The sequence below is a fragment of the Castor canadensis genome, chromosome 12 (assembly GCF_047511655.1).
Source record: "Castor canadensis chromosome 12, mCasCan1.hap1v2, whole genome shotgun sequence".
NCBI lineage: Eukaryota > Metazoa > Chordata > Mammalia > Rodentia > Castoridae > Castor > Castor canadensis.
This window is the reverse complement of record NC_133397.1, coordinates 32338663-32482841: the sequence shown is the minus strand read 5'-3', so window position 1 is coordinate 32482841 and position 144179 is coordinate 32338663. Positions and strand designations below refer to the sequence as shown.

Below are 144179 nucleotides of genomic sequence, written 5' to 3'. Positions count from 1 at the left end.
ATAATGTATGTAAAAAAAATCCCCCCAAATTGACCAAATAAAGTCTTGAAACTAATAAACAATTATAGCAAGATAGCAGGATGGCTAACATACAAAAGTCAATCACTACCTGTGAAGAACAATTGGAATTTGAGACCAAAAACACAATGGTATTTACAATAGCACAAAAATGATAAAGCTAGGAATAACTCTAATAATACAAAAGCTCCATATGTGAATAAATACAAAACTCTGAAAAAAGAAGTCAAAGAAATCTAAATAAATTAATAGCTATCCCATGTTCATGGACTTAAAACTCAATATTATTTTGTTAATTCTTCCTAACTTGAGCTGTAAAAATTTCAATCAAGATATTGGCAATCTATTTTTAGATATTGACAATTTATATAGAAAAACAAAAGATATGGAATAGAAAAAACAATGTTGAACAAAAACAAAGTTGAGGACTAATACTACTTAACTTATTTTAGTTCATTGGGCTGCTATAATACCTTAAACTGGGTAATTTATAAATAACAGAATCTTAATATTTATAGTTTTGGATGCTGGAAAGATCAAGAGATGAAGGCATCATCAGATTCTGTGTTTAGTGAGGAGCTGCTCTGTTCATAGATGGAACTTTAGTTGTGCCCTCACATGGCAAAAGGGTTGAGGGAACTGGAGTCTCTATGTAAGGGCACTAACTCCATAGCAAAGACCCCATCTTTTAATATGATTACATTGGGTATTAGGTACCAACACAGACAGGAGGTGTTCAGGAGGACACCAAGCATTCATAGTGTAGCAAGGACCAACTGTAAAGATATAATGTTACCAAGACAACATGGTAGTGATAAAATAATAGATGCATAGACCAAGAGAAGAAACTAGGGTTTACAGAAATTAATCCCTACAAATATAGTCAACCGATTTTTTTGTTTTAGTTTTTATTTTTTTTTTTAATTTTTATTTTATTCATATGTGCATACAATGTTTTGGTCATTTCTCCCCCCTCCTTCTCCCCCCCTACCCCCTCGCTATCCTGCAGAAACTATTTTGCCCTTACATCTAATTTTGTTGTAGAGAGAGTATAAGCAATAATAGGAAGGAACAAGGGTTTTTGCTAGTTGAGATAAGGATAGCTATATAGGGAGTTGACTCGCATTGATTTCCTGTGCATGTGTGTTACCTTCTAGGTTAATTCTTTTTGATTTAACCTTTTCTCTAGTTCCTTGTGCCCTACTCCTATTGGCCTCAGTTGCTTTAAAGTCTCTGCTTTAGTTTCTCTGCATTGAGGGTAACAAATGCTATCTAGTTTTTTAGGTGTCTTACCGATCCTCACACCTCCCTTGGGTGCTCTCACTTTATCATGTGATCAAAGTCCAATCCCATTGTTGTGTTTGCCCTTGATCTAATGTCTGCCTATGAGGAAGAACAAACGATTTTTGGTCTTTTGGGCCAGGATAACCTCACTCAGAATGATGTTCTCCAATTCCATCCATTTACCAGCGAATGATAACATTTTGTTCTTCTTCATGGCTGCATTGTGTATAAATACCACATTTTCTTACTCCATTAGTCAGTAGTAGGGCATCTTGGCTGTTTCCATAACTTGGCTATTGTGAATAGTGCCACAATAAACATGGGTGTGCAGGTGCCTCTGGAGTAACTTGTGTCACAGTCTTTTGGGTATATCCCCAAAAGTGGTATTGCTGGATCAAATGGTAGATCAATGTTTAGCTTTTTAAGTAGCCTCCAAATTTTTTTCCAGAGTGGTTGTACTAGTTTACATTTCCACCAGCAGTGTTAAGAGGGTTCCTTTTTCCCCACAACCTCTCCAACACCTGTTGTTAGTGGTGTTGCTGATGATGGCTATTCTAACATGGGTGAGGTGGAATCTTAGTGTGATTTTAATTTGCATTTCCTTTATTGCTAGAGATGGTGAGCATTTTTTCATGTGTTTTTTGGCCATTTGAATTTCTTCTTTGAGAAAGTTCTGTTTAGTTCACTTGCCCATTATTTTATTGGTTCATTAATTTTGGGAGAATTTAGTTTTTTAAGTTCCCTATATATTCTGGTTATCAGTCCTTTGTCTGAAGTATAGTTGGCAAATATTTTCTCCTACTCTGTGAGAGAACATTTCTTTTGTTGAGCAGAAGCTTTTCAGTTTTATGAAGTCCCATTTATTTATGCTCTTAGTTGCTGTGCTGCTGGGGTTCCATTGAGAATGTTCTTACCTATACCTATTAATTCCAGAATATTTCCTACTCTTTCCTGTACCAACTTTAGAGTTTGGGGTCTGATATTAAGATCCTTGATCCATTTTGAGTTAATTTTGGTATAGGGTAATATACATGGATCTAGTTTCAGTTTTTTGCAGACTGCTAACCAGTTTTCCCAGCAGTTTTTGTTGAAGAGGCTGTCTTTTCTCCATCGTATATTTTTAGCGCCTTTGTCAAAGATAAGTTCATTATAGTTGTGTGGCTTCATATCCGAGTCCTCTATTCTGTTCCACTGGTCTTCATGTCTGTTTTTGTGCCGGTACCATGCTGTTTTTATTCTTATTGCTTTGTAATATAGTTTGAAGTCAGGTATTGTGATACCTCCTGCATTGTTCTTTTGACTGAGTATTGCCTTGGCTATTCGTGGCCTCTTGTGTTTCCATATAAATTTCACAGTAGATTTTTCAATCTCTTTAATGAATGTCATTGGAATTTTGATGGGAATTGCATTAAACATGTAGATTACTTTTGGGAGTATCGACATTTTTACTATGTTGATTCTACCAATCCATGAGCATGGAAGATCTCTCCACTTTCTATAGTCTTCCTCAATCTCTTTCTTCAGAAGTGTATAGTTTTCCTTGTAGAGGTCTTTCACATCTTTTGTTAGGTTTACACCTAGGTATTTGATTTTTTTTGAGGCTATTGTAAATGGAATTGTTTTCATACATTCTTTTTCAGTTTATTCATTATTAGTGTATAGAAATGCTAAAGATTTTTCTATGTTGATATTATATCCTGCTACCTTGCTATAGCTATTGATTGTGTCTAGGAGCTTTTGCGTAGGGTTTTCTGGGTCTTTAAGGTATAGGATCATGTCATCTGCAAATAGGGATATTTTGACAGTTTTTTTTTTTTTTACCTATTTGTATTCCTTTTATTCTTTCTTCTTGCCTAATTGCTCTGGCTAGGAATTCCAGTACTATGTTGAATAGGAGTGGAGATAGTGGGCATCCTTGTCTAGTTCCTGATTTTAGAATAATGATGGCTGTAGGTTTGTCATATAGAGCTTTTATAATGTTGAGGTACTTTCCTTCTATTCCTAGTTTTCTTAGAGCTTTTATCATGAAATGGTGTTGGATCTTGTCAAAGGCTTTTTCTGCATCTATTGAGATGTTCAAGTGGTTTTTGTCTTTTTCTTCTTTTAATGTGGTTTATTATGTTTATTGATTTTCATATGTTGAACCACCCTTGCATTCCTAGGATGAAGCCTACTTGGTCGTGGTGAATAATCTTTTTGATGTGTTGTTGAATTCGGTTTGCCATTATTTTGTTGAGGATTTTTGCATCAATGTTCATTAAGGAGATTGGTCTATAGTTCTCCTTTTTGGAGGTGTCTTTGCCTGGTTTGGGGATAAGTGTAATACTGTCTTCATAAAATATGTTAGGCAGTTTTCCTTCCCTTTCTATTTTGTGGAACAGTTTAAGGGTTGGTGTCAGTTCTTCTTTAAAGGTCTGATAAAATTCAGCAGAGAATCCACCAGGTCCTGGACTTTTCTTTTAAGGGAGACTCTTGATTGCTGCTTCAATTTCATTTTGTGTTATAGATTTTTCAGGTGATTAATATCCTCTTGGTTCAGTTTTGGATGATCATATGTATCTAGGAATCTGTCCATTTCTTTAAGATTTTTTTAATTTATTTGAATATAGGTTCTCAAAGTAGTCTCTGATGATTTCCTGGACTTCCATGGTGTTTGTTGTTACCTCCCCTTTTGCATTCCTGATTCTACTAATTTGGGTTTTTTCTCTCCTCATTTTAGTCAGGTTTGCCAGGGGTCTGTCGATTTTGTTTATTTTTTCAAAGAACCAACTTTTTGTTTCATTAATTCTTTGTGTGGTTTTTTTTGCTTCTAGTTCATTGATTTCAGCTCTTATTTTTATTATTTCTCTCCTATTTGTTTTGGGATTTGCTTGTTCTTGTTTGTCTAGGAGTTTGAGATGTATCATTAGGTCACTGATTTGGGATCTTTCAGTCTTTTAATATATGTACTCATGGCTATAAACTTTCCTCTCAGGACTGCCTTTGCTGGGTCCCATAGGTTCCAGTAGGTTGTATTTTCATTTTCATTGACTTCCAGGAACTTTTTAATTTCCTCTTTTATTTCATCAATGACTCCTTGTTCATTAAGTAATGAGTTATTCATTTTCCAGCTGTTTGCATGTTTTTTGTCTTTACGTTTGTTGTTGAGGTCTAGTTTTATTGCATTGTGATCAGATAGAATGCATGGTATAATTTCTATTTTCTTATATTTGCTGAGGCTTGCTTTGTGCCCTAGGATATGATCTATTTTGGAGAAGGTTCCATGGGCTGTTGAGAAGAATGTATATTGTGTAGAAGTTGGATGAAATGTTCTGTAGACATCAAGTAGGTCCATTTGATCTATTGTATATTTTAAATCTTGGATTTCTTTATTGATTTTTTGTTTGGATGACCTATCTATTGATGATAATGGTAACATTAAGTGTTAGTACTGATAGGTGGTAATTTCTGTCATTTAGTTGTCTTAGTTGTTTGAAGGTTTGATTGTGTGTACCTAAGTTGAGGTCACTCTCTACTTTCTTGCTTTTTCTTTTCCTGTAGTTTGGTGCTGCCTGCCCTTTCCTGGTTATGTAAGGTTTCACTTTCTGTGTGCAGAATCCCTTGAAGAATCTTTTGTAGTGGTGGCTTTGTGGTCACATGTTGTTTTAGTTTCTGCTTATCATGGAAGACTTTTATTGCTCCATCCATTTTGAATGATAGTTTTGCTGGGTAGAGTATCCTAGGGTTGAAGTTGTTTTCATTCAGTGCCTGGAAGATCTCACCCCAAGCTCTTCTTGCTTTTAATGTTTCTGTTGAGAAGTGCTATGATTTTGATGGGTTTACCTTTGTATGTTATTTGTTTTTTCTCTCTTACAGCCTTCAATATTCTTTCTCAGGTCTCTGTATTTGTTGTTTTAATGATAATATGCCATGGGGTAGATCTATTTTGATCTGGTCTGTTTGGTGTTCTGGAAGCCTCTTGCATGTATCTGGGAATAGATTTCTCTAGATTTGGGAAATTTTTTGTTATTATTTTGTTGAATATTTTACACATTCCCTTTGCTTGCACCTCTTCTCCTTCTTCGATGCCCATGATGGAGTCAGTGAGTTCTTGCATTTTCTTTTCACAGGTCTTGAGTTGTTTAACTAATTGTTCTTCGGTTTTTCCTTTAATTACCATTTCATCTTCGAGTTCTGAGATTCGGTCTTCTGTTTGTTCTATTCTGCTGGATTGGCCCTCCATTTTGTTTTGCAATTCTATTTTGTTCTTTTTTCTGAGGTTTTCCCTATCCTGAGTTCCGTCCTCTTTAATGTTGTCTATTTTCGTTGTGAGTTCATTTATCTCTTTATTAATCATGTTCTTTGTTTCACTTTGGTGTTTATACAGTACTTCTATGGTTTCTTTTACTTCTTGTGCTTTTTCAAATTCTCTATTTTTGTTGTCTTGGAATTTCTTGAGTGTCTCCTGTACATTTTGGCTGACCATATCCAGTATCATCTCTATAAAATTCTCATTGAGTACCTGTAGTATTTCTTCTTGTAGATTATTCTTGTGGGCTTCATTGGGTTCTTTGGCATAGTTTATCTTCATTTTGTTGGATTCTGGATCTGAGTATCTGTTTTCTTCATCTCTCTCTGGTTCTTGTACTAATTTTTTGCTGTGAGGAAGCTGGTTTCCCTGTTTTTTTTGTCTTCCTGTCATTGCCCTTGGTGTTGTTATTGTCCCTATACTGTGTGCAATTAAGTATTTTCTAGCTTGTAGTAATAACAATGGTGATATTTAGAATGGAAGGGTGAGAGGAGAGGGAAAGCAAAGAAGTTAAAAAAGAGGGGAAAACAAATAAACAAACAAGTAAAAAACCCAAAACAAACAAACAAACAAAAAAGTTTCAAAGATATAAACAGGGAGAGAGTACTAATCAACAGTAAGATGAATAGGCATTAGAGATACAGAGAGAGGATTGAGAAAGAAAAAAAAAAATCTTCAATTTCAAATGCAATAAAGTTTCAGTCTTAATAATTTTGGTGTTAGTCCCTCAGCCTCCAATCCTGGAGATGGTGTCTCAGAAGTAGTTCTGTTGTTGTCTCATTAAAGGGGAATAAAACCAAACCAAACCAAACAGAACAAAACAAAACAAAAAAAACACCACAAAGTGTCCCAAGTTCAAACACAATACAGTTTCAGTAAGTTTTTCAGCATGCAGGTGTAGTTTGGTTGTTGTCTCATCAAAGGTAGGGAGGAAAAAAAAGAGTCTGGAGACAGGTCTGTGAATGCTGTCTGAGGCTGTGGCTTGCCTGTCCGCTGCTGTCAGCCTGCTCTTGCTGATGCTTTATTTATGCAGATCTCAGGAGTGAGCTTAACACTCACCTAGCCCCGCAGGCTTTGTTTACTTAGAGTTCTCCTGGGCCCAACCTCCACTGCTACAAGCTTTCCCCTTTCCAAGCACACTGGGGGAGGTGACATTGCACCCATTTTCTTAGGTCTGCGTGTTTATTTACAGCTCATGTGGGAAGTGGGTCTCCCCCCTCTCCTGTGGAGTTTTCCTCCCACCACCGCTTTTACAAGCTTTCCCACTCCTGGTTGCTGGGCATGTGCTGCTGTTCCTGCCTTCTCCAGCCAGCTTGTTGTGAGGGATTTCCCCTCCCCTGCTCTTCGGCACTCAGGGTGCCCCACCCTTTTTGCTACATGTCTTTTTTGTTGTTGTTTATTACTCAGTTTCTCTTTTTTTCCTGGGTGGTGGTCTGTCTGTCCGGGGGCTATGCTGATCTGGCCCAGGATTGTCTGTAGGAGTACCATGTCCTGCTTAGCTCACCTTGTGGTCCACGTCTTCCCAAGCCATCTGGGTGCAGGCATCTGGCAGTGGAGTGGGAGCCCTCCTGTTTCTCCATTTAACGTGAAGTGGAGATGCTACTCATGGGCTGGGGGTGTGGAGGAGTCAAAGTTTTGCCTCTTGGTGGTTTTTCCTGTAAGGTGTATCTCTAGCATCTCTCCAAGATTTTACTTTAGGAAGCACACTTTCTGCTTTCTCCTTCTAGCTGCCATCTTGGAATCCGATTTTTTTGTTTTATGAAACAGAGCCCAGGCCTTGAACTTGGGATCCTCCTGAATCTTGCCTCCTTAGTGCTGGAATTACAGATATTTACCACCACACCCAGCTGCCAACTGATTTTTAATAAAAGAGTAAAGGCAATTCAGTAGAGAAAGATTAGTCTTTTAACAAATGGTGTTGGAACAATTGGATGTACATATGAAAAGACAAATCTAGGCACAGACTTTACACCTTTCACAAACATTAACTTGAAATGTTTTGTGACTTAATTGAAAAACACAAAGTATAAACTTCTAGAAGAAATGAGAAAATCAAGGAGGAGATGCCAAGTAAGCTCATGTTTTCCCATAGATAGCAGGGACTGTGCTGCCTTAATAAAGGAAGAGTCAGGAACTTCGGGAAAAAAAAAGTAATAAAATGGTGCTTTTGGGGGAAATGAGGAAAACATTAATGGCTGTAGGTCACTTCCATCTGTGGCAACCTATGGACTTTAGAACAGCCAGGTCTGAGTTAGAATCCTGTTTCTGTTGTGACTCCCTAGTTATGTGACCTTAGGTAAGTCATGTGGCCTCTGTGGGCCATGGTTTTCTCATTTGTAAAATAAAGACAATTTCAGATGATTAAAATCTTAAAGGTACAATCCTAAAATAAGGATTGTTTTTGCAGGACAATAAGGATTAAAATTATGTGTGTGTACTTATTAACACTTAAATGTTGCTTAGAAATATTATTATTTCATTGTCACTTGTCAAATTCAGATTAGAGCTCAGCACAAGGGAATTGTGCACTATTTGACTGGGGATGGGCGTAAACTTCAACAGGAGCCATTGGCCTGCCCCTCCTAGTGGCAAAAGAGGCAGAAATTCTTAGGGCAGTGCTGGCCTCAGAGATGACAAGAAATGACCCTGTGATCCTGAGCTATGGACTCCAGAATCCAATCTGGAAAGACCCTATCCATCTATAGCATACCTGTCAGTCTCCACCTTGGGGCTTGTGAGAAGCACGCAGTGTAATCAATTCACTTTCAATTCTGATTCCAAAAGACTTTTACTAGGTGTCTGCCACGTGGCAAGTTTTACTCTAGATGCTGTGGATGCAGAGGCTGAAGATGTGTAGTTTCCACTTGGCTGTCTCTTATCTTAGGAGTACAATCTCTTCTCCAAATGCTGAGGTACTTTCTAAAGGTGCAGCCAGCCCTGTGGCTCCAGACGCAGACCGTGGTAACCAGCCATGAACAATACAGGAGACATTTCAGAATTTCCCAGAAAACAACTAACTCAACGTAGGGTATCAGGTTTCCCTTTGGCCCTTTTCCCCACACATCAAGATATCTGAAGCAGTATCAGGGAATTCAGCTTATTTGATTGTTGGGAAAACCCAAAAACACCCCAAGGGGAACAAAGGCAAAGTGCTGTGTAAAGAGGGTCACAATTGACAGTCCAATCTTGTTGGACCTCTTGCACCCTGGGGACACTGCTTCCCCATCTAAGGTGGAGGCCCTCCGGTGGAAAGTCCCTAAGTCCTGCCTTTGTGCTTGAGATTTCTGTTGGCTAAAAAGGAGACTGCAAGCAACTTTCTATGGTCTAGATGGGGAAGGAATGGGAGAATGAGGACCTCGATGGCAGTGAGAAGACAGAGGGCAAGTGGGGAGGCTATTCAAGACCAGGCCTGCAAGTAAGGAAAATAAATGCCAGGTTTCACAGGCTTATAGAATCCTGGAAAGCATTGCACTTTTATCTTGAAATCATCCTTCCGCACCATCTCCTTCCGAAGTATCTACATGTGACTGTTGATTCCTGCAGTCATGAGTCCAATGCCTGGTGTGTTATGTAACATTGGGGAGCCTGTGTTTCATTAACTGTAAAATAGGTATCATGATCTGTGGGGAGGATTAAAAGAGCCCAAGTGTGCAATGTGTTTCACACTTACCATGTGGTTTGGGGGTTTCCATCCTTGACTTTCTTTCAAGCTCTCTATGGTCAGTAGAAGCTGAGAACAAATATATCACCAGGGTTGTGAACTCTGTTTTGAAAATGGATTGAGTCAAGACAACCAGCATCAACTCACCATTATAATATGTACCTGGCACAGTGCTGGGGGCAACTCAGTAAGAATCGACTGACAGCTGCTCTCTTGGGACTTGTACAAACTTCCTTTGTTGTTACCATGCACTTCTGGGACTCAGGGCAGTGAGTCCATGACTGAGAGTGTTTCTGTAGATATTTATTAAATGAGTGAATCCAGGGGAACAGGCCACATGTCTTTGTCAAGTTCATGTATGGGGAACTTCAGAATTACATCAGGGGTGTGGAGATAAAAAGCAATGCAGAAAAAGTCTGAGGATTGTGTAAGTAGATGTCTCTCAAGGAGGGAAGCTGAAGAAATAGATTCCTTTTCAATGTGCCAGTTGCTTTATGTACAAAATATTTTTTTTTTTCATTCCATTGATGTATTCCCCAATTCAATTTGGGCTGCTACAAAGACAGATAGCACAGGGATTCTTTTCTTTTGCATCCTAGTGCAAACTAAAAGGACAACAAATTGTTCAAGGTCTATCAGTGAATGCAGTATGTACATATTCCTTTAACAAAATCCTTCATAGGAATTTTTATCCCCACTTTGAGAGGCTGAAACTGAGAGTCAGAGAGCTTAAGTCATTTGTCTAAGTTCATACATGTAGGAAGTGCCAGGCTTGATTTGAATCAGATTTCTCTTTTATAACATGCTGCCTTTTCTGAGAAGCCTAAGTTTTTAGGAAATGGATGAATCTAATGATAAAGCAACATACCTTTCCATGTTCTTTGTTCCTGTCCTCATATACTCATTCCCTGGAAGTAGTCAAAAACACCATCAGGTTACCTGTGGCAGCCTTGGTCATCATTGCACCAGTCAGTACAGGGGACTTTTGGCCTGCTTGCTAACCCTTCAGACTTTAGCAGAGAGAACACTTTATTTGTCAGCTCTCGGCACACCTGTTTCTCCCCAGGAGGAACCTAGGGTTTGTCTCTCTGCTAAAGGGTTACATCTGTCAGCACAGAGGTACAGAGCTTTGATGTGAGCTCTGCATCTCGGAAAGTCCTTGCTGTTGCTGTGTCCTGACTCAGGTTCCCCAACAAGCATCACTGTCTGCCAACGTGAATACAATTGAAGCAAGAGGATCCCAGCAAATTCTGCTTCTTAGGACCTGCATTTGAATAGGAGAGCAGGAAGATCTGATTACTCCATGGCTCCCAGCCTTTCCTTATTTTGATGGAAGATGTGGGGACTCTTTGCTGGACCCACATAGTCCATGTTATCCAGGGCTCCTGTAAAAATAAATGGTGACAGTATTGAAGTGAGTGCCTGACATAACAAGGCTCAACTCAAAGTGAACAAATATACTTTGAGTACCACCAACTAGAGTTTGAAAAGTGTACTTATGTTTGTCATTTTGTGTCATTTTATGTGACCCCTGTGAGCTGGGCATAATGGACTTACTTGAGATTACACAGAACCATGCCCCCAGGCTCCTGGTGTGGTGCTTCTGCAGGGCATGCTCCTTCTGGATACATCAGGCATCTCTCTGTGATGAGATTCCCATGATTCTCTATCATCAGCACCTCTGAATTGTCAAGTTGAGCCACATCTACAGGTTCCTGTGAGTATGTGCACAGTTAGGATATTCTCTTCCTTTCATCATTTTTCTTGTAAGGTTTGATTTGCTTCCTAGTTGGCATATCCTTCCCTACTCTGGCATCCAGAGTGTGCACCTGTTACCTCTGTGAACAGCTATTGTGTTGTAACCTGATACAGTTGCTGCATCCAGCTACAAATATGAATATTTGGAATGGATGGATGGGTAAGACACAAATACTGTATCCTCTTAAGTGGATCTCTAAGCATCATGATGCTAGGGAAGTCTAAACTGAAGAAGCTCCTGACTCTTGCTGGTTAAACTAGCTCTAAACCAATTATTTAATAATTTAATAGTCTAGTCCACCTTTCTCCCACCCTCCTGATTCTCCAGGGGCTCATTCATTGGATAATTCTTTTACATGCTACTTTGACTATATGTTAAATTTGCATGCATATTTGAATATATTTATAGATTTTTTTACTCTATTTCTTCAGCTTATTTACTCATTCACAATATTTGAGGAGTACAGCTTTGCATATTTTTCCTATCTAGTAAGTAGATTGCTTGCATCAGTTGACTTTTTCAGCATTTTCACAACTAGTCTTGTTTTTTTTTTCCATCTGAAACTTGGAACACACACACACACAAATCTTGTTGTAGGGAGAACAATGGAGGGGTGAATCTAATTAAAACATATTATAAGCATATATGCAAATGTGACAATGTATCCTCCCATGTACAACTATTATATGCTAATAAAAAAGAAAAAAACTTGTTGGTATTTGTATTGGAATTATGCCACACTTGTAGATTAACGGAAGGCTATTTGATAATTTAAGGATTCTGTCTTCCTAGTCAAAATACTGCGTGTCTTTCCATTTGTTTAAACCTCTGGTGTCCTTCAGTTTCTGCTGTCTGTTGGTCATAGTTCTTATGTTTATTCCTAGATATTTGATTCCTGTTATAATAAATGATATATTACATTCCAGTGTTATCTTCCAACTGTGTACTTGTGATGGCTACTGATTTCTATATATTAACTAATCCTTTTATGGTTGAAAGTAGTTTTTCAGTTAGTTCTCTCAGGTTTTTCACACATATGAGTTTATTTATCAGCATAAATAATGAGATTATACTTTGTTAGTACATTACTTTCAAACATTATACTTAAATTTGTCTTTTCTAATGCCTTCAGAACATTCTTACATGACAATAGTGATAGTGTCATACTTGTCCTGTCCCTGATTTCAGTACAAGTGCTGATAAATAACCTCATAATGTTAACAAAATATCCCTTTCTATTTTAAGAGTTTTTAAAATCAAGATCAGGCGATCTTACCCTTTACAATGTTTTATATCTGTGTATGTTTTATTATGAACATTTTAGAAGGGCATATATATAATTTATAAATCAATCAGTATAAATATATTAGGGAATGCCATTTAAAAAAACTGAAACATTCAGTCAAAAAAGTTTAGAGACCAGACATAGAGGTACATGTCTGTAATCCCAGGACTAGTACTTGGAGGATTAAACTGGAGGATCATGAGATCAAGGCCTGCCTGGGCTATATAGCAAGGTCCTGTCTTAAACAAAACAAAATAAAACTTTAGAGATCCTGAATATAGAGCATTATGCAAAATTTACTCTATAAGAATATTATGATTAGCACATACAATTTAATCTATCTTTGACAATGCAGAAGATCTTTCAGGATCTTGACTGCTTCAGGATTACCATTATTGGTCGATAGGTTGATTACCTGATAAACAATCATTAGAAAGTCTAAGTCCTCTGAAAAAGTATGATTTTTATGGCCCTCTGGACATTTTCCTTTACAATGGACAAGAAGGGCTCTCCTTGCCCTTCTTACATTCATCATACAAGCACCAAAATATGCCAGAGGTTAAGGTGGAGGGTTAGCTGGGCAGGGCTGGGCTGGGCTGGGCTGGGCTGGGCCCATCCTCTCTGGATCATGTCTCTCATAAGTAGAGTTTTGACTGAAATAAGCTCTCTTTGGCAGAGGCAGGGTGAGAGCTGACACATCTCTGGGCAGATCAGGCAAAGGGTGGGGAAGGTCCAGACCTCATAAAGACTTGCTTCAGCACAGTGGTGACTTCCTGGAACCACTGCTAGAGTTTTCCTGAGGAGATGATTCTGAAAAGTAAGGAAATGCCAGTATTCTCTGCCATCATTAAAATGGAAAAGATAGCTGAAGGGAAAAACAGCTCAACCAATAATTTTTTTTTATCTGAGCTTGTGCAATTTTTATTGAACCAAGGCATGTTCTTTTTAAATTAATACATGCAATTCAAAACTCAAAACAATATGCTGATATTTTCCATAAAGATAATTTCCAAGTTGAAGCTTCTAAGAGCACGAGGTCCTCAAGATGAAAAGTTTAGTTTCTCATGAAATGACAATTTTAAATTTGACCTCAAATTCTCTCTCTCTCTCTTTCTCTGAACTATATAGTGAAAAGGCAAATTCAACTTTAAAAGTGTCTATTGAGCACCATGGGAACATAGAAGTGAGGTAAGTTGGAGAGTCTTTTAATCTATTTAGAGAATTATATATTTCCATATGGAAACATAACAATTCAAAGAAACATGGAGTGAGTAATAGAATAAGGAACATAGATTGTGTTGTGAGAAATCAGAGAACTCATGACTGGTTGTTAAAATTATATCAACAGAGTTCCCATAAGTACAGCCCAGCAAGAGAAGAGACATACATCTCCCTTCCTCAAACAATATTCCAGTGCCACAGGCTCAGTCTCCTTGTGCAGATTTATCAAGGTCTGTCCTGATGATCACCCTGAGATAGGAGACAAGGGAGATCTGTAATTTTTTGTTTTCATGTTGCTAAGTAAAGAAAGAAAAGTAATAATCTTCTAGAAACTGACAAGGATGCTTGGCTATTGTGCTGTTCAGCACAACTGAATCAAGGAAGGAGACACCCAATGAGCACATGAAAACATATGTGTTCAACATAATGATCAGGAAAGTCTGAATGAAAGCCACAATAAGATGCCACCACATGTCCACTAAAATGGCTAAAATAAATACTGAGATGGAGAATAACTAGTGGTGGTAAGAATATGGAGCAACTGGAACTCATACATTTCTGATTGAAATGCAAAATGGTCCAATCATCTGAAAAATAGCTTGACAGTTTTTTATAAAGATAATATATACTTGCTATGTGACACAACAATGCTGGCTATTGGCTTTCCTTTGCCCATTCCCCAACAAAAATGAGTATGCAGAAAGATTTTCATGTGAATGTTCAAGTCGTCTTTATTTATAACCCCAAACTGTAAACAATCTCACTCAGGTGAAACAATTTTGGCATATTCAAGCTAGACAACACTCCTCAGAAACAAAATAGAATGAATTACTTATAGGCTCAGCATCACAGACCAATCTCGAAAACATGCTCAGCAAAAGAGCTGGACTTAAAATTGAGTTCAGTGTATGATTCCACCCACATGGTATTCTAGAAAACAATTAACCTACAGTGACAGAGGGAAGTTGGTGGTTGCCTGAGGTTGGGGTGCAGGTGGAGGGAACCTGAGTGGAAGAGGACACAAGGGAACTTTCTGGAGTGATATACATGTTCTATATCCTAATTGTGGTAGGGATTTCACTGTGTGTAAATTTTTCAGAATTCATCAACCCATATCACTAAAATGTGGGTATTTGCTGTATGTAATTTACATGTCAATAATTTAATGTAAAAAGGAGATACCATTTCTAATGAATTATTTTTTAAGGAAATAAGACATAATACTCATTTCTGAGAGAACTCTTGAGGTGTTGGGACAGTGAGTAGTTAGTTCTCAAATCTACTAGTAAAAAGATTGAGGCTGTCTTAGGTGGAGTCATTGTGGTATACCAGATGGTTTGCTGCAGGACTCTTTTGAGATCTGACACAACTCACCAGTGCCTCCCTTGGACAAGAGCTTCAAATTGGAGCCCAGCTATTTGTGGTCTCTGCATTCCTCATGGGCTCTGTACATCCTGAGCAGACTTTATTCTGAAAGCACGTCCAGCCTTGAGACGAGGGGCGTAGTCAGGAGGGGATGAGCAATTATTGCTTCTGCACCCCAGCAAGTTGTTTTTCTTATAAAGAAACTGAGTGTTAATAATCCTTATCTGAGAGGGTTTAGGAAAACCCAGATAAACTTTCTCCATACTTCCAAATTTCTCTGGTCAATTCAGGCAGTCAAATGGAATAATTCATTTTTTGATGGGGGTGCATGTGCAACTGCTAGATAGATCATAACTTAAGTAGGTATGTTATGAAATGTAAATTCCAGTTCTGTAGCAATGGAATTTCTCATCTTTATGTGAAAATGAAATGGGATACAAAGCATGGCTGAGCAACATCTGGTGAGAAGTCCCTGCTATCACATGCAAGTAAGTTGCTCCCTAAGTAGATCAGGGCAATTTCCGTGAGTTTGTCTTACATGGACACCAAAGTCTTTATCCAAAGCTCATCTTAAATTGCTGCTTTCCCTTCCAATGAACCATCCCCACATCTGCCTAAACTCCTCCCATGGGAGAGACACTTGGCTAAGTTAGCAATGATACAAATTTCAAGAATTTATCTTTTTTTAAAAAAGAAGTGTTTACCTTAAAGGAAAAAAAAAAAAAACTGCGTTAGCACTTTTTAGAAAATGGAAACAAAAGAATTAGTCTCTAAGGACATCAATCTTAAGTGTTTTGAGACTGATTTTATGATTCTGAATATTACTTCTCTTAATGCTGTTCAGACCAGGGCTGGAAGTCTGGCACCTTGGTATGGTCTCTGTACTCAGATTAACTAGGTATATGACATTTATATACCAGTTATCTGCCTGGTCAAATGAGAATGGTATCATTTTTTAACTTATCCCAGCAACTGAAATGGTTCATCGAGTTATTAGATGTGGTAAGTCCTTGACCATGCCTCAGACTTACTGTCTCTTGTCTGGCTCCTGCCCTGATAGACTTTTCCATTTCCTGTTTGCCCTCCCTGCCTTCCTTCTCTTCTTTTTCTGCTCTCTCCCAGTCACATCAAAGCTAATAGTGGAAATGACTTTCGGCTTTCTCTTTTAGGACCCTCAGGGTATGCGAAGTGTTTCCTTGAGTTGTTTGGTTTTCAAGTGTTAATTAAGCACATACCACAAGATAGGAACTACAAAGGCAAATAACATAGAGATAGCCATTGCTGTCATCTTGCTGAAGATCTTATGGTTGGCTGGACTAAAGGAAGACACAAAAAAGTACTCTGGCATTTTTGAGGTGGATGAGAGCACAGTGACTGTATGGATAAGAAGGTTTTGTAGCTGAACTTCTATCACTGAGCCAGACTTTGACTAGGGAGGAAGATTTCCATGGGTGGGCATGGGGGCTGGGGCCCTGTAGGCAGAATAAAACCAAACCACAGGGCAGAAGAGTACCAGGTGGGTTTTGAACAACAATCGACCCAGTCTGTCTATAATGCAGAGTACACACAATGGGGTAATGCTAGAGATATGTTGGAGCAACAAGTAAGTCAGAAGAGGGGTATCTCTGAAGCCCTGCTGAGGAGTGGCCTTTGTGCTCTGGGCAGTATGGAAGAAGATAGTTGACTATTACACAAGGGGCTTCATTTGCATGGGTATGTGCCCACTCAATCTCCTGTTCTTTCCTCCACCCACCTGAGAGCAGCCCCAGCCATACAAGGAAGACTTGGGGGGCTCTGGATCCCTAAACAATCTAAGGTGAATTTGGTAGGGATGGTCAGTAGGCAGCTTCCAACTTCCACATCAGTGGAAGTGACAGCTTATTTCTGGAAGCCTACATTGAGTTTTAGACCTTCTCTTTGATTCCCAAAGAGAAGGATATAAACAAGATATTGTTTGGTTCTCTGCTGGGGCCCACTATGACTCAGGCTTCAAGACTGACTGGGATCCACTGATGACTGGGGTGAGATGGGTGTGGGTACTGGAGGCGCAGAGGCTTGGCAGAGCTGTACTGTCTACTTGGGTGGGGCAGTTCAGGTCTGGCCCAATGTACTCAAAGGACTAGAGTTCTCCAACGGCTCACCCTGGGAAGGAGGGCTGCTGAGAAAGTTATCACATGCCTTTGTCAACAAGAAGTGAGGCTGAGAAGAACTTTTCTAAGTCACCTGTAATAAAACTCAAGTGTCAATCATGCTAGGGGAAAGGCCAACATTTTATTATCCTCTATCATCTCAATAGTAAATGACATTAGAAAGTTAATGCCATAGATGAACTGAACAAACAGTACATGAAAAAATGCTGAAGAAAGTATTCTAGAAGCATGCCACACAGTTAGTGAATAATAATAATATGCCATTTTCTTGGATTTGTGGTATATCAGCTTTTTACATTTTATAATTTGTCATCTCTTTTTCATTTTAAACACAGTCACTTTCAAACACAATTTTGTATTTGTATTTTTGAATCCTTTTTCCTATAGATTCCCCAAAGTATATAAACCCCTGCCTGAATGGTCTCTTAATATTAGCTCAATAAATGTTTGATTAATTATAATCCAAGGTACACTGAGCTCCTAGAATTAAGAACACAGGGAAATAAAATGCATCTTAAAGAGACAAAGTAAATAACTGAATTAGTAGCTTGCCTGGAAAATGACTATCTTTATGACGACTGAACCTCTTAAAAATTATGATAGTCACTGCTGGGTGCCTGATGAATTCCACACCGTAGGGCCAGTGTGCCTGGCTGGAAGGGACTGGCTGAGAAGGGCTCTGCTGGGGCCAGACTATGTGCTATCAGTGACTTCTGATGTGATTTCCACATGTAACTTTAGCAGATTATTTTCCCAGGAATAAATTGCTTCCAAATTCTAAATTAGTTGAGATACATGAACATAAAGTGTTTAAGAAAGAGAAGTTGAATTGAACTCCTCACATGCAAATTCTATTGCCAAATAACACAAGGATGCTATTTCAAAACAAATACAAAGTTATCTCAGAGTACTACCTAAGGTCCAATTTAATAAGCATTTTCATAGTACAGTTGGCTCGCCTTGTTTTAGGTTATAGAGTGGATGACTGGAAACATAAAAATGCATTTAACAAAGAAATTTAATACTTTCGAGTTTGCTATCTGCAAAGTAATAGCTTATAGGACTGGAGAGGATGGTAAGGAGTAGATGGTTATTTATATTGCAATTCTACAACTTCCCAAAGTTATAACTTTTGGTTTTCAAAATCTAAAACGTGGAGAATATATATATGAAAACAATGGTTTTTGAGATGCTGGACAGAAAGAAGGAAAGGACAGTGATCCCTGAGGGATGAGTAACAAAGCCAACCCTACAAATGCCCAAGTTTACTGCCTTAAGTTTCCTGGCTATAGGGCACGGAAGGGGAACCCAAGAGGGATCCAGCAATCTCTCTGAATTGAAAAGACAGAGCTGAGATTATGGGGAGATCAAAGCAGCTAGAAGACTTGAATGACACTATTATCCATAACTTAGCATAACTGACCTTTAAAGAATACATATTCTGCCAGGTATGATGGTATATGCCTGTAGTCCTAACTACTTGGGATGCTGAGGCGGGAGGATCATTTGAGCTCAAAAGTTTAAGACCAGCCTGGGCAATACAGTAATATCCCATCTTGAAATCAAAGACAAAAAGCTAAGAACAAAACAATAACAAAAGAATATTTATTGTTTTTAGGTGTACATTGAACATTAACCAAAATAGAGAATATTTGGGACCATAGAACAAACATACAAAATATATTTTCTGACCTCAGTGGAATTAATTAGAAATCAAATACAGAAGAATGTCTGCAAAATCCCCAAATAGGTGGAAACTAAGCCAATTTCTAAATATCCCATGTATAAAAGAAGAAATAAAAACAGAAATCAGAAGTCATTTCATTAAATGAAAGCAAAGGTACAACATATCAAAAATTGTGGGGTGCTGCTAAAGAAGTACTGGGGGATAAACTAATAGCAGTAAAAGCCTATAAATGACCTCTACTTTCAGCTTAAGATATTAGAAGAGCAAGTAAGACCCAAAGTAAGAGCTGGGGATGTGGCTCAAGTGGTACAGCACCTGCCTAGCAAGTGTGAAGCCTTGAGTTCCAGCCCCAGCACTGCCAAAAATAAAAGACCCAAAGTAAATAGAAGAAAGGAAGCAGATCAGAATGGAAATAAATGAAATAGGAAACAGAAAAATAGAGAAAATACACGAACCCAAATGTTTCTTTGCGTCTGGGTTAGACTGATCAGAGGAAAAGGAAAACACAAATTATCAATATCAGAAATGAGAGAGATGGTACCAAGACAGATTTCATAGACAATGTGAGGATAATAAAGGAATATTATTAATTTTGGACTGATAAATTCCTTACTGAAGAAGAAAGATAATCTAAATATCAATGTGTCTATTGTATGTATCTAAGAGTTAAAACTGTAGTTAAAAACTTCAACAAAGGAAACTCCAGGCCCAGATGAGTTCATTAGTGAACCAACCAAATGTTTAAGGAAGAAATAATATCAATTCTACATAAAGTTTTCAAGAAAAATGAAAAAGAAGAAGGACTAGTTCTCAATTCATCATAGATGGCCTGAATTTTTCCAAAGCCAGAAAAGGTATTACATGAAAACTACAGGTCAATGTCCATTGTAAAAGTTTATGCAAAAATTATAATAAAAATTTTAGTAAATTCACCAATACATAAAAAGGTTAACATGTTAGGACTAGGTCAAGCTTATCCTAGAAATGCAAGGTTATCTTTTTTTATTGTTTATTCACTTATTCATATGTGTATACACAGTTTGGGCCAACTCTCTCCCCTGCCCGCCGCCCTCTCCCTATTCCCCCCCACTTCCAGGCAGAACCTCTTCCGCCCTCTTCTCCAATTTTGTTGAAGAGAAAACATAAGAGATAATAAGAAAGACATAAGAAATAGTGTTTTTGCTAGCTTGAGATAAAGATAGTTACACAGAGAGATTCCTAGCATTGCTTCCATGCACATGCGTTTTACAATCCAAATTGGTTCATCTCTACCAGACCTCTTCATTACATTCCAGTCACCTTCCCATAGTGGCCTCTGTCAGTTTAAGACTACTTTATTAGCTCCTCTACCATGGGCACATCAAACGTAAGTTTTAGGTTTCCTTCCCTTTCCCTATTCCTCCTGTACTTGTTCTCCCCTTAGAATGTGATCCATGCCCAATAATATCACTGTAATTGTTTTAGGTCTATAATCTGCATGTGAGACCTTCTGAGCCTGGCTAACTTTGCTTAAGATGATGTTCTCCAGTTCCATCCATTTAACTGCAAGTGACAAAATTTCATTCTTCTTTGTGGCTGAGTAAAAATCCATTGTGTATAAATACCACATTTTCTTAATCTATTCACCAATAGTGGGGCATCTTGGCTGTTTCCATAGCTTGGCTATTGAACATGAGTGTGCAGGTGCCTTTGGAATAACCTAAATTGCATCCCTTTGGGTATATCCCTAGGAGTGGGATTGCTGGATCATATGGCAGATCTATCTTTAGTTTTTTAAGAAGCCTCCATATTGTTTTCCAAAGTCATTCCCAAAGTCATTCCCACCAGCAGTGTATAAGGGTTCCTTTTCCACCCTTATCCTTGCCAACATTTGTTGGTGGTGGTGTTTTTGATGATAGTTATTCTAACAGGAGTGAGGTAGAATCTTAGTGTGGTTTTGATTTGCATTTCTTTTATGGCCAGGGATGATGAGCATTTTTTCATGTGTTTTTTGGCCATTTGGATTTCTTCCTTTGAAAAAGTTCTATTTAGTTCAGTTGCCCACTTCTTTATTGGTTCATTGATTTTGAGGAAGTTTAGTTTTTTGAGCTCCCTGTATATTGATTATCAGTCCTTTGTCTGATGGATAGCCAGTGACTGTTTTCTCCCACTCTGTGGTGGTCTCTTTAGTTTAGAGACCATTTCTTTTGTTGTGCAGAAGATTTTTAATTTTATGAAGTCCCATTTGTCCATCCTTTCTGTTAGTTGCTGAGCTGCTAGAGTTCTACTGAGGAAGTCCTTGCCTATACCTATTGCTTCCAGAGTATTTACTGCTCTTTCCTGTACTAACTTCAGAGTTTTGGGTCTGATATTAAGGTCCTTAATCCACTTTGAGTTGATAGTAGTACAGGGTGATAGGCATGGATCTAGTTTCAGTTTTCTGCAGGCAGGTAACCACTTATCCCAACATTTGTTGAAGAGGCTGTCTATTCTCCATCGTATGTTTTTGGTGCCTTTGTCAAAAATAAGGTGGGCATTGCTGTGTGGATTCATATCCGGGTCCTCTATTCTGTTCCACTGGTCTTCATATCTGTTTTTGTACTAGTACCATGCTATTTTTATTACTATTGCTCTGTAATATAGTTTGAAGTCAGGTGTTGTGATACCTCCAGCATTGCTCTTTTTGAGGGGTATTGCCTTGGCTGTTCATGGTCTCTTGTATTTCCAAATGAACTTTAGGGTAGATTTTTCAATCTCTGTGATGAATGTCATTGGGATTTTGATGGGAATTGCATTGAACATGTAGATTGCTTTTGGTAGCATAGCCATTTTTACTACGTTGATTCTACCAATGAGCACAGGAGATTTTTCCACCTTATGTAGTCTTCCTCAATCTCTTTCTTCAGAGGTTTGTAGTTTTCCTTGTAGAAGTCATTCATATCCTTTGTTAAGTTTACTCCTAGGTATTTGATTTTCTTTTGAGGCTATTATAAATGAAATCGTTTTCATACATTCTTTCTCTATTTTTTCATTGCTGGTGTATGGAAAGGGTACTGATTTTTATAAGTTGATTTTGTATCCTGCTACCTTGCTGAAGCTGTTTCTGGTGTCTAGGAGATTTTTGGGTAGAGTTTTTTGGGTCTTTGATATATAGGATCATGTCCTCTGCAAATAGGGATACTTTGACAGTTTCTTTACGTATTTGTATTCCTTTTTAAATTCTTCTTTCCTTATTGCTCTGGCTAGGAATTCCAGGACTATGTTGAATAAGAGGGGGATAGTGGGCACCCTTGTCTCATTCCTGATTTGGGGGAAAGGGTTTTAGTTTTTCTCCATTAAGTATGATGTTGGCTATAGGTTTGTCATATATAACCTTTATAGCATTGAGGTACATTCCTTCTATTCCTAGTTTTCTTAAAGCTTTTATCATGAAGTAGTGTTGAATCTTATCAAAGGCTTTTTCTGCATCTATTGAGATGGTCAAGTGGTTTTTGTCTTTGCTTCTATTGATGTGCTGCATTACATTTATTGATTTGTGTATGCTGAACCACCCCTGCATCCCTGGGATGAAGCCAACTTGGTCATGGTGAATGATGTTTCTGATATGTTGTTGGATTCAGTTTGCAATTATTTTATTGAGAATTTTTGCATCGATGTTCATTAAGGAGATTGGCCTATAGTTCTCCTTTTGGGGAACTATAGTCTGGTTTTGGGATGAGTGTAATACTGGCTTCATAGAATGAGTTAGGAAGTATTCCTCCCTATCTTTTTTGTGGAAAAGTTTAAGGAGAGTTGGTATTAATTCTTATTTAAAGGTCTGATAGAATTCAGTAGAGAATCTGTCAGGTCTTGGACTTTTTGCTTTTGGGTGACTCTTTATTGCTGCTTCAATTTCATTTTGTGTTATAGATCTGTTCAGGTGGTTAATATCCTCTTGGTTCAGTTTTAGATGGTCATATGTATCTAGAAATTTGTCCATTTCTTCAATATTTTCAAATACATTGGAATATAGGCCTCTGATGATTCCCTGGATTTCCTTGGTGTTTGTTGTTATCTCCCCTTTTGCATTTCTGATTTTACTGATTTGGGTTTTTTCCCTCCTCATTTTAGTCAGATTTGCCAGGGGTTTGTCAATCTTGTTTATTTTTTCAAAGAACCAGCTTTTTGTTTCGTTGACTCTTTGTATGATTTTTTTTGGTCTCTAGTTCATTAATTTCAGCCCCCATTTTTAGTATTTCTCTCCTACTTGGTTTGGGTTTTGCTTGTTCTTGTTTCTCTAGGAGTTTGAGATGTAGCATTAGGTCATTTATTTGAGATCTTTCTGTCTTTTTAACATATGCACTCATGGCTATAAACTCTCCTCTTACGACTACCTTTGCTCTGTCCCATAGATTCTGGTAGGTTGTATTTTCATTTTCATTAACTTTTAGGAACCTTTTAATTTCCTCTTTTATTTCATCTATGACCCACTGATCATTGAGCAATGTGTTATTCAGCTTCCAATTGTTTGCATATTTTCTGCTATTGTTTTGTTGTTGAGTTCTAGTTTTAATGCATTGTGATCAAATAGAATGCAAGGGATTATTTCTATTTTCTTATAATTGCTGAGGCTTGTTTTGTATCCTAAGATATCAATTTTGGGGAAAGTTCCATGGGCTGCTGAGAAGACTGTATATTGTGCAGATGTTGGATGAAATGTTCTGTAGACATCAGTTAGGTCCATTTGATCTATGGTGTAATTTAGTTCTAGAATTTTTTTATTGATGTTTTGCTTGGATGACCTATCTATTGGTGATAGAGGGATATTAAAGTCTCCCACTACCACTGTGTTGGAGTTTATATGTGCTTTTAAGTCCTTTAGAGTATGTTTGATGAAATTGGGTATACTGACATTGGGTGCATATAGGTTGATAATTGTTATTTCCTTTTGGTCTAGTCCCCTTTTATTAGTATGAAATGTCCTTCTTTATCTTGTTTGATCAATGTAAATTTGAAGTCTACTTTGTCTGATATAAGTATTGCTACTCCTGCCTGATTTTGGGGGCCATTGGCTTAGTTATTCTTCTTCCAGCCTTTCACCCTAATCCAGTGCTTGTTTCTGTCAGTGAGATGGGTCTCCTGTAAACAACAGATTGTTGGATCTTCCTTTTTAGTCCAGTTTGCCAAATGGTATCTTTTGATGGGGATGTTGAGTCCATTGACATTCAGTGTTAATACTGATAAGTATGTGGTGATTCCTGCTATTTAGTTGTTTTTGTTGTTTAAGGGATTGAGTATGTGCAGCTGAATCAATGCTACTCTCTGATTCCTTGTCTTTTCTTCTCCTGTGGTTTGGTACTGCCTGTCCTCTTGTGGTTTTGTTCATTTTCATCTGTGTGCAGAATTCCTTGGAGAATCTTTTGTAATGGTGGCTTGTTGGCCATATTGTTTTAGTTTCTGCTCATTGTGGAAGATTTTTATTGCTCCATCTATTTTGAATGATAGTTTTGCTGGGTAGAGTATCCTAGGGTTGAAGTTATTTTCATTCAGTGCCTGAAATATCTCACTTCATTCCCTTCTTGTTTTTAAGGTTTCTGTTGAGAAATTTTCTGTGATTTTGATGGGTTTACCTTTATATGTTATTTGTTTTTTCTCTGTTACATCCTTCAGTATTTCTCTATTCTCTGTGCTTGTTGTCTTAATGATAATATACCATGGGGAGGTTCTATTTTGGTCAAGTCTGTTTGGAGTTTGGGAGGCTTCCTATACTTGAATGGGTAAAACTTTCTCAAGATTTGGGACATTCTCTGTTATTATTTTATTAACTTTATTACAAATCCTTTTTGCTTGGACTTCTCCTTCTTCAATACCCATGGTTCTCAGTTTTGGTCTTTTGATGGAGTTGGTGAGTTCTTGTATATTCCTTTCACAGCTCTTGAGTTGTTTGACTAACATTTCTTCAGTTTTTTCTTTAATTTCTATTTTTATCTTTGAGTTCTGAGATTCTGTCTTCTACTTGTTCTAGTCTGCTGGAGTGGCCTTCCACTGTGTTTTGTGTTTCTGTTTGATTCTTTTTTCTGAGGTTCTTTATATCTTGGGTCACTTCCTCCTTAATATTTTTAAATCTCATCTTCAATTCATTTATCTCTCTATTTAATTGTTCTCCATTTCACTTTGGTGTTTATTTAGGGGACCTCTGAGTTGACTTATTTATTTCGGTGTCTTCTTATGTTCTTTATTTTTGGTGTCTTGAAATTTCTTGAATGTATCTTGTACATTTGGTTAATCATATCTAGTATCTTCTCCATGAAATTCTCAGTGACATTGTGAGATTTCTTCTTTGAGGGTGTTTTTGTGGGCATCGCTGGGTTCCTTAGTGTTATTTATCATTGTTTTGTTGGGGTCAGGAACTGGGTATCTGTTTTCTTCATTTCCCTCTGAATCCTGTATTAACTTTTTTTTTTTTTTTTTGAGGAGAGTGGTTTCCATCCCTTCTTCTTCTTCCCATTGGTACTATGCAACTATGTTCTTGGTAGGCTAGTTGGTGGTTTTAGTCACCTGTTTTCTTTCCCTTGATTTAATTTCTGTGTTGTGGCTGTCTTGGGTGTTAGCTAGGTTGGTGTGCTATTTCTGTCCCTGGTCTGGAGGTGTTATTTAGTGATAACTCATTCACAGGTTCAATAACCACCAGTTGTTTATATATTATATAGAAGACCCTTTGGTGGTAAACCTATAAACAGTGGGAGTAAGAGGATTAATGTTTGTTAGGATAGCTATAGAAATTTTGGGAATTGGTTAGGGTGGCACAAAAAGGGGAGGTGGGAATTGGGGTGGGTGTGTGGGGGAAGCAGTGCAGAGGCTTCTGGGTTTTGTGGCCCTTGTGTGTATATTTCTGTTGTAGTGTAGGGTGCTTGTGTCAGGGATTATAGGGGGTTGGGGTTGTGTCAAATTAGTATTGTAGGTTGTTCAGTAGTGAATTTGTAGGAGGGAGGGGTAGTCTGGTGGCAGGTTGGGGGAGAATGGGAGGGGAAGGTGAGGGCAGGGGGAGAGAGTAGATGAGAAGGGGCAGAAAGAGTAGTTGGGAAGGAGAGCAATGAATTTTAGCACAGGAGAAGGAGGGAGAGTGAAGGGGGTAAGAGTAGGGATGAGAAAATAGTAATGGCAAAGTTGATAGTACAGAAAGAAAAGAAGAAAATAGGAATTAAAAATAAAAATAAAATACCCATAATAATATAACAAACAAACAAACAAAACACCATGTTCTGGAACAATAGAATTTCAGTCTTAGTTTAAGTTCTGGAGTTACTCCTCCAGCATCCAGTCCTGGTATTGGCATATAAACAGAAACTCTAACGTGGTCTCACCAGGTGATTGGCTTGTGAGTACTGTTTGTTCTTCTACCAGCTTAATTGAAATTGTGAGGTGAGGTAGGTTTGCCAGATCATGCAGGGTGGTCAGAGCTATTGTTTTCCCCAGCTGATAGCTGTGTTATCCTTCAGCTGCAGCTGTTTGATCAGCTCCTCCCCCAGCAAGGTTGGGCAGTTCAATTTTGAATGCTGCCCTCTGGTTCAGATCATCATCTCTGTGATCCACTTCCTGCCCTGCTTTGGAGGTGGCTTATCATTGTTTGTTTACTGAGAGTTCAGTGCTGGGAGTTTAGTTCTTTGCCCCACCCCCTTTCTCTGGGGCAGGTTCAGTGTGCCACCTGCCTCTTCCACTGTTCATGCTAGATTACAGTTCACTGTTTGTTTTTCAGTTTTGTGGGGCAGCTCAGTTTTGGATGCTGCTATCTGGCTCAGGAGATCAGCTCTGTCGTGATTCACTACCTGCCCTGCTTTGGGGAGTGGCTTATTGCCCACCACTCTCACTCTTGGAGCCTTTCCTGTGTTTATTTACTGAGAGTTTGGGGATGTTTAGCTCCTTGCCCTGCACCCTTTCTCCAGTGCAGGTTCAGCATTCCACCCAACCCCTCTGCTGTCTGTGTTTGATTACAGTTCGCTGTTTGTTTTCCAGTTTTGTTGGTGGGAGGGTCAGTCTGCACAGGGGCTGTGCTGGTTTATATTCCTGGGGGTGGTTAGGGGATTCCCACATGGTGCCTGGTGCTCACATGTTTGTTCTGTCAATTGATGTGCAGGCAGGTTTGGAGCCAGTGGCAGCAGTGAGAAATGGTGCCAAATTTTCTCAGTGCAGTGTGGCATGGGGATGCTTTCCACAGGCTAGGGATTCAGGATGTTGAAAGTTTGACTCTGGTTGATGCTTTATTTCTGCTTGATGGAGGAAGGAGAAGAGAAGGAAAGAAAAAAAATTGCCACGGGGGAGGAAGGTTTCCTGGGACTGGACCCACCTTGCTGGCTGTGTTGCAGGTTGCAGCTGTTAGGTGCAATTAAAGGCTGATTTGAGGGTGAGTCTTTGAATTTTTTCCTGCATCTAATGTGATGGCAGTTATTATTTGGGTAGAAACAGTCAGAATTACCCAATTGTGTCTCCAATGTCTCAAGGAGGTTTTTGGAGTCACAGAGCTTAGGCTTTCTGCTTCCGTATCCTAGTCACCATCTTGGGTCCCTCTGCCAAGGTTATCTTAATATTAGAAACCAATCAAGGTAATTTATCAAGCAAACTAAAACAGAAGAACCATATGATCATTTTGATAAACACAAGTTTGACAAAATTCAATATTTATCCCATAAAAATCTCAGCAAAGTGAGATACCCTAAGAAAGGGTGTCTATGTGAAACCTATAGGTAACATTATAATCAGTGGCAAACAGCTTTTCCTTAAGATCAGAAATTGAATAATGTTCAATCTCACTACTTCTATTCAACAGTGTATTCAAAGTTCTAGCTAGTACATAAGATGAAGACAAAAAAAAAAAAACCCAAAATCATCCAGATTAAACATAAAGTAAAATGTTTTTGCTCACAAAAGATATGATTATCTATGAAGAAAATCTAATGGAATCTACAGAAAAGTTACTAGAAATAATGAGTTTAAAGAGGTCACAGAATGTAAAACCAATGTACAAAAATAAATCCAATTTCCATATACAATGAAAAATCAGAAATTGAAACAAAACATTTTAACTTACAATAGCATTAAAATATGAAATAGTTGGGTGTAAATTTGACAAAATTCTAAAGGACCTGTGCATTCAAAACTGCAAAACATTGCTGAGAAATGAAAAACCTAAATAAATGGACAGGTATTTTATATTGATGGGTTTGTCAGTCCTCTTCAAATAGATCAGCACAATCCCATTCAAAATCTCAGCCAGTGTTTTTTTGCTAGAAATTTAAAAGATTGTAAAATTCATATGGAAATTCAAGAGACCTAGAAGAGGCAATACAATTACAAAGAACAAACTTGAAGGATTAAACTACCTCATTTTACCACAGTAATAAACACAGTGTGGTATTAGCATTAAGTGTGATAAATAGATCAATATAATATAATAGGAAGTCCAGAAATGTTTCCTATATATGTAAAACTGATTTTTGACAAAGGTACAAAAGCAGTCCAGGGTAGAAATAATAGTTTTTTCAACAAATGGTGCTGGAATAAATAAGTATCCACATAATACAACAAATGAGCTTCAAGTCATATCTCAAACTATGTGCAAAAAAAGCAAACATACCAGTTTAAATGACTGAATGGACACTTCACCAAAAAGAAGATATATGAATGGCAAATAAGCACATAAAAAAAGGCCCAACATCACTTGTCATTAGGGAAATCCAAATTAAAACCTCAATCATATGCCAGAACATGTCTAGTACAGTGGCTAAAATTAAAAACAGTAATTATTAATTATACCAACTGTTGTCAAGAAGGTTGAGCAAGGGGAACTCTCATAAACTACTGGTGAAAATGGAAAATGGCAGAACCACTTTGGAAAAGTTTGACCGTTTTTAAAACGTTGGTCATAGATCAACCATACTTTCTACTTCTGGGTATTTATCTTTGAGAAATGAAAGTATATTTCCATTCAGAGTTTATATGGATCTTTACAGAAGATTTATTTGTAATAATCAAATATTGGACACAGCTCAAATGTCCATCAATGGGTGAATTGTGAATGCTATGGAAGTAAAATGCAACTCAGAAATAAAACAAGGAATGAACTATCAGTATATGCTACAACATGGATGAGTCTCTGAATAATTATGCTTAATGAAAGAAGTCAAAAAAAGATTCATACTACACAATTCTATTCACATAAAGAAAATACAATCTATAGTGACAGAAAGCAGATGGGGATAGACTTGCAGAGAGGCAGGAGGGAGAGATTACAAAGGAGCATGAACAGGGCTGTGGGTGTGGATAAAGTGGTTGAGTGACTGCTTAGCAACTGCAAGACCCTGAGTTCAAACCTCAGTAATCCCCCCTGCCCAAAAGGGGAGGGAGCATGAACAAATTTTGAGGTGATAGAAATGTTTATCTTGATTGTGGTAATGGTTTCATGGGTGTACACATGTTGAAATTTCGTACCAAGTTATACACTTCAAATATATGCAGTCAATTATATCTCAATAAAACCATTTAAAAAACTCAACCTTAATGATTTGGCTTCAGGCACCTAAAGCAAAATATAGGCTTGGAAGCTCCAAAATTGCAGAACTTCAAGATACTAACTTTATTTGCTTTAAAAATGTACCTTGTCTTTGTGAAATAAGCTGGTCTTGTTAACTGCCCAATGAATAGGACATAAAGTCTGTAAAGAGACTCTCCTATATACACAGACCAAGGAAAATCATGTCGTTAAAATTAAATCACCATCTTCTCTTTTCTTCTTTCCTTATCTTGGTGTATGTGTCAGGGGAGGAAGAGGGAGAAAGATATAGGAGAAATTTAATGTAAGGAAAGATACAGAATGGGTTGCTGGAAATTTGTGATGTGAAACTAGAAAATGCATACTAATATCCAAAAAATAAAAGATTTTTCTTTACCTTTTCTCTGTTTTCCTTTTGATTCCTCCATATTAAAAAAACAAACAAACATACCTTCCTTCTTTTCTCTTCCTTCCATTTTTGGTGCTCTCCTGCCACCTTCTATTTTTATTCTGCCTGTCTTCAGCTCCCCCATTTACTGGCAGGATTGCACATTGGCTCAGATCACAGCACAGACTCTGGAACAACCTGCCCAGCTGCAAATCCCTTGTTCACTGTGTTAGGCCTGGTATTTCATGTCTCATGTTTGGACCCCCCTTAAGTGTAAATGGGGTAAAAATCAAGTGTTCCTTCTATATGGAGATGCGGTAAGGATGAAATTAGCTGATATAAAAAAACGTGGCCATATAAGTTACCATTTTCACAGCCCCCATTCTGTGCCAGGCACACTGGACTCATCATTAAGTCAAGTGTAAATAGCCCTAGGTTCAAGGAAGATGGCAGAGGACATGAGATTCCAAAATCTGGAACCCAGTCTTGGCTTGGCCACTACAGTTCTCTGATACTGCATGTGTTCCTTACAAGAACTTAAAATCTTTATTGGTAAAATGAGAAGTTTGGTTTCGAAGATTGTATTTATGGTCCCTTTCAGCTTTTACCACTTTATGTAATTTAGAAGTATAAAAATATTGTCAAATGCCTTTTCACAACTTTTAGAAGCTGAGAAGTGGCACAATCTTTCATGTTACACGAAGCGCATTTGAAATGTAAGAAAGAGAGCCAACGGTGCAATTACAGGACAGTGCAATTACAGGGACTTCGTAATCATTAAGAGTTTAGTGGAACACTAAGTCACTTCTTTAATTTTTTTATGAGAAATTGCAACATACAGTTCAATTCTTATCTTCTGAAGTTGAACGTATTTAAAGTTCTGGATTTGAACTTCCCTTTCTCAAAGTTGCACACAATCTCTTGAGAGGTTGGCAGTTTGTGTACTCATCTGTGAGTGCACCATTAGCTTGGTCTTAGTGGTCCACCAGGAGAAATCCTCATTTCAGGAGCACTCTATAGGTATTCTGCCTTTTCCAAAAGTCATGCAGCCTGAGTGGTGAATGAAGTAACCAAAGAAAATTAGAGTCCACATAGCTCATTTTGTGTGACATTCTCTGGAACAAGTAGGATATTTTACACACAGTGTTGTCATATAAGAAAAATACTCAGCTTTTACAAGGCAGGGATATTTAGGCAGAAACTTTTTTTTATTGTTGTACTGGGTGGGAGTATATCGTGGTATTTACAAAAGTTTACAAATATTCTTGAATTCACTCCCTTAACCATTCTCCTTCAGCACCCCCTCCCCCCATTCCTGGAATAGTTTCAACAGGTATCATTTTTCCATTTATATAGGCAGAAACTTTTTAGTTGAACTCATCACACATTTCTTGGATTATATGATTTGGTGAGGACTACAGATGAGACTACATATAACTTTTAAACATTTATTTATTTATTTATTTTGCAGTACTGGAGCTTGAACTCTTGAGCTACTCCACTGGCCTTTTTCTCGTGAAGGGTTTTTTCAAGATAAGGTCTCAGAAACTATTTGCCCAGGCTGGCTTTGAAGCTTTATCCTTCTGATAGGATTACAAGTGTGAGCCACCTGTGCCTGACTTAGGTATAACTTTGAAGCTAAGCAAATGGCAGGGCTTTAGTGATAATTTAAAGCAGTACAACAATGACGGGGAGGGGGACTCCCTCTGTTAACACCTTGTTGGAGAAACTGCCAATGTGCCAGAAATTCCTAATACTCTAAAGATTGAAGTATGAGTGTCACACTTGTACTGGGCTAAGTCCTTATCCACAAACTACTACACTGATTATCCAATCAGTGGGTACCAACTTGTCACTGAAGACATGTTGACTAAATAAACCAAACAGGGATTTTGTTAAAATGAATAAACATTAATTAGATCTTATGTCATGCTCCCCTTATGAGTCCCAAGTCTCACTGTTACCAGCCAGACTATTCCTCTATATTTGTCATAAGTCCTTAGAGGAAGTCTTTGTACTGCTTTTGACAGAGGAGAGTTTTTCCCATACAGCCTACAACATGACTGATTTTATGTCATTTGCTGCTAGCTGGAATAATCTGTCTCAACCTGCATATCCTTTTTGTGGTATAGAGCTAGCCAGAGGTATCCACAGCATTTGGACTCTGCAAATCTATGAAGGAAACTGCAAGTTTCCCACCCCTTCTAGCTAGCAGGTCTGGTATTAGATCAGTTATAGAGGAAAGTGGGTGACAATCATTTATAAAAAATGACAGGGGAGAAACAGTTCAATTTTATTAACTGGTACCACTAAGGGCCTGAAAAATTTGAATTTATAAGTGTGTGTGGTGTATGTATGTGTGTGCATGTGCATTGAGGATAGCAAGCAGGAAATTCAAGTTTTATTTTGATTTCAGGATGAGGTTAAAGGATACCAGGGATTCTATAGATCACTGCTAGCTATATTCAATATATATTTCTTTTTTTAGTGGTACTGGGGATTGAACTCAGGGCCTCATGCTTGCTAAGCAAGTGCTCTACCACTTGTCATGCTTCCAACCCTTTTTGTTTTTAATTATTTTTTCACATAGGGTCTTACACACACTTTTTGCCCCTCAGACCACAGACTGGCCATAAATTCAATTTTCCAAGCACTGTATTAGTTTGTTATTTTTAAAAATTGTGAAGTACAGCAAATAAAATAAAACCTTTTAGAAATATTAACTACCATTTCAGTGTATTTCCCACTGGATATTTTTCTGGATATTTTCACAGTATATTTTCATACAGTTAAGATCATATGTATGCACTATTATATTTTGTACTTAAAATGTTCTGTGCATTTCCATATATCATATATATTATATATTTATATATTTATATATTTTTTGAGGCAGGGTCTCACTTTGTAGCCCAGGGTGGTCTCAAACTCAAGATCCTGAGTGCTGGATGTGCCACCACAGCTGGGATATAATTATTCTTGGATGGCACTGGGGCTTGAACTCTGGTGCTCACCCAAGCATATAATTATTTTTAATGTCAAAATAATATTCTACTGTAGTTAAAATCTAATATGATTAACTTCTCTCTCATTGCTGGACATAGTGCTATGTTGTTAGGAACATTTGTACACAAATCATTTGTACACTTTCTTTATGATTATTTCCATAAAATGGAATTACAAGATTGGAGTTAATGTACTTTAAAGGCACTAGATATATTTTACCAAAGGTTTGTGCCAAAAATACCCTCCCACAAATAGTATATAAGAATATTTTAGCTCATTGCACTGTTGCCAATATTGAATGTTTTCTGAAATAAAAATTCTTTATAATATAGATAGTAAAGAAGTACTTTATTGTAATTTTATTCACATATCTCTGATTACTAGTTATATTTTTCTTTTTTTGTCTACCAATAATTGTGTTCACTGTTTCCATTTTTACAAACATTAATTAAATTATTTTATTAAGTCTCCATTGAAACAATACAATATTCATTAGAGTTGATTTTATTGGATTAAGTATTTTATTTAAAGAAATATTCTGAAGGCTACAGTTTATTGATAGGAAAATTACAAAGCACATACTTTATAGATTATTACAGATTGACATTATAGTAAACAGATTTTCCAAGTAACATGATTTGTTTTATAGTGCCCCCAGTAGGGTACATTCTGCAGAAACATGATTTTACCTTCAAATCTGAACATATTACCTACATAAAAATAGAAAAGGAAAGGGTGATAAAAAAACAACTTGGACAGACTTAAAACTTAATAGGCCACATCAGATTTTTGAAGAGTAAGTTCTTTTATTTACCTCTTCAAGGAAGAGATTATTTTTTTCAGCTCTTTGTGTGCCTCTTTGTCCTATAAAGAAAATATATTACAATGAAATTTCACACATTTATCCTGATACTCTAGGTACTCTGAAATAGACTGTTGTTTAGTGTAGGCATTTTTTTTTGAAAGGCCATTACAAAGAACCTGTGGATTTTTTAGGACCAAGCAGGACCCAGATCTATGAGAATTAGGCAACATTGAAAGCTATCTCCAGGCTCTTCCTCTTCCAGGCTTGGAGTGGTGGGATTCAGGAAGAGGAAAGCCTTCCCTGTAAGTTGCTTGACACCAGCAAGTCAACAGTGCTGCTATTTTCCTCTTCAACTATGAGATGTGAAGACGCCCTAGCTTTAGCAGCAGGATTTGAAGAAATCTGAGATTCCACTGCAATAGCCTTTATAAAAATGTGTATGTGTGTGTGTGTGTGTGTGTGTGTGTGTGTATTTTCATTATTGACTTTATAAACTAGCTCATATTGGAGATTACTGTTCCATAATAGTATGTTTGTCTTCTTAGAAGGATGATTAATGTCACTTGAAAATATTGTAGCAATTAAAAACTCTAAGATTAGTGTTCCATCCCTATAAAGCAAAATGTTACACAATGTTTTTTTATATTTGAGCTTTCTCAAAGGCCAATGAACTTTAATACTGTCTCCAGGCAAACAACTTTCAGGCTACTGATGAAGGCATTTTTTCATTCTGCAATCATTTCATACTGCCTTAGACATAGGAATCCTTTTTATTTAAAAAAAAAAGAATGTTTCTCAGGATCTGAGATTACCTCCCTAGGGTCAAGAAAAGTCCATGTGAATAACAAAAATACTGTAGTTTCCATTTCTGGGAATGCAAAGCTGCTTACACACATGAATCTGGGCTCTAGAGACCAATGGACTGACATTCCCAGTATCAAGTAGAAGAGTGATGGACTTAAGAGTTCCCGTGTAGAGGACAAAAGACATGTTTACAAATGACTGCAATGCAAGGAAGAAGTTACAAATGCTGCGAAAAGAGGCAAGTATGTTATTCAAGTTTATATGAGGTAGAGAAAACTAATGAGTAGGCTGTCTTCATTATAATTAGTGGCACTGCTAGAGATTTTGCAATGAATAAACTGGCTAGCAAAATCACTAATGGGGCATATTTCATTCTGAAAACAATCTTTTTAGACATAGGTAGTTCTACACTTAACTCACCCCATTCTATGTACTCAACAAAAAATAGTATATTTATTACTTAGAAAAAATTATTAAGAATACAAATATGGAGGTATCACTGGAAACAATAAAGAAGGTAATGTAGGAGATATTTGCTCATGCTGTTTTTTTCTTATTATAGAAACACTTTCACAGCAACTAGATTTCTTAGTAACATTTATTACCAATACTACTTATTTTCACAAAAATTTGTACTATTGTTTTTATTTGGGTAGAATTGCTTTGATTCTTTTTACCAATAGTTATTGAGTGGTAATATATTAGGCAGTACACTTAGCACTAGGAATTAAGTGGTGAATGAAACAGACTTGGTTGCCATTTTAATGATGAATTATACAAATAACTCTATAGTTGCAATTGTACTAAATGATATGAAGAAAAGGTATGAGGGACTTTCTTGACAAAGGGTGTCAAGGACAGGGAAGGGGCGGGGGACAGGGGAAGAAATGGCACAAACAATGTATGCACATATGAATAAATGAATAAAGAAAATAAAAGAAATGGAACTTATGGTAAGGCTTGAAGGGTAAGAATAGAGTTAGTGAAGGGAGTGAAGGGTTTTGGGCATTTTAGGAAGAGGGAACAATACGTTCTGTGGATGGAAGGCAGGGAGGAATGAGGAAGAGGGGAGAGAAGGGAAGATGTGAAGTTGTAGGAGGTAGATATGAGCCTTGAAGGACATGCAAAATTTTTAAATTTCATCCTAACAGCAAAGGGTTTGAAGTATGGAAGTGACATGTTGAGGTTTATTGTTTAATCTGTTGCTTTGGCTGCACCTGAGAGCCAAGAGTGGTGGGAAGCAAGGAAGCTGTAAGGAGACCAGCTGAGAGGTTCTCATGATCCATAGCCCAGGTGAAGGCTGGTGGTCCTCTGTTCTGAGATGCGGCAGTGAAGAGAGTGAGTAGTGGGATGATTCCAGGCATTTTTACAAGAGGAATTCTGAGAATTTGGTAAATGAGTAGATGACTGGGTTGGGTGGAAAGGGAGCTGAAGGGGAAGGAGGCATTAGGAAGATTCTAAGCTTTCCTAGTTGGGTGAATGGAGGTGCCATTTACTCAAGGAAAAGATGGAAGAACAGCAAATCTAAGGCCTCATGACAAGTTGAATTTGAGATGTCTTAGAATCATCAAAGTGGAGATGTCAAGTAGGAAGTTGTTTAGAGATTTAAATTTGAGGAGCTCTACCATGAAGACAGCATTGGAAGCCATGGAGGATATATGTTTAGAGATGGAGAGAGGAAGAAAGAGAGGAGAAGGCAAGAGACTTATAGACGAAGGATCAAACCCTGAGCATCATCACATCTAGTCTTCCTGAGAGAGCCTAAATTTCATGCATAAATATTTGCATGTCATTATCATATTATATTCTAATGGACACAGTTTAAAATGATTGCATGCAACCCAAACTGATGCTATTCAGAAGAGATGTAAGACAGTAGGGTCCTCATCATCAACTCAGAGGAAGCAAGCAGAGGGACAAAATCTATTTTCTACTGAAAAAAATAATTTAAACCCTTTGTCTTCTGCAACAAGCCTCCTGCTATTGAGACTGGGATGTTCTTTACTTTCTATTAACTCATGGAACTTATCAAAGGATTTGGTTAGAAGGATAGTTAACCCTCTTGGAAATTCCAAACATACAAAATATACATATCAGCAGCCTAAGACCTTGCTCATGCAGTTGTGGAAGGGACCCAGGGGAGCGTGGCTAACTCTTTAGAGACAAAGGCATCCTTCAACCTAAAGCTCCTTGCAAATCTTATTTTTCAGTTCCCTTTTTCAGTCTTATTTCCTATGACTGCCCTGTACACTCCTTTCACCAAAGGCAAACAAAGTTTTGCTTTCTTACTTGTGTCTTTGCTCATGACCTATAATGTGTTTTGCCCATATCTCTGTGTGATACAGATCTTTCAAAGCCTACCTCTAATGTCACCTGATCTCTTCTAGAAGGAAATAATTTCTCCATTTCCAAATTTTCCATAACCAATTATTTACAACTTAGCACTTCATGCTCTCTACCCTGACCTATAGTCATTTGGATATACACCACATGTTCTCAGGTTATAAACTCCTAGAGCGACAGGCATATCTTGCTTGACCATATTCTAGATCACAACAAACACTGGCGTCTGAACTGTTCTAACACAAAAGAAGAGGAGTGCTTTTTCCAACGCATGTCTTTTCTGTTATGAATTGGCAGCCCTGAAGAGTGCTGCGAAGACACCAGTGCTCATTATCACTGTTTAAGCTTACCTCTTTGGTAACAACAGGGAGTAACAATGCCAAGTTACAGAACTTCCAAGCATCTTGACTTTCCCCGAGATCAACATAACACTAGAAATGAAAAAATAAGCATATTAAAGGTAACCACATTTTTATGTAATAAATTCAAAATGATTTTTCAACAGTGGTCTTCATTACCTTGGCCAAGTGCATATAATTGGACAAAGAAAAACCAGGTTGTAGTTCTTCAGCCTGATGTAAGAGAAAGCAGACAAGAGAGTAACAGGATAATATTACAGTAATAACATTAGCCACAAGGGAAGAAGATGTATATCAATAAATCAGATATTAACCAAACTGAGGTCAGTTGTTTCACATTTGCATCATTTTATTAGTTTAAGTATCTTTGAGATAAAAACATAGGTTTTATATGTAACCATTAAAATGAAATTGATTACTGTGATCATAAAGCTTACAATGCCTTAATTTTTGAGATTCCTTTAAATAATTGTTGCCCTCACTCCTCTTTCTCTATCCTTTTTCTTTTTTTCCTTTCAAGAACAAAACTGGTAAACACTCTCCCAGGACAAGTCCTATTCATTTCACAATCTGTTTAGAAAATGAGTGACTTGTCCTGAATCCTAAGCATCTTCCACCAGATTAACATTTGATTTGTTATGATTTCAACATGTTCCATATGAGTTGAATAATATCTGAGTCCATCACCTCAAGTACTTCTAAAGGAAAGGTGGGTCCTTGAAACAACCAGTCCAAGTAGTAGACATAAGCAGGTGTTACAAAGGTGCTTTACTCCTCACCTCACTTACTACTCTTTTATATGCCAGTTCCTTTCTTCTTGCAGAAAAGAATTGATTCAGGGATATGGTATTGTTACCAGAGACCTCAGTCTGTGCTTCAGAGCTGCCTTTTGCTGAGGTGAAGGCCTTGGTATAAGAATCAGCTTAGGTCAGGTCTTTTCTGATAAAGATTCAATCAGTAATAACCACCTTACTAATTCTTTCCCATATGCTCATTTCATGGACTCAGCTTAATTTGTTAAAAGTTTCTATTAAGAACAAAGGGTTGTTATCCTCAGCTGGGCCGGGGCAAGAATTTCTCTAGATGCCCTGGTTCCAGAGCTGATAACGAAAAACAGTTATTGCTTCCCTGAACTTTTAAACTTCTTTGTTCCCAAATCCCCCTCCCAAACTGACCCCTTTCTAATTAGCTAACTGTGTAGACTGTGAACCCCAAACTTGCCCAACCCAGGAGCAGGAGAGGGACAGCATGGCATCAGATAAAACCCCTGTGGACTTCCTGCCCAATGTGCTTGCCTCCCATACTTTCTGGTGCTTACCCCCTTCTACAGAAGTAAATTTTACCTCACCTATTGACTTTTGAGTAGTGCTGTCTCTCTCATGACACCCCAATATCTTAAAGATATTTCTGACAGCATGGGGACTCATCTGGGATTTTCACATTGCCCCAGGGGCTATGGATACCCCCTTCTCAGGGGAGACACATCTGACTGCCTTGATGTAGCTGCCTCAGGGCTAGGGGAATCCACTATCTCTGTGGCTGACAGCGAACTTGAGATAAAAAAATCAAGCCCAAACAAGCACTGTGGTGGGCCAGATTAACTCTGTGCACAGGACCAAGGTAGGAAAGTCAAGTACTGCCTTGGTGGTTGGGACATCCCAAAAAGAGGCTATGCGGATGTGACTGGGACTTGTCAGACACAAAACAAGTGCCAACTCTAGATTCCTAACCCTGGTAGACCATGAGAGAGCTGATGGAAGAAGGATGAAGCATTTTGGGTAGAGTATAAAAAATCCCCAACAGGGTGGTTAAATATTCTCCCAGGGATATAGGTAGAGTATAAGAAACTCTTAACATGGGGAGGTTGAATATTCTCCCAGGGATATGGGTAGAGTATAAGAAATCCCCACATGGAGGGATGAATATTCTCCTGGATAACACAGCCAGGATTTTGGGATGGGAAATAAAAAGTCAATGTTAGAAAAGGCTCCAAAAAACTAGACTCATCTTCTTCTATTCCTCCAGATAGCCCTCTCGGTCTCATGTTACTATATTGGGCAAAAAATCCTAGGAAAAATGATAAAAAGAAACAAAAAATGATTAAATGTTTTCTTTGGAAATCAGAGGAATTACAGTCCCTAGACACCCTAAAGCAGGCCCTTAGCACTGTTACAGTGCTAGCTCTGCCCTCTTTAGAAAAGCCATTTCACATATTTGTAACTTGATAAGGGAACAGCCTAATGCAGGTCCTAATGCAGGACCATGGAGGACAAAGACAGCCAGTTGTCTACCTCTCTAAGAACTTAGATCTGGTCTCAAGGGGGTGGCCAGAATGTATTAAATCAGTAGCAGCCACCGCTCTTCAAACAGAGGAGAGCAGAAAATTGATCTTTGGGGGAGCCCTGATTGTAAGCACACCTTACCAAGTGAGAACAATCCTTAACCAGAAGGTAGGAAGATGGTTAACTTACTCAGTGATTTAAAATACAAGGCCAACAAATGCTATCTAGTTTTTTGAGTGTTGCCCTCAACACAGAGAAACTAATGGAGATACTTTAAAGCGAAAGAGACCAATAGGAGAAGAGGACCAGGAAGTAGAGAAAAGTTTAGTTTGAGAAGAATTAATTTAGAAGGTAACACACATGTACAGGAAAGCAATGCGAGTCAACTCCCTGTATAGCTATCCTTATCTCAACTAGCAAAAACCCTTGGTCCTTCCTATTATTGCTTATACTCTCTCTTCAACAAAATTAGACATAAGGGCAAAATAGTTTCTGCCTGGAAGTGAGGGGGTAGGGGGGGAGAGGGAGGGGGTGGAGTGGTTAAGGGAGGGGGTGGGGGGAAAGGGGGAGAAATGACCCAAACATTGTATGTACATATGAATAAAAATAAAATAAAATACAAGGCCATTCTGTTGGAGAGGGATGATCTGATACTCACCTCGAATGATTGCCTAAAGCCAGCTAAATTCCTAGTGGGAGGACAATCCATAAGTCCTATTGAACATTGCTGTCTAGACCTGATAGAATATCAAACCAAGGTAAGACCAGACCTACAAGAGATTCCTTTTGAGACTGGTGATAAGTTCTTTGTGGATGATTCTTCCAGAGTAATTAAAGAAAGGAGACATAATGGATACTCAGTGATAGATGGAAATCACTTAACTATAATTAAATCAGGTCGACTACCTAATAATTGGCCAGCTCAAAGTTGTGAATTATTTGCACTTAATCAGGCCCTAAAACTTTTAGAGAAAAGGAAAGGAACTATCTATACAGACTCCAAATATGCATTTGTAGCAGTACACATGTTTGGAAAAATTTGGACTGACCTGACGAGGTTTGATTAGCAGTAAAGGAAAAGCTATTGTTCACAAGAAACTTATTGCTCAAGTGATAAACTTAATAAAACCTAAAAAAAATAGCAATAGTTCATATACTGGGACATCAAAAAGGGTATAATATGGAGGCCCAAGGAAATAGAATGGCAGATGAGGCTGCTAAGGAGGCTACCTTGCAATCTGAGGCACCCATTTTCCATCTTACCACAGTCATACCTCCTCCCCCTTCTATTACTCCAGTTTTGTCTTCAAGAGGAAAAATGATTTCAGAACTGGGGCTTCCAAAACTCCTGAGAGAAAATAGATTTTACCTGATAGTAGAGAAATGCTCACCAAACTAATAATGAGAGAAATAATGTCTTATCTACATAAAGGATGTCACTGGGGACCTCAGGCTATGTGTAATGAAATCTCAAGAAAATATAGCTGTATAGGAACATACACTATAGCTAAACAAATAACTGAGAGTTGCCTGACTTGTAAAAAGGTCAATAAGCAAGCTTCAAAAAAAGAAAAAAAAAAAACCAATTCCTAGGAGGAAGGAGCCCAGGATTAAGACCATTTCAAAGTGTTCAAGCCGATTATACTGAAATACCCAAGGTAGAGTGACTGAGATATCTTCTGGTTATAGTAGGTCATTTGACTAATTGGGTGGAGGCGAGTTCATTGCCCAGTACCACTGCCCATAATGTGGCCAAGGTATTACTGAAATCCATAATTCAGAGATTTGGATTAATAAAAAATATAGACTCAGACAATGGGAAGCATTTCACAGCCACCATCATCAAAGATCTTACTCAAGCCCTAGATGTGTCTTGGGAGTATCACACTCCCTGGTACCCTCCATCCTCCACAAGGGTAAAAAAAAAAACAAAAACAAGCCCTAAAGAGACAAATAACCAAACTAATACTAGAGATCAAACTTCCATGGACCAAATGCCTTCCCATAGCACTCCTCTGAATTAGAACAGCCCCTAGGAAAGACATTGCCTGTCTCCATATGAGATGTTACATGGGTTACCCTATTTAGGAAGGTCCTCAGATCTCCCTACTATGGGAACGAAGGACCAATTTCTTTAAAACTACATACTGGGTCTTTCTTCACCTTTACTTTCTCTTAAGCTACAAGTTCTTTTGGCCCAGACTCCTCCCCTTGAATTCCCAGCTCAACTCTTACAAACCAGGAGACTACAATCTAATGAAAACGTGGAAGGAGAGCAAACTTGAGCCAAACTGAGAAAGACCCTGTAAGGTCTTACTTACAGCTGAGATAGCTCGCTGAACAGCAAAATGAGGTTAGACCCATTACACCAGAGCCAAGAATTCTCCTGATCTTTACCAAGGAGAACAATGGACAGCCTTTCACATGTGGACCCTAAGAAATTGACTATAAAAATGCTATGAGAGTCTGCCTGGTAATGTTAGGTGCTATCTCCTATGATCAGGGTGCAATACCTATGCCCTATGAAGATTATAAACTGCTTCTTGCTATCCAATATAGGATTGGTTATATTTGGTTATAAATATTGCTAAAGCTTCTAACCCTCAGGTTATCTGCTTTGAAGCCTACCTAGCCCTACCTTGTGGGAATTTAAGTTACAAAGGCAATTATCCCAAGAGAATTAATATTTATATTCTAAAGGGGAGACCTCTACTAATGGGTGAGGCCCTCGTCTGACTAGGATGATGCTTGATAAGTCTAACTAAAGGTATCCCACCCCCAAAATTGCCCACATCTTCGATATAATCCTTTCCTACTAACCATCCTTAACCCAAAGGCTGCTTGGGAGAACCCAAAGGTTGCTCTCCGCACTTACAGAATAAGGTCTCAATCTTGGTTTAATCTCATAGACAGGCTTAAAAACCAAATCAAAACCTCTGAATCCTCTTTTGCATCCTCAACCTACTTTGCCACCCCTACTCCAGAGGAGGATCATGGGGAAAAGCTACTAAACAATCCTAAAGGGTTCATGTAACAGTAGTAACTGACTTAAGACAAACCCTAGAGATAGAGACTGGATATGGAGAGACAAATGCCTGGTTAAAATGGATAAAATATTCTGTATGCACCTTAAATAAGATCAATTGTTATGCTTGCACTGCAGATAGACTGGAGACTCAAGTGGTCTCATTCCCACTAGGATGGTCCTCAGACTGTAACGGTATGGCATGCATATCTCTATATCAGGAAGATTCGGCCTGGGGAAATGAGTCTTGCAAGACCTTGTCATTACAGTTTCCAGTGGTAAAAGGTCCAAGACAAAAGCCCCCCTCAAACCATCAGGCCCCTGTCCCCTGACACGAACTATACCTCATGCCTCTCTAGGTGAGGGGAGTCATTGACGTTCATGGGTAACCTGAACGGCTGTAATAGAGGTCGATCCTCTGATGAGATAAGCAACCAAAATGCATCAGCCAAAGCCCGTCTTGTGGTACTGCGGAGGGCCTTTGCTTAAGATTCTCCTGAAAACTTGGAGTGGAACCTGTGCTTTGGTTCAACTGGCTATCCCTTTTACCCTGGTATTTCAACAACCCAGACAGTCAAAAAGGGGACTCAAGTCCCCAAATAAAAAAAGTACAAAAGATGAGGGGGGGAGCGGGAGGGGGCGGAGTGGGTGGTAAGGGAGGGGGTGGGGGCAGGGGGGAGAAATGAACCAAGCCTTGTATGCACATATGAATAATAAAAGAAAAATGAAAAAAAAAAAAAAAAAAGTACAAAAGAGATGACTCCAGGTGGGTCATCCGACCCACATGTTTACACAGATGCCATGTAGTCCTCCGAGGGGTCCCCAATGAATTCAAGGCTAGAAATCAAATAGCAGCAGGCTTCAAGTCAGTACTATTCTGGTGGTCCACAGTTAATAAAAATATAGATTGGATCAACTATACCTATTATAACCAACAGAGATTTGTTGACTACACTAGAGATGCCATCAAGGAAATAGCAGAGCAATTAGATGCCACAAGTCAAATGGCATGGGAGGACAGATTAGCTCTAGACATGATGCTAGCAGAAAAGGAAGAAATTTGTGTAATGATTGGAGGTCAGTGTTGTGCTTTCATCCCCAGTAATACTGCCCCTAATGGCACCATTACATCGGCTTTAAAGGGATTAACTACTCTTGCTAATAAACTTGCAAAAAATTCCGGAGTAGATGAGCTATTTAATAGCTTGATAAAACAACGGTTTAAAAAATTGTTTAACGGTATCCATTTTCACTTTCCTGATAATTGTGTTAGGAGTAATGACCACAGTAGGATGCTGTATCATTCCATGTATGAGAGGGCCCATCCAAAGATTGAGACCACACTCACCAAAAAGACTCCCACCTCTGACCCAGACAATCTCCTCTCATTAGACACAGTCAAACAAGAGTCAATTAATACTAGCTAAGTTTAAAGAAAAAACTGTAAATAAAAGAAAAGGGGGAAATTACAAAAATCAGCTTAAGTCGGGTCTTTTTGTCAAAAAATTTAATCAGTAATAACCACCTTACTCTCTTCCCATATGCTCACTTCATGGACTCAGCTTAATATGATAAAAGTTTCTATTAAGAACAAAGGGTTGTTTTCCTCAGCTGGGCTGGGGCAAGAATTTCACTAGATGCCCTGGTTCGAAAGCTGATAACCAAAAACAGTTATTGCTTCTCTAAACAATTAAGCTTCTTTGTTCCCCCTCCCAAACTGGTCCCTTTCTAATTAGCCAACCATGTAGACTATGAGCCCAAAACCTGCCCAATTCAGGGGCAGGAGAGGGACAGCATGGCATAAGATAAAACCCTTGTGGACTTCATGCCCAATGTGCTTGCTTTTTAGACTTTCTAGTGCTTACCAACCTTCTGCAGAAGTAAATTTTGCCCAGCCTATTGACTGCTGAGTAGTGTTGTCTCTCTTGTGACACCCCAATGTCTTAAAGATATTTCTAACTCTTGGCAAGTAAGTGCCCAACCTGATCCCAGTTCCTAGCCTAGAGGGATGCAGAACCTTAGAGAAGAGGGCCACTTCTTAAAATTTATAAACATATACTTGTTTTATAAGATTGTTTGTATCTTATAACCCAAAATTTAAAAAGTGAGTTTCTTTTTTTCCCAATTTTATTTTCACCTGTATTTCATACCCCAGGATTAACTAATATCAACATTTTGACATATACCCTACCAGACCTTTTGTTACGTATTGGCAAAGAAGAAAATAAGTAATTGACTTTTGAAAGAAAACTTACCAAGGGACCATTTTCTATATATGGGTCAAAACCTTTTCCTCTCTTTTCAGGTATCACAGATACGTTTTCATGTTAGCATACACAGATCTACCTCATCATTCCTAGGAGTTATATTTCCTACTATGGTTATGCCATGATTAAATTAAGCATTCATCATAGGAAATTTAGATTTGTTCTCAATTTTCACTATTACCAATAATGATCAAAGAACATACTTGCTCCTGCATGCTTGGGTTCATGTCAATTGTGTCTGGAGGAGAGATTAAGACCATCTAGGTGAACAATGTATGAACTTGTAGTGGGAGAGAGATAGCAAAGCCACCAACAGATTAAAGAAAATTGTCAGTTTAGTTCTAGCTAGAGCTTTTGAGATTCCTGTTGAGCCATCCACAGTGCTGATAAATTCTGGTTCTCTTGCATCTTGTCTTGTCTAAACATTTCCACTTCAATATTTCTAGTTTAGTAAGTGCATTTCTTTGAGCTATTCTAATAGGAAGGACTTAGACTGAACTTCATTCAATTTTTCCTCTTTCTATGTCCAGTAGCTGCCCCAGCTCTGTGCAAATCCTATCTGGATAATTGTTCCAATCTATGCACAAAAACAGCTTATTTTTTTAAATTCTGGCATTTTAATTATTCATCCATACTTTAACATCTGTGTTTAATTTGCCAAAGTGATTACACATCAGAATACTTCTTTTTGTTCTGATGGTTAAAAACAAATGAAGCCCCAAAGAACACAATTATGCTACTCACAACATTGAATTCCTAACATGAAGCGGATTTTGACCCATTACCAAAGGCCTTAGATGAATTAAAATAAAAGCAGCAGTGTTCAGTATAATGTTAAAAGTAGGGGGAAGTTTCTAGAGAGACTCTTAGAACTCTATCACAACAACCTGCCAAAGAATGTTGCATGTGTTTACTTGCTCTTGGCTATTCAAGTTCCTTGAAGGAAGGAGTTCCGTTGATCATTTCTGTATTATCTACATTTGACAGTGTGTTTGTCACCAGGTATGTGCTTAATAAACATTATTGAGTAATAAGCTCTGCTTTAAAACACCTCCTAACCTCAAAGAGCAGCTTTCTACCATATCAGGACATAGAAGAAACCCTGGTAGCTAGTGAAGCAACTAATGGAGACACAGGAATCCTACAATTGCAAACAACTTGTGAGATGTAGCAGCCTGTCCAACCAATATTGCCACATCTGTCATGTAGTACATACACTCATCCTTGGGTCCAGTAGTTCCCAACACTTCCATGGGCTCCCAGGAATCACCTTGAGAACTTTAAAAATACTGATCAAGCTCTAAAACCGCATACTGTATGGTTCAACAATTCTATTGTTAGGTATAAATGCAAGACAAGTAAAAATATGTCCACACAAAGTTTACATTTGAATATTTTAAGACTTATATGTAATAGACTCAAACTGGAAACAACTCAAATGTTCACCAGCAGGCTAAGGTATACTCAATAAAATAAATGAATCAAACAACATTATGCTGAGTGAAAGAAGCCAGATATACACAAAAGTACAAGTTGTATGATTCCATTTATTATACAATTTTACAATAGGCAAAACTAATCTATAGTGACAGCAGATCAGTGGTGACCCAGAGCAGGGGATGGGAAAACTGACAACAAAGAGCCATAGTGATAGAAATGCGCCATGTTTTGAAATGGTGGTAGTTACATGGGGATAGAAATTTGTCAGACTTCACTGAACTGTACATTAAAATGGTTGCAATTTATTTTATATAAACTGTACCTTGAAATACTTAGATATTCTGAAAGAATTAGAATGAGTCATGACCTTGGCTGGCATATTTTAAAGCTCCCAGATGATTTTAATATAGAGTCCCTTTGGAGAACCACTGCTCTAGGGAATTATGCCAGAATTTTGGGTGAGGTGGGACATACACTATAGTTTGAAAGAATCCCCAGAGGATATTCACGGATGACTTCTAGTCACCTTTGAGACTGTAAAGGACCAGATTTCCCATTATAAAGAGCAAAATATCTGTAGCTAATATTTATATTTAGTTAGAACCTTTAACTAGAGACCCTAAGCCAAGACAATTACATGTATTATTTTATATAATTCTCACAAAAGCTGTACAAAGTTGTATTACTGTGCCTGTTTCCTCTATGAAGAATTTCAGAGCAAGAGAAATAAAGAAATATGTCCATGTCATACACAGAGGAAAAAACTCAGGTCCCAGCTTCATTTTTCTGACTCTAAAGCCAATGTTCTCAACCTCTACAAGACTCAACTGGATGATCTAGAGACACAGCCCTGGCCCTGTAAACACTGTGGAGGGATGGGCTATGGGGCAGAACTCCCAAAAACATGGAGTTGAAGCCTCTCCTAGGGTGTGGCATCCAAGACCTGTGCTTCCTTGTCCTCCACACTCCCACCCCAAACTCCCAGATTTCCTTGTTTTTCTGTATTTAACTCTCTGCACTCTAGGCTTTTTGGGACTGTCAGCTGTTGAGGTAAATATAGGAAGAAGCATTCTTTCTAGCAAACACTACATTTCAGACAGAATCTAAGCAAATGACCAAAATGGTTTGCCAAGGTGTTTAAATTATCATAAAGTTAAGTTCTGTGGATTTATTTTTCATTAAACTCAGTGCTAGGCACACTCTAAGCAATTTACTTGTATTAATGTATTTAATCGTCACACCACCACTGTGGAGTAGGCACTCCTGTCTCCATAGTTTGATTAAATGGAGAGAGAGAGAGAGAGAGAGAGAGAGAGAGAGAAAGTAACTGAGACTGGATCAGGTAGTCTGGCTCTAGAATCTACACTCTTTGCCTCTGTATTATTGTACCACTTACTGTGTTTGATTTTATCTGTGCATTATTTCATGCACATTAGCATCTTAAAAACTTTTGCACGGTGGTCAAAAACCTAATACCCAGTTATATTTGATATTATGAGGAAATAAATTTCAAGTTCAAATAACATTTTTTCTAATTAACTTGGCACCTTTTACATAAATCACTTAGGTTAAATATATCATGATCCATATATGGGCATATATATGGTTTTTTGAGACTGGGTCTTGCTAAGTAGCTCATGATCTTTCTGCCTTAGCCTCCCAAGTGCTAGGATTATGGGCATTTACCACTGTGCCTGGCATTTCCATATTCTTATAGAATTTTAAATGAAAGCAATAATTCTCATGAGGACATGAGAATGCTGTAATTTTAGACTTCACTCATATCTTAAATTCAATCTTTGTCATTGTGTGAAACTGGAATAATTAGTTCCTTGATTCCCTATTTTATAAAAACAAAAAGGTCACATTAAATAAAAAATGAGAAATGCATGGCCCTTGTGCTTTTATTTTCTGCATTCTTTTTTGGGCTTGTGTTTGATCTCAGAACATTAATTTGTTCACAAAGTCCTCCAGGCAGCCACAGCTATTGTCAGAGATGGAAAGTGAAAGGAAGACTACATGATCTCTAAATTTCCTCTTAGTTTTCCAAAATTGATCCGTAAAATGCAACACAATATTAGCATTGGCCAATGCAGTTCAGAGCTAATTTGTCTGTATCTTTATAAATCTGAAATAGGTAGGTGGAGGAAGAATCCCATTAAGTTTGGGTTGAGTATCTCATATTCAAAGTGCATGAGACAGACTTGTTTTAGATTTTGGATTTGTGGGGGAGGGTTTTGGAATATGTGCATAGACTTTATTAGTCAAGCATTCTTAATATGAAAATCTGAAGTCCCTAATGCTCCAAAATTGGAAACTTTTTGAGAGCTGACATGATGATGTTCCAAAGTTTTGGATTTTGGATTATTTCCGATTTCAGATCTTTGGAACAGGGTTGTTTAAGATTTTATACAGATGTAAGATTTTATAACTGGTTCGAAAGAAAAAGATTAGTCCAATAGGAATTTGGTTATATAAGTGGATGTATTACACGTTTACATGTGTACATACCTACATATTACTACTCAAAATTGTATTAGCATAATGACTATACATTTTAAGATAGGAATAAAAATAGTTGTTTTATCTGATGCCCCAAGAATCTTCCACACAGGTGTCTGCAATGTAGAAGGCTAAATTATTGTTTTAAGTAGCCTGATATTCCTAGATCAAGGGCATAAATAGCTCATCAAAAAAGTTTAAATTTGAAACATAATTTGCATCACAAGAAGCTTAAAACAAAATACTGCCAAAACTAGGATTCAAACTGGGGCTTCAATTAGAGAGTGACATGAAAAGAAAGATTTCCTTGGCAACAGTGATAGAAGCATACATGCAGATGGTAGGCAGTCTGTCACTAAAGAATGGATAGACAAATATACCTTAAGGAAGTTGTATAAAGCTTCTTGTACAGTTGAAGATGGTATTTTTCCAAACAGAGTAGCAGCCATTTTTTTCTCAATCCAACTGAGTTTTGAGATCTGCAAATACAGAGCAACATCACTTTTAGGAATGTATTCACATTTTGAATGGATAATGTCTCTCCAGTTAGATGTATACAAATACAAATACATGCATACAAATACAACACATATAAGGAAACATGCATACAATACAACACATATAAGGAAAAATACTTACCCATATATAATATATAAAAGATATCACCCTTGAGATATTAATATGTTGCCTTCCTTTCTCGTATTTCTAGCAAATCATACACTACAGAAGAACTGGTTTCAAAACCAACTTGAAGGGCAGAATGCTCAAGTGGTAGAGCATCTTGCTTAGTAACGGCAAGATGAGTTCAAGCCCCAGTACCACAAAAAATTGAATAATATGATAAGAGGGTTTGTCTTCAACCACAGGATGAGGGGTGGGTTGGAGAATAATGCTGATCCTGTTTGTTCAACCGATTCACAATTCTGAGATGACTGCAGAATTCTGCTTTGCCTTTCACGTAGTAGTTACAAGAACCTGCCTTGGCTCTCTTCTGCCTACTGTGTGCTGTCGACCAACCCCTGAATCAGTCATTATTCTCAGAAATGGAACTAGAATAAGGACACTCAACCCAGAGGAGTGCAGCAGGAGGACCCAGAATACATATATACAATCCAGGAAAATTTTTTTTATAAATCAATAACCAGCAAAACTAAATTTCCTATTATCATTTTTTGCTTTCTTTTTAATTTTTTTCATTTTTCCAGAATATGAATAGTAAATGTTTAGTATAAAGATGATTCAAAATGAACCCTTAAAAGGGTATCAGTGTAGTTGGTGCTCCCTAACCCCATCAATAATGGTTTTCTTAATCACATCTTCTAGATTTTTAGGTAGCGATTATCCTCTATTTAACAAAGTATTTGCATTTGTACATAATTTTACTTACCAACGTGCTTTTTTTTTGTTTTGAACTTTGTAGAAAAATACTATCATACTATTTATTCCATCTTGTGATGCGTTTTTTTTCACTTAACATTATGGCATTAAGATTTCATCCAGGTTGATTAATGTAACTGAAGTTCAATCATTTAAATGACTTTTTAAAATGTGAAGTTTAATATATTTCTCATATGTTTATTGTATGTTTTACATACACTTATTTTTCTGTCTTCTTGTTTTATTAACTACCAAGAGAGCTAGATGAAGTCTATGAGTGTATAGTGGACCTGTATACATTTATCTTCATAACTTGGTCAATTTTTATTTTGTAGTTTTGAAGTTATTAGGAGCATACTAGTTTTGAAATATTTTCCTGGTGAATTGAACTTTTAATTATTATACTGTTGTCCTCTGTCCACAGAGATAACTTTGCCTTACAATTTATGTGTTATGTGTATGTGTATGCACTCATATGTATCAGTTTTATTTTAGTTACAATTTGACTGCAAACATTTTTGCATATGCTTACTTTCTACAGCTCTTAATCATTATGTGTTTAAAAATCAGCTTTATTAAGGCATAAGCTACATACAAATTTATATACTAGAGGTGTACAACTCAATTAGTTCTCATAAATGCATACAATCCTAAGCCACCACAACAATCACTACAGAACATATTTCTATCACCCAGAAAAGTTCTCTTATGCCTCTTTTGTCGTCAATCTCCTTACCCCATTCCTAGCCCCAAGCAACTACTGATCTGTGGTTAGTCTAGCCTGCCTTTTCTAGAATGTCGCATCAATGGAACTTATGTAGTCTTTTGTAAGCCCTTTTGGCATACTGCTTTGAAGAATCATCCATGTGGTTATGCTGCTATGAGCACTCAGGTATTAGTCTGTGTGAAGATATATTTTCATTTCTCCTGGTAAATACTTAGGAATCACTGTACCATTTATTCATATATTTATTTTTCATACATTTCCATCATAATGTAAGAGCGTTCCAATTGCTCCTAACCTTGTTAACACTTGGTATTGTCAGTCTTTTTAATTTGAGCCCGTTTAGTGAGTGTACAGTGATTCTTCTCTTTGGTTTTGTGGGGAGAGGAGTATTGGAGTTTGAACTTAGTGCCTCATGCTTGCTAGGCAGACACTCTACCACTTGTCAGCCCTTTTTTGTGTTGGGTATTTTTGAGATAGGGTTTCACTTTTATCCCAGGCTGACCTTGAATCTTGATCCTCCTGATCTCTGCCTCCTGTAGTTAGGAATACAGGTGCGAGTCACCTGTGTCCATTGGTTTTTCTAATGACCAATGATGCTGAATATCTTTTCATATGCCACTCATAGAACTTTGTTTGTGAGGTGATTTAATTGACATTTTATCTGGAAAACAATCAAACATATGCACTTCTGTTACACTGGAAACCCTTTTAGCTTATTCCTTTTTGATTTCACTTTATGGCAATAGTTAGTGCTGGACAAAATACTGTAAATTTTATAAAGACTGCTTGACATTCTGGAGTAAAAGAAGAGCTCAGTCAAGTCCTGTTGTGAGTTCTAGCTTGACTCATCTCAGAGCCATGAGCTAATAGTTTATTTTCAGAAAACAGCTTTGAAATTTGCTCGTGCTCCTCACCTATTTTCTCAATTCCTCTTATTTAAAACAAGTACATTACACATAGCTGCTTAACATTCTGTATCCCATGTTTCCCAAATCTGGAGTCCAAATTTCTGTCCTTCTTTCATTTCTGTTGACTGTTGCTCCTATCCACTTATTTCCTTTTATAATCTACATTTTTTTTTTGACTGTGAGTTCATCATGGCTGGGATACTTCCTGTGAAAGTTTTATAAGGTACGGTCCTTAGGACAGGATTAGCATTTGCTTCTTCCATATGCATATGGCATAGAGATCAAGGCTCAATTTGAATCAAAATGTTTTTCTTGGTTTTTTAAAGTCTAAACAAATTATGCACACTCAATTCCCAGATGCCCATGAGGTCCAGGCAATGGTTTTAAATCTCAGGAGAATTTCCTCCCTTCACATCCATCATTCCCATCATCAAGGCTGAGAATGAACTGCCATTGCTATAAGCTTTTGCCGAATCAGCTTCATTTTTCCTAGATGTCCTAGATGAGTCCTAGATGTACTGTGGTAGTCCTCAAGCTGCTCCATTCAGGTCCATAGTTCCCCATTACTCACCCAAGTTTTCCAAACCAGGCTCAACAAATGCTTCTGGTTATCTATCTGGTGAGTTCTCAGGGCTGGTGCTCTTTTGTTTCTACTCCTCCTCCCCGTTTTTTTGGTAGGCTCTTCCACTGATCTAACTAGATACACACACACCACATATCCACAAACATTAAGATATTTTATGGCCCGAAAGTTTTGAGTTCTCTAGTTTGCATATGCTGGAACCAATCTTTCATACTTATTTATTCTTTAATACCTTTGCTAAAGCCCATTGTCCCAGCTGGAATGGGTTCCAACTTCCTTTTGCACAATTCATAATTATCAACTCCTCTTGCAATTTGCAGGAGAGTATACTAGTGAACAGCAAAGACTTTAGAAACAAACTACCTGTGTTTGAATCTTGTTCTGCCACATATTAACTGAGTGACCTTGGGTAAATAATTCACCTTGTAAGGTTGCTGAAAGAGTTAAATGAGCTACCATGGCACATGTTAGCCATTATTACTACTGCTTTTTATGTTTTTGATTTTCTGTATTTTTTCTTTGCTTTCAGATAATCAATTAATTATTCAAGCAAAATATTCTTGTGGAGATGCTGAAGTGGGAAGAACTGAGCTTGCTGCTGAAAAGAATACCAAGAAGTGTAAAATGTGGGCTCTCTCCTCAAGCAGTTTTCAAATAACTTGGCATCAACAGAAAATAAACATCAAGTGAAAAATGTGAATTGTTGGAGGCTAATATGATGTTAACAAAGGAACAGTATAGTTAACAGTGCAGTATTTCAAAGAACAGAGACATCATTGTACATTTTATAATATTAAACAGATCATTAAAAATCTGAGTGTTGTAATCATTCTTTTATTTAATTTTGCAATCTCATGGCTAGGACAAAAATGGGAAAAACAGGTGATATTATCTTTTCTTTTTTTCCCATATAGAAATGTACTATAAAGAACATTAATTTTGGAATTAAGAAAACTTGAATTCCAACACTGGCTCTTTCATAGACTAATTAATTGGAACCATGGGAAGATTCTTAACATCATGAAGAGTCAGATTCTTAATCTTTTAAAACTGGAAAGTGATAAATAACTGCTTCATAGGACTGTTCTAAAGATTAAATATAAGAAATAAAAAGCATAAAATGCTCGTGTGGCATGCTGTAGCTGTTCAATGAAGGCAAACTTCCTGTTTATTTCTAATCCTCTTTTTGGGGCTACGAATGTAGCTCAGTGATAGAGAGCTTGCCCAGCATGTGTCAGGTCCTGGGTTTGATCCTCAGCACCACAAAGATAGATAGAAAGGCAGGTAGGTAGTTAGGTAGCTAGATAGATAAATAGATAGATAGATAGGTAAATATATATATATATAATATAGACAGATAGATAGATAGATAGATAATCTTCTTTGGGCCTTAATTAAAAGTTACTGCTTTTGCTCTCCTGATTTTTTAATTTACAAATACCATTTCCCTGGCATGTTAACTTCATGTATATCTGCATATGTATTTTCACATTCTATTACTCTTTTGTAAATTAATAGCATCATTTAAGACAACAAGTTCTTAGGCTGATCAGCTTATTTAAGCTAGTTCAATGTTTCATGTCCCTTCTAAATTAAGTTGCCTAGAGAAGGAACACATCTGGGCCGGCAGAATGGCTTAAGCAGTACAGCACCTGCCTAGAAAGTGTGAGGCCTGAGTTCAAACTCCAGTGCTGCCAAAGGAAAAAAAAAAGAGCAAGGAACACACCACAACACACACATGCACATGTTTTAAGATATTTCATGGCCAGAAAATTGAATCATCTCTGGACAGTAAATGGGTACACAATTTATGGTCAATAAACACTGTTGGATTAAGAGAGGCCAAAGTATGGCTTTTAAAACCCCTTGGCAGGACAAGAAAAAAAATCTGTGTATGCATGATACTGCATACAATATATAAAATATAAGCTTATGTATTATGGAATGTAGACATTACAAATATTAAATCTATAGTATAAAACATATACATTATATGTTCATAAAAATTTATGCTGATTTTATAATGCTTCCTATAGTAGGCAGCAAATAAAAAATAAAAAAATGAGTAAATTACTGACAATGTACCATATACTCATAGTGCATTCAAATAAGATTTATAAATAAAGGCATTCAGCTTACAGTGTAGCAGTATCTTCCCTTGAGGTAATACAAAAAGGGTTCTTCAGGTAAAAGTCGGATTGCCACTTCCAGATGTTCCTGAAAGAAACATCCAAAGGAAAAGTCACCTTCCAAGTTTCAGATATTGTTGAATGGAACGTGCCAAAGCCTACTGAAGACGAAAGCAGTTTACATTGTCTCAGCAGTCTCCTCAATCCCTACCACTAGCACAATTACATATTAGTCATAATTTAATTATCAAAAATGCTTGCAACCAGAACTGTGATTATGACTTAACAAGGCTAAGCGTAATTTAAAATCCAAATGCCACAATCAAAAGAGAAAACATCCAAGTTAAATGTTTGCCCATCTAAGACTCTCCTAGAGAGGTTTACTGACTCCCGATGGCATGGAGTGAGATATAATGGAAGAAACACAGCAGATGAGAGAGGAGCCCAATTCCCCTGGCACTGCCAAAACAGGTAAGAGCTGCTTTCTCCCTCCCACCCCACACTGGGCCATCATAATTAGAGGTAAATAATAAATGGTGTGTGTCCAAATTACTTATGTTATTCATTCATTATAGCAAATTTAGGTTCTACGTTGTACCCTATTCTTCCTACCAAGTCAACATGCAGAGATTGATGACTAATTAGTCCCAGTCATATTTATGCTGTTGGTAAGCTAATGACCAAAAGACTAATCCTCTATCTTTGAAAAAATAGTATTCATCTACTATTTGAGTTCTTTCAGGATCTGGGATAATCATATTTCATCACCCAACTAGTTGATTCTTTTTGTCAAAGAACTAAGGAGTACCATTTCATTTCCTACTGTTTAAACAACGAAACAAGTCATTTCCTAGAGCTTACTTTGTTGAATAACTTCTCTCATACCTGTTAATTAAACATATGGCTACATTAAAATAGTTTTAAATATCAAGAAATACCTTGAAGTGATGACCATAGTTGATTTTGTTTTGTAAGCCCTCAAACTCAGATACACAGCCACACAAAACTGCATACCTGAAAAGGATAAAACACAGTGGCTATTATGTAAATTTTAACATCTACAAATGTCTTTAAAGCACTCATTAACATTTTATAAAAGTATTAATATAGATGCAGGGGCCCTAAAATAATAAATATTTGACATTAACATGAGGCCAGTTTTATCCCTCATAACTGGGCATACTAACACTCTTCTATATGTATGTCGTGAGGATAAAATGAACCAAAACATATAATGTGTTTGGAACAGTGCCTGGCTTGTAGGAATTTCCACAGATGTCAGCTGCTGTCATCATTGCCAACATCAACATCAAAATCATGAGGAGACCCTTGGAAAATCTAATCATGTGAGTATTAAATTGGAAAACATATTATGCCAACAAATTTACAAATTTAAAGACATTATTAGAATCAAATTTAAAACCCATTCACTCCTTAAAAATAAATGTCCTGACCTCCCTTAATATTATTGAAAATAAAAATAAAGATCATGACTAAAACCAAATAAAATCAAAGTTAATTTTAGAGGATGCTTTTGAAAAAAATTTCCCACCTCCCTCAAACCTTTCTGGAAATAATGTATTACTAAATGTATCTCATGGATTATTTACTTTTTTGGGAATACAAAATTTACACAACTATTTGACTATAAATTGGATACAATTATTTGTCCAGCAACTTCCTTATTTACTCTAAAAATGAGGATAATAAATGACCCAAACAATGTATGCACATATGAATAAATGAATAAAGGAAAAAAATGAGGATAAGTTATTTCTCACAAAGTGCTTCTATCTGTGTGAAAATCTCTAGACTATTTCAGAATGCTGCTGTCCGAGACAAAATATTCATTTTTAACTATTTTGAGAGCAGGTATTAATTTTTCTTGCATTGACATAATGAGATAAAAATATATTATTTATTATTCATCACAATAATTTCTGTGGATAAGCATAAATTCCAAGCACAAAAATGAAGGGAAAATTTCTTAATTTGAACACTGAGACCATTCCTAGCCATGAAGGATGACATAATTCATACTACTCATACACAAAGTGATCACTTTTCAGTTTTTATAAGCAATGGAATCCAGTACAGTAGAAGAGGAACAATCAAGTCAATGTACTAAAAATGATCTCAGAACATAACTAGACTAGGATATACTGCTACTCACAAATTCTATAATCAGACTGAATTTTATGTACTTCTCTATATACACCACAAATTTTTCCAGAGATTGAGCATTTAAGAATATCAGATCCTCAGAAAAAGATTCGAGTTCCTTTGTGAAAACTTCCCTGTTGCTTCATGCTTCACTGTTTGTCTTCTTCCTTCCTTCTTCCTTCTCTTCCTCTTTCTCTTCTTCCTCCTTCTTTTTAAATTAATAAACCTTATTGTCAGTACACTTTTGGGTGCACAGCAGAAATGAACAGAAGTACAGAAAGTTCTTAAATATACCATTCTCCCCCTTCAAAAAACATCCTCTCCCATTATTGACATCCCCTGTGTGGTAAATTTGTTATAATGAATTAACCCACACTGACACATCATTATCACCCAAGGTCCAAATTTACATTAGAGTTCACACTTAGTCCACACTTGGAATACATTCCATGAGTTTTAACAAATGTATAATGGCATGTATCGACCATTATAGTATCTCATAGAATAGTTTCACTGCCCTAAAAAAATCCTCTGTGCTCTGCCTATTCATCCCTGCTTCCCTCAAAACACCAAGCACTGGTCCTTTCACTGTCTTAATACTTTGACCTTTTCCAGAATGACATACAGCTGGAATCATACAGTTTTCAGTCTTTTCAGATTGGCTTCTTTTACTTAGTAATATGCAGTTAAGGTTCCTCAGTATCTTTTCATGATTTGACAGTCCATCTCTTTTTAATGCTGAATAGTATTCCATTTCCTAGATGTATCATAGTATAGTTATCTATTCACTTGCTGAAGGATATCTTGGTTGCTTCCAAATTTAGGCAGTAATGAATAAAACTGCTATAAACATTCATATGCAGGTTTTTATGTAGAAATAAGTTCTCAACTCCTTTGAGTAAATACCATGGAGCATGACTTGGATCTTATGATAAGAGTACATTTTTTTAAGAAATTGCTCAACAGTTTTTCCAAAATGGCTATACCATTAAACAATATTATCAGCAATGATTAAGAGTTCCTGTTACACTACATCCTTGTCAACACTTGTTTTTATCAGTGTTTGGATTTTGGCCATTCTGGTAGGTGTATATCTTGTTGTTTTAATTTAAAATCCCCTGATAATATGATGTTGAATTCATATGCTCACGTGCCATCTGTTTATTTTTTTTGGTCAAGTGTCTGTTTAGGCCTAGTTCCATTTTAAAATTGTGTTTTTGTAGTATTAATGTTGAGTTTAAAGTATTCTTGGTATATATTGTATAAGACTCCTTTGTCAGGTGTATTTTTAAAAACATTTTTCTTCCAGTCTGTGGCTTGTCTTTTCACCCTCTTGGCACTGTCTTTCATGAAACTTTCTGATTTAGTGAGGTCTATTTTGTGAACTATTTCTTTCATGGACTGTGTCTTTGGTGTTGTATCCATAAAGTTATTGCACTTAACCAAGGTTACCTAGGTTTTCTCCCGAGTTATCTTCTAGGAGTTAGACAAGTTTGCATTTTACATTTAGGTCTATGATACTTTTTAAGTAAGTTTTTGTGCAAAGTGTAAAATCCATGTCTACTTTCCATCCTTTAGCATGTGGATGTAGAGTTGTTACAGTACTATTCGTTGAAAAAATTATCTTTGCTTTATCGTATTGTCTTTGCTCCTTTGTCAAAGATTATTTGACTATATTTATATTGACTTCCTATTCTGTTCCATTGATCTATTTGTTTATTCTTTTGCCAGTGTCACACTATTTTGATTACTACAGCTTTACAGAAAGTCTGGATGTCAAGTAATATTAATCCTCTTGCTTTGTTCTTCTTCAGTATTGAGTTGGATCTTTTTCCTTTTCCATAAAAGTTAAGTTTGTTGATATCCAAAAAATAATTTGTTGAGATCTTGATTGGGATTGTGTTCTATCTAAAGATCAAGTTTGGAAAAACTGACATCTTGAGAACATCGAATCTCTATCCAAGGACATAGAATATTTCTCCATTTATTTAGTTCTTCTTTGATATCTTTCATCAGAGTTTTATAGTTTTTCTCATATAGATCTCATACACATCTTGCTAGATTTTTACCTAGATGTTTCAACTTTGGGGATACTAATGTATCATTTTACCAAAAAAAAATATATTAATTGATTTTCTTTCTTTTTTTTTTTGGTGGTACTGGGGTTTGAACTCAGGGCTTCACACTTGCTAGGCAGGTGCTCCATCACCTGAGCAACTCAACCAGCCCTGTTTTTTGATTTTTTTTTTTTTTTTGCCATAGGGTCTTGCAAACTATTTTCCCTGAGCTGGTTTCAAATTACGATCCTCCTGATCTCTGCCTCCTGAGTAGCCAGGATTATAGATGTGAGCTGTTGGTGCCTGGCTATTAATTGATTTTCAAATGTTGAATCAGTCTTGCATATGCCATACCTCTAGGGGTAAATTCCACTCAGTCATGGTATATAATTTTTGAATACATTGTTGGAATCCAGTTTGTCAATATTTTATTGAGGATTTTTGCATCTATATCTATGAAAGATACTGGCCTGTAGTTTTCTTCTGCTGAAATGTTTTTGTCTGGCTTTGGTATTAGGGTAGCACTGGTCTCATAGGATAAATTACAAAGTATATCCTCTGCTTCTATATTCTAGAAGAGATTATAGAAAATTAGTATAATTTTTCCTTAAATACATGATAGAATTTACCAATGAATTCATCTGGGCCTGCAAATTTTTGGTAATTATCTATTCAACTCTTTAGTAGATAAAGGTGTGTCGAGATTGCCTACTCAAGATGGTCTTCTGAAATGCTCTCTGCAAATCGGTTATATCATTCCTCTCAAACAGTTCTAGATTGTTAAGTAATTCCAGTCCTCCCAAAAATTCCACACAACTGCACCCACAAACTCCATATTTTGTTTAGGGCATTATAACTTTTCATCTTGTTTGAATTTAAAACTTTAGGTCACTTGTCTTTTGAAATAGCTTTAGATTTTCAGAAAAGTTGCAGATAGTACAGATGGTTCCCATATATTCCACACTTAGTTTTCCCTATTATTAATATCTTATATTACTATGATACATTTGTCATAACTGTACCAATATTGATATGCAATACTGATATCAATTGTTACAGTAAACACTTATTAAAGTAACATTATTAGTTAAACTTCATTATTCATTATTATTGTTTTTCCCTAATGTTCTTAGGCATTTTTGACATTTCTCTCCCATAAAAAACCCATCATATTGTATTTTTAGAAATATCCATATTGGGTCTATTTGAACTTTACATCCTCATCTAGAGACTCTCAAAATAACTCAATTAACACTTTGTGCCAGAATCAAAGAAATAGATGGTATATAGCAATGGAATCAACTTTCTATTTTCTAAAAATCAGAATTGCTTATGTACATCTTTAGGGGACTACTGGGAGGAGAACAAGTGACGGGTGGTAGCAGGAAAAGAGAGGGTTAGGGGGTGGAAAATATGATCTAAGTACACTGTATATGTGAATGAAAATGTCCTAATGAAATCCACAAAAATTTGCAAGAAAGTTAAAAAGGATTGGGGGAGGAGGATAAGAAAGAGTAATGGAGGGGTGAATATGATCAAAGTACACTATACACATGTATGGAAATATCAAATTAAACCCCTCACTTTATACAATTAGTATATGCTAATAAAGATAAAGTCTAAAGTCTCATATAAGCATGTATTTATAACATATGTTTAATAAAATTGGGAGATCATAAAAATTCAAACTCATTAGAGTCTCTATTTTCAAAATCTTTTTTGAAATCTGCTTGTAGTTCTAAAATGTTATTCATCTTCTTAGAAATCATAAAATCAAATGTCACTTAGACATTTCTTCCAGAAGATTATTGCTTCCTTTCTTTTTTTTAAAATTTATTTTCTTTTATTTATATGTGCATACAATGTTTGGGTCATTTCTCCCCCCTTCCCCATACCAACTCGGCCCCTACCCCCTCGCAACCAGGCAGAAACTATTTGGCCCTTATCTCTAATTTTGTTGAAGAGAGAGTATAAGCAATAATAGGAAGGAACAAGGGTTTCTGCTAGTTGAGAGAAGGATAGCTATACAGGGAGTTGACGTGCATTGATTTCCTGTACATGTGTGTTACCTTCTAGGTTAATTCTTCATGATCTAACTTTTTCTCTACTTCCTGGTCCCCTTCTCCTATTGGCCTCAGTTGCTTTAAAGTATCTGCTTTAGTTTCTCTGCATTGAGGGCAACAAATGCTATCTAGTTTTTTGGGTGTCTTACCTATCCTCATACCTCCCAATTGTGCTCTTGCTTTATCATGTGATCGCAGTCCAATCCCCTTGTTGTGTTTGCCGTTGATCTAATGTCCGCATATGAGGGAGAACATATGATTTTTGGTCTTTTGGGCCAGGCTAACCTCACTCAGAATGATGTTCTCCAGTTCCATCCATTTACTAGTGAATGATAACATTTCGTTCTTCTTCATGGCTGCATAAAATTCCATTGTGTATAAATACCACATTTTCTTAATCCATTCATCAGTAGTGGGGAATCTTGGCTGTTTCCATAACTTGGCTATTGTAAATAGTGCTGCAATAAACATGGGTGTGCAGGTGCCTCTGGAGTAACCTGTGTCACAGTCTTTTGGGTATATCCCCAAGAGTAGTATTGCTGGATCATATGGTAGATCAATGTTTAGCGTTTTAAGTAGCCTCCAGATTTTTTTCCAGAGTGGCTGTACTAGTTTACATTCCCACCAGCAATGTAAGAGGGTTCCTTTTTCCCCACATCCTAGCCAACACCTGTTGCTAGTGGTGTTGCTAATGATGGCTGCTCTAACAGGGGTGAGGTGGAATCTTTGTGTGGTTTTAATTTGCATTTCCTTTATTGCTAGAGATGGTGAGCATTTTTTCATGTGTTTTTTGTCCATTTGAATTTGTTCTTTTGAGAAAGTTCTGTTTAGTTCACTTGCCCATTTCTTTATTGGTTCATTAATTTTGGGAGAATTTAGTTTTTTAAGTTCCCTGTATATTCTGGTTAACCATCAGTCCTTTGTCTGATGTGTAGCTGGCAAATATTTTCTCCCACTGTGTGGGTGGTCTCTTCAGTTTAGAGACCATTTCTTTTGTTGAGCAGAAGTTTTTTAGTTTTATGAAGTCCCATTTATCTATGCTATCTCTTAGTTGCTGTGCTGCTGGGGTTCCACTGAGAAAGTTCTTACCTATACCTATTAATTCCAGAGTATTTCCTACTCTTTCCTGTACCAACTTTAGAGATTGGGGTCTTATATTAAGATCCTTGATCCATTTTGAGTTAATATTGGTATAGGGTGATATACATGGATTTAGTTTCAGTTTTTTGCAGACTGCTAACCAGTTTTCCCAGCAGTTTTTGTTGAAGAGGCTGTCTTTTCTCCATCATATATTTTTAGCGCCTTTGTCAAAGACAAGTTGGTTATAGTTGTGTGGCTTCATATCTGGGTTCTCTATTCCGTTCCACTGGTTTTCATGTCTGTTTTTGTGCCAGTACCATGCTGTTTTTATTGTTATTGCTTTGTAATATAGTTTGAAGTCGGGTATCGTGATACCTCCAGTGTTGTTCTTTTGACTGAGTATTGCCTTGGCTATTTGTGGCCTCTTGTGTTTCCATATAAATTTAACGGTAGATTTTTCAATCTCTTTAATGAATGTCATTGGAATTTTGATGGGAATTGCATTAAACGTGTAGATTACTTTTGGGAGAATAGACATTTTTACTATGTTGATTCTACCAATCCATGAGCATGGGAGATCTGTCCACTTTCTATAGTCTTCCTCAATCTCTTTCTTTAGAAGTTTGTAGTTTTCCTTGTAGAGGTCGTTCACATCCTCTGTTAGGTTTACACCTAGGTATTTGATTTTTTTTGAGGCTATTGTAAATGGAATTGTTTTCATATATTCTTTCTCAGTTTGTTCATTATTAGTGTATAGAAATGCTAATGATTTTTCTATGTTGATTTTATTTCCTGCTACCTTGCTATGGCTATTGATGGTGTCTAGGAGCTTTTGAGTAGTTTTTTTGGGTCTTTAAGGTATAGGATCATATCGTCTGCAAATAATAGGGATATTTTGACAGTTTCTTTACCTATTTGTATTCCTTTTATTCTTTCTTCTTGCCTAATTGCTCTGGCTAGGAATTCCAGTACTATGCTGAATAGGAGTGGAGATAGTGGGCATCCTTGTCTAGTTCCTGATTTTAGAGGGAATGGTTTCAGTTTTTCTCTGTTAAGTATAATGCTGGCTGTAGGTTTGTCATATATAGCTTTTATACTGTTGAGGTACTTTCCCTTCTATTCCTAGTTTTCTTAGAGCTTTTATTATGAAGTGGTGTTGGATCTTACCAAAGGCTTTTTCTGCATCTATTGAGATGATCAAGTGCTTTTTTGTCTTTGCTTCTGTTAATGTGGTTTATTACATTTATTGATTTTCGTATGTTGACCCACCCCTGCATTCCTGGGATGAAGCCTACTTGGTCGTGGTGAATGATCTTTTTGATGTGTTGTTGAATTGGGTTTGCCATTATTTTATTGAGGATTTTTGCATCAGTGTTCATTAAGGAGATTGGCCTATAGTTCTCCTTTTTGGAGGTGTCTTTGCTAGGTTTTGGGATAAGTATAACACTGGCTTCATAAAATGTGTTAGGCAGTTTTCCTTCCCTTTCTATTTCATTGAACAGTTTAATGAGCGTTGGTATCAGTTCTTCTTTAAAGGTCTGATAGAATTCAGCAGAGAATCCATCAGGTCCTGGACTTTTCTTTTAAGGGAGACTTCTGATTGCTGCTTCGATTTCATTTTGTGTTATAGATCTATTCAGGTGTTTAATGTCCTCTTGGTTCAGTTTTGGATGATCATAAGTATCTAGAAATCTGTCCATTTCTTCAAGATTTTCGAATTTATTTGAATATAGGTTCTCAAAGTAGTCGCTGATGATTTCCTTGGACTTCCATGGTGTTTGTTGTTATCTCTCCTTTTGCATTCCTGATTTTACTGATTTGGGTTTTTTTCTCTCCTCATTTTAGTCAGGTTTGCCAGGGGTTTATTGATCTTGTTTATTTTTTCAAAAAACCAACTTTTTGTTTCATTAATTCTTTGTGTGTTACTTTTGGTTTCTATTTAATTGATTTCAGCTCTTATTTTTATTATTTCTCTCCTTCTAGTTGTTTTGGGATTTGCTTGTTCTTGTTTTTCTAGGAGTTTGAGATGTATCATTAGGTCACTGATTTGAGATCTTTCAGTCTTTTTAATATATGCACTCATAGCTACAAACTTTCCTCTCAGGACTGCCTCTGCTGTGTTCCATAGGTTCCGGTAGGTTGTGTTTTCATTTTTATTGACTTCCAGGAACCTTTTAATTTCCTCTTTTATTTCATCAATGACCCATTTTTCATTAAGCAATGAGTTATTCAGTTTCCAGCTGTTTGCATGTTTTTTTGTCTTTATTTTTGTTGTTGAGTTCTAGTTTTTGCTTTCTTTCTTTCAATCAACTCTACCTGTATGCGTGCTATTGTTTTATATTTTTCATTTACACTGTAATTCAGTGTTTTATTTCTGAAATTCTCAGGTTGATGGGAACTCCGAAGAGGTTTAGTTTACAATATAGTGTATTACCTCCATCTAGAGGTTGTTCTAACTATAGATGCTTGACATGATTTTTATATTTTCTTTGTATTGATATTGAACACATCCTTAACAGTTGACAGTCATCATACTCTTTCAACCATTACTATGACAACTCCATTAGTTTTCCTGCAGTATTTTTGACTCAGCACCTATGCCAACTACTTTTATGGTAACAAAGCAGAGACAGCATACAGTAATAGAAGAAGGATTAAGAATGTAAGAATATAAGATTTGAGTTCTAATTTCTTTTTCCATATTTCCACTTACTTATTGTGTGGCCCTAGTTACTAATCAACACACACACACACACACACACACACACACACACACACACACGCTTTGCTAACCTTATTTAGAAAACAGAAATGGGCCTGTGAATCACATGCTGCAAGTCATGTGGATATAATTTGCAAACAGTATAGTACAATAAATATGTAAGACGTTATTTCTAATTAAGGCCAGCCCTATTTGAATGACAAATTGTAAATCCACTTTATTTTCTTGATTCCAAAAGTATTTTAGGCTGGTATGACAAAAACAAAAGAATCTTACAGAAAGTTTATGCAATGTTAAAGTTACAAAGCAATTTCATTTTGAAAAATATAAAGAATACTATTTTATAATGATAAAATGATACTTGTTTCTCAATTATTTTCCAAATACTAACTGTTCATGAAAATTATCTTTAACAATAACATCTTTTATTTCAAAGGAAGGTTTATAAATCATCACATGCGAGGCCAGATAGCAAATGTCTCTGGCTTTGGAGCCAGACAGGCTCTTTTGTGACTACTAACTACGCTACTGTGAATAAATGCAGGGATGTGGCTATGCTCCAATGTGCCTTTATTTACAACAAATGGTCACTCAGATTTGGCCTGCAGGTCACAGTTTGTCATTTATGCTGAATGAATGAGATAAGGTTTTACTAATGTCTTAAGTTACCAAAAAAGACTTGTCTGAGTATTCTGTTACAATTCATTATGGAATTAGTTTACCTAAACTTATCCATTTCTGAAGTTTCTGTTTTCTCATCACAATAAATTTCTACTATTTAATTGTAAGAAAACTTTTGAATCCAGTAGATATAATACATTCTAAGAATTAAGATTAAACTGACATTCAAATTTATTAAATTCTTATCAACTGATTTGAGATTGTTTATGAAATTAAAAACTGATCCTGAATAAGAAATCATGTGAAAAACAATTAAGTCATCACTTTGTGTATGTAATGGTAAGATTTAATCTTGAAGTTAAAGCCCATTGTTATAATCAAGGCATTTAGTTCACAACAAAAAGTGAAAAAAGATAAAGGAGGTTAGTGGAAGACTAGGCAACCCACTAAGGGTAGTTCAGCACAATCCTTACTTATAAGATATAGTTCAAAGCCTTCAGAGAAAGCTACAGTATAAAGCCTTCAGAGAACATTTAATATTGTTCCTCTATGAAAACTGAAAACTCATATTGGTAAATGTCCTCAAGTTGAAGATTACAATTAAATGTACATGTTTAATGTGACTCTTTGTGGGCACAAATGAATGTAGGCGAGAAGGAAGAAGAGGCAGAGGAAAAGGAGGATGAAGAGATGGAGGAGGGAGGAGTAGGAGGAGACTGGAAGAGGGAGGTAGAGGGGGGTCAAAGTTAAGAATAAAACCTGAGTGTTTTTTCTGCATCCTAATCTAACTGATCAGCTCCCAATTTCAAAGGAGATGGTGAGAGAGAGAGAGAGAAAATGAATACCTTGCTCAGTACAAATTCGATAGTTACTCCTAAAGTGGAAGAATAGTAGTTCTTCAACAATACATATGTTAATTTATTAGTACATATTAATATTATGTAAACTAAATGATCTAGGAAAAGTTGTCTATATAAATAATACCCAAGTCCCTTGTATTAGGTTTTCTTTTAAATCTGCATCAGAATGTTAATTGCAAAATCACCTTTTTCCTCTAGCTTTTACAGAAGCACCAAGGGTAAGAATACTATTTTCTCTTCTAGGTACTTCAATTCTTACATCAATATGGTCTACTACTCATACATGGCTTGTTTCAGAAATGATTCACAGGTTCTAGTTTCTAAAGACCTTTTCAGATTTTGGAATGTGTTCCTTAAAGTTTAGGGGACATACAAAAGGTTACTGGATTCCTGTCCAAGAAGTTTTACATGAGAGTTTGTGTATGGAGCTCCCCCTGCTGACAGCAGAATGCAGAAACAAATCTGCTTCAGAAAAAAATGGTTTGTACTTACAGTTTGATAGAGAGAAAAAGTTTCCTGAGGGACAAATGGGAACCTATGAAGAAGGAACTGTTCTGAGAGAGAGATTGCCTAATAGTGTTTCTAGGAGGAATAAAATAACCCAAGAGAGGGGTGGGTTTCTGCAAACATAGAGGTGAGGAAAGGGTCATAAATTAATGTATTATTGTATTTTCCTAGCATCTAAGGTACCTGTGTTTCTGTTGAGAAAAAAAAACAAAATAACAACAAAAATCTAAGGATATAAAAAACATAAAAAAATGACTGAAAGTAAAATGAAGAATAATAATTGAAAACAACATATTTCTTCTTAGTTGTGTTTTAGAATTTTCAATATACAAAGGGTATAAAATGGGACAAAATAATAAGTAATTTTATTTTGCTCTGAAGATATTTACCTATACCCACCCAACTAATTTCTTTGAGCTTTCTTCAATGGCTTTTTCTTGACTTGTAGAATTTGTATCTCATGACTCAAGTTAGCAGAAAACGGCTACTGTGCTTTTACTTTTTGACACATTCTTTTATCATTTCAGTATAAGCTTTTAAGCAAAGTATTATATTAAACTAGATTTAATTATAGCTTATACTTGAAGCTATGAGACTTTGTAGACTCATTTATGAAATAGTCAACGAAAGCTTACCTTAAATATATTTAAAATATGCCTAATGAGAAATACATGAGAACAAGCATAACAAGAATAGTTGCTGAACTATCTACTAAATACATTTTTTCAGTGAATATGGCTGACCAGTTCAATGGGTCAGTCATATTTTTTATAGCTAGGACAATGCATAAAGAGGCCTATTAGAAATTTAAAAGACTACACAAATCCTGTGAACTTACCACAGATGGCAATATCCATTCAGGGGTGCTCTAGTAATAGCTCTTTCACCTAAAGTTTTTCCTGAAAGCAAATATATTTACACTTAGTACCTTTATGTGAGTTGGTAGGAGGTATATCTTTGAATCAAGTCAGTGGTTCCCAAAATATGGTCTCAAGACCAAAAGCATTAGAAAAGCACATTTTCACCCTATAGGTAAATCACCCACTCTGGGGGTTGGGCCCAGAAACCCATGTTTTAATGAGTTTCCAATAAGTTTGATGCATGCTCAAGTTTGAGACTCACTGGGTTAAATGATTTAGTTAAGTGCAAGAAGTCATTCCATCATTATTTAAAACATAATAAATTGTGTTTTTGTAATCAATTCAAACATTTACTGAGTGACTACTAAGTACCATATTGTGTGAACATCTGGGAATAAAACACCAAATAAGACATAGTCCATGATCTCCAAAGGCTTATAGTTCAGTAGGCATCAGGTATATAAACAAGTAAATTATATGCAAAAAATAAAAAGGAAGTAAAAAGAGAGTGACCTTCAGTAGCACGAGGGACTTTGAAGGAGAAGGAAGGCTCCCTGCAAGGTTCTGGCTTAATTATTGACAACAATGAACAGTCTCAGTGACATAAGTGACCCCCCCCAAATTATTCTACTTAGCTTTAGAATAGGATATAGTAATGTAATAATCACTTTGGATAGAGGTTTATCTAATAGCATGACCATATTCTGAGAACCTTTCTCAAAAGGGGTCATTTTGTTTCATACCTTCTTTTTTCCCTGCTCGCTTTTTAAAATTTAGCCTTGAAGAGACTATTCAATGATATACAAAAAGGCTTTCTATATGAGTGGTTTAGATAATCTTTATAATTAAAGATCTTTTCTAAACCGTTCTATTTGTTACTTGGTTTAGGAGGCATTATAAAACTATCCATTGAAGGGACTACTCTGGGTGAAAATCTACTTAACTGGAAAAAATTTAAAAGTATTTTAAAAATAACTGATATTACACTGTAGATAAATATTAAAGGAGTTAGTAATTTTTGAATGAATGGTTAGAAACATACTCTTTAATGTAAAAATATTAAAAATTAAATCAAGCTGGGTGTGGTTGTTCAGACTTGTAATCCCAACACTCAGGAAACTAAGGCAGGATGATCAGGAGTTTGAGGCCAGCCTGGGCTGCATAGTGAGACCTTCCTTTCACAAACAAACAAAGAGCAGCAACAAAGAAGTACATCAGCATTTTAGCTACTTTGCCAAATAAACCAAACTTTCAATGTTTTGTTCTGCCTAAAACAGGAGTGATTCCCTCATTCTGAAAATATAAAAGAAAGTTGGGCTGTATACACACTGGTTTCACAGCTTTCCTTATGCAGTTGAAGACCAAAAGGAAAACTATTTCCCTTGCAGGATAGTATTTTGTGATTTTTTGAGGCATTCATACTGAACCCTTAATTATGAAAAGTACAGTAATGTTCCTTTCAGCTTAAGATTCATATTTACTTGGAATACAAGTTATGGTCAGTCAGAATTTTAAAATGTACTGCATAATGATACACTAATTTTGAGTTTTATGAAAGAATTTTGCACTGCTTTTCCTTAGCATAATCTCATATCCCTCCTTTTCTACCTCTTCTCCCTATCTTTACCTCTCATTTTAACCTTGTTCCTGGACACAGTAATTTTGAGAAAATATTTCTTAAACAGATAAAGAAGGAATTCTTTTTAACTTATTTCAATATCTGGATAAATTCATTCTGGATGAATGAAAAAGATGTTCTCCTTTTTCTTGGTACTACAATAAGCCTGTCTTATTTGTGGATTTATTACACAAGGCTTTTGACTAAGTGAGATCAAATAAATGAAATCAAAAGAAATTTCAAAAACAAAAATTTTTTAATTCCCATACATGTATTATGCTGCTCTGTTGATGTGGAGATGCTCTTCGTAAATCCCGTGTTTAAGTTGTGTGATCTGCTGTTCCCCTGCCCTTAATTCTGTGAAAAGTACATCTTCTGACAGGCAAATGGTGCTCAAAATGCAAGGTAAAGGTGAATGTGCTTATTGAAGTGATAAAGTGACAATTTGAGATTTGTTGAAAGTGGCATGTCTTTAGAAGAAACTGGACATTATGGGAAAAATGAACTAAGCATCCTCAGAATAGCACTGAACTCCATGCATCCTGAGCATTCCAGATTTTTCCTCGATGGACTCACAAGCCAGCCAATACTAAGGGTCTACTGCACTTTTCTTTTTGGATATATCCTATTTCAATTCTATCCAAATTCTTATCTCCAAATTTCCTCCAGCCTCTATCTTTTCCATTTTCACTGACTCACATATTAACTGAAATTCCATTCCATTATAAAATAGACCTTCAAAATAAACTTATCTATGGGAAATGGTTATTTCTAAAAGAAAGCTTCCCACACCAGTCTCCAACCCCTGCTATCACATCCTCCTTTTTCTCATACACTCTTTTAATACTCTGACCACCACATATGCATCATTCAGGTTAAACAATTTATGTTTCAAAAAAACATAATGCCTGTGAGGCTATTTCTGTGTAGTCCCTGGAGTTCTACTTTACGGAAGTAAGGTGTGCTAGGTTAATTGTGACAGGTTACTGCTGGAGACAACTGTCCTCTGCTCACTATTGCTTTTTCTCAAATATTTTTACTTACTGTCTTATTTTTCTGTGATTTTATAAAGTTCAAAAGGTGAAATTTGAGTTCTTTTTCAGATGCTTATTCTAATATATTCAAATATCTTAAAAGAACATATACATTAGTCCTAAAAGATCTTCCTGTTCTGAGATTGCATGTATTTTGGGTGGCCAGGATATATTAAAATAGATAAAATATATTGGTTTTAACTAAGATAATTTAGTTTTAATTAAGAAATCACTAGTGGTCTATTATAGATCGTAATTGCCACTTGAGAAGAACTGGAACCACAGACCAGCGATACTAAGGGTCTTGTGCACTCTTCTTTTTGGATATATCCTTTTTCAATCCTATCCAAATTCTCGCCTCTCAATTTCCTCCAGCCTGTAATTTAAGGCTAAGTTTAAACTGCTCATGGGAAAGAGAATTATTTCTCTGTGGGATATTATAAACCCTCCATTCTTTTTATAGTGGTAATAGTGAGAAGGATAGCCTTTTCAATTCAGGTCTAACATAAACACTACAAAATGACCATTGGTAGACCATTGGTTGACAAATTACTTACCAATATTAGCATAATGTTTCTTTTCTTCTGCATTTGTAGAAAGTTCACACATGTCTCCATAAGCACGAGCAAACCGCCACATAAACTCTATTTCATCTCTAAACTGAAAAGATAGAATTGCACATTAGATTAACTCAGTAATTTGTCCAGACTATAATTGTTTTCACTCTAACTTTCAAAAACGTAGGCAAGTACACTGGTATAATGGATGACAGAATTCAGAATTCACACATATGTATATATAAGTATATAGCATTTTAAATCCAAGTATTCATATCTAAGAAATGTGACCTAATATTGTGTCACATTTGGATCTTAAAACCAATTAATACTACCAGATACATGTAGAAGAGGGAATCTATAGGGGCCAGAACCTATAAATTCTTCCTGGGCTGTGGTATTCTCTTCTTATTTTCCTTTCTAAAAGTTACCTATATCAATATAATAGCTCAAAGAGCATTTTGGATATATCTGTAAATTGAAGTACATATACTCAAGAGATAGTTACACTCTATTTTACCTAAATTACCTAAATATAATCCTAAAGATTCTTAAAGTTTTTAAACATTTTATTGACAGATAATACTTGTTTATCCTTGTGGGATACAGTGTGATGTTCTGGTACATTTGTACATTATACATTGATCAACTTATGATACCCAGGTTTAGAGATGCTTAATTCATAGACAAGGCTAAGCTTAAATTGCTCATGGGAAAGAGAATTATTTCTCTGTGGGATTTTGTAAACACTCCATTCTTTTTATAGTGATAATAGTGAGAGAGATAGGCTTTTCAATTCAGGTCTAACATAAACACTACAGAATAATCACTGGTAGAAATGGCTTCAGATACTGATAACTATTATATTGATAAGAATTGCAGGAAACTTAAAATAGTTTTTCATCTCTCCAGGGAGAATGTGCTATATGCTTTGGCATAATGCCTTATTTTTATCAGTTATAAACTATGTATTCAATATACAAATTAATAGAAAATCAAGGTAAATGTGCATAATTGTAGGTCTGCTCTGAGAGATAAAGCTTAACTCATATTTACTTTTTAGAAATTTTAATCAATTTATGGAAAAATTTCACATCAATGAGTGTGAACTGTGGCACAATTATTATGGTCATAACATGAATAAGATAGTAGATTGAGTTAAAAATGAAAACTATAAGGTTGGGGATGTAACTCAGTGGCAGAGTGAGTGCTCACCTAGCATGCTTAAGGCCTTGGGTTCAATCCCCAGCACCACACACACAAAAAAAGTAAAAATGAAAGCTACATGAAAACTTACGTCACATAGCTCTTACCTTTTCTTTGTGGTCACAAAGTAGTTCAAAACTCTCCATCTTTCCAGACTCATTCACACGTAAGTGATCTGCCTTCTGCAGAAGGACATCTAACTTTAATTCCTCTATGTGTGTATTAAATGGCTTAGGGACAGGAAAACTCTGTTCTTCTGTGTCAGTATTAGCTGTAATATACCTAAAATTGCAGAAATAATCATTAACTCCTTTGGCAGTTATGTACAATGGCCAGAGTGATTCTTTTAAAAGGCAAGTCAAATCATGCCACTCTTCTGCTTAAAACTGCAATGGTGTTCACACAGAGAAAAAGCTCAAGTCCTGACAGTCTAGAAGGCCCTGTGCAGTTTGTCCCCACCCCTTTCTGACTTCATTTTTCACCACTGTACTCCATGCTGGCCTCCTAACTGTCCCTTAAATCTGGCAAGCATGCTCCTACCTCAGGACCTTTACTTGCCATTCACTCTGGTAGAACAGTCTTCCCTTAGATAACCATGTAACCTACATCCTTACCTCCTTCAAGTCTCTGCAGCAATGTCATTTTCTCAGTGTGACCCAGCCAGGCCACTCTATTTAATGCTGCAGCCCTTGTACTCCCTTCACTTTCAATCTCCTTACATGCTTGACTTTTCCCCAATGGCAATATTATCTCTATTATACCAATAATTTAGTGCATGTGCTATTATTTTGTCAGTATCTGCCCCACTAGAATGCCTGCCCTAAGGGTAGGGGTCATTAACTGAAGTGTCAAGTGCCTAGAACAGCACCTGGACATAGCACACATTCACTAAATGTTGTTGAATGAACAATACAGAGTTGGAAAAACCTGGCAGGCACTCAAAAATGTGTGTGCATATTTATTTACACATATACATATATTTATCTATAGTTGAAAACAATGTTCTAATTCACTTTAACTTAGTTTTTAAATTTTAATATTACCCATCACAGTTCATTTTTGGTGGCATACAAGGGAAACAATTTATTTCTATCTATCTTAAATCCTGCCTGTACTAAAAAGACTTTAAAGAGGTTTAAAAAGATATATAACACTTAGGTTTGGGATTTAGCTCAGTAATAAAGTGACTGCCTAGCATACATAGGCCCTGAGTTCAAACCCCAGCAATGTAAGAAAAATAAAAACAAGATATATAATAAGAGAACACATCAAAAATAGTGAGAAAGATTAAAAACAAGACTAAAAATACAAATGAAGTCAATAAAAATACGTATTTTAGATATCTACATCCTTGCTATACAAGGGACACAAATGTGGTTCTTCATTTTATGGCAGCTAATGAAATCAGCACCGTAACTTGCAGTCCCTAGTAGATACAAACAAAAACAAAAGCAAGTTCTTGGGAGAACAAATTCCAATTCCAAATGCTAAGACTCAAAATAAAAATTTTCAAAGGCCTTATTAAGAGCACATTATATGAGCTGATAGCTTGACTTTTTCAAAAGACATTCCTAATAATGATGGAAACTCTATTTTCTTCCAGTTGCTCAAGTCAAAAAATTTGGACTCATTCTTGACTCTCCTTTTTTCTCATAAGCAATATCCAGCCTATCAGCAAATCCTGTTGGTTCTCTTTATAAAATATATCTAGAATCCAGCTGGGCTCTGGTGGCTCACATCTGTAACCTCAGCTACTCAGAAGGCAGAGATCAGGAGGATCATGGTTTGAAGCCAGCCCCAGGCAAATAGTTCTCTAGACTGTATCTTGAAAATATCCAATACATACATAACACACACATACACAAAAAAGGGCTGGTAGAATAGCTCAAGTGGTATCAAGTGTGAGGCCCAGAGTCCAAACCCTAGTACCACACACACACACACACACACACATACACACACACACACATATCCAGAATGCAGACATTTTTTACCACTTCTCCCTAATACCACCCTGCTCTAGGCTACCAATATTTTACCTGGATTACTGCAATGGCCTCCTTCATGTTTTCCTGCTTTAGTCCTTGACCTTCATAGTTTATTCTCAACACAGTAGCCAGAAGGATCCTTCAACGACCTGAATCAGATCATGTCACTCCTTTACTTACAGCCTTTCCACAGATTCCCAAACCAGAGTAAAAACCTAGGCCCATACGGTACACTACAGGGCCCTACATAACCTGGTCCTATCACTTTCCCACTTGCTCACAACAGCATTCCAGGAACTCCAACTCCATGATGTTCCTTGAACACATCAGTCACCTCCCTGCTTTATTTGCTCTTTCTTCTTCCTCGTATATTGCTCCCTTAATATCCACATAGTTTACTTACTTGACTATTTCACATCCTTGTTTAAATGTAACCTTCTTATTATTGTAGGTGATAAGACTATTTACATAGTTTACACAAAATAATCTACAAATTGTAAGATTAGTAGATAAATTTATATTGGCTGGATATAAGATTAACATATTAAAGGCAGTTTTATTTCTATATATCAGAAAATTGTAAAAACTATATAATTTAAAAATGTTCCATTTACAATCATCTCAGAGGCTAGCAAACATTTAGGAATAAATAGCAAAAGATAATGCAAAAATTCTATGGAGAAAATTAAAGGATGTTTAGAAAATAAACTAACTAACTAAATAAATAAGTCATGTTCATGGCTAGGAATACTAAATGTCACAAATATGTGAATTCTCCCCAGTGTAATCTACAGGTTCAATGCAAATCCAATTTTGTAAGTTCAATAGGAATTTTCATGGAACTTAAACAACATGATTCTAAAAGTTATATAGAAAAGTTAAGAGTTTAGAATAGCCAAAGTACTCTTGGGGAAAAAAAAAAAGAGCAAGGGGAGAAGACTTGCCCCACCAGATATTAGGATTTTTTTATGAAGCTGTAATAATTAAAGTCAGTGTGGTATTGGTACAATGCACAAACTGCATATTGAAAATCCTAAGGAATACACACTCACACATGCAAATACACTGGATTAGATCTAATAAGTTCAGAAAAACTGCAGGATACAAAAACAGTTGTATTTCTATAGAACAATAAATAATCCAAAGATGAATGAAAATAATTCCATTTGTGATACAGTTGTTAGAAATACATTTAATAAAGAAGTGCAAAACTACAAACATGTTGAAATTTAAGATATAAATATAAATAAATGAAATCTCATGTTTATAGATTGGAAGACAGCAATGTTAGGGTGGGAATGCGCCTAAATTTATCTACATTGTCAAAGCAATTCCTATTAAAACTTAAACTGACATTTTCCCCTAGAATTTGAAAAACTGATCTTAAAATTCATGTGGAGCTGGGCATGGGGTACATGCCTATAATACCAGCACTCAGGAGGATAACAAGGGAGGATTGTGAGTTTGAGGTCAGCCTGGAATACAGAGAAAGAAGAAAAAAATTCATGTAGAAAGGTTAGCAACCCAGAGCAGTCAAAACTTTTGTAAAGAAAGAAATGGAAGACTCTCACTCTGTGATTTTGAAATGTACTATAAAGCTACAGTAATCAAGAGACTCTGGTACTGACATAAAGATAAATTACAGAATAACAATCAAAGCTCTATTAAGAATTAAGATTCTAGCTGGGCATCAGTGGTTCACTCACAATCCCAGCTACTCAGAGGCAGAGATCAGGAGGATCGCAGTTCAAAGCTAGCCCCAGGCAAATAGTTCATGAGAACTTATCTAGAAAATACTCAAAACACAGGGTTGGCAGAATGGCTCAAGTGACAGAGTGCCTGCCTAGCAAGCATGAGGCCCTGAATTCAAACCCCAGTACCGCCCTCCCCCTGCAAAAAAAAAGGCCAGAAATAAATTCCTTAAGTTTATGGATAATTTAATTTATTTTGACAAGATTTCTAAGACAATTCACCACTACTCTTTAACAGTGGTGGGACAAATGAATGTAAATATGTGAAAAAATTAAGCCAAACTCTTACATATAAAGTTAACTCAAAATGTACCAAAAACTTCAATGCAAAAGTGGAAGCTAAAAAAAACTTCTGGAGAAAACATAGGAATTAATATTTCTGATTTGGGGATTAAGCAATGGTTGTCTTAGATATTCTTAAGACACCACAGCACAAGTTACAAAGGAAAAATATATAAATTAATCTCAAAATGACAAACTTCTTGCCCCAAAGGACACTATTAAGCAAGTGAAAAGAGCCAAGTATGGTGGCTCACATCTGTAATCCTAGCTACTCAGGAGGTAGAGATTAGGGGGATTGCAGTTCAAACACAGATCAGGCAAAAAGTTTATGAGAGCCCATCTCATCCAATGGCTGGACATGGTGGCACAAGCCTATTATCTCAACGATGCAGAGCACAAACAGGAGGGTCACAATCCAGGAAGGTCTGAACATAAAACAAAACCCTATCTCAAAAATAACCAAACCAAAAAGAGCTCAAGTGGTAGAGTGCTTTCCTAGCAAGCATTAGACCCTGAGTTCAAACCCCAGAACTGCAAGTAAAAAAAAAGATAATCCACAGAATGGGAGAAAATACTTACAAATCATATATCAAATAAGGACTATATAATAAAGAATTCTTATAACTTAAACACAAATAACCAACTTAAAAATGGGCAACTGTGAATAAATAAAAATCATCAAACTGTGCACTTTAAGAGGGTGTATGTACCACTTCATGGTATATAAATAATATCTTAAGCTGTTATTCTTTATAAGAACAAAAACTTAAATATTCCTATAGTCATTTAAATCAGCATTATGTATTCACTTTCTTTTACACCCTGTGCACGTGTGTGCATACACACACACATATACAACACATATACAAATAGTTTTATAGTGAATTCTACCAAATATCCAAAGAATTAGGCTTATTCAAATTCTTCTAAGGAATTAATCAGAGGAAACAACCCTCAGTTCATTTTATAAAGCTAGTATAACTAATATAAAACTAAACATAGCTATTATAGGAAATGAAAAGCATAGGTCGATCTTACACATAGACATAGATAGAAAAATCCTTAATAAAATATCAAACAGGGAACTGCAATAAATATGAGTGTACATGATAACCAAACTAGGTTTATTCCAGGAATTACAAGGACATTTTTTTTATCAGTACTATGTCATGGTATTTTTCTTTGTCATGTACTTAGAGTACACATGCACATACTCACACACACACAAGTTAAGTATATCCTAATGGAACTTTCACGAGAGTTGATTTTTATTAACTTTCACCTTATGTGACAAAGTCAGGAGAGGTAAAAAGTACTTTTACTGCGTATGAATGTTCAATAATTAATGAGAAAAGGGTTCTTGTGTACCTGTTTCCATTATGAGTTGAACTAGCTTCTAGCTCATGGCAGAAACTTTGTGGTAATAAAGATTTAGGGATTTGGTTGGTATTTCTTTAAAGAAAATGGAAATTGAGTTTGTCAGAGAGAGAGAGACAGAGAGAAAGAGAGACAGAGAGAGAGAGAGAGAGAGAGAGAGAGAGAGAGAGAGAGAGAGAGAATTGTTGATAAAATTCTAACTTTCAAGTGGAAAATTCAAGTTTTGGAAAACATCTTCCACCAATATTTATAGCCTGCCTGCCTGCCTTCCTTCCTTCCTCCCTATCTCCCTCCTCCTCCCCCTCACCTCCTCCTCCTCCTGTTCTTCTTTTTCTTCTTCTCCTTCTCTTCTCTCACTTTCCCTCTCTCTCCCTCTTCTCTCTCCTTGCTTTTTGAGAAAGGGTCTCTCTATGTAGCCCAGCATGATCTGAAATTCACTATATATCCCATTCTGGCCTCAAGCTAATGATTCCTCTTGCCTTTGCCTCCTAAATGCTGTGACTATAGGCATGTATACCATGTATGGCTTAAAGTCTTTACAAATCAGACCATGGTGCAATTTATGAATACAATTTTTCATATTGTATAATGAAATGTTTGTCTGAAAAGCCTGAATACTAACATGAATTATTATTTTCTAAATGATCCATGCATATTACAGAATCACGCAGGCAGAAAAAAAATCAATTGAAAGTGAAAACTGACTGATACAAGAGTAGGGAACTTATCAATAAAATTCCTAGATCTGCATTACAACCCAATTTTAAGAAACTTTCTCTTTTCAAGTTTTGTTATGGTATCTAACAAGAATAGCCACAATTATCTGAAAAGTAGTTAAAAAGTGGCTGCTTTTTTTTTTTTTTGCTATATCTGTGTAAGACAAAAAAACCTCTTTACCAAATTTAACCTAAACAGCATGTACATAACTGATCCTGACACTTCAATTTTTTCTTAGTCCAGACTTAAAGAGACTTGCAAAACTGTAAAACAATGTCATTCTTCTAAGAAATTTTGGTATGAATTGATTAATTTTTCTTAAAATTATTTATAAGTTGCCTAGTATTGATTTATTATTAATTTAAAAAATTAATAAATGTGAGCTTTATAACATTTTGGCTTAATACTAATGCAATAAACATCTATTGATTTTACATATATAAGCAAAAGTACTTTGGCATCCTCAATACAAATTTAGGGAACCATTCAACTAGACATACTCAGCAACAAAACCTCCAAATTGTATTTCTATAAGAAACAGCAAAGTAAAAGTAATACTGTTAGTATTATTGATAACAACTCTTACCATTTTTACTTTGAAAATATGTAGATATACTCTCTATACAAAAATGAATACAGAATTCTTTTTTGGTTTTTCATAATATTGTTTGTATTTTTATTGTGGCTATATTCCACATATGAGAGAATATATGCAGCCTTTGGACAAGCACAGTTTAACATCAGAAAATTTCTCTAGCATAATAGTTAAGGAAAACTATATGAACATTCCAGTTGTTATCCCCCACACAAATTGGTTTTGCCAATAAACTGCAACACAACTTTAGGACCAAACTCAAGCAAACAAACAAAGAAACAAACAAAAATCTCAACCCTTGAAGTAGTAGAAGGGACTTTCAAACCTGCTAAAGGTTTTATAATGGTGAAAGACTGGAATGGAGAGCAATGCTCAATGTTGCTGTTTCTATTCAACGTTATACAGCAGGTCAGGTCTGTATAACATTGAAAGAAAAGGAAAAATTATAATAATTGGGAATGAAGAAATAAAGGGTTGTACTATTTAAAGATTATTCAGTAGACTACAAAACTAAAAATAATTTACAGAGACGTAATTTAAACTAGTAAGATTTATGATCAATTCTTAAAAATCAATTGTGTTCCTAAACTCTATTAAGCAAGTTAGAAAATACAGTTTTGCAAAACACAGCATTTATGACAACAAGAAAATATAAGGTACCTATGAAAAAAATCTACATGAGTTTTTAATGACCTTTTTGTAGAAAATTGCAAAATATCAGCTGATGACATTAAATAGTACCTAAGTAAGTGGAGAAGATATCCATGGACAGGAAAGTTTAATATTAAAATAATTTTTATATGGCCCCAAATTAATCTATATGTTCTAAGCAACATGCTAATGGGATTTCCTACATACATGGCCTTAAAATCAAATGAAAGGGCAAGTGCAAGAAAAGCCATGACAATTTTGAAGAACAGAAATCAGGACCACAGTACAAAGGATGAACCTACAGAAATTACATCAATGTGGTACTGGCATAGAAATATGCAAACTGACCAGTAAAACAAAACAGGACATCTAAGCTAGTCTCTTCCCAACATTAAACACATACAAATACAAAAAAACTATTTTGCTACTTTGGACAAGGACCTTTTATTTATAAATGGGCATTTCTCAGAAAATTATGAGAAAGTTATGAAAGTCAACTTTTTTAAAAAAAGGACATATCCAAATATGATTGGAAAAATTTAACTGTATCTATTAACTCTGGATTTGAAATTAGATTTTTACTATCCCCCTGCCATCCCCCAAAAAGACGTTTCTTAGACTATAATGATGATTATTATGATTGTGATGTTTCACCTAAAACTTTTCTAATAGGCTTTTATCAAGTTTGGATACATTTATCTCAAAATGTCAAATTTATTGCAAACATTTATCCTCCGTGTAGTTTTCTGGTCCTAGTTTCTGTTCTTAAATTTTAATAAGAACTATAATATGTTCCCTATCCAGTTCTACATGATCTACTTGCTTCCTACTAATAACACCATCTGTGAAGGCAGAGTTGTATTATTTACAAAGAAAAATGACATTACTTACTGTTAAAATAGTGTATTTACTAATGAAGTACCTGAGTAGTGATTTGCATTGGAATTGGCCCTAATTTCCCCCCTTGGAAACACCAAGAGACAATAATAGACTGATTGAAATAGCTTTGTGAGAGACAGAAACAAGCCAAAGATTCGCAACAACAAAGCAAACATTCAGTTAACTGCCTTTAAGAAAAGGCCACATTTAAAATGGTTGGAAATTTCATGGTGTTTTTGCACATCCTTGCCATACCCTATCTTTGCTGGATTGAAGCTGACTGATTCTTAGCTTCTCATGTAGGACAACAGGGAAAGAGTGGAACTTGTTTTAAATACTATGTTTTATAAATGGGCTTTCTGATAGACTGGTTTCTGTCTTGCTCAGAGCTCTGAGGAAATGGAGGCATAGTTTGGACATCAAATTGGAGGATGCTGAAAGCAGTAATAGGCACTGTAATACATGAGACTACAGGGGGACAACAGAGCCATAAGTCCCTAGGTACAAGAGATTATGAGCAGAGGAATACAACAGAACATCTAAGTCTCCAAGAAGATGAGACTCTTAGGGAAATTAAGATATTTAAGAACATTCATGTATATGGGGAGCAGTAGGGAAAAACGGGCAGGCACATGAACTCACAGTTCCAGGAGAAAGACATGCTCCAAAAAGACTTGAGAAGACTTGCCTTTTCACACTAGTTTGATTACTGAGGGTCTACTACATAGACAGTCTACAATGACTGTCTATCTACAACCTCTCCTAAGAGGTAACTGTTGTTTCAAACTCTCTATTTTCAACACAAATCAAAAGGCATACAAGGAAATGATGAAAAATGGTTCATTCAAAGGGATAAAATAACCTACAACAGCTAATTCTAAAAAAATACATACTTTATATTTACTAATCACTGATTTTAAGACCATAGTCTTAAATATGTTCAAAGAGCTAAAGAAAAACAAGGAGAGAATTTTAAAAAATGAGTAAATGTCAATAAAGAAATACAAATTATAAAAAAGAATCAAACATAAGTTCTAAGGCTGAAAAATACAATAACTGAATTGAAAATTCACTGGAGGAAAGCAACAGAAGATTCAAAAAGACAGAAAAAAGCACAGGCAAACTTAAAGGCAGGCCATTTGAAAATACTGATTATGAGGAATAAAAAGAATAGAAAATGAAGAAAAGTGGGCAGAGCCTAAGAGGCTATGAGGGTTCTAGAAAGAGAAAAGAGAGGGGGAGGGCCAGTGATCTTATTTGAAAAAGGTAATAGCTAAAAACTCAAATTTGAGGAAAGGCAAGGAAATACAAATGGAAGAAGCTCAATACACTCTGAATAGAATAAACCCAACGAGATTCATATGACAACATATAATCAAAACACTGAAAGACAAATAAAATCTTGAAGTAGCAAAAGAAACTCATAACATATAAGGGATCTTCAACAAGATTATTGGTAGATTTCTCAGCAGAAATCTTGTAGGCCAGAAGACAGTGGATGGTATATTTTAAATACTGAAAGAAAACAAAACAACAACAACAACAACAATCCTCCCAACTGATCATTTTATAACCAACCAAAAATACCCATCAAGAATGTGGGAGAAATTTAAACATTTGCAGAAAAACAAAGCTACGGAAGTCTATTACCACTAGACCTGGCCTACAGTTCTTCAATTTGACCTTAGACAATAATTTGAAGCCATATAAAAATAGTAAGTAAAGGTAAATACATGGGCAAATATAAAAAAAAAATTATTATATTTTTGGTTGAAACTCCACTACCCTTTTTCAGGATTTAAGGAAAAAAGCATAAAAATAATTGTGAATTTGTATTAAAGATTACATAATGTAGAAAGATGTAATTTGCAACATCAACGACAATAAACAACAGAGTAGAATTTTTGTAGGTATTTGAGTTAAGTTGCTATTAGTTTAAAATGCATTCCTGTAACTTTTGTTATAGGTATATCCATGATAACCACAAAAGAAATATCTAGAGAACAAAAAAATACAAAAGAAAATCAAAACATATCATTACTAAAAAAATCAACAATACAATGGAAGGCAGTAATAGAGGAAATGAAGGATAGAAAAAGCTATAAAACATACAAAAAATAACAAAATGGCAATGGCAAGTCTTTCCCAATCAGCAATTTCAAATGTAAGTGGATTAAATATCTCAATCAAAAGACAAATATTAGCAGAATGGATTAAAAAAACAGTATCCAACAATATGCTATCTACAAGAGACATTCACTATAACATAGGTTGAAAGTGAAAGGACAGAAAAATGTAATCCATACAAATGGTAACCAAAAGAGGATGGAAGTAGCTATATTAGTGTCACACAATACAGACTTTTAAGTCAAAAATTGTCACAAAGGACAAAGAAGGACATTACATAATAATAAAAGGGTAAATTCATCAAGAAGACATAATAACAAACATCTATGCATTAGATATTAGAACTTCTAAATATATGAAGCAAAAATTGACAGAATTGAAGGGAAGAAAAAGCAGTATAATAATAGTAAGACCCCTTGCCCCATTGTCAGTCATGGATAGAACAATCAAATAGATCAATTAGGAAACAGAGGATGTAAATATTAGTACAGACCCCTGATGCCTAACAGACATACACATATTGTGCCTCTCAATGATAGTAGGATACACATTCTTCCCAAATGAATAATACTCTCCTGTACAGATCGTATGTTAGGCAACAAAATAAGTCTTAATGACTTTAAAAATCTGAAATCATCCAAACTATCTTTTCTGATCACAATAAAATAAAACTACAAATCAACAGGAAAAAAACCTGGAAACCCCACAAATATGTGGAATTAAATAACACACTCTTAAATGGGTCAAAAACAAAATTACAAGAAAAATTAGAAAATATCTTGAGTCAAAAGCAAATGACACCACAACATACCAAAATTTGTGGGATGCAACAAAAATAGCTATAAGAAGAAAAAGTGTAGCTATAAATGCTTATGATAAAAAGAAGGTCTCAATTCAACAATGTAAATTTACACATTAGAAAACTAGACAAAAAAGAACAAACTAAATCCAAAGATAGCAGAAGTAAGCAATAGAGATTAGAATAGAAATAAAGAGACTAGAAAAACAATAGAAAAAAATTAACAAAGTTGAGTTGCTCTTTAGAAAGAACAACAAAAATAAACAAATCCCTAGAAACATACAAATTTCAAGACTGAATCAGGAAGAAATAGAAAATCTGAACAGTTATCACTAGTACGGAGAATGAATCAGTATGAAAACTTCCCCCAGTATAACAATAACATGATAATTAAAAAGGCAGAAAAATAAAATTTCCAACATGGGAAAGTCTAGAATTAGTTGGCTTCACTGTTGAATTCCACTAAATATTTAAAGCAGAATTAACAGCAGTCCTCCTCAAACCCTTCCAAAATAATTAAAGAGGAAGACACAATTCTAAACTCATTCTGAGGTCAGTATTACCAAAGCCAGATAAAGACACTATAAGAAAACTACAGACCAATATTCCTGATAATTATTGATGCAAAAATTCTCAAATACTAGCAAACAGTATTCAACAGTTTAGGATTTATCCTGGGAATACAAGGATGATTTAACATACAAAAATCAACCAACATGATATACTCTTTTGATAAAATGAAGGGAAAAATGAGACCACACACTCAGCTTCATTTATGTAGAAAAAAAGTATTTGACAAAATTAGCATCATGTTTGTGATAAAAATGGTCAACAAACTAAAAATGGAAGGGCACTGCTTCAACATAACAAAGACTATACATGAAAAGCACACAGGTAATATACTCAATGGTGAATGAGTAAAAGCTTTTCCTTTAGATTAGGAACAAGCTAAAGGTGGCTGCTTTCACCACTTCTATTTAACATGGTATAGGATGTTCTATCCAGATCAATTAGGCAAGATAAAGAAATAAAACGGTATCCAAATTGGAAAGGAAGAAGCACATTATCCTGCTTTTACAGAAAACATCATCTTACATATAGGGGGGAAAAAACCTTAGAGATCAGAATTAGGCATGAAGGCACATACCTCTGATCCCAGCAGTTAAGAGGTTGAGGGAGGACTATTGAGAGTTCAAAACTAGCCTGGGATAATAGCAAGTTCTAGGCCAGCCTGGGCTACACAGTGAGACACTGTCCAAAAAAGTTTTTTAAAGTTAAAAACAAAAAGATTACAGACACACACACACAATAAAACCTTTTAAGAACTAATAAAATTTGGCAATGTTGCAAGACACAAAATAAGCAAAAATCAGTTGTTTATAGGTATTAACAGTGAGCTACATAAAAAGGAAATTATAAAAATAATTTCATTTATAATAGAAGAAAAGGAATAAGATAAGAATAAATGTAAGCAAGGAGTTGACAGAGACTTGTATACTTCTGAAAGAATTAAAGTAAGATAGAAATGAAACATCCTATGTTCGCAGGTATGAAGATTTAATATTGTTAAAATGTCAACAGTATCCAAAATGATCTATAGATTTGAAGCAATTCTTGTCAAAATATCAACAATTTGTTGTAGAAATGCAAAAATCTATCCTGAAATTCACTTGGCATCTCATGGGACCAGAGTAGTCAAAACAATCTTGTAAAAAGAAGAATAATGTTGGAGATCTCGCACTTCCTGATTTCAAAACTTACCACAAAGTTATTGTAATCAAAGTACTGTGATACTGGCATAAAGACAGGCATAGAGACCAATGGACTAGAATATAGAGCTCAGAAGTAAATTCATATACATATACATGGTTAAATGATTTTGACAAGGGTGCCAATACCATTTTATGGAGAAAGAACAGTATCTTTAACACATGGTGTTTGGGAAACTGGGTATCTACATGCAAAAGAATGAAGTTGGATCCCTACTTAACATCACACCTCCAAAAAAAACCCTTAAAAATGCAAAGACTTAACTGCAAAACCTAAATCTATACAACTCTGACAGAAAAATATAGAACATGAAAATCAGAGCTTCGAGACACTGGATTGACAATGACTCCTTGGAAATGACAACAAAATCTCAGGCAATGAAGGAAAAAAATTAACAGGACTACATCAAAATATAAAACTTCTGTGCATCAGAGCATACAACAGAGATTCCAAGATGGTGACTAGAGGGAAGAAGCAGAACACATGCTTCCTAAAGTAAAATCTTGGAGAGATGCTGGAGATACACCTTGCAGGAAAAACCACCGAGAAAAGGCAAAACTCCGACTCTTTCACACCCCCAGCTCGCACATAGCATCTCCACTCCACCTTAAACAGAGAAACCAGGAGGGCTCCCGCGCCACCAGACGCCAGCTCCCAACTGCTTGGGAAGACGCAGACCACCAGGTGAGCTAAGAAGCATGCGGTACTCCCACAGACAACCCTGGGCCAGATCAGCATAGTCCCCTGGACAGACCAACCCCCACCCAGGGAAAAGAGAAAAAAACCAAACTGAATAATAAACAAAAGAACAAAAAAAGGCAGGTAGCAAAGAGGGTGGGGTGCCCTGAGCACTGAAGGGGTGGGGCAATCCCTCATGGAACTGTGAATAAACAAGCCGGCTGGAGAAGGCAGGAGAGGTGGCACCTACCCAGCAACCTTGGAGTGGGAAAGCTTGTAAAAGTGGCTGTGTGAGAAAAGCCTCAATGGAGGGGGGAAGGGACACTCCCCACATGAACTGTAAAAAAACAAGCTGGCCAGAGAAGGCAGGTGTAGCGCCACCTCCCCCAGTGTGCTTGGAAAGGGGAAACCTTGTAACAGTGGCGGTCACACCCAGGAGAGCTCTAAATAAACAAAGCCTGTGGGGCCAGGTGAGTGATAAGCTCACTTCTGAGATCTGCATAAATAAAGCCTGCAGCAACAGCTGGCTGACAGCAGCAGGCTGGTGCGCCACAGCCTCAGATACCATTCACAGAACTGTCTCTAGACTTTTTTTTTTCCTCCCTTCCTTTGATGAGACAACAACCGAACTACACCTGCATGCTGAAAAACTTACTGAAACTGTATTGCATTTTGAACTTGGGACACTTTGTGGTGTTTTTTTTTTTTTGTTTGTTTGTTTTTCCCCCTTTGATGAGACAACAGAACTACTTCAGAGACACCATCTACAGGATTGGAGGCTGAGGAACTAATACCAAAATTATTAAAACTGAAACTATTGCATTTGAACTTGGGGACTTTTTTTTCTTTTGTTTAAATCCTCTCTGTCTCTCTAATGCCTGTTTAGCTTACTGTGATTAGTACACTATCTCTCCCTGTTTATTTCTTTCACACTGGTTTTTGTTTGTTTGTTGGGATTTTTTGTCATTTGTTTGTTTTGTTTTTTTTTTACTTGTTTGTTTTTCCCTTTTTCTTTACCTTCTTTGATTTCCCTTTCCTCTCACCATTCCATTCTAGATAGCACCATTGTTATTATTACAAGATAGAAAATACTTAATTGCAGGGACAGTAACAATAGCGAGAACTATTAGTTAAACAACTCAAGACCTGTGAAAAGAAAATGCAAGAACTCACTGACTCCATCAAAAGACCAAACCTGAGAATTGTGGACATTGAAGAAGGAGAAGAGGTGCAATCAAAGGGAATGTGTAATATATTCAAAAAAATAATTACAGAAAATTTCCCAAATCTAGAGAAATCTATGCCCATAGAGGTGCACAAGGCCTCTAGAACACCAAACAGACCTGACCAAAATAGATCTACCCCACAGAATATTATCATTAAAACAACAAGTACAGAGACTCAAGACAGAATATTGAAGACTGTAAGAGAGAAAAAACAAATAACATACAAGGTAAACCCATCAAAATCACAGCAGATTCTCAACAGAAACATTAAAAGCAAGAAGAGCTTGGGATGAGGTCTTCCGGGCACTGAATGAAAATAACTTCAACCCTAGGGTACTCTACCCAGCAAAATTATCATTCAAAATAGATGGAGCAATAAAAGTCTTCCATGATAAGCAGAAACTAAAACAATATGTGACCACAAAGCCACCACTATGAAAGATTCTCAAGGGATTCTGCACACAGAAAGTGAAACCCAACATTACCATGAAAGGGCAGGCAGTACCAAACTACAGGAAAAGAAAAAGCAAGAAAGTAGAGAGTAACATCGATTTAGGTACACATAATCAAACCTTCAAACAACTAAGACAACTAAATGACAGGAATCACCACATACCTATCAGTACTAACATTTAATGTTAATGGACTTAATTCCCCCCTCAAAAAGCACCATTTAATGAACTGGATTAAAAAGGAAGAGCCAACAATCTGTTGCTTACAGGAGATCCAACTCACCGACAGAAATAAGTATAGGCTTAGGATGAAGGGCTGGAAGAAGATTTACCAAGCCAGTGGCCCCCAAAAACAGGCAGAAGTAGCAATACTTACCTCTGACAAAGCAGACTTCAAATGTACATTGATCAAATGAGATAAAGAAGGACATTTCATACTAATAAAAGGGGAAATAGACCAAAAGGAAATAACAATTATCAACCTATATGCACCCAATGTCAACACACCCAATTTCATCAAACATACTCTGAAGGACCTAAAAGTATATATTAATTCCAACACAGTGGTCGTGGGAGACTATGACACCCCACTATCATCAATAGATAGGTTGTACAAGTAAAAAATCAATAAAGAAATCCTAGATCTAAAATATACAATAGATCAAATGGACCTAGTTGAGGTCTACAGAACATTTCATCCAACTTCTACACAATATACATTCTTCTCAACAGCCCATGGAACCTTCTCCAAAATAGATCATATCCTAGGGCACGAAGCAAGCCTCAGCAAATATAAGAAAACAGAAATTATACCATGCATTCTATCTGATCACAATGCAATAAAACTAGAACTCAACAACAAAAGTAAAGAAAAAACCATGCAAACAGCTGGAAATTGAATAACTCATTGCTTAATGAAAACTGGGTCATTGATGAAATAAAAGAGGAAATTAAAAAGTTCCTGGAAGTCAATGAAAATGAAAACACAACCTACCAGAACCTATGGGACACAGCAGAGGCAGTCCTGAGAGGAAAGTTTATAGCCATGAGTGCATATATTAAAAAGACTGAAAGATCCCAAATCAATGACCTAATGATACATCACAAACTCCCAGAAAAACAAGAACAAGCAAATTCTGAAACAAATAGGAGAGAAATAATAAAAATAAGAGCTGAAATCAATGAAATAGAAACCAAAAAAAAAAAAATACAAAGAATTAATGAAACAAAAAGCTGGTTCTCCTTGTTCCTTCCTATTATTGCTTATACTCTCTCTACAACAAAATTAGAGATAAGGGCAAAATAGTTTCTGCTGGGTATTGAGTGGGGGGAGCGGGAGGGGGTGGAGCGGGTGGTAAGGGAGGGGGTGGGGGCAGGGGGGAGAAATGAACCAAGCCTTCTATGCACATATGAATAATAAAAGAAAAATGAAAAAAAAAACCCAAAAAAAACAAAAAGCTGGTTCTTTGAAAAAATAAACAAGATTGACAAACCCCTGGCAAACCTGACTAAAATGAGGAGAGAAAAAAACCCAAATCAGTAAAATCAGGAATGCAAAGGGGGAGATAACAATAAACACCATGGAAGTCCAGGAAATCATCAGCGAAAACTTTGAGAACCTATATTCAAATAAATTCGAAAATCTTAAAGAAATGGACAGATTCCTAGATACATATGATCATCCAAAACTGAACCAAGAGGACATTAAACACCTGAATAGATCTATAACACAAAATGAAATTGAAGCAGCAATCAGAAGTCTCCCTTAAAAGAAAAGTCCAGGACCTGATGGATTCTCTGCTGAATTCTATCAGACCTTTAAAGAAGAACTGATACCAACCCTCCTTAAACTGTTCCACGAAATAGAAAGAGAAGGAAAACTGCCGAATACATTTTATGAAGCCAGTGTTACACTTATCCCAAAACCTAGCAAAGACACCTCCAAAAGGAGAATTATAGGCCAATCTCCTTAATGAACATTGATGCAAAAATCCTCAACAAAATAATGGCAAACCCAATTCAACAACACATCAAAAAGATCATTCACCACGACCAAGTAGGCTTCATCCCAGGAATGCAGGGATGGTTCAACATACAAAAATCAATAAACATAATAAACCACATTAACAGAAGCAAAAACAAAAACCATTTGATCATCTCAGTAGATGCAGAAAAAGCCTTTGATAAGAGCCAACACCATTTCATGATAAAAGCTTTAAGAAAACTAGGAATAGAAGGAAAGTACCTCAACATAATAAAAACTATATATGACAAACCTACAGCCAGCATTATAATTAACAGTGAAAAACTGAAACCATTCCCTCTAAAATCAGGAACGAGACAAGGATGCCCACTATCTCCACTCCTATTCAACATAGTACTGGAATTCCTAGCCAGAGCAATTAGGCAAGAAGAAGGAATAAAAGGAATACAAATAGGTAAAGAAACTGTCAAAATATCCCTATTTGCAGACGATATGATCCTATACCTTAAAACCCCAAAAAAACTCTATTCAAAAGCTCCTAGACACCATCAATAGCTACGGCAAGGTTGCAGGATATAAAATCAACACGGAAAAATCATTAGCATTTCTATACACTAAGAATGAGCAAACTGAGAAAGAATATATGAAAACAATTCCATTTACAATAGCCTCAAAGAAAGAGATTGAGGAAGACTATAGAAAGTGGAGAGATCTTCCATGCTCAAGGATTGGTAGAATCAACATAGTAAAAATGTCTATACTCCCAAAAGTAATCTACATGTTTAATGCAATTCCCATCAAAATCACAATGACATTCATCAAAGATATTGAAAAATCTACCGTTAAATTTATTTGGAAACACAAGAGGCCACGAATAGCCAAGGCAATACTCAGTCAAAAGAACAATGCTGGAGGTATCACAATACCCGACTTCAAACTATATTACAAAGCAATAACAATAAAAACAGCATGATACTGGCACAAAAACAGACATGAAGACCAGTGGAACATAATAGTGGATCCGGATATGAAGCCACACAACTATAACCAACTTGTCTTTGACAAAGGCAGTAAAAATATACGATGGAGAAAAGACAGCCTCTTCAACAAAAACTGCTGGGAAAACTGGTTAGCAGTCTGCAAAAAACTGAAACTAGATCCATGTTTATCACCCTATACCAATATTAACTCAAAATGGATCAAGGATCTTAATATCAGACCCCAATCTCTAAAGTTGGTACAGGAAAGAGTAGGAAATAGTTTGGAACTAACAGGTATAGGCAAGGACTTTCTCAATGGAACCCCAGCAGCTCAGCAACTAAGAGATAACATAAATAAATGGGACTTCATAAAACTAAAAAGCTTCTGCTCAACAAAACAAATGGTCTCTAAAATGAAGAGACCACCCACAAAGTAGGAGAAAATATTTGCCAGCTGCACATCAGACACAAGGACTGATAACCAGAATATATAGGGAACTCAAAAAACTAAACTCTCCCAAAATTAATGAACCAATAAAGAAATGGGCAAGTGAACTAAACAGAACTTTCTCAAAACAACAAATTCAAATGGCCAAAAAACACATGAAAAAATGCTCACCATCTCTAGCAATAAAGGAAATGCAAATTAAAACCACACTAAGATTCCACCTCACCCCTGTTAGAATAGCCATCATTAGCAACACCACTAACAACAGGTGTTGGCGAGGATGTGGGGAAAAAGGAACTTTTCCTACACTGCTGGTAGGAATGTAAACTAGTAGAACCACTCTGGAAAAAAATTTGGAGTCTTCTTAAAAAGCTAAACATTGATCTACCATATGATCCAGCAATACCACTCTTGGGGATATACCCAAAAGACTGTGACACAGGTTACTCCAGAGGCACCTGCACACCCATGTTTATTGCGGCACTATTCACAATAGCCAAGTTATGGAAACAGCTAAGATGCCCCACTATTGACGAATGGATTAAGAAAATGTGGTATTTATACACAATGGAATTTTATGCAGCCATGAAGAAGAATGAAATGTTATCATTTGCAGGTAAATGGATGGAACTGGAGAACATCATTCTGAGTGAGGTTAGCCTGGCCCAAAAGACCAAAAATCGTATGTTCTCCCTCATATGCGGACATTAGATCAAGGGCAAACACAACAAGGGGATTGGACTTTGATCACATGATAAAGCAAAAACACACAAGGAAGGTGTGAGGATAGGTAAGACACCCAAAAAACCAGATAGCATTTGTTGCCCTCAACGCAGAGAAACTAATGCAGATACTTTAAAGCAACTGAGGCCAATAGGAGAAGGGGACCAGGAACTAGAGAAAAGGTTCATTTGAGAAGAATTAACTTAGAAGGTAACACACATGTACAGGAAAGCAATGTGAGTCAACTCCCTGTATAGCTATCCTTCTCTCAACTAGCAAAAACCCTTGGTCCTTCCTATTATTGCTTTTACTCTCGCTTCAACAAAACTAGAGAAAAGCGCAAAATAGTCTCTGCCTGGTAGCGAGGTGTTGGGGGGCTAAGGGGAGTTGGGCCAGGGGGGAGAAGGAAGGGGGTGGGGGGGGTGGGCCAGGGGAAGGGAGGGGGTTGGGGGGTGGGCCAGGGGGGAAGAAGGGAGGGGGCAGTGGGGGGAAGGGGGGAGAAATGACCCAAACATTGTATGCACATATGAATATAATAAGAAAACAAAAAAGGGATATAATCAACAGTAAAAAGACAACCTACATATCAGGAGAAAATATTTGCAAATCCTATATCTTATATGAGGTTAATGTCAAGAACGTATTATAAAACTGGGCAATAAAAAAATCTGAGTTTTAAATATGAACAAAGGACTTGTATAGATATTTCTCCAAAGAAGATATGCAGATGTTTATAATCACACCAAAAAAGATATTGAACATCACTAATCATTAGGGATATGCAAATCAAAACCAAAATGAGATACCACTTCACACCCATCAAAATGGCTACTATAAGAAAATAAAACAAAACAATGAATGTTGGCAAAGTGTAGGAGAAATTGGAATCCTTGTGCACTCTTGGTGCAAATGCAAAACGGTGCAGCCATTATGGAAAACAACACTATGGTTCCACAATAAATTAAAACTAGACTTACCATATGATCCAGCAACTCCACCTCTGAGTATATACTCAAAATAACTGAAGCATGTGGTGGTACATGCTTGTGATTCAGTTACCGGGGAGGTGGAGATTCAGAGGTCATGGTCTGAGGGTGGCCCCAAGCAAAAATAGGAGATCATTTCTAAAAAATGCTGGGGATGTAGCTCAAGTAGTAAAGCACCTACCTAGCAAGCATGAGGCCCAGTACCACTAAAAGTAAATAAATAATTGAAAGAAAGGTCTCAAGGAAGTATTTGTACACCCACGTTCACAGTAGTATTATTCACAACAGTTCAAACATGGAAGCAATCCAAGTTGTCCATTAACAAATGAATGGGTAGGAAACATGCAATAATACATACAATAGAATATTATTCAGCCTTAAAAAAAAGGACATTCTGACATATGCTGCAACATGGACAAACTGAGGATATTATGATAAGTGAAATAAGCCAGTCACAAAAAGGCAAATACTATCCAATTCCACTTATGTATGGCACTTAGATAAGTCAAAATCAGAGAAAGCAGAATGAGAGTTGACAGAGAATGGGAAGAGAGAAATGGAGAATTATTTTTTAATGGATAGAGTTTCACTTTGCAAGATGAAAAGAATTGTGGAGATACATAGTGGTGCTGGTGGTATAACAATGTGAATGTACTTAAAGTCACTGAGCTACCCACTTAAAAATGAATGCAATGACAAATTTTATGTTATGTGTATTTCATCACAACCAAAAAAATTTTAAAAGCCCTTCCTGTAAGCAGCCTAAGGTATCTTGAAAAAATGGCTCCTTCTTCTCTTGACCCAGAAAACTCCACAAAAATCATGTAAACTAAGAATTTCAAATCTTTGTGCTCATTTTAAGAGCACCAGAGAAACTGATATGCATATCCAAAATGCCACCAAATATCTGAAAGATGTCACTTTAAAGAAACAATGTGTACCATTCCAGCAACACAATGGTAGAGCTGGTAGGTATGCCCAGGGTAAACAGTAGGGCTGGACACAGGGTCATTGGTCCAAAATAAGTGCTGAATTTTTGTTGCACATGCTTTAAAATGTAGAGGATAATGCTGAATTTAAAGATTTAAATGTAGATTCTATGATCATTGACCATATCTAGGGGAACAAGCACTTACAGAGCTCATGCTGGATTAACCCATACCTGAGCTCCCCCTGCCACAATGTGCTGATCCTACTGAAGTAAGAACAAACTGTTCCTAACCCAAAAGAGGAAGCCACACAGAAGAAAAAGATATCCCAGTAGAAATGGAAAAACAAAAATTTATGACATGGGAATAAATTTGGCATAAAGTAAATGAAAATTAAATTAAAAATTGAAAAAAACATGCCAAGAGGGAGAGAATCCCATAAACATTAAAATAATATCTTAACCTAATAATTTAGATTTGGGGGGCATTTTATTATGATAAATAATTGAAATGCAAATTCCTTTCCTCTCCAAAGCCTAACTGCATTCTAATAAGAGTTTTTAATTGCTTGTATTCATTTTCCACTCAATTACCTAATGAAAAATCTGAAAAATACCACTTTTTAAAATACAATTTTGGGAGACTAGTCAATCTCTAAACTGTAATCAGAAAAAAATGTCTAAAGCAGATGAAATCATCTTTAGCTTCCACATTCCAATAATGTCAATTAACTAACTTTCAAAATTACAGCAATTAAATTTAAAATGCAATATAGGAAGCTTTTTTCCAAAAATGCAGTGAGGCTTAGAGAGGAAAGAGGACTTCCAAGAGAAGTGAGTAATGATAACTATAGACTTTGGAGCATAATTGTTGGGAAAACTTGGTTTGAGCTGCCCTTCTAAAAAACGGTAATGTCTGAAGAGACCTTATTGTAGCAGTTTCAGTAGGCGAAGGTTTTTCTTCATCTTGAGATGAGATAGCAAAATTTTCCTCTTCAAAGGGGCCTGAGTTAACTTCATATTGAGCTGGGGTAATGTTACCGGTATTTTCATAAGACAAAGGTAATCCAACATTACAAAGGACAGGGAAAGTTACAATTTCTGAGAAATGCTGCTGAGTCATAGCTGGTGAATGATTTGTACTGTGACTTTGAGACCCAGGATGAAGGCAATCTTTTCGATCTTTATTTAATCGGCCACTTTCTTGAATATGAGTAGCAAATCTACTTGCTGGATTGGAAGGAGGAATAACAGTTGGATGAGAAAAGAAAGATGTCATGCTTTGTTGACAGGAGATTCGATCCATAGTGTTCAGATGGAGTGGAGAAGTAGCTTTTGTTTCAAACTTTCTGAAGTATTTAGGGCTGTGTTTAGGCTCAGAGAAGCTTTTATGTTTTTGAGCATCAGTATTACTTTGGTTTTTAGAAAAGGGTTCAATTTCATTTAGATCCAACAGGTCCTGATTACTTGATTGAGGCTCAAAATAAAGGGTGCTCTTGTAACAGGAAACTACACTTAGTTTATGGAAAGAAAAACGTCTTCCAGATCTAAAGGTAGCAAACAGGTCTGTGGACTTCATGTCTTCTTGAGAATCAAAGTTAGCTCTACTTTGTTGCTGAGAAAGGAAAGTATTGTTCTTTTGCAATCTAGTGAATAAAGATGATCTTCTTGCAGAGAAAAATGAGTAAGCAGATGCATTTGATGAAGAAGAGAATTTTCTACCTTCTTTGGGTGAATGGACTTTATATGCTGCAGAAGGACGAGATGTTATAAAACCAAGAGATATATTTGGTTGTGGAATAGAAGAGGTTCCATGATGCTGGGAATCTGAAGTAATGTGATCTTCAGTATAATTTGGTTGGATGCTCTGGTCCTCTTTGAAGCAGCTAAAGTGAGAAAAGGGTCAAATAAGGAAAAAAATAGGAAGTAGAAAGGAGACCTACCAAGTCTCCAGAGGAATAATATCCACCTTACTAACAGGGAAATAACAGGGAATAAAAGAAAAATAGGGTAGCTAAAGTCTATAGCCACACACATGTACCCAAAAGAAGGTATAAGAAGATTATATCTGTCTTCCCACAAGTATCTATTAAGCTGGGGGGTGGGGAGTTGAATGATTCAGGGAAGAGGCAGAGAGATAAAGGGAAACATGTGAAAAGACACCAGAACTTAAAGGTTCCCCAGAAAGAAAAATAGAACTTCTGGGTTTATAGATAATAAATCACATTATCTGTATGAGACTATTAAACCAATGCATTTAAAGTAGTTAACTAAAATAAACATATTCAGTTGACAAATTGCATTTTAAAATATTAACTATGGATGAAGCAGAACCTCTTTGGGGGAAGATGTTTCAACTAAATATATAGATATTCTGAAAAGCCAGTTATTGTGAAGACTAAAGGAAGTACTAAAGCTTGGTTTATGAATATTTTCAATGTCCTTTAGCCCATGAAACATAAAACACATAAAGTGGTTTTTTTTTGTTTTATTTTGTCTTTTTTTAAAGGCTTACCTTAAGCATTTTCCCATATTTAATTTAATCCAAAGTAAGTCTTCCCTTCCCTTTTAGGCCGTCATCCTTAAGTCATAAAATGCCCTGTGTAGGTGGAACAAGTCAGAAGACTGAATACTTAAAGCTGCATGTGGAATTAACATGGCAATAACACAGAATGTGATGACAGCAGACTCTAGAATCTAATGACATCAATTTAGAATAAAATTTTTTGTGGCTCACCTTTCTGAGGAGCTGCAATTCATATTCTAAATTCATTACACTCAAGGAGTCAGCCAACAAATCAAGGGGTGAAAAAAACAGCTAAATGAGAACAATAACATATGTAACATCTGCACAATTCTTCCTTGGGACTGTCTCTCTCACCAGTAGCCTAATTCATTTGTCTTTCACTTGAACATTCTTTACCCCAGGCTTTTATGTCCTCTAGTGACATGGAAAAGTCACTATTACAGACTTTGGTCTGAAGATATATTGACATGGAGAAAAAGTTTAAAAAGTAGCAAATTTCCTGCCCCCTCAAATGAAATAAACTTCGTTCACAATGAGAGTAAAATATGCCATCCGACTGTCTGGGCCACATGTGCAGATTACGGTGATCTGCTATGCCACTGTTTTTTGTTGTTGTTGTTGTTTTTTAACACTCTGAACTACTTATTCACATCTAATGGTGAGGTTAACAGTGTTATTAGAAAAGGAACACTGTGTTTCATTTTCCAACCCAGTTTGGAGTACTGTCACCACAATAGGTGTATGTGTATGCATCTTATTACACAAACACTTTTATTCGATGCTTAATATCCTGATACTCTACTACTTCTTCCATTTACTTACTAACATCTGCTCCAGGAAAGCCTGAAATAAATTTCTTTTAAGAGGAAGCTGTCAATTTTCATCATACAATTGTCATATTTATGGTTTGATTTTATCCTTCATGCAAGCTAATAAATTAAGACATGAGATTTCTAAGTCAGAGGCAGACGACTTATATATGTGGCATAACAATAGCACAACCACAAGAATATTTGCGTTGGTCCTTCTGAGCCCCACACTGCATGCAAGGGCAACAAAGAAGACCCAGAGACACTTGTATTCACAGTGGATTATGTAACAGGAAAGGAACACTAAGCTTAAATGATCTTCCACTTTTACAGCAAACTAGCTAAAACTTTTCTTGGTCCTGAAGAAACATTCCCTTAGTTCTCAAGGTTTCTTGCCACATCCTGAAAAGTAGCCCAGATAAAGAAAAGTCAGGGCAGTACATTCTTGGCACATCTAGAAAGAAATGTAGGAGCACGAGAAGCCTAAGGAGGATTGTCTCTTATTACACAATCTATTATTTTTCCCTTTCTTGTGAGGTTGCTGTTATTCCTAAGTCATTCTAAGACCATGATTACCTTTTCTAAAAGGATCTCTTTCAGATCGAAAAATCTACCATGAAATTTATATGGAAACACAAGAGGCCACGAATAGCCAAGGCAACACTCAGTCAAAAGAACAATGCTGGAGGTATCACGATACCTGACTTCAAACTATATTACAAAGCAATAATGATAAAAACAGCATGATACTGGCACAAAAACAGACATGAAGACCAGTGGAACAGAATAGAGAACCCAGATATGAAGCCACACAACTATAACCAACTTGTCTTTGACAAAAGAGCTAAAAATATACGATGGAGAAATAGCAGCCTCTTCAACAAAAACTGCAGGGAAAACTGGTTAGCAGTCTGCAAAAAACTGAAACTAGATCCATGTATATCACCCTATACCAAGATTAACTCAAAATGGATCAAGGATCTTAATATCAGACTACAAACTCTAAAGTTGATACAGGAAAGAGTAGGAAATACTCTGGAGTTAGTAGGTATAGGTAAGAACTTTCTCAATGAAACCCCAGCAGCACAGCAACTAAGAGATAGCATAGATAAATAGGACCTCATAAAACTAAAAAGCTTCTGTTCATCAAAAGAAGTGGTCTCTAAACTGAAGAGAACACCCACAGAGTGGGAGAAAATATTTGCCAGCTACACATCAGACAAAGGACTGATAACCAGAATATATAGGGAACTTAAAAAACTAAATTCTCCCAAAACTAATGAACCAATAAAGAAATGGGCAAATGAACTAAACAGAACTTTCTCAAAAGAACAAATTCAAATGGACAAAAAACACATGAAAAAATGCTCACCATCTCTAGCAATAAAGAAAATGCAAATTAAAACCACATTAAGATTCCACCTCACCCCTGTTAGAATAGCCATCATTAGCAACACCACAAACAACAGGTGTTGGCGAGGATGCGGGGGAAAAAGGAACACTTATACACTGTTGGTGGGAATGTAAACTAGTACAACCACTCTGGAAAAAAATTTGGAGGCTACTTAAAACACTAAATATTGACCTACCATTTGATCCAGCAATACCACTCTTGGGAATATACCCAAAAGACTGTGACACAGGTTACTCCAGAGGCACCTGCACACCCATGTTTATTGCAGCACTATTCACAATAGCCAAGTTATGGAAACAGCCAAGATGCCCCACCACTGATGAATGGATTAAGAAAATGTGGTATCTATACACAATGGAATTTTATGCAGCCATGAAGAAGAATGAAATGTTATCATTAACTGATAAATGGATTGAATTGGAGAACATCATTCTGAGTGAGGTTAGCCTGGACCAAAAGGCCAAAAATCGTATGTTCTCTCTCATATGCGGACATTAGATCAAGGGCAAACAACAAGGGGACTGGACTTTGAGCACATGATAAAAGCGAGAGCACACAAGGGAGGGGTGAGGATAGGTAAGACACCTAAAAAATTAGAAAGCATTTGTTGCCCTTAACGCAGAGAAACTAAAGTAGATACCTTAAAAGCAACTGAGGCCAATAGGAGAAGGGGACCAGGAACTAGAGAAAAGGTTAGATCAAAAAGAATTAACCTAGAAGGTAACACACACATACAGGAAATTAATGTGAGTCAACTCCCTGTAGAGCTATCCTTATCTCAACTAGCAAAAACCCTTGTTCCTTCCTATTATTGCTTATACTCTCTCTTCAACAAAATTAGAGATAAGGGCAAAATAGTTTCTTCCAGGTATTGAGAGGGTGGGCGAGAGAGGGAGGGGGCAGAGTGGGTGGTATGTGAAGGGTGGGGGCAGGGGGGAGAAATGACCCAAGCCTTGTATGCACATATGAATAATAAAACAATAAAAAAAATAGGAACTATACAAAAACCAGTTTTAATAATAATAATAGTAATGTGGCTGTCATTGTCATTGATGAGTGGTGATTAAAGAGCTAACTTCAAGCCCCCCAAAAAAAAAAAGATTTCTTTCACACATTACCAAGAATATAATATGCCAAACTAATAAAGATTCTATAAGAAACTGTTCTTTGCAACATTGGGCTAACTTTCTGCTTACCGCTCGCAAAACGCCTCTAAAAGAAGCATATAGGGCTGAGGGTGGTGGCTCATGCCCACAATTTCAACTATTCTTGAGGCAGAGATCAGGAGGATCATGGTCCAAGTCTGGCCGAGGACAAAAATGTGCAACCCTTCCAAAAAATAACTAAAACTAAAAGGGTTGGGTGGTATGACTCAAGCAATAGAACCTTTCCTAGGAAGCAAGAGGCCCTGGCTTAAAATCCCAGTACTACCAAAAATAAAGAAGATGAAGATGAAGAAGAAGGGAGAAGGGAGGAGGAGGACGAGGAGGAAGGAGGAGGAGGAGGAAGAAGGAGGAGGAGAAGGAGGAAGGAGGATGAGAAGGAGGAAGGAGGAGGAGAAGGAGGAAGGAGGAGGAGAAGGAGGAAGAAGGAGGAGGAGGAAACATGTAGCTACTGAGTTACCTCAAAGATAACGATGAGTTTATGACTAGATATCAACACTGTCAATCATTGATGATCAAGTGAGGTAAAGAAAGGTCAGATCGCCAGGCACCTGTGGCTCATGCCTGTAATCCTAGCTACTCAGGAGGCAGAGATCAGAAGAATCTTGGTTCAAAGTCAGCTTGGGCAAATAGTTTATCTCAAAAAAAACCCATCATAAAGAAAACGGACTGGCGGAGTGGCTCAAGGTGTAGGCCCTTGAGCCCCAGTACTGCAACAAAAGAAAAGAAAGGTCAGATTACTATCACCTAACCTAATTCAAGCAAATCTATGATGATTTACAAAGAAAAAAGGGTATGTGGATGTTTAAAGAATGAGGAAAAAGATTCAGATCTGCCCAGAATTTGAAAGGAAATATCATACTAGTATGAGTCATATCTGACAATTACTTAATATTGTTCTGGGTAGACAGCATATCTAAACCTCTAGATGTGCTAAAATTGCTCCCTCTTTGCTGATTTTTTAAAAAGTCATCTAAAACCTGCTCCTCCTTCAATCCATTTCAACTCTCTACATTCTGTCAGTTCCATAAATCTAGGTGCCTTCTGCTGTCATCATGCCCTATGACTACCCAAGTCTTCTCCATTTCTACTACAATTACTCTTTCTACCAAGACTATCAATTATACCTCACTATGTTCAATGAACAACTTATATATCTACAACCATGATGGCCATCCTTTAAACTGTAATTTTATTTTAACAGTTCAGCTGAATATTAAAAAATCTTCTAGAACAAAGCTTCTCAACTTTAGAATGAATCAGTCATGAGGCAGATTTGTTAGATTGCTGATGACTGGGCACTATGCAGAGATTCTGATTTGTTAAGTGTGGTGTGTACATTCTGAGAACATGCATTTCCAACAATCTCAGCAGCTAGATCAGATGCTGTCGCTGCTGGTCCACAGGCTATACTTTGAGTAGCTCTGTTCCAGAAGATCTGGAGCACAAATGATCCCTAGAGTTAAGGTAGCAGTGCTTTCTGAGATACCTCACAGAAGCTTCCTGGTAGAGCTGGAATCCCATAAGAGCAGTGAGTAACACCAAGACTGACTGTCTCTCTTCCCAATGCCCAGATGATAAGTCCCTTTAATGAGTCTACTAGCTCTAAACTATAAGTGGCTGAATTATTTTGAATTGGCAAATTCACATTATCCAAAACAGGAATTGTCGGCTACTTTGAATTCAGTCATAGAGAAATATGTATGGTTACATCTTTAGCTACTGTGAATGTAGTATTATTAGTCAATAATAATCATGTAAATTACTCAAGTCATTACATTGATCATAGTTATTTTTATTAATGGCTTATCAAGCATACCAAATTAGTTACAGTAATGGTAACACTCTTTAAATTTGCACCAGGTTAACTGCTATATTTTCTTTCATTAGCACATTAAGCATTTGTTTTGGAAAAGAATGAATTGGTAAACTTACTGTTTGTCTTTCTTAATAACCCACCAGTAATTTATAAATTTTATGATAATTGGGACACTGATTAGAAAGAAAATGCAGAGAAGAGCCAGTATTTTCAAGCTAGTATTCCTTTATTGGAGGTAACAGTGCTAAAACACTTTATACTGTCAGCTACCATGTTAACAGAGACTATCTTGAAGATATTAAGGTTTCCCTAGAGTCTGCAGTATAGTGACACAGTATTTTTTCTACATGTTATCACAACATCTAATGTGTAGTGCTGCTAAAAGGGCCAGGTCACACCTTGTTTCATTGGTTATTTCCTCTGTTTTTGCTTCTGTTTTTTTTTTCTTTTTTTAATTAAAGGTCTTTCACAGTCAGGTGCCAGTGGCTCACACCTGTAATCCTAGCTAATTCTATACTCTGGGAGTCTAATCCACCTGTCATGTTTTTGTAAAAAAAATCCCTTTTATTGGATCACAGAATATCCATGTTGTCTATGACTGCTTTCACACTACAATAGCAGAGCTGAATAGGTGAGAAAAATATATGTTCCTCAATGCCTAAAATTCTTACTGAAAAAGTTACTTTCCCCTGTTCTAGTGCTTTTGGTGCATTTGATCATTTCCTTCTTATTGATAAAATAAACCAATATTTAGAGAATTTATTATAGATTAGACACAGTGCAAAGCACCTTCCTAATATCATCACATTTGAGACTTAAAACAATGTGAGACATGCATCATTAAACTCATTTTAAGATAAGTGAATTGAGGTTTGGAGAACTGATGTTACACAGCTACTTAAAGCTGAGCCAGAATGCATCCAAGTGTCAGAATGATTCCAAAACCTGTGGCCTCCATCCCTGTTCTTGAAATCCTGTCCTTCCTTGGTTCTGTCAGACCTTTGCTTTTTACACACTTCTTTCACCAGCCGTCAGTCTCCTTTTGCAGGCTCATCTAACTCCACCCACTCCTTCAGTACTGGTTCTAGAATGTCTTCCACCCTATACATTCTGCTTGAGCAGTGATACCCATCTCAACAGCATCTAGGCTTTGCACATATACTTATGGAATACTCTCAGTCCTGTAGCAGCCTCCTTTCACAGGTTGCAGGCAGGTGAGTGCTGGCAGTGGCTTAAGCAGGTCCTTCTCAGGAGGGTCTAGTGGTATTTGGTACTTGTTGCTTTGTTCTTGGTCTTTGAAGCTCTGACTAAACAGACTGAGAGTGTATCTCTTTACAACATTGTTTACATTTTTTACAAAAAATTATGAGACTTTGTTTTATCTAGATAGTACCTGGCATAGAGTAGACACACATCCACACATTCAATAAATAAAGGCAACTTCAACTGTTAGTGATTTCTCTCTCTCTCTCAAGAAATTCATAGAAGAGAACTATTTGGCAAATAGGTACATTTTCTTATACTATGAAAAGATGTTAAATCTTACTAGTGTTACCAGTAAAAAATGCAAATTAGAAATAATTACATTTTATCTCCATCAGATTAGCTAACATTAAAAAATCTAACAGTACAAGAATTTATTATATAAGGAATGCTTACTTCTGCTGCACATATACTAGAATTTGTATGAGGATATAAGAACTCTCTTACACTATTTGTAGGATTGTGAATTGATATAATTTCAAGTATGATTTAGTAACATGTAATATTATGGTTTGGATATTGAGTATCTGCCCTGCAAAACAGGCTCATGTATTGTAGGCTTAGTCCCCAACTGATGGTGCTATTTTGAAAGACTCTGGAAATTCAGGGATGTGGGGCCTAGCTGGAGGAACTAAATCACTAAGGGTTTGTCCTTGGGGGCTGTACCTTGTCTCAGATCCCTCTCTGTCTCTCCCTCTGCTTCCTGCCCACCCCAAGGTAAGTTGCCTCTGCCGCATGCTCCCACCACCATGATGTTGTGCCTCACCACAGATCCAGAATCAAGGGAGCCAAGAACAATGGACTGAAACATCTGAAACTGTGAGTCAAAATAAACACTTCCTTTCTTAAGTTGTTTATGTCAAGTATTTTGTCACAGCAATGAAAAGTCTGGCTAATACATATAAATATCTATCTATCTATATCTATATATGTAATTATATGTATATCTACATATATCTAGCTATAGATATAATATAGTTTATAAGTCAGTATATCAAATATATACTTTTAAGAAATTCAAGTCAGCCTGGTGGCTCACACCTGAAATCCTAGCTACTTGGGAGGTGGCAGCAGTTCCAAGCCAGGCTAGGCAAAAGGCATGAGACCCTATCTGAAAAAAAAGCAAAAGAATGCTAGTGGCATAGCTCAAATGGCAGAGTGTTTGCCAAGCAAGCAAAAGGTCCTAAGTTCAAACCCCAGTACCATTCCCCCCAAAAAAAAATTTCTTCTGCATAGTTCAATAAAGCATTGTTTATAAGAGCAAAAAAAAAAAATAGTGACCTCACATCCATCAATAGGGAAATAAGGTACATTCCTTTAACGGAATGCAGCATAGCAACTAAAAAGAGTAAGTTCACATGTTTCAGTATGAAAAGGCCTCAAAGAACATTCAATGCAAAAACAAGTTATAAAATGTTATGTACAATGCTACTTATGTAAAGTTTAGGAGCAAAACACCATTTGTGCCTTGTTTATATAAACATACACACACAGGAAAAACATTAAAACTTTCAAAGGTAACCAGACCATGGTGGCTTACACCTGTAATTTTACTCAGGAGACAGAGGTCAGGAGGATTGAGGTTCGAGGCCAGCCTGGGCAAATACTTTGCAAGATCCTATCTTGAAAATATCCAACACAAAAAAGGGCTGGCAGAGTGGCTCAAGTGGTAGAGCACCTACCTAGCAAGCATGAGATACTGAGTTCAAATTCCAGTACCAAAATAAGACAGAAAATATTCAAAGGAAGAATGCACATCAATTTTATGATAAAGGTTACCTCTGAGAAACAGTGGTAGAAAGAGGATTTCAATTATAGAAATAATGTTACAGTTTTTAAAAAAAACTTTATTTGGCAAATTTGGATTACTATATCATTAAGGAATGTAGAGTTACTGCATGATGAATAACTGAATCTGTTTATCATAATGCTTTCACCAACTTAAGGTCAACACCAAAACTGCCTTGATTGAAGTGAATATTGGTAAGAGTGAAATGCAGATGAAAAAGCAAGATCTATATTTTGGCTCATAAAGATCAAAATTAAAGGAGTTTCAAATAAACCCTCAAAAGCCTATATGTAAACTGGGTGCTGGTGGCACCTGTAATCCTAGCTACCTGGGCGGATGAGATCAGAAGGATCATGATTCCAGAGCAGCCTGGGCAAAAAAGTTTCCTGTGAGCTGGGTGTGGTGGTACATGTCTGTCATCCCAGTGAAGGTGGGAAAACAGGAGAGTCATGGTCTGGGCAAGCCTGAGCAAAAAAGCAAGACCCTATCTTCAAAACAACCAGAACAGGGCTGGCAGAGTAGCTCAAGTGCTACAGCACCTGCCTAGCAAGTATGAGGCCCTGAGTTCAAACTCCAGTACTGCCAAAAAATTAAAATTAAATAAACAAAACAAAATGAAAAACCCAAAATAACCAGAGCAAAAGGGCTAGAGATGTGGCTCAAGCAGTAAAGTGCCTGCCTAGAGTTCAAACCCCCATGCCTCAAAAAAAGCCTGGATCTGTCTGTTGTCCACTTTCAACAACATCCTCTGTCATTTATAAGTTAATACCACATAAGGTCCTATGTCTTATATTACACTGATGTTTTCCTGGTGGTGAACTTGCTGGGTTTCTTTTTCTTTTCAAATAATCAGTACTATTTCTGTTAATACTATCTTAGGGAACTAAACAAACCTAATACGAAAATGAAAATATGTAGGTCAAGAAAAAAGGAGAAAGGTCCACATGGCCACCATACAACCCTACACCTGATTTTGAAATGCATGTGTTCTTCCTAAGGTGCACACTGAAAGGGAAGAATGTTGAACTTATTACTTTAAACTGGAATAACATTTAACTGTTTAAAGGGAGATTTGGAGGTTCCAAAGGAGGCAGGCCTAGCTGGAGGAAATGGGTCACTGACAGCATGTACCTGGGGGCTGCATTTTGTTACAGGTCCCTGTCTGTCTCTACCTCTGCTTTTATTATTTAAATAATCCCAAGTACTGCAAAAACAAACAAACAAGTAAATAAAAATAAGGTGACTGGGAATTTTTTAATTAGATGTAGATACAGATGTATAGATACATATCAAAAATTAAGCTGGGTTCAGGAATGAAGACAAAACCCAGAAGTACAGCTGAAAATCACGAAGAGTAACAAGCATTCCTTCTATCACCCGCTCTTCTTTTAGATGTTAGCTGATTTGTAATCTTGAATGAATAGAGACCCCCAAGCTAGAAGGCATGTCTGGTGAATGGATTATTTGACCAGAAAGGAATGGCTAAAATGTCATAATCATTGTCTCCATGTTTTAAAAACTTATTTATTTAAAAAGCTGGTTTCTAGGTATTTATTTAGAAAGATGTGTCAGATCTTTCTGTATCTTATTCCTTTTTCAAAGAAACTTGAAATTAAGTGTGTATTTTTATTTGCTTATTTTATTTATTTTTCTAAAGGAGGACTAAATATGAGAAGTTCCTCTATACTCAGGGCCATTTACTATAATCTAGTCTAAGTCATTAGCGCTCCACTGTTAGATAGCAGTTAGCCATGAGTGATGGGGATATGAAAAGGAAACCTAAAATGGAGGATTCTTCAAAGTCTCTGAGAGAACACTTAACAGCCCCTATTAAGAACAAAAGAGCCCACCAAGGTCATGGGATGTCACAAGATGTTTCTGAGTCAGTTGCTGAAACATTTTACTTAACAAAACAAAGATCCAGTCCTGTAAACCATACCCTAGGGGTCAAGTGACCCAATAATACTTTGTATTTTGTAAATCTGTGGGCCTAGCCTCATGACCTTAACATGGCTGGTCCTAGGGAGGGAGTTAATGCTCCAAGCCCCTTTTACCTCAATAGAAACTAGTGCTATGGTAAAAATAATTGTCATTCTATATTCTCTCTCTAGAGATGACCCACTTTCAGTCTATTGACATTGTATTCCTTTCCTAATAAACTTCACTATCACTTTCACTACTGTTTTGCATGTGGCCTACATTCTTCTCTCACCAGCAGCAAGGACCAAAGTAGATAGCCAAACTGACTTTCTGGTAACATTTTTGGTTGATTTTATTATAACAATACTCCTAACTACTCTAGCATTTTATTGCTAACAAAGACACCCAGGAAGAGGGAATGTTTATCTGATATAAGCCTTAGGCTTTTGATATGTCTAGTTTTTCATACTAGCTACATGTAACTATAATTCATAATTTTTGCAAATCCTTCTTGAACTCATTATTAAAAATGTGCATCATACCATTATTATCATCTTTTTATTTGTCCTAAACTTAGCAAAGGTTGTCTTTTTCTCTAAAAGCTTAGAATTTCTTTTTCTTTTTTTTTTGGTGGGACTGGGGTAAAAGCTTAGAATTACTTGATCCAGCCTGTGCTCACTTAGTGAGGGCATTTAGATTAAGGGCCTTTCATCCTTTTGGTGTACACTTCTTTACCATGCTGCCAGTCTCTCCTCTCAGTGTAACAGATCTCCTCTGGCTAGTCCCAAGTACCATAATGTCCTTTCCTTGTTATGATTGCAAAGCTGCACCCAGGACTCCTGATGAGGACTTAACACCGATTTACATACAAGGAGGACAACCAGCTGGTTTGTCTTCAGTAACTGTCAATGATGCTCTATGTTATGACAGAATTTTTGTCATTATTAGAGCATTAAGATGCTGTTATCCATAACTAATAACAACCAGGTCTCTTTTCTGAATTACCTGCTTAAATGATTAAAGCTATTTATGTTTTTTCTGTACATTTCCTTGTCTTTTAAAATTAGTCTACAATTTCTTGTTATTTGGAAATACACATTTTTTATTATTATATTATTGTTGCACTGGGGGTACACTGTGACATTTATAAAAGTTCTTACAATATATCATAGCTGAATTCACCCCCTCTATCATTCTCTTATAAGAAACACACATTTTTTAGAACTTCTCATTATCTAGATCCATCATTTATGCCTATTCTCCATCTGAAAATTTTTTCATAGAGTCATTTTTCCAGTTCATATTAAAAAAAGATGCTAATGAATACCAGTCTTAGCATTGATCTCTAAGAGCTGACCAACTACTTACATTTCTTTATGAAATTATCTTTTTGTCCCTACCCTTTGTTTCCTTCCTCCAGGTGCCTCCTCCCCACCTCCTACCAATTCCATAACTTTAATGATGATCATTCACTCAAGAAGTCTTAACTGGCACCTAGTCTGTGCTGGGCACAGAAATAAGGTATTAGGAATAGAACAATGAAGGTACATGGTCTCTGCTCTCAAGAACTTCAGGCTATATCCTTATTCACTAGAGCTTCTTTATTTTTTAACCTGCTTATTTTACTCTTCAAAAACACTAATCAGACACAATTTCCTAATTCATGTTATTTGTTTCCCCCCTCCAAAAATAGAACTTTGTTCTTGCTATTAAAATTCAATGAACTGACCCATGTGAGAATGAAACATATTCTCAAATGTTTTTGAGATCTGCACTAAAATTCAGTATCTACTAACCCCAAATGACTATTTAAATTTAATTACAATGAAATTAAATTACAATTGCAATAAAATAAAATTAAAAATTCAGTTCCTCAGTTGCACTAGCCATATTTTGAGCGCTAATGGCTAGTACAATGAGCAGCATAAATGTAGCCTATTTTCATCATCCCAGAAAGTTCTATTGGACAGCAGTCATCTAGAGAGTTCTTATACAAGGGGCCATACAGTGAGCACATAAAAAAATAGATGACCTATTTTGGCAAATAATAACTGTCTTCCTCAAGTAGTCACATGATAGAACCTACTATGAGTTATTTATATGCATTTTGTAAATATTATCTAAATGATCTAAAAAACTGACAATACTGAGTATGGTTTTAACTATAAGTGAAAATAATTGTTCCTTTTCATTTCTTGTGAGTAGCAGGATATATGACTTAATAAATACATAATGAATCGACCTAACAGCAATATGCAATAAACAATCAATTCAACATGGGAAACATCTTACAGAAACTTACCCTCCTTCACTTTCTGCTTCCTCTGAACTATTACTTGTTGCAGTTTGAATTGTCGGCAGCTTTCTCTTTCTAGCTCTGTGCTGAGGACTTATCTTATGAACTGTTATCTTTCCTCCAAGTTCATCTTGTATATATTCTTCCAGCTTTGGGATAGTTTCTTTAAGAAATCTGATTTCCTCCTTGAGTTCTTCCATATTTGTCAGTAATTCATTTAACTTCTCAAGAATCTGAAGTTGCCTTCTTTGAAAGATTGTTGCTGTTTCTTTGTCACTATGTGTTTCATCTTGCAAAGTTACTGAGTTAAATGTATTACCCAGAGAAAGAAATTTAGGTGAATTCATTGTTGGCCTTGGTTTCCAGACCTTGTGGTACCACAAAGCCAGCAAACTGATTCCAGCAGTTCCCACCATAATGCCAAATACCAGTTCTTTGTTTGTGGAATGAGGCATTTCTTGGGTTTTTTTTCTAAAATTAAAAAGCAAAAATTTAAATGAATATTGTTTTTGTCTTTGTCCAGGACAAAAATATTAGTGCTTTTTCAATCAATAAAAGCCAAATCTTTATCATCAAAAGACACAGTAAGTCACATGCTAAAATATATTATGAGTAATTACCTCTATAAAATATGTAGCCCAGTGGCAATAGTTACTTTAAAAGCCTAGTGTAAAGTAGCAACTTTAATTCAGAATTTCTATTCTGCCAGACTAATGCAAATTTACCACTCACTTACATTTTTTAAGTGTTTACAACTAGAAGCAAAAGTATCACTATACATTTCCAAGAAAATTATTTTGTAATAAAAGTAAAATATATTGAAGTTTTTTAATTTTTTCCTTATCTTTTACTTTATAAAGAGGAAAATACCTGTATCAAATTTTGCTAGCAACTTGGGAGAAATGTTACAAACAGTAAATTTGGGGGACCAGGTGTGGTGGTACATGCCTGTAACCTCAGCACTCAGGAGGGGGGGCTGGAGAATAGCAAGTTCAAGGCCAGCCTAGGCTACATAGTGAGTTCAAGGCCACCCTAGGCTATATAGCAACTTAAAAAAAAAAAGAGAAAAAAATAAGTTTTACATTACAGAAAATTAAATTCACAATTTTTTTGTTTCTTGAGAAAGTTTCGGGAAAAACAAACACTGCTACCTATGTCCCTGAGAAAAGGGAAATAAATAAGTCCTACAATGATTAGTAGTCCAGAGGCAATTTCTGGACTATGGCACAAAGAGAGGAAAATCAAATAGCCTGGTGGTTTCACTGAGTTGAACAGAGATCATAGTTCACCAAAACCGAAGCACCTAGAATTTGTTTGGAGGAGTACTAAAAATGAGGGAGGTAGGTATAGAAAGAGCTCCAGAAAGACATATTGAAATCCATCAGGACAGGCTTCTAGGAAGAAAAAAAAAAAAGTCATCAGGAAGCTGTAAGCTGAACTATTCTTAAAGGTTACACAGAATTAGAAAGCATTCAAGTTCCCTGAATGCTTACAGAATATGTGAAACTTTCAGCAGAGTTCCCAGACGGCTAATGTGTTGGTAGTGGCTAAAGTAACCCATTTAAGGTTTCCGTAAAGTAGATTAAAAATAAGCATCCAAAGGATTAAACTGATTCACAAGTACTTTGGCATGAAGATGAAAGTCTAATATTCTCTAAAGAAATAGAATAAAACCCAGAACGAACTCAACAACCTCAGGACTGGAGATGTAGCTCAGTGGCTAAGTGTTGCCTCGCCTGCTCAAGGCTCTGGATTCCCTCTCCAGTACCACAAAATGGCAACAACAACACCCCCCGAATGTCTAACATCCAATACAAATTTACTAGACATAAAACGAAGGAGGAAAATGTCAGAGATTACAATTAGCAAAGGTGTTTCGACAATTGTTCTATTGTGTTCACTACTTATTATAAATTTACAAATGTATTAATGAAAAAACATAAACATGATTAGAAGAAGAAAAAAGAAGGTATTCAGTTTGAACCACATGCAATTTCTAGAGATGACAAAAATAAAATATCTGAAAAAATGTATTAAGTGGAATTTGACAGAGGAAAAATCACTGTGGAACAACAACAAAAATCAGCAAACTTAAAGATACAGCAATAAAAATCATCCAAAATGACACATATAGAGAAAAACAAAGCAAACAGCGCCTATGGAGCAATATCAAGCAGTCTAAAAAAGTACATGAAGCTAGAGGAAAAACAGGTGATAAAAAATTCCCAGATTAGATAAAACATGTAGATCCTAGAAGATGAACATAATTGAAGCAGAATAAGAAAACCAAATCCAGGTGTAGTATTAGACTAATAAAAACCAGTGTTAAATGGAGTATCTTAAAAGCAGCCAGAAGAAAAAAGACATATTATGCACAGAGAAGAAAAGATAAGATTATAGCAAAAGTCTTTGGGAAACAGGCAAGTAAGAAAACAATGAAGGGAAATCTTTAAAAGGCTGGATGAAGTCAATTTAAAATTGGACTCCTACTGAAGGTAAAATAAAGATTTTTTTTTAGATAAAGAAAAGCTGAAAATTCATTACTAACAGACAAGTACTATTAGAAATGTTAATAGAAGTTCTTCAAGCAGAAGGCAAATGATAGCAGTTAGAAACTTACATACACAAAAGGTGAAGGACACCATATCTTTATTTCTCCCGAAATTTTCTCAAGGAACAGATTATTAGATTACTGCTGCCTATGATTTTGAGAAAAGGAAAAGAAGTCCTATAATGTCTATTGGTTTCCAGTTGAAGGCAAATATATGGATAAATATAAAAGTCATTTTTCTCATTTTAAAATTTCTGTAAAATATTTGATTACTAAAGCAAAGATGATGATACACCACCAGGTTTATAACGTATGTAGAAGTAAAAACTATGACAATAAAGGGAATACAAACACTCATTCATTGTAATGAAAGAAAAGGCAGATTATATGAGCAAAGATTCAGGTAGGTGGGTAAATATCATTGTGGAAGTTTATGAAAGTTTTCTCTGCTTCTTGTGCTAAGTGAAATAAGAAGTAAAAAAATAACAGCTGAGAATGAGAATTGAGTCAAAATAGTGGAAAGATGCAAATTCTGAATTAACTTGCATAACTGAAATTTGGCTTCCTGTGGCTTATAGCCTAATATTCCACATATTCTAACAAAGTATTATTGTTTTCTACATACTAACTGGCTAACTAAGTGTGATGTTTTAAATGCTCCCTGGAAGGGGGATTGAAAGAATAAGCAGCAAGAATCTATTCCCATTCTTGAGAAGCCTGTTTAAAAGAAGGTCTCCCTGTAGCATCTTATACTTTACCATACGCATGAACCATATGACTGCTCTATCTCATTACAGACTGAAATGTTAATAGAAGGGACTGATTATAAAATAATCCAGAAATTACCTCAGATGTTGGTTAATTTTATCTCTGAGAGGTTTAAGAATTCTTGCTAAACCAAGGATTCCAGAAAAGGCCTTGATGCTTAATCTAGCCTGCCTGACCTCAGGCCATTTTGCTTGGATTATTCTTTTTAACCAAAAAATAATTTTACCTAATTGGTAGAACTGCAATCTGTAAATCTAATCATCTTCCCACACCCACCCATCCAGGAGACATGCCAGCAGCAGATCCTGATCAATCTGTAACTTCAGCTGAAATTGTAGGTAATGATTATTAGTTGTTTAATTTTATTTCCACAAAACATTATATTGTATCCCAAAACCAAATTATCTTGCAAGATTATCAGAAAACAGCAATAGAGATAAGAAAAACTACTAACTATATGCCTATGATTTATTTAGCATTGCAGCTAGTAATCATCAGTCATGTTTGAGTATCTCAAGGTTTTTGTTTTAGTTTCAGTTTTGGTCAACAGACAATAGGGTTGGATTATAAATCAGTGGTAGAGTACATATTTAGCAAGTGTGAGGATCTGGATTAGATCCCCAGCTACACACAGACAGACAGACACACACACACATGCACACTTTACTGCAGTATGCCATATGATATCTATTAAAAAGAATCTTCCTATACTGACTGCTTTCTTTGTTTCTTGGGCCTTTCCTGCTAGACCAGTCTTGAACTTAAACTAAGAAACCGCCTGATTTGAAAATATTTTTAACTCAAGTAAATAAATAGAAGTGAAAAATCTACCTAGGAGAAAGACTTATCCCTGAGTAGAATCAGGTTTAAACCTGTGAGAAAGTTATACTTTGTTTAATCTTTCTTTAGGAATTACAGCAGTTCTAAACTACCTCTTTGAGGCAAATCAAAATAATAATTATTTTGCAGATAAGAAAACTGAGGCACAGGGCTGGTGGAGTGGCTCAATTGGTAGAGCATCTGCCTAGCAAGTGCAAGGCCCTGAGTTCAAACTCCCATATCGGGGGGTGGAGGCAGGGGGGAGAAATGAACCAAGCCTTGTATGCACATATGAATAAATATATTAAATTTACTTTAAAAAAAAAACTCCCATATCATCAAAAAAGGAGGAAAAAGGTAAAACTGAGGCACACAGCTGTCAAGTCATTTATCCAGAGGTGAGAAAGGCTACCCTTGTCACTTTGTTCCTAATTCCTGATTCATCTAGCACCTGATGAAGACTCAGAAAGCATCAACAAGGACATAAAGGAAAATGCTGACTGAGCAGAAATGTTCAAAGGTGAACTATGACTCCAGAACTATGAAAATTAACTTGGGGGAAAAACTACAATCAGTGGAGCTGGCATTTGTTTTAAATAATCACAATTTGCAACTAATAGCTCAGGCTCTTCGAATTTATGTCAGTATAAAATGATGCGCTTTTCTACCAATAATATGAATAATGAAACTGACTAAAAAGTGAGCTACAAAAAGTAGTAACTAGGAATACTTGCTTCCCTGCAGTATAATTTTAAAGGTTGTACGAAGTCATTTGTTTTATTCTCTTTTAATTATATTAGTAGTATGTACCTGTACTATGGTATAAAAATATAGTAATTAAAAATTTTATTGACCAGACTTTATAATTCTTACATTTTAATAATCAAACGCAAATTATTCCTCTTACAAACTTCAATCTTCAAGGCACTTTTAACAATAGAAAATGCTAGGCATTATTTTTAATATAAATTATCAACATCTAAATTAAATGTGTAATACATAATTAAAGGTTATTTACAAATGAGAATCATCAGGTGAAATGAGAATTCTAGTGAAATTAAAATGGTGTGTCTAAAGAAAACTAGAACATGAAAATACTGAAGAACAACTATTTCATTTGTTCAAAACTAAAAAAAATTGATTTTTAAGACATGAAAATTATGCTTTATCAAGTGATCTATAATAATGCTTGCAGCAAGTGGCTAGCATATAAATTTGTTTAACTCATCAGCTGATCCTTGGGGAAAATATAAAATGCCATTAAGTGACAAACCCGTGAAACGAATGAAAATTTTTTGCAATAAGGGTGAAGACACACGGGCTGCAGACAATCCCAGGTTTTTTCAGGTTCCCAAGGGGATCGCCCTCGACCTGGTTGAGCGCTGTCTCTACAGCGACCCAGAAACCGATGGGATACTCCTGTTTCACCAGGCTTCCTTGACTTTTCCTAGTTATAAATTATTTTAAATTCGGGGCCCGTTTGGCTAAATTGCAACTGTTGGCAGTACTCATAATCTGGCACTGACTGTCGTATCTTCAGGGGAATTTGGGGGAGAGAGGGACGCAAACCCATCAACACTAGTCAGCAAAAGGCTGAGGTAAGATACACAGGAGCCAGCGAGCCGGGGTGACTGCAGAAGTTCGGGGTTCTTGAGGATCCCAAAGCTGAGGACACACCGCCCGCCCCCACGATCCTGGCGGGGGGGTCGTGTCCTGCGTGGAAACACAGGACCTCGGGTGCTGCGAATTCCGAGGCTGGCAGCGGGCGCAGGCGGGGTCCGCAGCCCCCGGAGCACCCGACAGCGCGAGCCCCGCTGCCTTACAGCGACCCGGAAGTGCAGTCGCCGTCGCCGGAAGTGCTGCCACCGCCTCCCACCCGCCCGCGGCTTGACGGCCCCCGCCCTCCCAGTCGCCCCCTCCCCTCCTCCATACGCACCTGCGTTCTCTGCGCGGGACTGTGAGGTGGGAGACCCGGGACCCGGACCCGCGGGCCGGCGGCCGGAAGCGGTGGGTAGACGGTATCCCAGGAGCCGCGGGTCCCCAGGTCCGGCGCCGCGGCCGCCGCGTCCTGACCCAGATGGCGGAGCGCGGGGGGAGGAGCCGCGGCTCCCGCCTCCTCCCGCGGGGCTTCTCACCCGAGACCGCCGCCCGCATGCTTTTCACAAAAGAAAAAAGTTGATCTCCCCGCCCGGCCCGCACGGGACGCCACCTGGGATGTCACCCTCCTCCCCGACCCACCCACCGCGGCGTCCTCATCACTGCCGTCCCTACCCAGGCTGGTTCTTCCTCTCCCCCAGATGTTCCTTCTTTCATTCGGCTTTGCGGGGTCAACCTTGAACCTGTTCTGCCTCACGGTCCAAAACAGACGTGACACTTTTGCCTTAATTACTCATCATGTCCACAGCCCCATTCAGTTTAAGTCACGTTCCCATTTAAGGAGCAGAATCCCCTCCTCATCTTCCTACAGCTCTGAGTTGCCTTTAAATAAAAACCGCAATCTTCTCAGATGATTAGCATGCAAGGTTGTGTCCAACTTCACTTTCTGAGCAATGAAATGGTTTTGGCAAGTTATAATGAAATAATTCTGGCATATAAACTATATAAAAAAAGTTCACACACCCCTTCTGTATTGCCTTCGCCCTGAGCATTACTGGTTTAAACTAAGGCTTCTGTAGAATTTGGTCTTAATTAATAAATTCCCCACCAGTGACTGAACAGAATTAGAAATGGGTACACTCTTGTTTGTAGAAACACAACAAACGGTTCTATACCGACTCAGAAGGCATATTGTACACTCCATATACTACTATGTACTCACGAGATTTGGGGATTTTACATCTTTACATTATTTTTTTTAACTGTAAGAAAGCTACATTGAAGCCTCACCACAGATACTTTATTTATTGAAAGTAGAGAGCACAGACTCAGTAGTAGAGCGTTTGCCTAGCATTTGTAAGGTCCTGGGTTTGATCTCCAACACTGAAGAAAAAAAAAAGCAGAGTAATACTTAATACTCTCAGATTTGACACTAAGTAAAACATTCACCTTCAGAGAACCTCTTTCAGTCCTGCTTTATAATGGTTTGCAAAGATTGCAGTATAATATTAATTGCCTTATTTAACCAGAATTACAGTATAATAATATAAACCTGTCATGCATGGTGACAAGTTTCTTGTTTAAAAAGATTTGGATACAAGAAAAAGTTTACTATCTCTTCAGTAATACTTCAAAGAAACTTTTTAATATTTAAACGAAAATTGAAGCTTTTCCAAGAATCCAATAAGTTGTTTACTGCCTTACTCCCAGTGCACAGCACAGAAGAGGCATTCAATAAAAAATGTGGTGTGTGGGCTGAGAACAAGGCCTTTGCAACTCTGCTCTAAGAGGAACACAGTGCTGGTACTTAGTCTCCTAGTTCACAAAGTACTGCAAAACAACTGGACTCTTCCTGTGTAACACCTGTTCCTGCTTGCCCTCAATAACTTGGTTTCTCTTCTTTGAATAGAATTAGCAAAGAAGTAAAAACTCAGAGACAGTGATAGTTGTTAATAGCAAAGAGAGGCACTCTTTATCAGGCACTATCATAAAAAGGAGAAAATGGCTCTCACTACCCTCACTAGGAATATTTGGTCTAAAAGGAACACCTGAAGAAAAGCAAACAACATACCCTCCTCCCCCGGCCCCGGGGAAAAAAAAACAAAGACACTAGGAATCTCAAAGTTGTGGTTAACAAGCCAGCTAGATGTAACTGAAGCCCCAAATTGGATCTGTAAACCAGAGCAAAGCCATTTATTGAGTCCTACATGCCTAGTTTTCTGACTTCATTCTTTATAGGAATTATCTTATTCCATCCTCTCAATAATCCAGTGAGGTAAACATTATGGGTTAGGAAACAGAGCCTTCAAGAGGCTGCATAGTTAGTTCATCTTAGGGGAAATATCAAAGTGAGCTTTGTGTGAGAGCCTTTCTTCCTATCACTCTATGTGAATCTCTCCTGGACAGCCAGACCTTGCTGCCTGTGATAGAGTACTTGAAGAGACTCTTCCTAGCACCTGTATCAGCATGTCAGAGCACATCTCACAGGATACAGCAAGCTTCCCCCACTTCAGCTATTTAGGATTTATCCTTTACTGCTTCTGTTGGAAGACAGATTGAACCCTTAGTTCTGAGCACTTACCTCATGGAGGGTTATCCTAGGGTTACTATATCTAAGCCACAGGGTATAAAATTACTGTTCCTTCCATGTTCAGGTTAGGCTAGGAATAGAGTTTGGAGGCAAAAAAAAAAAAAAAAAAAAAAAAACCCCACTAGGTCTATTGTAAACAGTTGTTAAAAATATTAGATCTCTAAAACACAAAGTTACAAAAGAAAAATTTCCGAAAAGGTAAGTATGACTAAATGGGACCTTCCAAGGAAAAATACTTTCTTTGAAAAATGTATGAGGGTACATTTAAAAAATATTTCCATAGGACTGATTACTGCAAGAAATTATTCAACATTTAAATACAATAAAATGGTTGCTCAATATTCCTGTACTGAATGAATAAAATAATATTTTAGAAAGATATGTATGAAAGACCAGTTAGCAATATATATCTAATACTACTTAGTGATTCAGAGTTGAGACAATTTATTAAAAACATAGCTATCTCATTAAGATATGCAATTCTTACTAGAAATATTTCATTTTGTTAGAAAAAATTTTTGTTCAATGAAGAGGCTTAAACAATACCTTGCCTGAGTGATACTAACCTTGCTCAGTTATTCACAGTTTTTTCAAGTCAAGAATGAAGTTTCTTTAGAAATTGCAGAAGAACTTTTAAATCATGCTCGTGCACTGATTTTTGGTAGCCTGTTCAAAGTGCGGTGTTGGATACACTCGAGAGTGGATTTCAACAGATACAGAGTAAAGAGAAAGTTTGCCCCTCCCTCATTCTTTCATCTTCAAAGGAAATGTCCAAGGACATCTTTGACAGTATACAGTCATCTTCACAAGCCAAGGTCAGTGTCATAGTTTGGGCAAATTAAAAATAAAGTCAAAGGTTCATTCAACAAAATGTTGTTACAATACATGTGAGCAAAAATTAGCTAAATAATTAGCTTTATTGACTTATAATACTCTAATATTATTTACTTATAAATAAAACTCTAGTTTTATTTACTTATAAAAGGTTTCATTGTGGTCTTGGGTGTGAGTCAGTTTTGTGTAATATTCTGCAGGGAAAATTGAAATTAGCAGTTTTCTAGACCCACTTTCCTCAGACTCTGTGAAGAAAAGTGATATTCCCTTTAACAGCAGATTTGTTCACGACATTGTTCAGGAAATAGAAAAAGGCCCTTGGTAAATAAATAAATCTATGAATCTACTCCTACAGTTGCAATAGCGACATGGTAATGAAACATTGTTAAAAGTTTTTCATTTTATAAAAATTGCATTTCTGTATTATTATTAAGATACATATTTTAATTCTCAGAGTAGTAAATCTAGAAAATGATGAAAACTGAAATCCACCATAGTAAAATTTTTACAAGAAAGCCTGTCTCATAAAGCAAGTAGCCAATTATAGTTTGCTTGTTTAATTCAGGAGACATAACATCGTGAAAATTATACCAGAAATGATGGTTAGTTTCTTAAATAAATCCATAAAATGGCTTATAAACTATCTGATCACATTCAGTATGTTTTTCTCAACTGAATTCTAACAAATTGCTGATGTCAGAAATAATTTATCTGTTGTTATGGCCTTGACTGCTTCCATTTGTGAAAATAAAGTGGACTTGTCCCTTCCAGCTGCAGCAGCAGCAGCTGGTAACTGTCCAATGTCGAAGGAAAGGAGAAACTCCACTCTCTAATAATGGCATCTGCTTACCAGGAAGAATTCTTCCTTCCACCAGCCACAGGTTTCTAAAGACAAACAAACATACAAACTGTCCATGCAGCCAAAGAGCTCATTGACTTTCTCATGAGACAAAATCACCCTTCGATACTCCTTAAAAATTTTAAAAGTAAGATAATTTTGACAATAATGATTTCAAACTTACCTCTTCTCTTGGTATCACATGCCTCCAATTTCTTAAACAGAAGGAGTTAGAAGGAACTTCTCTCCTGGCTACAATGAGCAGTCAATCAGTACAAGAAGTATAACTCAAGGGGTGCATTATTTAATTAATGGAGAAATGTTAATAAAATAACTTGAATAGTTTGGGTATTTACATATAGAAATGTAGTAAGATTTTGCAGAGTGACAGTGCAATAACTTAAAATATTTGCATAAAATATTGTGAGAATTCAGCTTTAGACATTATTATTTTCTTTCACTAAATGCTTACAATTATATGACCATAAGTAGACAGCATCATTTTCTTCCCTTTTTAAGATGTAGGAAATGTAAAATAATACGTTGCTACCATGGCTTAGGTTATAGCTTCAAAGGCATCATACATCTAAATGAAAAATGAAATTTTCAGTTGATTCAAGTACTGTAAAATACTCTGCTACCACCAATTATCCTTCCTAAAAAAAAACTTCCACTAACCCTACCTTTCCTCTTGTGCTACATTATGTAACACCCTTCACTAACAAAAACTTGAAGAGTTTCCTCTTTCAGACTTCACTGACTTTACACCAGCATACCCCCTGCAGAAACCACAAAAGCTGCTCTGACCATGCAGGGTCGCCTGATTTTTAGATGAATGGCTTCTGGAACAGGGTTTCTTAGCTTCCTAGTCTATTGACTTTTTGGACCAGGGAATTTTTTATTGTAAGGAGGAGTCTATGTTGTAGAATGTTTAGCAGCATCCCTGACCTCTACCTACTAGATGCTAATAGATCTATATGGTAGCATGTAACTTCATAGAATCTGATTCCTTAATTAATAATAAAATAGCATAAACATAGGTACATTCTTCTAGAGAATTCAGTAATGCTGAGGTAGGTTAAATTAAGCAATGCTTCAGCTTTGAAAGAATATGCTACAAGTTCTGAATTTCTGGGTTTTGGATAACTTCCTAGAAGTATGGATCATGTTGTATTCATTTTCTACCTCAATTCTTGACATTCAGTAATACATCTTAAATGAATGAATAAATCAAAACATCTAGGTATCTAAATTCTTCACTTGTCAACTAGAAGTTTTGGCAAGGTTCACATATGTGACCAGCCTATATGATAGTTATTTTTTTCTTCGTTAGTTGGCACCAGGTAAGAGAGCTTATAGAGAAGAAAGATCCTTTGTGAGACATGGAATTGTAGGGGAGTTGAGAAAGGAGAAACGAAACTTCCTGAAATAAATGGAAACTTTTGACTTGAATTGGAAACCTCGATTTTGCTTAGAGCCAGTCCTGTTTATCAAACTAACTTTTCTCATCAGAATTTATTACCTAATGTTTGGAATTCTTTCCAAATATGTGTATACAGTATTTTAAAATGTTTTAGTGTCACTAGTTCTGCTTTGCGAAGTCTACTAAATCTTTTAGATAGTATTTGTAATTAAAATGGCAAACTGAAAGATGGGGTATTTCTGTGCATATAAACCAACCAGATTGCTTGCTGGTTATATAGATCATTTGATCACTAAACCTTTGGAGCCAGTTCTGAGATGGGGCTCAGGAATTAGCAGTTGAGATGACCATCCTGAAGTGATGTTGCATGGACCACCCTTTGAGAAACATTGCATGTGGCAGTTTAGGTGATGATCTACTGATGAATTTCTAAAATAAAACAGAGATTAAGAAGTATTATTAAGAAGAAGCACTGTTAAATCTGTTCTTCATTCTTCCATTCATTTTCAGTGTTTTATGAAAAAGGGTTTAAAAGACCATGTTGAAAGGGACAAATGAAATTCTTGTTTTGGAACTTTAGTAGAGGTTCTTGCAAATTTGCTTCCCCCAAACAGAGTGCTATGATTTGAATGTCCTCCTGGAAACTCAGGTGGAAATTTAATCTTCATTGTGAGGTATTAAGAGGTGGGACCAGGTGGCAAATTTAAGAGGTACTTGGATCATGAGGCTTTGCTTTCATGTATGGATTAATCTATTCATTATGTTCATTTCTGATGTTCAAGCCTAGGCTCCGGGAGGGAACAAAATGGTAAGATAGCACCAATTAATTTTTAATGCACAAAATAAGACGCTCATTTTCAGTTTCTCCATTGTGCTATATTTATTTAACTTAGTAGAAGGAAACGTAAAAAATATTAGAGTAAAAATGTTACCTTTATTAATAAATGGTTAGCAAACACTAGCTGCCTAAGAAATGCCAAATTTTTTGTGAAATGTCTTTAAAGCTTGACCTCGAAGACTGACAAAGCACTTTCATTATCTTCATCCAGCATTGGGTTTTGTTTTGTTTTGGTTTGGTTTGGTTTGTTTTATTTATTCATTCAGTCATGTGTGCATACGTTGTTTGGGCTATCTCTCCCCCCTGCCCCTGGCCCCCTCCTCCACTCCCCACCCCCTCCCTTCCAGGCAGAACCAGTTCTGCCCTCTTCTCCAATTTTGTTGAAGAGAACACATAAGCAATAATAAGAAAGGCATAGTGTTTTTGCTAGTTTGAGATAAGGGTAGCTATACAGAGAGATTCTTAGCATTGCTTCCATGCACAAGTGTATTACAACCCGAATTGATTCATCTCTACCAAACCTCTTCACTACTTCCCAGTCACCTTCCCATATTGGCCTCTGTAAGTTTAAGATTACTATATTAGCTCCTCTACAGTGGGGACATCAAATACTTTCAAGTTTTGGGTTTCCCACCTTTATCTATTTCTCCTGTATGTGTTCTCCCCTTAGCATGTGACCCATGAACAATAATATTACTGCATTTGTTTTAGGTCTATAATCTGCATATGAAGGAGAACATATGATTTTCAGCCTTCTGAGCCTGGCTAACTTCACTTAAGATAATGTTCTCCAGTTCCATCCATTTACTTGTGAATGACAAAATTTCATTCTTCTTCATGGCTGAGTAAAATTCCATAGTATATAAATACCACATTTTCTTAATCCATTTGTCAGTAGTGGGGCATCTTGGCTGTTTCCATAATTTGGCTATTGTGAATAGTCCTGCAATAAACATGGGTGTGCAGGTGCCTCTGGAATAACCTGAGTTGCATTCCTTTGGGTATATCCTTAGGAGTGGGATTGCTGGATCATATGGCAGATCTATGTTTAGTTTTTTGAGAAGCCTCCATATTGTTTCCCAAAGAGGTTATACTATCTTACCTTCCTTTTTCCTCTTATTCTCGCCAACATTTGTTGTTGGTGGTGTTTTTAATGATAGCTATTCTAATGGGTGAGGTGGAATCTTAGTGTGGTTTGGATTTGCATTTCCGCTATGGCCAGAGATGGTGAGCATTTTTTCATGTGTTTTCTGGCCATTTGGATTTCTTCCTTTGAAAAAGTTCTGTTTAATTCGGTTGCCCACTTCTTTATTGGTTCATTGATTTTGGGGGAGTTTAGTTTCTTGAGTTCCCTGTATATTCTGGTTATCAGTCCTTTGTCTGATGTATAGCTAGCAAATATTTCCTCCCACTCTGTGGGTATTCTCTTTAGGTTAGAGACCATTTCTTTTGTTGTGCAGAAGCTTTTTAATTTCATGTAGTCCCATTTGTCCATCCTTTCTCTTAGTCAGTATTGGTTTTAAGTTGCCTTCAAATTATGTTCAGTCAAGTGCTTTCCCAAGAGACATAGTTTGTTCACATCTTTTCTATAAGGTTCTCTAGTGTGTTTGTAAAGTCATAGACGAGGAATTAGAAAGGTCCCAGGGAGATCAGTTAGAATTTCAAACACCTACAGATGTCATTTGGAGTATTTCTAGGGTTCTGCAAATACAGTCAAGGGTCTTGTGGAAGCTGAATGTGCTTGTGACCTTTACTAGTGCTCCTTGGGGAAAAATCTGCCATATTTGTACCCAGGTAGAGTAAGCATTTACACTTTCAAGTAAAACTTGGAATAACTGACAGAGAGCATTTAAGTTCTCAGGCTCAAACACTTGAGCAATTGGGAATTTACTTTCTAAAGTTTGAATGTCTAACAGTTATTCTCACAAAAAGTAAGAGTCTCTTAAAGACTATCTTAAGAGTAGAAGAAGGATAAAACTTGACAGCCTTTGAATTTATCATAAACCAGTCAAGATATGGAAAGTCCACATTCAATTGTATGGATTGCTGAGAGAGCAATCACAAGATTACAGCTCAAGGAGAATAAGCCTCTGTGCTTTTTGTTTATCCTGAGCACTAGGAAATGAATGGATTTAGGATTGATCCTCTGAGATCATCAGATCATTGAAGCAAATCACATAAAGAGTAATTATTGAGAATTGTGGTAAAAAGAAGCAAAATGTAGAGAATGAAAATCTAGGTGGAAAGAAGAACCCCAAAAATAGACAGAGGCTGCCCACCCTGTCCATGTATATATTTATAATATCTAAGTACCCATGATACTAAATAAGCCTTATATTTCATGTGTCATGATACTATGCAAAAGTTATCTGAGCTGGGTGCTGGGTGGGCACTGGGTGGCTCACTCCTGTAATCCTAGCTACTCAGGAGGCAGAGATCAGGAGGATCACGGTTAGAAGCCAGCCTGAGCAGATTGTTCATAAGATCCTATCTCAAAAAAAATTTTAAAAACTATCACAAAAAAATGGGCCAGTGAAGTAGATCAAGGTGTAGGCCCTGAGTTCAAACCCCAGTACTGGAAAAAAAAAAAGTTATCTGAAAATGTAATGAAAGATGCCAGAGAAAATTGTATAAACAGCAGAAAACAGAACTGGAAATAAGGCACTGAGAGGATGGTACTGAGCAGACAGAAGGAAAGGGAGTAGGGCTTATGAAACCCCAGGAGGAGCAAAGATGGCAAGTGAGATCATTCTTGTTTTTCCTGGGATTGGTGACGGGACCTTGGCAGAAAATAAGAAGTGCTGAGTCGTCCACGCTCTCAGGTGGCTGAACACAGCTACTTCTATACTGATCTTGTAAAGAGGAGTTATTTAAGCAACCACCAGCAGCCTCTCCTCACCCCATATACTCCACCTTGGTTCTGGCTCTCTGCCAGAAGAAATAACTTCCAGGAGACTGCAATGCTTGTAAAGAAAGCCTACGTGCTTTATGTTCTTTATCTGTGGGATTGGAAAGGGTGAGAGTTTACCAAAAGTAATGCAAGAAAACTGGGGATCTGTTTTCTTCATCTTGGAGTTCAACTGAGCCAGGGCTCATTATCCTACCCCCAGTGCCAGTAAGTCTGGGGGACCCTGGAAGAATGGCAAATAGTATGACCAGGTGGAGAGAAAGTAATGTTCCTATCTCACCAGCGGAAGTGATGGAGGGCTGAGGGCATGCTGGCAGCTACCACAGGGAAGGGAGAAGAACTTGTGCACTGTAAAAAGTGTGGCGTCTTACCTTCATTGAGGCATACTTGAGAAGATGCACTCAACCTATAAAAGAGATTGCCACTTCTTAGGGAAGCTGTTTTGGATAGTGCCCACACAGGCAAGGTCACTTGTACCCTCCACCTCCCAGGCTACAATGATTCAGTGACTTAGATCAGCTGTGATGACTAAGAAAAAGGGGTAGGACCTATATTACCACTGACCATTTCCATCACAAACTGTTCAGGTGGAGGGAACATCACAACCATGTAGGGCAAGGACACATAGCCCCAGGAAAAAGCATCTGTTCTGATGGTAGATGAACAGGAGGGAAGGTGGAGGAAAGAGGATGGAGAGAAAGCAATGGAGAACAAGTCTACCTGTTCTAGGGTGATGGAGAGGATGGATAACTGCTGGTGGAGACTGAAATGCAACTGGGCTATTTTTCCACACAAAGAGTAGAGGGATGGCTATAATAAGATCCTGGGAACCCTCTTGGCAGTGGAAAAGGGAATTTGGTGCAGCATAGTTGTTTCCCTCCCTAAGATTGCATGTGATTAAGACCAGAAAAGAGAGTTTTGGAAAGACCATAAAGTGGAGCAAGGATCTAATTCATTGCATTATTTTCTAGAGTATAAAACATCCCATCATTATCTTTCAGGAAATTCTTCTTGCTTGAGACATTATATTTCAAACTCAGTTTTTTCTTCTTTCATCTGTCAGAGGATTACACACACACACACACACACACAGTTCAATGAACTGTAGAGAGACAAATTATGGCAAGTTTAATGAGAAAATAGAAACCTTAAATAGAGACGAAATTAAGTCATTAACAATGTTTATGTTTAAAACCTTTTTGTAGCTGTTAGTGTAGCAACGTAGTCAGTGTCCCCAACCTTACTTCCTGCTACCTCCAGATATGACCAGGGAAATCTTGCCTACATGAAATTTCAGGCAAATCACACCCTAACTGTCATGGACCCTCTCCCTTATACTGTGTGTGCTCCTGTCTGAGAGCTGGACCCAACTATATCCTCATAACCTGCATGGATGCCTTGTGTTCCAAAAAGTGACTAAAAGAATCTCCCTGTCTTCTGAGTGGGGTGCTCATTCCTTGAAATAATAAAATATGTAATATCTTTTCTTTTTGAACAACATTAAGATTTGAACTCCAATTGGATTGCTAAATAAATGCAAAGGTTTTATGTCAAGGATATAGCTTCACAAACTTGATATGTTGAGATTATTAAAAATCCACCTTAGAACAATACCACCAAACTTTTTCCAACTTTCCAAGTAAGCCAAGCTCATGTTTAGAGTCCCTAGTCTCCTACTTCTGCATCCTTTTTCACATTTAAGTAAGAATAGCTTTGACCAACCCTTTCTAGCTTTCCTCTTGCCTCTCTCCATGCCCGTACATCTTCCATCACTGCCCTGCATTCCTCTGGCACTTTACTTCTCCATTTTGCTCCCTACTGTGATGGAAGGTCTTGAGGACATGCCCTGTGTCTGGCTCCTTTGCTCCTGTATTCTTGGCATTTATTTCTGAATCTTGTGATGGTTATCTACAGAATGATTAATTGTTGAATGAATGGTGAAATAAAACAAGAATTTTTATTTTGAGATCTGTAACTATGGGATTTAAACTTCAATAAGCCTTAGGTAAGTTCTTAATCAGTGACAATTTTGCACACTCCCCCTACCCCAGGACATTTAATGATTTCTGGAGACATTTATTGTTGTCATAACAGGGGAGAGGTACTAAAATCAAGTAAGGAGAGGTCAGGGATGCTGCTGAACATTTTTCTATGCCCAGGACAGTCCCTGCACAACAAAGAATTATTTGGCCCAAAGTGCTAGGATATCAAGATTGAGAAACTACTGAGGGGAAATTTTAAAAAGAAGAGAGGTATCATAACTCTGAAATCATATCATCTAAGCACATATTTTATGTTTTTCACATTTAGAGTTGCTTATTACTAGATGCTGTTCACTGCTCCCTGATTTCTTTATGCAGATTTTGTATAATTTATTCTTCTGTATTACTTTTGGAGCCTTTGATGAATCAAAGGAAAAAGAATATGTTTATGTGACTTGAAAGATTTTGCTGCAAGTCTATAACTATATGTGTGATTTTAACCTAGGTTGTATCAAGTATCCTCTGAGTGCCTATTATGTGCCTGGCATTATCCTGGAATCTGAGACTACAGCAGTGAATAAGACACACAGTCTCTACTCTCAGGGAAATTATATTCTTGTAGGTGGAGAGATTAAACAAATCAGTGATTCCAAAACATGCCTGCAAGGCTACAGGCCACAGTGGAATAAAATGTGGGAATGTGATAAAGGAGCCAGCTTAGACTGAATGGTTGGAGGAAACCTCATGGAAAGAGACCTCTATACTGAGATCTGAAGACTGTAGAAAGATATGAGTGAATAACAAAAGCAAACAGAGGTAACAGTCAAGGTAAAAGCTCTGTGGTGGGAATGAATTTGGCATGCAAGATGAATAAGAAAGCCACAGTGACTTCACCGTAATGGAGGAAGGGCTGTGGTACAGGATGGGACTGGAGGTGTCATCTGAGGCCACAGGAGGGGGAGCATGTAAAGGTCATGGACTTCATTCTAAATACAGCCGGAACAGATGCAGAAAAAGCCTTTGATAAGATCCAACACCATTTCATGATAAAAGCTCTAAGAAAACTAGGAATAGAAGGAAAATACCTCAACATTATAAAAGCTATATATGACAAACCTATAGGCAACATTATACTTAATGGAGAAAAACTGAAACCGTTCCTCTAAAATCAGGAACAAGACAAGAAGCCCACTATCCTTACTCCTATTCAACATAGTACTGGAATTTCTAGCCAGAGCAATTAGGCAAGAAGAAGGAATAAAAGGAATACAAATAGGTAAAGAAACTGTCAAAATATCCCTATTTGCAGATGATATGATCCTATACCTTAAAGACCCAAAAAACTCTACCCAAAAACTAGACACCATCAACAGCTACAGCAAGGTAGCAGGATATAAAATCAACATAGAAAAATCATTAGCTTTTCTATATACTAATAGTGAAAAAAATGAGAAAGAATATATGAAAACAATTCCATTTACAATAGCCTCAAAAAAAAAAATCAAATACCTAGGAGTAAACTTAACAAAGGATGTGAATGACCTCTACAAGGAAAACTATAAACCCTTGAAGAAAGAGATTGAGGAAGACTATAGAAGGTGGAGCGATCTCCCATGTTTATGGATAGATAGAATCAACGTAGTAAAAATGGCTATACTACCAAAAGCAAGCTACATGTTTAATGCAATTCCTATCAAAATCCCAATGACATTCATCAAAGAGATTGAAAAATCTACCCTAAAATTCATTTGGAAACACAAGAGACCATGAATAGCCAAGACAATATTCAGCAAAAAGATGCTGGAGATATCACAAAACCTGACTTCAAACTATATTACAAAGCAATAGCAATAAAAACAGCATGGTACTGGCAAAAAACAGACATGAAGACCAGTGGAACAGAATAGAGGACCCGGATATGAATCCACATAACTATATCCAACTTCTTTTTAACAAAGGCGCTAAAAATATATGATGGAGAAAAGACAGCCTCTTCAACAAAAACTGTTGGGAAAACTGGTTCGCAGTCTGCAAAAAACTGAAACTAGATCTATGTTTATCACCCTGTACTAGTATTAACTCAAAATGGATGAAGGACCTTAATATCAGACCCCAAACTCTAAAGTTGGTACAGGAAAGAGTAGGAAACACTTTGGAACTAATAGGTATAAACAAGGACTTCTTCAATGGAACCCCAGCAGCTCAGCAACTAAGAGAAAGTGTAGACAAATGGGACCTCATAAAACTAAAAAGCTTCTGCTCAACAAAAGAAATGGTCTCTAAACTGAAGAGGCCACCCACAGAGTGGGAGAAAATAGTTGCCAGCTACACATCAGACAAAAGACTGATAACCAGAATATATAGGGAACTCAAAAAACTAAACTCTCCCAAAATTAATGAACCAATAAAGAAATGGGCAAGCAAACTAAACAAAACTTTCTCAAAAGAAGAAATTCAAATGGCCAAAAAACACATGAAAAAATACTCACCATCTCTAGCAATAAAGGAAATGCAAATCAAAACCACACTAAGATTCCACCTCACCCCATTAGAATAGCCATCATTAGAAACACCACCAACAATAGGTGTTGGCAAGGATGTGAGGAGAAAGGAACCCTTATGCACTGCTGATGGGAATGCAAACTAGTACAACCACTCTGGAAAAAAATTTGGAGGCTTCTTAAAAATCTAAACATAGACCTGCCATATGATCCAGCAATGCCACTCTTGGGGATATACCCAAAGGAATGTGACACAGGTTACTCCAGAGGTACTTGTACACCCATGTTTATTGCAGCACTATTCACAATAGCCAAGTTATGGAAACAGCCAAGATGCCCCACTACTGACAAATGGATTAAGAAAATGTGGTATTTATACACAATGGAATTTTACTCAGCCATGAAGAAGAATGAAATCTTATCATTTGCAAGTAAATGGATGGAACTGGAGAACATCATCCTGAGTGAGGTTAGCCTGGCCCAGAAGACCAAAAATTGTATGTTCTCCCTCATATGTGGGCTTTAGATCAAGGGCAAACACAATAAGGGGATAGGACTTTGATCACATGATAAGGCGAGCACATACAAGGGAAGTATGAGGATAGGTAGGTAACCCAAAAAAACAAGATAGCATTTGATGTCCTCAATGCAAAGGAACTAATGCAGAAATTTAAAGCAACAGAGGCCAACAGGAGAAGGGGACTAGGAACTAGAGAAAAGGTTAGTTCGAGAAGTGTCAATTTAGAATGTAACACATATATACATGGAAGCAATGCTAGGAATCTCCCTGTATAGCTATCCTTTTGCTTGCAAAGCAGGTACTCTACCTGCCACTCTTATTTTGATTTTTAACAGACTATCCTGGATGTTCTGTGAGATTGGAGCAGGAAACAAAAGGAAGGTAGAATCCTGGGACAGACTATGGTGTCTGCTGGAAGACATTGTTCTAGGAACATGTTCATAGTCCACGCTGAGGTGGCCCAGTGGGTAAGTGTTTTCTAAAAAAGTAGTATATTTGTAAAAATGTATAAGACGCCTTGTGAGAATTTCCAGAATTGTTTAGGGTATCTTAAGTTTTAGAGAATCTTGAGCCTTTGTTAGCATCCAGAGGAGAGGAACCATCAAATGAGTACTGATATTAATATGATACTGTTCATGCTCACAATTTATGAAGTTTTGGTAAAATTTGTGTTATATATAGTAGGCTAATATGTTGAGTTAACTAACCTACTTAATTTCTTATGTGGACTTCTCAGGTCTCCTAGTATCTTAAAATTCAGGTAATGATGCGATTTGCCCAGCCTATGGGGCTTAATAGTTTCTAAATTCAATAGTTTTTCATACATCTTTGAATTTAGTATATGCAGGAAATTTCACTTGTGAAAATGACATGCTCACCATTAGCAGTTGTAAATCTTTAGGCAAGGGATCATGATATTATGAGGAAGGGGTCTTCTGGAAGAAATCATATATCTAAGGTTGACAATACAGAATGTGTTTGATACTTTTTGTGGGTTCATTTGTTGGCATGCTGTACATGTAATGAGCTCTGAGAATTTGCTTGAAGGAGAAAGCAGAAAAATGTTGCTGTATCAAATTAGGAACACTTTCAATTACAAGTAACAACAACAAGAAAATCTGACAGTAGTTTTTAAAAAGAGGTTGCTACATTGATTCACCAATTGATGATGCCATTCAAGGAAAGCTATCTTTCTGCTCAGTCATCCTCAGTGCTAGCTTTTTGTTCTGTCGCTTATCTTGTGTTGCTCAAGGGAGAAAGAGTATGTTACCAGTTATCAGGAAAGAAAAGCTGTCCCAGAAACCCCCAAGAAACACATGTTTACAATTCACTGGTTGGAAGTAGCCATTTCCAGCTGCAAGAGAATCTGGGAAATGGGGTGTCTACTTTTCTGACTCCAAGAGTAGGAAAATGAAAAAGAGAAGGTTGGTAATGGTTTGGGGTTATTAGTCAACAAAGTCTGCCACAATGACCAAATGGGAGTTAGAATATTTAACCAAAACCCAGATTTGGAACCATGAAATCCACAACAGTGAGTTTAAAATACATAAGGAAGCAAGGCACCAGTGGCTAATAATTCTAGCTGTTTGGGAGGCTGAGATCAGGAAGATTGAGGTTTGAGGTCAGCCCAGGCAAATAGTTTGCAAGACCCCATCTCCAAAATAACTAGAGCAAAAATGGATGGGAGGTGTGGCTCAAGTGGTAAGAGCTCCTGCTTTGCAAGCATGAAGCCCTGAATTTAAACCCCAGGCCACCAAAAAAAAGCACATAAGGTACATATTTTCTTTGTATAATGCATTCTTTAAGCTTTGTACCATAGTGTAGATCATTAATACAACTGTGCCAAGAAAATATTACTAAAGAATTTTAAAGCTGTATCATCTGTCCAATTACAATATACTAATTTTTAGACTCAATTTAATGCTCAATTTTTATACTCTGTGGAGTCTAAGAATATTTTTACAGGAACTGCCAACTACTGGCAAATACGAGTAAGAGTATTTTTTTTTTTCATTTTCTTTCTTTCTTTCTTTTTTGCAGTACTGGACCTGCAAAAAACGTCAGGGCCTTGAGGTTGCTAGCCAGGCACCTGAGCCACTCCACCAGCCCTCAGGCAAGGCTTTGAAATAGAATACTCATGTATTTAGTGTTTTGTGTGTTTTAAGCCTGTGACTTGAAATGTGGAGTTGGAGAAGTGGGTTAGGGGAATGAAAACAGGAGAAGATAGTAACCAAGAGGGGGAGCACTTCTGAAAGAAAAGCATTCTCAGGAATATTTCCTTGAGGGTATTACCTTCCTTGAAGGTATGTTTGATAAAGCTTTAGGGAAAGAAATAGAACTGGGGAACTATGAGGGTTGTTTTGGTTTTTTGTAAGGGGGGAATATTATTTTAAAATTTAGAATGTCAAAGCATGGAGAATTGAATGTGTGCAATCCCCAATCATATGTTGAAGTTTTAATCCCAATATGATGGTATTAGGTGGTAGGACATTTAAGAGACGTTTATGTCAGGAGGGTGAGCCCCTATGAATGGGATTAGTGTCTTTATGAAAGAAATTTAGAGTTTACTTCCTCTTCCTCCAAGAGGATCTACCACAAATGTCTGAAAGATATAATAGGTTAACATAATCACTTAATGGAAACCATTCAATTAATAAGTATATACCGATGGATGAACGCATGAGCTCTCTTCTGTCACTAAATATTGTAAGCCTGGTTTCAAAGTTGATTTGCAGTCAGCATACATTTTTATCCAGTTACCATTGAGAAGTCAGTAACTGGCTGTGGCAGGGATGTTGAGGTCTGATCATGGGGTGAGGCACAACACAAATTTCCTTGTATGGCCATAGGTAGAATTTTGAGTAGTGATGGGTCCCTCTGCCATTTTAATGATAAAAAACGAGGGACTCTGGGCTGTGTACCATTTGAACCTGGGAGTGGAAGTCTCTTAATCCATACTGACTATAATGATCATCAAATTTGTATGTACTTTTTGTGCGTCATGAAAATAGGGAAATGGAGCAGAAGGGTTGAGTAGTCCAGGACATGTGTTTGGATAAAAATATGAAGTATTAGTCACCCTTTGAATAGCAATTTAGTTTCAGCAAAGCAGCATCAACTTTCATTAAATGAATATTGTTAACTTGAATTACATTGGTATTATTTATATTTAGATTAACTTATATTACTTCATTTGTAAATAGAAAGGGACATTGAACAGAAGGGTTTTATACCTAGTTTAAATTTGTATCTATTTGAAAAGCATAATAGAAGCCAGGTGTGGTGGTACACACCTATAATCTTAGCTACTCAGGAGGCAGAGGCTGGAGGAGTGTGAGTTCAAAGTCAATCTAAGCAAAGTTAGCAAGACCCTATCTCAAAAGCAAAATGAAAAGAAAAGTGTTGGGGATATGGCTAAAGTGGTAAAGCACTTACCTAGCAAGTGCAAGGTCCTGAGTTCAATCCCTAGTACCACAAAAAAAAAAAAAACAACCAAAAAAACCCCAACAACCCAGAAATGTAAAAGAAGGCTGACAATGTAGCTCAGTGGTAGAGCACTTGCCTAGCTAGCATGTACAAGACCCTGGGTTCAATCTCCAGCACTACAAAAAAATTAATGAATATATAACTAAAAAACATAATCAAAATAGGTCAACATAGGGCCATACTTCATATTGCTTAAGTATGAAAAACTCTTTCTAGAGTATTATATAGTATAAATTGATCCATTCTACTACTTGATACTATTTAGGAGGAACCATTTTTTCTCAATTCTTATAAATTTTTATTTAGAATAGACCCCTGTGACAAAAAACAGATTGACAAGAGAAAAACAAACAGAAGTTTATTAACATATGTATGTCAAATACATATGGGAGTAGTTCTCAAAGAGGATTTGATTTCCAGCTTATATATAGTCTTCAATAAAGAAAAGTAAAATTTTAAAGTAGCAATAAGATCAAGGAAAAGGATTTTGAATTTCGAGGAAGGCAAATAAATGGCAGATAGAGGTGAGTTAGGAAAGCTGGTTCCTGTGGATTCCTCTGGTGCCCTTTCTAGGTGACAGGGTGTAAAGTTGTCTTCAGTGATTGACCTTTGTCCACTTGGTGGGTGAGGTTGGGACATCTTTTATCTTTGCAAATCTGTGTCCTGTTTTTAGGCAAACAGAGGGAGGCAAACAGCTCTTTGACATCTGCTTATTCTTAATTCTTTAGCTCAAAATAATCCTTAAGTGAAAGAAGCATAGTTTGACATATTCTAGTCTCTACAACATGGAAACAAAGAAATAAATAAAAAACCCTTGACTTTGTCAATCCTACATGGCTCTGTTTTGCTTCTGGATGAGATTCACTATAAAATATGCTGACAATGACCTTAGCTTGGGGTGATGGTGGTGGTATTCTGGCCTGCAAAACAATGGCGGAAATGAAATGGTCCATTCAAGGTAACTGGTGACTTGCAGATTTACAGCTCTGCCTCTGTTGGGTAGCCACTTGGTCAAATCTGGGACTGTCCCCTTCCAATTTACTTTCTCTTCTTTTCCTTGGGGGTGAGAGGAGCTCTTACAGAAACTCATATACGTTGTGACCATGTTTTATTCGCATCTGCTTTCCATAATGGCAGTTTGTGCTCCCACCCCCCACCTCCTCTTCTGTCTTTGAGTTCTCTGGCTTTCTGCTAATAAATTCCCAAGGCCTTTAGTTTATAGGTCTAGCATTTATTTCTTTTTTGTCCCAACCACATGTGTATTTTGGTCTCAGGCCCTCTCAGCTCTTCTTCAATCCCCACTCCCCAGCCACAGGGGTTTTTCAAGAACTCTTGCCTGCTTTCCTCTCTGAATGGTATATCCAGAACTTTCTGAGACAGGTCCCATTCATGAAAAGTTTGGTGACACAATTAAGCATAAATACATAACAAGAAACCATGAACACTTGCAAAATTCCTAATTGATTTTTTAAAGTTGCATGAAATTTGTGATGATTATATTGCTTCTAACAGTACAAATACTATTTCATCATCTCTTCTTAGATAAGAGAACAAAGTCGGAGATAAGATAGTATTGCCTTAGAAAAAGACATCTGTTTCCAATGGGTTTCATTCCTGTGAGCCTAACTGGCATTGGGGATTTAATACTCAGAGTTGAGCCATATTAATTTTTAGGCAAGTTAAATTAATTTTTATACACAGAAAACATATAGCTTCTAAATGAAAATCTGCTAATACTGACTACCTCCATATTGAGTCAGTGCCACCTACCATGTGACATATTGTTCAATGTATGAAGTTTCTAAAAAAGAAAACATGGAGGGAAAAAAGCTGATAGAAAACAGTTTCACGACAATTTCCAAGTGTTCTTCCATATAAGTTTAAGCAGAGTTTTGAATGATGATGGTCTATATGCTAAAATATGCCACCCCCTTGTGAGAGGTAAAATTTAAGTTAAAATAAAGTTTGCATGGATGAAAACCTATTGTTATGGGAAAAACTTTAGGTAAAATAAACTTAACAGAGTTTATTTGAGCATTAAAGGATTTTAGAATTGGGCAATGGCTCACAATTGGAAGAGATTCAGAGAGGTCTGCTTTAGCAATGTGAGCAGCAGGCCTTTTAAGGTTGAACCCAGAAGTAAAGTGAAGTAATTTTTTGACTAGCTACAGTTATACTTTTGACTTATTTGGGTATGATCCTGCAGAAAGTCCCTAATTAGAGGTTAGTTTTAGCAATTTCTGATTGGTTAAACTTAAGATTCATTTTATTGTTTACATTGAATTGGGTTTTGATTTGCTCACAGAGGTAACCCAAGGAACTGGAGCCAGTTCAGGTCTACGTTTATATTTTAACATTAAATAATGCTAGTGTGTGTAGGTGACGTGTTGGGGGAGAACTGGCAGGAGGTGTTTAGTCTTTGACTGTCATGAAGGAAGAAACCTGGTAGAGAGACCCGAGCTTCTGTTTTGGCCTCTGAAATTTATTTACTTTGTGAATGACTGGAGCTTCTTAGAAGGGCCATGACACGGGAAGATCAAGTCTGACTTCCTCATATTCTGATGACATGTGCCTTCTGAACCTGTCAGAGCTGGAAGAGACTTAGACCATCTTGCTCAGCTCTTTCATTTGGAAGATGAGGAACCCAGAGAGGGGGAAACATTTTATCAATGCCCTATAGCCAGTGAGTGCAGAGTTGGGCCCATAACTCAGGTCTTATGGTTATCATGAGGTTTCATTTCTCCAATGTCTTAACTATGAATAAAGAGTTTATGTCATGGTTAAGTATAAGGCAAGTGTGCTCACTACCATTATAGGATGTATATCCTGGAGAACAAGGGCAGGGTTTAGGGAAACTTCTCCAATGAGCCAGGCAAAGGTTGCTTTGAGTATGAATTCACTCAATACTGTCATGCTTAGGAATGGCCATCTCAGCAGCCCTGTGGTTGCCACCTTCCTGTAGTAGATAGCCCAAGGAGAGATAGGAGCTTCTCACTGAAGACAATTGACTTGGGAGTGCAAGCGGATGAAATCACTGAGGGGCTGAGAGCAGGAGCAGAGGAGACCTACTGGTGCTGACCTTGTACATAGAAAACTGTGATAGAGCAATATCAAGCATGGCACATGTGTGTTTGTTTTGTCCCCTACCCCGAGGTGGCTTCCCTACCCCTAGGTTTCCCCAGGGGTAAAAATTTTTTTTTACTCCACCCATCTGAGGCCCTAGAAATTAGAGTAACAAAAGATAAGATTTGCAAAAGAACCACAAACAGAAGTTTATTGGCTTGTGTATTGCACACACAAGGGTACCTAGAGACGAGTGACTCAAAGGGCTGGCTAGAACTCAGATTTATACAGCATCATAACAAAAGGAAAATAAGTTTTTAGAGAAGCAATAAGACAAAAGATTTTGGACTTCCAAGGGAAAGAAATTGTGGAGAGGTAAACATATGAGAAACTCAAGGCAGGTAAGGACAAGTTAGTAAGGTTTGTTTGGCAGAGCCCTCTTGTGTAGGGTGTAGGGTAAGGGTCTTGAGTTGTCTTAGATATTAAGAATCATCCTGCCCTTCCTGGGAAAGGGGAGGACAGTGAAGTTTTTTTTTTTCTACTTAATTGTTTTCAGCTCAAAATAATCCTTATGTCAAAGTGGCACATTTTGTGGGTAGCATATTCTACTACCCTTCACTTTGCAGAATTTCTTTGAAAGATTCAAATGTTGTGTTTGAAGCAAATGATAATGTGACTCCTGACTAGAAACACAGTGCCCTCTGGTCCAGGAAGCCCCAGTCTGACTCTGAGTGACCATGGATGAATGTGAGTAACAGTCTTGTTCCTGGCTGTGGAAAGTCTAAGTGGGCAGGAAGAAGTGGTAGAGGAGAGGAAGAAAACCAGCAGATGGAAGAGAAAGAGAATGTGTGCTCCTGATTGGTCAGGACTGTGGCTGACTTAATCAACAGGGACAGTGGGCCCTAGGGGCTGTAGGTCAAAGATTCTAGTCTAGAGGCCAGAATCATGATGGAGTTTGAAGGAGAATGATGTCAAACTGGAAATTTCCCTGCAGTGTTTTCAGGGAGCTGGCTGTTCAGAAAAAAAGCCTTGTGGCAAGAAGTGCTGTTTAGGTTCCAAATGACTCCACCCTTGAGATATTGTCCTTTCATATAAGAGCTGGACTTCATCATGAATGATAACAATGTTTGACAATTGCTTCTCTGTGTATGAAATGTGACAAATACATTTTTCTTCTTTGCCTCATTTGATAACTACAAAACCTTCAAGTTAAATATTCTTATTCTCACTCTACAGATGAGAAAACTGAGGTTTAGATATGTAACAATAAGTAAACCTATGACCACCACCATATAATAAATAAGCAGAGATTCCAATCCAATTCTTATTCCAAAATCAGGTTTTAATTGTTACACTGTAGTGACTTCCACTGATGGGTTATGATTCCTTGGGAAGGAATCAGGGACTTGTTCACTCAAGAGAGGTCAGTGGCCATGTATAACTGCAGAGACTAAATTCAGAATTCAAACAGCACCAGGGTTGGGAACAAAAGCAGGTGAGTGAGTGAGGGCACCTCCTTTTAAGTGACACCAATTCCATGAGTTTTCTGAATGAATCTACCCACTCTGAGTTAATTGTCGGCATCAGAAACTTGACACGTAGAAGAGGAAAAAGAGCCAAAAAGGAGGAGTTAATAAGGAGGATAAGAAGCAGGTGCTGCACAGTCTAAGGTGGTTCAGCCCTCAGAGTATTCATCCATCTCGAGGCTGCCTTTCTCTGCAGCTTTTGATTCTTACTCTCACAGCAGTCATGGTCCAATAAAGTCTAAGGACAGGATGGGATCATCAGGAGAAATCAGGACCAGAGCTCTTGTAAGGCCACAAATATTTGCTCAGGCAGAAAAGGAGAATAGATAATATAGGGAAGGGACATGTGGATGGTGGATTCAGGAGAAGAGGCAGAATCTACAGTCAGGGCATCTGCATGGGCAGGAAGGACCAAGCAGCAGGAGATTTAGAGCAGATAGGAGGGTATATGGGTATGACATTATTGTCAGGAGAAAGCACAGATGCCAGGAAAGTAAGCCAGGCTAGAGTACTTAGGACTTCAACAGGAAGAAGAGAGGTAGCAGATTCTAAATGACATGTCTTGGCATCTCTTTGGCCCAACTATGCAAATACTCAGAGCCACCATCTTACCACTAATTCTAGGACATAATCTGTTCCCTTCCTCCTCTTGACTGGTATATTCTGCTACTGTGGGTAGGAAAACTGGCCACGAGAGGGCATCAGGGGTCCACTGACACCCAGGCCAATTCCCACAGAAGCTGAGTACTCAGGAGTGGTCTAATAGATCCAGATGGAAAAAAACCTGGGTAAAATGATTGATTCTGCAGTCCCACCCTAGACATTCTAATTCTAAAGCATAGGTGAGGGCTGGAAGTCTGAATTTTTTTAAATAAAAATTTTAATTAGGAAATACTCATTATACAGGGGGGATTCATAGTGACGATTCTGATCAAACTTATACTATACATTTTTTACATTGCCCCCATTGTCTCTCCCCCTCAGACCTCTCCCCACCCCACAAAAAGCACTTGCAAGAGGTTATTTAGTTCTGTTTCATATAGGTGTTTGAAGTCCATCATCCACATACCATCACCTTAATCTCCTTCCTTCACCCTTCCCCCCAACTAGTACCCCCACCCTTATACACATTGTGCCTATTTTTCAGTCCTGACTTTTGTTATTAATATTTAAGTTGACATTCAAAGGGGGGCAGTGTCTCAATGTATGCCATCTGTGGGCATGTTTTACTTTGGTCTGTTCAATCCCTTCAAATTCTCTCCCTCCCCCACCCCCCCACCCCATTTTCAATACACATCCTTATATCTGCTACCTTCCCATCTTATGATATGCAATGTTACAGATGCTCTATCACTCTCTTTTCCTTTCTCTCCTTCCCTGAGTTCCATAGAGCAGTTCCATTGTTACAAACATGTTCTACATTTGAGTTTGTGATATGCTTATGCTTGTTTTTGTATATATGTTTATCTTTGGATCTATCTTCCCTGTATGAGGGAAAACATGCATCTTTTATGTTTCTGATCCTGGCTAACTTCACTTAGCATGATTTCCTACAATTGCATCCATTTACCTTCAAACCCCATGTCATTATTCTTGTGGCTGAGTAATACCCTATTGTGTATATGTACACAATTTAATGATCCATTCATCAGTTGTGGGGCATCTGGGTTGTTTCCTGAGCTGGGCTATTATGAAAATGCTGCAATGAACATCGATGTGCAGGTGTCTCTACAGTATCCTGTCTTAATACACATGTACGAGAATAGCTTCCCTATGATGCAGAATCTTCCACTCAGCTCCCTTAGACCAGGATGACAAAATAGGATTGATGGAGAGTAATATCTGTTAAAACATTTTATTGCAAAAGTAGGCAGTGTAATGATATGTACAATACATTAAAAGTAGGCAATGTAAAGAAAAATATGTAATATTTTTCTATTCAAAAGTCAAAGAACACCTAGCTGTGCAAACACCTCTTAGGTTAACAAACAGAATGTTGCCAATGCCTTACAGGCCATATGTCCCCCTGTCCCCATCTCCTAGTCCCAGGGGTAACCTTAATCCTGATGTTTATAAGAATTGCCCCACTTCCTCTCCTTGAAAGATAAATACATATGCTACTATATATCTAAAAAATGTAGTACTTTACTTGGATTAATTATTAATTTTTAATAAGGGATTTTTTTTTCACTCAGTATGTTTGTGAGACTCATCCATGTGAGTGCGTGTGTTTGCAGTTCACTGCCTTCTATAAGCAAGCCTACATATTTTTTAGGTCTTCTATTTGTGGACATTTAGGGAGCCTCCAGCTTGTGGATTTTTTTTTTCATTCTCCCTAGTGAAAACGATGCTGCTATGAACAATCTTGTACCTGGAGAAATTTTTAAGAAAGTTTTTTAGAATACATATCTAGGGGTAGAATTGAAGATTTTTTGGGGTGTATACCCAGCAGTAGAATTGTTGGGTCTTTGCGTATGTATAATAAATATTAACCTTTAAAAAGCGGCTGATAAATTGGACCACATCAAAATTAGGAACTTTTAAAAGATAGCAAAAAGCAAGCTATATACAATGATATTGGCAGTACATGTAACTGGTCCAGTACAGGATGACAGGGTGGAGAATGCCCTGATATCTGAGAAGCGCGGTGTCCAGGGCTGAAGTGAGACTAGGAGGTGGAGCACGTGGAGAGTCTAGGGAAGCTGTTGCCTCTGGGTTCACAGGCAAGCATCTGCCATGAGCCACTATGGGTCACTAGGGACAGAGTTCTGGAAGAAGAGCTGGACACTGAGTCGAGGAGAGTGAAGCCAGCCGTGTAGGGCAACTTAGCACAAAGAGCTTTAGAGAGGAATGGCTTCTGCTCCACCTTCATTTCCCAAATCTCCAAATTCATCTTTTGACCCACTCTTGCCAGGAAAAGAAGAGGATTCTGAGGAATGTAGCTTCCTATTACTGCTATAACAAATTGTACAAACTTAGTAACTTAAAAATACATTTTAATTTACATTTACAGAGTCAGAAGTCTGAAATGGGATTCACTGGGCTAAATCAAGGCTTTGGCAGGGTCTTACTCAATCTGGAAGCTCTGGGGGGAAAATCCATCTCCTTGCCTTTTCAGTTTCTAGAGGCTGTCTGTTTTCCTGACTCAAGGCTCCTTCCTCCATTCTCAAAGTACATCATCCCAGACTCTGCTTCTGTTGTCACATCTTTCTGAATAATCTTCCTGGCTCCCTACTACAAGGACCCTTGTGATTGCATGAGGCACACCTGGATGATCCAGGCTACTGTCCCTGTCTCAAAATCCTTAGCTTAATTGCACCTGCTGAATCCCTTTTGTTATGTAAGGTAACATACTTACAGGTTCCAAAGATTAGAATGCAACCATGGTTCAGCCTACTACACTAGGATGACCAAGTAGACTACCACACTGCCCAGACACCTTCCATGATCAAATTGAGGCTTTTCTCACTGAATGTTTTTCAGTTTGTTTACCTAGGGCCCCACACAGCGCATGGTCCTTTCCTGAAATGTATAGATTGTGTGGCTCATAAGATATTTCTGAACTTTATTCTCTCATTTAGGCCCTGCTATGATCTTCTGCTTTATCTCATCCACCTCTATTCTGGAGTTGTGGAAACTCCTTTTGACCTAGTTTTGTTGAAGATGTCTTCAATATTTTTCTTTCATGATTCTAGTAGCTATGTCTGCTTTTTTTTAATGGTTTGGGAAGATCAAATAAAACTATACTGGTACCAAATACTTGATATCTGAATGGTTTTGAACTAATGGATAGAGCAGTGGTATTTTTTTATATTGAAAGAAAACAGGTATTATGATAAAGATTAATAGAGATTTTAAAAAGACTCTTTCTGAGAATGGATTTCCTCTCTAATCTCTTCCCAAACCATTCCCTAAAATATGACTCAGTATTAAACTTCAAAGCCGAGTTGTTTTTATACTACTAGAAATAAAATTGGATATGAGAGTGATGTGGTCAAGACATCCCTTCATTATGGTCAATAATGAAATTGCAAAGGCTTACGGTCAAGATAAGCTTTCAGTTAAAATATCAGTTACAAAAACCTGTTTTAAAGATGCTCCAACAAAGTGGTCTGATTTCTTATTACCCCATAAGTGGCTTAACTTCATTCCATATGAGATTTGAAACTGTGAACCACATTAAAGGAATCCTTTGGACCACCCACCTCAAAGCTTCTACTTGCAGCCACAAAACACACATACCCCACAACCATTTGAAGTGTTTGCCTAGCATGTGACCATCTTTGTGGATATAATTTTCAAGTATCTATTTCTGTACCCTTTTGTGGAGAATTTAAATCTTTAGTAGAAGATACTCTTCAAATAAAACCTACTCATTGCATTTGGGCAACAGACCACAGACCACCTGGAAGGCCTTCAAAGACCAGACTTTCAGAAACTGTCATTTACAATGAAACAGGAATCATGATGCCTTGAGTTGAGGAGGACCAACGAGACACCTAGCACAACCTCCCCTGGTACACTGTTGCTTGAGTGTAGCAAGTAGTTCATATTCATTCAGATGTAAAAACTGCCTTAAAGTGATTAATCATGGAATTTAGGAAACTCTTTTTGATGAAAAGCAGCTGGACTCTTTCATTCACAAATGCTGTCTCACCTCTCTTCAACCTGGAAACACAGGCACCTTGGAGGTTTCTATAACTGGTCCCTTTCCTCAATCATCCCGTGAAGTTAATGAGAATCATGTGACATCATACTTCACATTCTGCCACCTTATGTATCCTCCTTTTTCCTCTCCTCCCTCCCTTACTTCCCAACCCAATTCTGTCTCCTTGTGTTGTACGATCTTGGCACCAGGTCACACCACCCACTCATTCAGAGATTCATCTGCTGTAGTGATCCTATTGAGTATTTTCCCAAGAAGGATGAGAATCCTATTAGGAGGAATTCACCTCTAGTTGCTAAAGGAATAAAAAAGTCTTCATTTCTTTACAAATGTAACAGAGAAAAATCATAAAATTATGAAATTACCTAAGAAGTTATTTAGTTTCTTCCCCCAGAAAGGAAGATCCATATGGAAAAAAACCTTATCAGGTGAGGATAAAAGTCTTCCTTTCCATAACTGTCCCTTAGTGGGTTCAGCAAATACTAGTAACTTGGATTTTATGCCTCTCTCTCTCTCTGTGCTACAATCAGAGTAGGTTGTTTTCCTTCTTTTGTATTCTTTTCCAATTCAGGGAAATCTTTCTTCCCCATTAACTAAATATCTCTTTTTTTATATATATGTTTAAAAAGTCATCTTTCTAGTCTGGCTTTGTATTTATTTTACCTATTGTTGAAAAAGCAAGTTGCAATGACCTATTATCTTCTGCTGTTTCCAATGTAGAGAAATCATCAGGTTCCTATGTCAAATAGTTTTCTTTAAAGTTTCATGGGTACATCATGGGTACATGTGTTTTATTGACCAGACAGCAAGCTCCTGTGACCCTGACTTATGTTTCTTTTCAACCCCTGCCCAATCCAACATGTTGCCACCTCCTTGCTTTGGAAGCACCTCCAGCTTCACTGGGCTGCTTCCTACTAAGTCAAACAAAAGGGGCACTGTATTTAAATGAAGGACATTAGAAAGCAACATGATACTGTGGGTGATTTTGAACTTAATGTCTGGGGACCTGTCTTCAAAAGGAGTGCTGGCAGGTTATTGAGCTTATTTGTTTGTTTGTTTTGTTGGTACTGGGTTTGATCTCAGGGCCTCATGCTTGCTAGGCAGGCACTCTACCACTTGAGCCACTCCACCAGCCCTTTTTTGTGCTGGGTATTTTTGAGTTAGGCACTCACGAACTATTTGCCTGGGTTGGCTTCAAACTGCATTCCTCATGATCTCCTGAGTAGCTAGGATTACAGGTGTGAACCACCAGCCAGTCGTTCTTTTTTTTTTTTTTTTGTAAATTAATATTACAATTATTGCTTGGCGTTAGCCATCGTGAGAAGCAAATATTATATATGATTATGCATGCTAAAGCTTTATGGAGATTGAAAAGCACCTAACAATATTAAGACATTAACCCAGGACTAATCATAATTACTAGTACCAAATAAGGTGGAAAAAGTAAGCAAAGTAGATCCAATCAATTCTCTTGATTCTTCAGGTACATTTGTACGGACTTGAGCTTCAAATACTTCCCCCAGCTCAATATTTCATACAGACCTTTCCTTTATTCCTAACAGTGTCTTTGGATTTGTGTTGCATTGGGCATAGCCTGAATCAGGTGAATAAATCAAAATGAATAGCATAAACTTAGCCCTCTTGAAGGAAGACCCCACTGAGCCATGAATTGTTCAGGAGTGATCTATTCACCTTTCCCAGGCTTTAAGCTCCCAGCCCATTCCTGTGGGTCATTCCTTTTCCCTTTTTCCCAGGCCTTGCCTGGGCAGTGCTCCAGTGCACACATAGACACACAATCTGGACAGCCAAGCTGAAATAATTCAAGACTAAGCAAATCTCATCTCTGTGGTTCAACCCAACTCTCCCAAGAGAATTTTCCCCTACATTTCTCTTGTGGACTCTGGGATACAAGATTGTCAGATTTGGTTAGAGGCCTGACCAGCGTGGCAGAGCAGAGACTTAGCTAGGTTGTAGGGCTGGGTTGATTTGAAGTCCCTACGAGGTTGGGCCTTAACTCTTTAGTTGCTAGATCATGGGGAAATACAAAGGCAACAGAGGGACAGAAACAGTCTTGACAGTGAGGGTAAGGAGAAGGGTAGAGGAGAGGAGAGATGAGCCAGAAGTTATTTGACAATCAGTAGAAAAATATTTTACCGAAAGCTCTTAGGAGGCACACAGGTTAAACACCAGCCTTGGGTCTGAGATATTGTCTAGTCTTTCCCTCTGGCTTTACAGAGAAATTGAGTGAATGGGTCTAAACCATTCTACCAGGAATTACTTCTTTTCTACTTTCTCTCTGGCCAATCATCTTCAATTATTTGGACCTCAAAATACTGAGACTTAAAGGGCAACTTGTTTCCATGACAATGATAAAACAGGTGCATCAGTGAACACCTTTATTTCACCAATTAAAGTTTTGTTACTGGCACCTTGAATTTGATTTCCTAGTGCTTTTTCCCATTCCTTCACTACCAGTTCACATCAATAAAACTTGATTACTCAGCCACTGCAAAGGAAGAGCTGTTGTTGTACTGTCCATAGCAAGAACAGAGAACCCGGGAGCTTCTGGCTTTAAGAAGGTCACAGGCAGAAAATAATGGACATGTTGCCTGAAGGATACCAGGAATTCTGAAGAGCTGAGGGGAGGTGTAAGGGTGAGGGAGCACCCCAGACTGGCATGGAAGTAGACAAACAGAGACTGATAAAGACATCTTAGAAATGATGTCTTTGTAGATTTGCAAGTGATATTAGGTAAAACTAGAGAAATTGTCATTGAGGGCAGATGCAAATAGTGGCAGTAAGGCAAGGCAGTATTCCAACTTTTCTTAGAAGCAAATCTAATGTCAAAGCTGAAAATATAAAATGAGTTAAAGGAGAACTCTGAAGTGGAGGTGGAGCTGGATGGAAAACTCATGGAAGGGTAGAAACACTGTCCTTGACAATCACTGATTAAAAGAAGGCCCTCTGTGGCTGGCTCCTGACTAGTCACCTTGCTGTAAGCTTATGCAGCCTCTGATCAGAACATTCCCAAATTCTTTGTGTCCCACATGGAAGCATCCAGGCAGGACACGTGGGTGTAGTAAGCAAGGTAATAGAGTTTATTAAAGATTAAATAAAAAGTTACAAAAGGCCATGGTGGGGCCAGATATGAGGCAGAAGCAGAAAATCTTCCTCTTTCCAGGTGTTTTTAAAACCTGTGCTAACCTATGGGAAAGGAACAACCTGGTGACTCCCAACCACTGACAACCTATGAGTGGGGAGGGGAGGGCATGAGTGGTCCTTGGGCTGAAGTGAGGATGGTTTGAGCTGTCCCCAAGCCAGGGTGTGAATAACATACACACATTTGTAATTGAAAAGAAGGCTCAGAGAAATAGAATGTTCAACCTGAAATACAATATTAACTCTTTCCGGGAT

General features: G+C 37.0%; 1 protein-coding gene and 1 pseudogene across 6 annotated transcripts; both read right to left on the bottom strand.

The window, feature by feature from the left end:
* Nucleotides 1–9776: 9776 nt before the first annotated feature.
* Nucleotides 9777–9899, bottom strand: LOC141415261 (small nucleolar RNA SNORA31; annotated as a pseudogene).
* A 20503-nt stretch (nucleotides 9900–30402) lies between these two features.
* On the bottom strand, nucleotides 30403–116900 carry Rmdn2 (regulator of microtubule dynamics 2). Of its 6 annotated transcripts, none has more exons than XM_074049523.1 (13): nucleotides 107863–107997; nucleotides 95372–95455; nucleotides 93783–94742; nucleotides 71623–71797; nucleotides 70310–70412; nucleotides 67079–67139; nucleotides 55106–55181; nucleotides 54178–54255; nucleotides 48824–48922; nucleotides 37087–37140; nucleotides 36919–36999; nucleotides 33431–33480; nucleotides 30403–30660 (listed from the first exon to the last, which is right to left on the bottom strand). In XM_074049523.1, the coding sequence occupies exons 2-13, from the start codon at nucleotides 95386–95388 to the stop codon at nucleotides 30609–30611; spliced, it is 1806 nt and encodes a 601-aa protein (XP_073905624.1). In that variant the 5' UTR covers nucleotides 95389–95455; nucleotides 107863–107997; the 3' UTR covers nucleotides 30403–30608. The 6 variants fall into 6 exon arrangements, with proteins under 6 accessions (XP_073905624.1, XP_073905628.1, XP_073905626.1 ...); XM_074049524.1 differs by lacking the exon at nucleotides 30403–30660 and adding an exon at nucleotides 32946–33326; XM_074049527.1 differs by lacking the exons at nucleotides 93783–94742; nucleotides 95372–95455 and adding an exon at nucleotides 116747–116900 and having other exon boundaries at nucleotides 30520–30660; nucleotides 107863–108327.
* Nucleotides 116901–144179: the final 27279 nt, after the last annotated feature.

What these genes read in the sequence shown, in the direction of transcription:
- Rmdn2 (XM_074049528.1), bottom strand. Translation starts at nt 114,148, where the DNA reads ATGCGGGCGGCGGTCTCGGGTGAGAAGCCCCGCGGGAGGAGGCGGGAG. An exon ending in ACTGAAACTGCTACAATAAG is followed by an intron (nt 71,798 to 93,782) that starts GTCTCTTCAGAC and finishes CTGCAATTTTAG; the next exon opens with GTATATTACAGCTAATACTG. An exon ending in TCCCTGTTGTTACCAAAGAG is followed by an intron (nt 33,481 to 36,918) that starts GTAAGCTTAAAC and finishes TTTTCTTTATAG; the next exon opens with GACAAAGAGGCACACAAAGA.